This window comes from Epargyreus clarus, unplaced genomic scaffold (assembly GCF_041222505.1).
Source record: "Epargyreus clarus isolate Ecla_fem2 unplaced genomic scaffold, WU_Ecla_fem_2.2 ptg000005l, whole genome shotgun sequence".
In the NCBI taxonomy this organism is placed as follows: Eukaryota; Metazoa; Arthropoda; class Insecta; order Lepidoptera; family Hesperiidae; genus Epargyreus; species Epargyreus clarus.
The window spans coordinates 9,496,837-9,641,015 of record NW_027332213.1 but is presented as its reverse complement, the minus strand read 5'-3'; the positions used below and the strand labels follow the sequence as shown (position 1 = coordinate 9,641,015).

At 34.1% G+C, this 144,179-nt stretch overlaps 2 protein-coding genes and 1 long non-coding RNA gene across 5 annotated transcripts; 2 read left to right on the top strand and 1 right to left on the bottom strand.

Moving 5' to 3' along the window:
• Positions 1-11,795: 11,795 nt before the first annotated feature.
• On the top strand, positions 11,796-29,169 carry wapl (cohesin release factor wings apart-like). 2 transcript variants are annotated; one of them, XM_073073128.1, is made up of 15 exons: positions 11,796-12,089; positions 12,227-12,387; positions 12,638-14,502; positions 15,282-15,461; positions 15,981-16,085; positions 16,408-16,551; positions 17,185-17,306; positions 17,393-17,519; positions 17,932-18,147; positions 18,707-18,911; positions 20,113-20,231; positions 20,463-20,626; positions 21,086-21,192; positions 23,202-23,386; positions 24,523-29,169. In XM_073073128.1, the coding sequence occupies exons 2-15, from the start codon at positions 12,228-12,230 to the stop codon at positions 24,811-24,813; spliced, it is 3,990 nt and encodes a 1,329-aa protein (XP_072929229.1). In that variant the 5' UTR covers positions 11,796-12,089; position 12,227; the 3' UTR covers positions 24,814-29,169. The 2 variants fall into 2 exon arrangements, with proteins under 2 accessions (XP_072929229.1, XP_072929228.1); XM_073073127.1 differs by having other exon boundaries at positions 11,796-12,387.
• A 29-nt stretch (positions 29,170-29,198) lies between these two features.
• LOC140742273 (IQ motif and ubiquitin-like domain-containing protein) lies at positions 29,199-33,697 on the bottom strand. The gene is made up of 5 exons (XM_073073129.1): positions 32,622-33,697; positions 32,435-32,547; positions 31,211-31,419; positions 30,813-30,942; positions 29,199-30,660 (listed from the first exon to the last, which is right to left on the bottom strand). Exons 1-5 carry the CDS (start codon positions 33,544-33,546, stop codon positions 29,530-29,532), a joined length of 2,508 nt encoding a protein of 835 aa, XP_072929230.1. The 5' UTR covers positions 33,547-33,697; the 3' UTR covers positions 29,199-29,529.
• A 45,420-nt stretch (positions 33,698-79,117) lies between these two features.
• Positions 79,118-142,747, top strand: LOC140757761 (uncharacterized). 2 transcript variants are annotated; one of them, XR_012104023.1, is made up of 5 exons: positions 79,118-79,221; positions 128,149-128,236; positions 129,106-129,206; positions 135,655-135,724; positions 142,571-142,747. It is a non-coding gene; the product is annotated as an uncharacterized LOC140757761 (long non-coding RNA). The 2 variants fall into 2 exon arrangements; XR_012104024.1 differs by lacking the exon at positions 79,118-79,221 and adding an exon at positions 113,547-113,673.
• The last annotated feature ends 1,432 nt before the right edge of the window (positions 142,748-144,179 follow it).

Sequence of the window (144,179 nt, the reverse complement as noted above, 5' to 3'; positions counted from 1 at the left end):
CTATTGCAGGTGGCCACTTAGGTACGTGCCTTGTACCAGTAATACTCGAATACTGACGATACTCGTACACTACAACTACTACTCTAATTTATGTGTAGTGAGTGGCGTTTTTTTTTTTTTTTGCTCTTCCGTGCTATTGGACTGTATGTTGTGCAAAGTACTCGAGTACTTTGTGTATACTTTGGACTCGAGTACTGACTCGATTCTTTTTTATATGAGTACTAAAGTACTCGAATACCAAAAATGGCCGACTCGGCACATCATTACTTTGAAGCTCGTTTGAGTGCCAGTCAAAAGTATTTTTGACGGTCGAAGTAGCAACTGAACGGGGAAAACGCGATGCATTAACATAAATACCTACCTATTAACCAAAACACGCGACTGAAGCGAGAATGTCGCAAAAACTTTGATGCAATTGCGAAAAGGCGAATAGTCAAATCTACCATGTCTTCGATGGTCGTAACTACCAGTAGGTAACCTACGTAACCTCCTGGGTATCCAACTAAAATCTAGTAAAAGTAATTTGGTTCAGAGTAAAAATGCTGACCTGTTTGCATTAGTAGGTACATAGAGTAGTTAGTGGGCAAAGCAGTTAGAGTTAGAGTAGTTAAGACGAAGCTCTCTAGCTTGCGTTCCTAAATATTTTTTCGGTCTCTCAAAGTAGTAATTTAGGTAATGGTGCTTAAGTAGTATTACGGTGTTATTAAGACAGAATTATAAATTTAATGATAATTATTACTTACGAATTATTTTAATTAGTAAATATTTTCATGAATTCGTCAAACCCTTTGCTAATGTTTGTTTTCGGGGACGGGTGTTTCTCCTGTATAAATGAGACGTGTTTAGATATGTAGGATTCCATCACGTAGCTCAATTGCGGATTTGCAGTCTTTAGGTACACAGAGATGTTTTTTAAGCTACTTAGGTTCTTTACATGGAAATCCGTGCAAGGGTAGGTATGCAAATGGCATGAGCATCTAGCTTTATTTATTGCGTCGCCGTAGGTAGGTAGCTAGTTTTTTCTTGGTGACGCCAATGGGTGACGGAGGAAACTTTAAAGTATGGATTTTTGGGAGAGTTACCGGGTTATATGAGATTATCGCATTAAATCCCACACAGTGGCTTATCGTAACGCTATTAGGAGGACCTCTGAATCTCTTTTGGAACGGGTGTTCTTTTAGCACTGTGCCCTCTCGAATTGTACCCGGAAAAGAGTAATTATCTTCTCGCGCCCGCAGGCATTTACGATAGTACGCGACCATACATTACATTATCCTTTTAGATACCACTTGGTATTTGTATGTTTATTAACTTCAACAGGAATAGAGCGTAAAGATCTAGAACTCTTTAACGTTACTCTATGTTCTTTAATATTCAAATACCGCCGCATCGCTGGATTTATTTTAAGGAGTTCTTCAAGCTCAAGTCAGGCTTAGGCCATAGCAAAGCATCTATCAGTAACTTCATAAAGGATTCCCGAAGTACCTACATACGAGTACCTACCTTTATGGAGTTGGTTTGGTATATCACTCATCAACAAATAAGATTGGTTGTACGCTACCTATATACATAATTATATCTACCTATATACATCATGTCGCCTCATAAGATAGAATGCATAATATAATACAATCTGTCATGGCATGGAAGTTAACAATAGTGCTATCTATTTCATATTTTTTTGGAATTTGGGAAGAGAAATTTAAAAGATCGAAACTAGGAGACGGGCTTTAACACGGCAGTGAAAGGGTTTCCTCTCAGAATGTAAAGGGTTTTAGGATTGTTAGGTCATAATAGTGTTGTCCCTGTAGTCCCGGGACTAGAATAGGGCAACCGTATCCCCTACCTGTCGTAAGAGGCGACTAAAAGGGAACATCCGGGGTTGCGGGGGGCAAGAGTGGGAGCTCAAACCGTCCAGCATGCAACCCCCAGAAGGACAGCGGTGTGTGTGGCTGCATACCGTTGTAAATACCAGGTGTGCGGGAGGAGCGTAAACTGCTCGTCTCAGGGTAGAGCCCGATAGGGGCACCGCGCTCAGTGGACTCCGGTTGTGTTCCATCGGACATCCCGGAGTTCTCCACCAAGCGCTGAGGACGGCCACCGGGGGGATTTTAGTGCGTTGAAAATCCCACATAATCCGGCATCATTCCCACGTCGTCGGGTACCTTTTGAACGTTTTCCACTCGTAAACAAAAAAAAGGTCATTATAATTATAGATACCTAGGCTGGCCGCAAAAAAACAGAAGTGCGTGCATAGGATTTGAACCTGAGATTTATTTTATAATAATAACGTAGGAAAAGAAACAAGCAATCTACCTGATACAAGGCACGTACTCGAGTATCACTATTGGTACTCGAGTATGCAAGTTTATGTAAGTACTCGAGTACTGACTCGAGTCGACCTGACTCGGCACATCTCTACTTCAAAGAGAGCTTCGGCTTAATGCCAAAAGTAGAGTGACTGCTGGGGAAGTTGCAGTTTCAGTTTGTTTTCATACACGACTCTAGAAGATGAAAGTACCTTATTAATTTGGCATTATTTCAATATTTTTCGAAAAGGTTACATACTTAAGAACTTTTGTTTCAATAATTTATTATCGAAAATTTGGTGAAATTTTCGCATATTCCAACAGCTTGAGCATTAGCCATTTTTGTCCCCTTTGTAGGAAATATCCCATCTCCTATTTTATTGCACACAATCTGCAAAATGCATTATATGGGGTAACTTTATTGCGAAATTCCATTATGTTACCCTCCTTAGATACTATTTGGAAATTACATAAACCATTTTATTCGCACATATACCTATAGAGGGTTCTGTAGTCGAGATGGGAAAATATCGATTTGTTGGCTGATTAGTTCGGGTTTACGCGATCCGCCATAAAAGGCGAGTAAAACACTAATTTGAGATTTACGATATCGTAAATCAAGATTGTTTGGTATTGTTGTGATAAAGAAATACCAAAAGGCAAGGCCTGAGACACAACGTGACGCGCCCGTAAATCATACGTCAAAGTATGCTTTGTTATTAAGAATTTTATTAATGCGACTCATGTATGTATGAGATATTGAGATGCGATCGCATGATTTTTAGTAAAAATATATATTACAGATAAGTAACTATTGAAAAAGGAATAACTATGTAGGTACATAGTACATACAATTACATTAAATGGCTTTCGAAGATATATTCGCAAGTAGATATATTTTATTTAAAAAATACTTATTAAAAATACCAGTGACATAGACAATAGCCTAAATAGGCGAGCAGTGATAGCCTAGTAGTAAGAAACTCGGCCTGGGCCTTTTGATCGAGGGGTCCGAGGTTCAAATCGCAGGCACGTACCTACCTGTGATTTTTCAAAGTTATGCGCGTATAAGAAATTATCACTTGCTTAAACAGTGAAAGAAAACATGGCGAGGAAACCTGCATACCTGGCAAATCTTAAAAAAAAAGGTTTTCAAAGGTATGTGAAGTCTACCAATTCGCACTTGGCCAGCGCGGTGAACTATGGCCTAATCCTTTCCATTCTGAGAGGAGACCTGTGCCTAACAGTGGGACAGTAATGGGTTGAATATGATGATAGATAATAAAGGTTTAGAGTCCATGGCCTAATAAATAAAATATAAATATACGCCACCGCCTTGAAATTGAATGAAGCCACAGAAGGACGGTTTATATCATTTCTTTTTTTAATTGTTAACACATAAAAACAATTTTAACGTAAATTTACGTAATAAATAAATATTTACTTCAAAAATTTAGGGACATTTTAAAATGGAGATGCGGCAAAACTTTTTTTCCGCAACAATTTCCATTCTCAAAGCTGGATACCCTTCTTGTTAGGATTGATCAATCTATGTATTTTACTCATCTACGCCTGTTTTTTTTTTTTTACTTTTATAGTTTAACCTAACGGTTAGGCAGACGTGCTACCTGATGGAAAGTAGTCAACGCCGCCTATGGACATTTGCAACACCAGAGGAGTCGCCAATGCATCGCCGGCTTTGTATGTGAGCTCTTTTTGCACCTTTTTTGAACACAAAAATATCAAAAACCAGAACTAATTATACTTATGTAACGTAAATTAATCCCGGAATACATAATGGCAGACCCTTTGGGCATCATCATGCTGCGGTAGTTGTATCTAATTACACACATCATTTTTTTTTTTGAGGACTTAGCTGGAACGCCTCGGAAAAGTATGTCTCCCTTGCCACACCCTTCAAAACGGAACACAGCAGCGCCTAGCACTGCTTTTATTAGGCAGAAATAGGTGTGGTGGTGGTGCCGCCGGAAACGGACCACAAAGGGTTCTACCACCTTCAATATTTTATCATTAGTGGGTGCAAGCCGGAACAAAAGCATTTCAACGGATATTTCAGATATCAAGTATCTTCTAACATAACAACAAACGAGTTTTTCATGACAAATTAATACACTTTGCATCCGGAGGAAGATAGGATTAGAGTCCCAATGAGTTCAGCGAACTATGCTTTGCTTCCCCAAGAATTACTTAAATTCTAATGCCTCGTAAACCTAAGTGTCTCTACCTTTTTTTTTTTTTGTTTCCGAGGGGAAACCTTCAAAAGGTACCCGACGATGTTTGAGCGACGCCGGGTTATGTGGGATTTTTACTGCACTAAAATCCCCCCAGTGGCCGTCCTCAGCGCTTGGTGGAGAACTCCGGGATCTCCGATGGAACATAACCGGAGTCCTCCGAGCGCGATGCCGAAGCAGTTTACGCTCCTCCCGCACACCTGGTGTTTACGACGGCATGCGACCACACATGCCACCGTCCTTCCCGGGGTTGCTTACCGGACGGTTTGAGCTCCCGCTGTTGCTGCCCGCAACCCCGGAAGCCCTCTTTTAGTCGCCTCTTACGACAGACAGGGGATACCATAGCTCTATTCTAGAACTGCAGGGACAGGGATTTTTTTTTCATTACAAATTTTATAATGTTACAACCGTTGATCCACTTCATCTTCTTCAAAACAAGGTAGTGATGCCTCTTAATGTGCTCACCGATACCATTAGTTCTAATATTAATTAGGTATATCTCTCAGTAAAGTACAATTTATAAAACATATTAAGTGGTATTGACTGCAAGATTTTTATATCTCACTTCTGGGCACAGGTTTCGTACCACAACTGAAGAAGGCCTGAAGTCCTCCATCACGATGCTGCAGCTCGTTTTGGTGGAGAGAGTATATTCAGAGAGATAATGTTTTCATATCATCCATAAAGCCCCCTACCTGCGTCTGCTACTTATCTATTTTATTATTATATTTATTCTATAACTGCTGGGCCCGACGGTTTAGCGTGCCGTCCAAAACAGGAAACCGCACAGGATATCCACTAACGGCCATTCATCCATTTCAAAACCATTATTTTGTAAACGCTTACATTGTATTTTTATCGGGATTGATTGAACGGGTGCCGAGGAGCTGCATGTATTTACTTCATGTTTAATAAATCCCAATTTTACATTTCTATGTTCCAATAATGCTTCATTCCTATTCTCCTGCTTGCAAGTATACTTAATATCTTAGTTAGAGAAATCATAATACGTTTAGCCCACAAAGAAAATAAAATTGGGAAACATTTCTAACAATGCTTAAGCCGTACAAGTACGACTTAAGAATTCCTTATAGGTACGACTTAAGCAACAACACATCAAAATTTGAAAATAATAGTACTGACTTAACCTTTAAATTTTTTACCATTTTATTATGACTAAATGAAAAGTAGAATCTACCAAACAAGGGAAGAATCACAGAAATTAATTTAACAATAGTTCTTCCTTTGAAATTGCTTACTGATGAACTTAAAATTTTAGTGAAAACATCTTGTCGAGAAAACTTGTGTTTTTATAATATTTTGAAATCAATGATATCGACATGGTGCCCTGTTATTTTTGTTTACTCGCAAAACTAACTACTATAGGTTTGAAGCACCAGATCCCTTTTTGTTCATAGGAGACTAGATATTGCTGTGGTACGATTTAGGCACTTAAGCAACCTTCCCCTACATAGGTAGATAGGTAATCGATGTTATTTAGTTATGTACCTATTGTTTAAAGGAGATGTTTCATTTTCGGCCATCTCATGTACACTATATCTAAAAAACACGAATAATTTGTATAATTGAAGAAAAATACACATATATTTTGATAACATAAAGTATTCTTGTTTAAAAATATTTAAAATAAGCATTCCTCATTGAAATATTAAATATGGCGGAATACTGTCAATGTCAAGTTTTCAAAACTGTCGATGTCGGTCAGGGAACCTATGTGTACCCCACACATAGGTGTAGGTGTTCTGAAGTCGGCGCTCATATAGACACAATAAATATGTACTAAACCAACATTTATTTCAATTATTTTTTACTTTGTAGTGACATAGAAGTCGGTTGTATTTTTTTGTTAATTTTTTTTACATTTAAGCTTTATTCTGAAATAACTGACCTCACTATTTAGAAGAAAGTATTGCGATACCTACCTATAATAAATACCTATTCTATAACATTTGCTATCTGGTAGGCAGGTACTCCAAAAATATTTAACTTTCCTAGGAAGAAATTAAAACTGGCGGAACTTTTTGACCTTATGATCCCTAACATAACAAGTTAACCAACCAACAAACCTATTGTTTACGTAATAATTATAATTTGGTAGGTAAGAATTCAAAATAATATTGATACAGTTGGCGTGATTTTGATACGAAACGCCTTTTGTGTTATTTATTGATACCAATAAATAATCTTGGATGACGAACCCCAACGCAATATTCTTTGACACGTTTATGGCTAGAAACACGATGGGCATGGAGCATTATGCAAGAAATGCAATTTTCTTACCGACCTTTATTTCGCTTTTTATGGGCATCTACTTGAGTAATGAAAAACTATTAAAGTTATCGTGGGGGAGCTAGCGAGGGTCGTTGGGACCTTCCAGTTTATTATGGCTCGACGAATAGCAACGCGCTATTTTTATAACCCCGACAATTTCACGAGCCTCGCTAAAAGATGGCATCCCACGTTTACGAGATGGAATAAACATAGTCAATGCATGTAGGTATGTACCTACAGATATGTGTAGATAAGTTTGTCAGTATATTTGTTTATTATAATTTATTTTTGTGCCTACTTAAGTACTGATATTTTATATGTACCTACCTAAAAGTAGCGTTAGAGTAACTAGAAGAGTAGATTCACGGAAGGTCCCTGTATCGAACTAGTAAAAGACCAGTAGGTACACCTAAAAACATACCGTAGAATTTTAGGCAGATGCAGCAGCTAGAAGTTGTTAGAAAGGGTGAGTCTTTCTGTGTCAACTGTGACTGAGATATCAAAGACCTCATGTAATTCTAATATCTGAACGTCACCTTGAGTAATGGAAGCATCGTTTGTGTAAAGTTAGTAGGTATAGTTATCGCCAAACTACTAGTCCGCTTTGAAGTTGTTGCGAACAGGTGTAGTCATACAATTTGCTATGACGACGCGATTCATTTCTATATTCAGAGCGGACCAGCAGTTTTACGCGGACCTTACCTCTAGAAACCTAGCGAAAAACATATGCCTGTATTTGTACGATCATCTAAACAACCTAGAGGGTTATGAACGATATTTTATTCTCAACAGAGATGTAAAATTCCCATGCCTAAACTCCTAACTTGTTACTGACGCGGGAATATCTGCCTTACCTAGTAGTTATAGTACCTATGATCATAGCATTCAGAATACAATACAGAATACTCGAAACGCTGTGAGATCATATCAAATCGTCTGTATATTTAGCAGCTTCCAAAGCCCAATTGCAGTACGGGCAATTTTGTCTCCGCTAAGTGACGCCGGGTTATGAGGGACTTTTACCGCACTAAACCCCAATTTTAATTAAGCCAATACAAGCCATGCGGCCAAACATGACATCTATTTTGTTTTCTACTTGATAGTTACTTGTCATGATTTTGGTCTTTGATTTTATGTACGGTCAGCTAAAAAAGATTACCAATCTAATCTTGAATATCTTGCTGATGGACACAGGACAACGTTAGTTTCACTTTCACATCAATCTGGAGACTTTTATAGGAGAACGTATAAGTATGAACCACGTTATAATATATATAGGGTAATTATATATAGGGTAAATAACTAAATAATATTACGGGAAAATACGTCAATATGAAAAATGAAACAAAAGTTAGACCCAATAAGCACTTTTACACTTATCTTTTTTTGATAGGAAGGCCATCGAATGAAAGTCTAAGAAAAACCATTTCTACCCCTAATAGCTAATCTGATTGCATTGCATTGCACCCCTATACGGGTCGAATGCAATTTATTTTAAATTATTTATTATGAATTATTTTTCTGCCTGTATTACAGCTGTCTGCACTATTTTTTTTCCATCCGCAGTCTATGATCCGCAGTCCAGTAGAACTATTTAAATAAATTGAGTTATTGACGCGCATGTTCACAGATTTTAGTAGAAACCGCCATCTAGTGACAAAAGAAAGAATTATGTTAGCAGTCGCTTAACGCACCATTTTTGGTGTGTAGAGTTAGTAGTAGTGGTCTGTGGGTATAGTTTCCGCCGAAAGTCGTTAAATGAAGGTGGCGTTAGTGTAGCATGTGGGTAAATAAAAGCGACAAGAATATTTTCGACAATCGTATTTACGAAGTTATTTTGGACTACGTTAAGTAACTATTATAGTATGTTATGTATTTTTTCTGTAATTTTTTCAATTGCCTATTATAACTATTTTACTTTGTTGATAATATGTAATAAAATATTTTATATCACGGCGTGCGTAAATGGACGTTTTACGCACGCTTCGCGTGCGCAAAACCCCCATTTCCGACCCCGTAATATAAAATTTTATACAACACGCGGACGAAAAATGTTTTTCTGACTCGTGTGATTGCAGTCCTCGCCTGCGGCTCGGCCTGCAAACTCACACTTGTCAGAAAAAAAATTTTCGTCCTCGTATTGTAATGTACTAATAAGCAAAACACAAACTTTATTAAAAATAATGTAATCAAATTAGGATTTTAACAATAAAACTTCTATTAATTTCTGGTTCTAGAGAAAACAAGGTACGATACCACTTTTCATGAATATATGTGATGCGCCTAACCGTCCTAAGCAATGTCTCAAGCAAAAGTAAATCAAATGCCAAAAGCCATTCAGCCACTCCTGTCGTATTGACGTAAAGTTTTCATGACAATTTTTATTTTTTCCTTATAATATAATATATTATATTCTAGCAATAAATTAATATAAATATCATAGATTAGTAAAAATAACTCACTCCTAACAAGAAAATGTAACCATTTTTGACCTCGAGACCCGAATAATCCCTACCCACCCCCATATTGCAAACGCAGACGCGGCATATGAGAGACCGGTGGGTATGAAGTCCCATCTTGCTTGCAAATTAGTAGTATATCGATGCTTGCAACCATTTTTGAGAATTGAAATAGTTGCGTAAAAAAGTTTTGCCACGTCTCCGTGCTAAATGTCCCTAAAATATTTGAAATAATTATTTATTTATTATGTAAATTACGCAGTATTAGTTATTTATTCGTTAATTTTCTCTAAAAAAGTTTTTATTTGTCAAGAATTCAAATAAGAACTTACTAATAAGCCGTTTGTAGCTTCATTCAATTTCAAGGCGGCAAAGTATCTTTATAATCTATGATTATTAACAACGGACGTGATTACGCATAATGCGTGCGCATTTTAATTGGGAATACCTATGCACATTTTAATTTTATTATTTTAAATCACTTATCACTTCGTTTTAACATAGTAAAAAACATAAACAATATTATTTGAGTTTAATATATTTTTAAAAAATATTTAAACTATCAATAAAATTTGACACGTTTGAATGCCGCCAATTTTCGCGCTCTTTGTATGACGTCACGAAGCGGATTTTGTGTTGTTAACTATATGCACGTTAAGTTATTATTTAAGGTTTTCAAGTTTCATCGCTATTTACATTTTGGGAAAGGCTAAATAACCACTTTATAGATATTTCCTAGAATTATTGTGCAAAAACATTACTATAAACAAATTACATTGTGATTTTTGCTGTTCCAAAAGATGCGAAAATACGAAAAAAGTGGTGCAAAATTATAGAAAACAGATAAAGTATGTCCAAAATCGCATCAAGATTTGAATTTCCTGTAACAAACAATAATTTTAGGTAAATAATTTTAAAACATTGCATTGATCACCTCCTTTGTTAGGTACTTATCAACTTCTACATCAGACACTATCATTTGAAACACAAAATGCATTAAAATCTATTACAATATTATAAAGATAGTGAATGTTAACAACATTTAAGTTATAATCAGTTAAATATTTCTGAATTAACCTATGCATAAAAACCTGTTTATCCATTTTTGCATATTTTTGATAAATGGTACGATTGTATTTTGACAAAACTTCTTTCCATCAGTATTCCTGATTAATCCTAATAATACTATATAGTAAAATGGCACTAGGTAATAAAAACACTTTAGGAATATAAATATTTTTTTTCTCTCAAACATTATGAATATCTACGCCGATAAACATCGTAATTCGTAACACGTTGTGTAACGTCATGTTGCGATTCCACCAATGGCAATGCGTTTTGCAAATTTCAAATTTTTGCTCGCATAATTTACAATTTTTGATAAAAGTTTTAATCAATTTAATACGATATAAATAAAAAATAATTGTTTAGATGTCATTTCTGGACCATAAAGTACCGAGGAAAAAATAACAAGAAAATCTAAATCACATGCATATTCCCTATTGGCAACGCAAGGAATTAATTCTAAAACGGAACTGTAATAACTTGATTGTGAACTCGTATTAGAAGTTTTCAATCGCGTGCAATAAACATAGATTAGTAAAGATCACTACTATAACTAGAATAATAATACACACTTCTAACAAGAATAATAATAGTTTAAAAACTAAAAACCACGCTAAAATCGCAAAAGGAAAATCGTTAATCCTGATTTCTGTCGATCCTAATGAGGAGAATGGGATAAAATTATTAAAATCGTGTATTGACATCCGTTCCTGATAATTGTTCAAAATTTTAAATTAATCGGACCGTTCAAAGTGTGTAAAAATCGAGCTCAAAGATTCCGTTACATACATACATACAACCCAAGCTAATAAAAGTGTGGTAAAAATGTCTTGAAAATTGAAATAGTTGCGTAAAAAAGTTTTGCCACGTCTCCGTGCTAAATGCCCCAAAAATTATGAAATAGTTATTTATTTATTATGTAAATTACGGAGTATTAGTTATTTATGCGTAAATTTTATTATTCTTATTCTTCAAAATTATTCTTGAGAAATGAAAAAAAAATTGTCAAAAATTAAAAAAAAGAAATTACAAATCAGCCGTTTGTGGCTCCATTCGATTTTAAGGCGGCGAACTGTCTTTACTAATCTATGGCAATAAATTAAAAAATAAATAACAACTCTTTATTCCCACTTCAATTTCTATTTTAATGAAAAAAAATGCAATCCATGTATTATTTATTAGACGACTGTAAATAATTATGATGTCAATTTTATTATTATTTGCAAAAAAATACTACCATTGATTTTTCAAACGCTCCAAAAGAAATATAACTTTAAAATACTCAAGGTAAAACAATTTTAAACTAGCCTGGCTTTATACTTAAATACTATGCGCTAATATAGACAAATAAAACATACTATTCTCTATGGTTCAGAGCGTTTTCCTATTGGCTAACATTTCTCCTTGTTTTGCTTTGCCAATATGGCGCTGCTAGTGTTATGAGATGACAACATCGCAGTTTGTGCCCTATTTGTCATTATTAATGTTACAATCAACATTAAATATCTACCTCTCGAGTTCAAAGAAATTCTGTAATTGTAATGTAAGTTGTTACAAAGTGGGATAGGAGTTTTCGTTGGATCATACATTTGAATGCGTCTGTGAGAAAAGTACCTAGCTACTGTAAAAATGGCGGGTGTGTTATCTTTATGGGTTGTGTTTTCATTGCAATAGGAATCGGGAGAAAGTCGATAAATGATTTTCGTGTGAAGGTATTACATTTTGTGATAGTTATTAATGTGAAAAACGTTTTGAAGAGAGTCATGTGGTTTTTGTTATTTTGACATTCGAAAGGGTGATTGATTTGGCGAGACGGTACAGGTGTCATCGTTTTTGATGAAATTATCAGCATGGCGCGCTGGGGCAGAGGCCGTGGTGGCAGCGTGGCTGTGCCGTTGGACAGTGCCCTGTTTAGAGAAAACAGCAATTGCCCGACCGCGGCCCGATCCGCAGGTACTGTGGGCAAATGGGGTATTACGAGCTTCACATCGATCAGAAGTGCTCCTTACGGTAAATATCTACAAAACTATCTTGTTTGACCTTGAATTGAAGTATGAATGTATATTTTCATATTTACCTTAAGTTTATCTTTAATAAATATAAGAAAACTGCTTCTATAGAAGGTGAAAGTACGTATTTTTGTACCAAACAAATGTACGGTTTCAACTACAATAACTGTTTATTTTAAAACATTGTTGATATCTTATTTGCGTCCTAGTGTTATTAATTATTTTATTTCAATGTGTATATTTAATTTCAGCATATCAAAACAATGTTAAAAAGCCAGTTCAAGATCAAAATAGTCCATTGACAGTACCTGCAGTTGAAACTGAACAACCCCCACCCAAACCCAAAAAATTTTTTAAGTCTCGCAATGCTGAGCCATATCCACCAGTACCGCAAATAACATATGCTCCTCCAGTACCTGCTGCACCACTTTCACCAGAACATCCGTCTAGTGCTAAAGAAAAAAAGACTAATAAAAGGAGCAGGGTCTATAATAGAGATTCATCATCACCTGAACTACCAAGACGTAACTCAGAAAAGGGAAAAGCAAAAAAGGGTTATGTGCCTACAAAAGCAGCTAAAAAAGAAGATCCATATGCTGAAAATTCACAGCCACCTAATAAACGATACCTCGTGCGTAATCGTGACAAAGTCATTAATTATGCTGAAGATGGCAGTAATAGCCCAATTCCGGACTTTGCAAGATATGAGGCAACTCCTCCTAAAGTACCTACACCGAAAGCTAGTCCACTGGTTACTTGTCCATCGCCCCCAAAAACTGAGGTGGTGAGTCCGTCAACGAGTAAGGACACAAATGAAGAACGCAAACCTCCTCCAATTGTACTAAGAATATCCAAAGGAACATCCAGGATTGTAAGCACAGACTCAAATGAAGGTTTTACATCTCCTGGTTCGGACAGACATTCATCTATGGACACACATTTTGATTTAGGAAATGAACACAAAAAGAGCCCATCAGTAGAAACAATATGTTCCCCTAAACATGAGGGTCTCAAAATTACTATCAAATGTGCAGGTATCGGCCAGGAAACTAAAAAGGAGAAGAAAAAAGATAAAAAAGATGGTCATAAATCCCATAAACGTCATCACAAAAATGTTGATGAAGATTCTGCTAAAAGAGCTAGCTCTCCAGTACCTGGTTCTGATACATATGATCTCTACAAGACTTTAGCGTCTCCACTATCTGAAACTGAAAAGGAGTCTAAGAGTAAAAATGTGGAAGTTACAGAACCAAAACTATCAAAATCGGAGTCTGCTGAAAAGAAAGCTGTGGTCAAATCTCCCTCATCAGATAAACCACTCAAAGAACCGCAACCAGAACCTAAACCGCCCGAAAGTACTACGGGAAGATCCAGGAGAAACAGACCAAATATAAATTACAGTGAAAATGATGACTACTTGGATGCCATAACATCTAAGGTAAGCAAAGCTGTTACAAAGACAGTGAGTGATGTTAAAAGAGAAACCAGAGAAACCAGAAAAGGGAGGAGAAAAATTGAAGCAGCTTTGGAAACTGCTACAAATGAGGCACCGGCTGAGGTTCATCCAGGAGCAGAAGTTGATGAATCACACGTAGAGCCCAATGACTTAAGTAATGTAAAATCTCATGCTGCTGACAGCAGCAAAGCTGAAGTAATCACTCAAAAGAGCAAGAGCCATAAAAAACAGAAAAATAAGCGAAAGCATTCCATCGCTGAAGAAGTTCCAGTCACTCAAGAAACAGTTGAGGCAGAGCAACCAAATACTGAGAGTGATATTGCATCTCAGGAAGAACAAGAAGATGGGTTGAGTCAAGTGCAGGACACAAATGAGACCCCGATGCAAACAAATACTCCATCATCGGATTCAGCTTACAATAGCTGCCATAATGAGTATTCTGAAGAAGAATCACAAAAGAGCCAGCAAGATGAGGTGTTCAAGTCACCCCATAATGTTGGTGATTCTGAAGAGCAAGTTGAAGATAAACCAAGTGTAAAGCTGGTTATAACCAAGAAGAAGGGATCAATATTCAAGAGCAAGTCCTTGATGAATGACAATCCCTCTCCACTTCCAGCTAGAAAAAGACGACACCTTTACAGACATGAATGGGCAAATGATGTAAGTAACTTGTCATGTGTATAGCTTTAAAAATATTTTGAAGTTGGTAGAACCCTTTGTGGTTTGACTCCGGCAGCGGCACCGCCACACTTATTTCTACCTAATACAGTAGTGTTAGGTCCTGCTGTGTTCCGTCTTGAAGGGTGTGATAAGGGAGACAGACTTTTCTGAGGCATTCCAGCTTAGTCCTCAATGGTAGTGGCGCATCTGTGGCCGACCTCAGATAGGGATATCTAATCCTATCTGGGGTTTCTTACAGATGTCCATGGGCGGCACTTACCATCAGGTGGACTGCATGCTTGTCTGCTACTCCTATATTATAAATAAAAATTAAACTGGAAAGATTGAACTTTGTGTATGAAAACATTGTGCTTGTAATGATACTAAAATGCCCTAATAGCAAGCGGTATTCATATTAAATAAAACATGTTCTTACTTATCCCGTAATTACTTATCACAGCAATCCTGATCAATCTTCAGTCACCCATGGCCATCCATACAGTGACTACATAATATTAGATATGCAGACATTTTACCTATACTTTTGTTTAAGTAATGTAAAGGTAAATTAAATATCAGTTGCAAAAATACATAAGATTAATTTTATTGTCATTCTTACAAATATGAGTACAGCTTGAGTTGATTATCCTATATGTTAAACAGTATATTGTACTTATGTGATTGAATATAAAAAAGGTAGAAACTTGCAAAATTTATAAAATTATCAGCACTCATTTAAAAAACTAGTTGCTCAGTATCAATCTCAATTTGTCTCGCAGAAAGGTAATGAAACACCAAGACCTGAGCCAGCTGAAGCCAGTAATGCAGATACACAAGTAGCGGAACAGCTCACTAGAGTTACTAGATACAAACCACCGGATCCTGTCATGGATGATCTAGACTCTTCTCAAGCTGTAAAGGCCTATACAAGTGTCAAATGCGCTAAGGAATCTAAGAAGGTAAAGCATATTAAATCTATGTTTCTTATTTTCACGTGATGGTATATAGTCACTATCTGTGACCAAATCCATATTACACAGATTTTTCTTGAAGATGATCTCAAATGCATTTTCACATCTTGTCTTATATGTAGGTCCTCTGAAATATGAAATTTCCCGGTCAACACACTGATTTTACGGCCTTTCGTTGTTAGTAATGAAACCCTTAGGTATGCTTCTTCCTAGTGACTTATTGGACTTTGTAGTTCGAAGATCCATTTACATCTGTACACCAAAATTCATTGCCACCCCATGTTTTTAGTGTCAAGTGTGTAGTTGATAGTAATTATTAATGAAATATAACATTTTGAGTAAACCTACTCAGATTAATATTCACAGTGATATTCTCAAAGTGATCCTATATGCAAAATGATTCTGATTCTGATCACATAACAATTAGACTTCACTTCGTGACATAAACGATGAATGTGTATTGCATAATATACTGTAATATTTAAAAGGAATTTCATATTTTTACAGTACTATACAGTTGTACGGAATGTCAAGAAAGCTCATCAAATTCAAGAGTTTGGAGAGTTTCAAGAATTTAATGATGATGTTGAGTATCTGCTAGATGCACTTCAGGTAAGAACTTTCAAGAACAGTTTTAACAAAATCATTCAATTTTGACTTACTGGTATTATTATGACTCCCGATCTCACAATGTGAGAGATCAGTCACCTGTATGTCACACACACAATAGTTTCTGACTTCAATTCCTGGCGAGACAGATGATGAATTTAGATTTCTGCTCCAGGTTTACCTGTTTGTGTATTAATTTTTGTCTATTAACAGAGAAAAATTTCTAATACTGGCTTTAAATGAATTAAGTTAGCATTAATTTTTCAATGTTAAACATTTTAGATTTTTTTAGATTCACACATGTAACATTGAATATATTTTACAGGGCAACAATCCCATATCAACACGTTGCTTGTCTGCGATTACACTGGCCACCAAATGTACAGCGCCCGCATTTAGAATGCATTTAAGGGCACATGGCACTGTGCAGAAATTTTTCAGTGCATTGAATGATGCAACAAATGATCAGGTAGGTTTACTGTTTGAATAATATTTATAATTATAAACCAAACTATTTCTACTATTTTGGAATATATTTTTTAATAGTATTGTTAAGCTCTGTGTTCTGGTTTGGAGGGGGGTGGTAAGGGAGACATACATTCTGGGGCAGTCCAGCTTAGTCCTCAGGGATGGCGGCGCGTCTGTGGCCGACCTCAGGTATTAATATCTAATCCTACCTGGGGTTGGTCACAGATGTCCATGGGCAGCAGTAGCCACTTACTTTCAGGTGGACTGAATGCTCGTCTCCTACTTCTATATTATAAAAAAAACCTTTCTTCTTGTGATAAAGTTTACATAACAAGTATACTTTGATATTGCGTAAGCAATGGAGGAAAAAATAACAAAAAAAAACTGTACTACTATTATTATAATAATGCTCGGCGAAGTATGCATCAAGGTCATTGATTCTAGTCGAGACTTTAACATGAATTACTATGTATCTAGATCTTGTTGTTGTTTGTTATCTGTGCAGTCTAATGACCCATTGACTCTTGCAATCAAAGATACAACAATACATTGTTTTAAAACTTACTGTTTACAAATGGACTACACTGTATTTTGTTGTTAATTGTTAATCATTTTCATATCATTTACTTTACAGAGTCTAGGGTTGTGTACCGCTACTGTGATGTTTGTTCTATCTCAAGACCGATTGAATATGGATCTGGACAGAGAGTCGTTAGAGTTAATGTTAAATTTATTGGAATCTGATGCATCACACAAGTAAGTATATTTTAAAGATCAGTTTAATTCTTAATTCTATATTATGGAAAGGAGCTAGTTTCATATATTTTTTGTGCATTTAACAGAAATGCCCTTGACGACTGTGGTTTGACGACGACACAACTAACCAAAACGCAAGAAAGAGTGCGAGAGTTATGCGCCGAAATAAAGAGTCAAGGAAAAGCCACTCATCTGGATTTAGATAATATTACTGTAAGTATAAGGAACTTTTTTCCCTATATTTTATTTTTCAGTACTTTCAGCTTGTTATAATCGATTCGGCTATTTTTAAGAATTTTATTGTACAGACAAACAATATATGAAATGGATGAATACAAGCTATAATAGCTTACCTGGTGGTATTTGAATAACAGATAATAACCTTATTTTATTTGTAAAGATATAATAATAATTAATTTATATGGAATCTGACCACCATAATTATCCTGTCTCTTAAATGAGTTATGTAATGCAAGATATATTTTGTTGTTCATAATACAAAGAATATAATATACCATTTGGATACAAATTATACTTTTATGATAATTCGTACTGATCCTTGTAGTAGTTTTAATTTATTTCATTATGACTTCTATGCATTTATTATTTATGTTTTTTTTAACAGGTCGGTCATTTGGCGATGGAAACATTGCTTTCACTAACGTCAAAACGCGCTGGAGAGTGGTTCAAGGAAGAATTGCGGAATTTGGGTGGTGTGGACCACATTGTGAGGACCATACAAGATTGTGCCAGTCGACTTGAATCACCGGCTTGTACCTGGACTGATGGAGAGATTGATGTGCTAAGAAAAGCAGATAGATGTATGCGGGTGCTGGAAAATGTAAGTTGTTAGACAAAATCCGTTTTGTAATACGTACACGTACATAATATTATAACACTACCTGCAATTTGTATAACAATGAATGTGACATTGCAACCCACTGGTCGACTCCATCCAGTCCTACTTAGGTAGCGGTGAGGAGCGGACGTGTCGCAAGCCCATGAATCAAAAATAGGTTGTTTCCTTGAGTGAAAACATAGTGGACCGATTATAGATCAGTGGTAGTAACTTTTTTAGTTACGTCATGTGGAACATGCATGTTTTGGGCATTAAGGCCTTTGCATTTTTTTTGAATATCCGAATTTCGTATTTTTTTTTAATAGCCCATTTTCTTGTTAGGAGTGAGTAATCTTTACTGATCTATGCCTTAATATGAGTTTTTACGATTTTACAAAAATGTTTTTGTATTTGTTTACGTATTTCCCATACACTTCCAATCAATTCTGATACAATCCGCTAGGGGCGCTGATACAACAAAAACGGTAATTTTTATAAAAATGTTAAAACTTATACTAAGTATAACCAATCTATGTTATAAACGTAATCTCTCGTTGAACAGGTGACGCAACAGAACGAAGCGAACCAACAGCACCTGGTGAGCGAGTCGCTGGGCGCGGCGCGCACGCTGGCGGCGCTGCTGCGGCGCTGCGCGGGCGAGGCGCGCGACGGCGCCGCCCGGCCGGCCCTCCGCGCCGCGCTGCTCGACGCCGCGCTGCCCGCTGTCAAGGTGCTGCTCAACTTGTCGCACTCGTTCGGCACCACGGGTATGTGTTTTTCACGAAGCTTTTATTAGCTTGACCTGTATGCAAACTCGGCCTCTCGATCTAGGGGTCCGAGGATCAAATCTCAGGCACGCACCTCTGATTTTTCCAAAGTTATGTGCGTATTAAAAATTAATTGTCCGTTGGTAAACGTTGAAGGAAAACATCGTGAGGAAACCTACATACCTGAGAGATTTATATAAAAAAAAATCTAAGGTATGTGAAGTCTACCAAGGCGCACTTAGCCAGCGCGGTGGATTATGGCCTAATCCTTCTCATTATTAGAGGAGGCCCATGCCCAGCAGTGGGACAGTAATGAGTTGTTGGTGTGTGTGTATGTATGTATGTAACGGAATCTTTGAACTCATTTTTACCCACTTTGAACGGTCCGATTTATTTAAAAATTTCAACATTTATCAAGAACCAATGACAATACACAATTTTAATAATTTTATTCCATTCTGATAAGGAATCAGGATCGTCAGGAATCAGGATTAACAATTTTCCTTGTGCGATTATAGTGTTGTTTTTAGTTTTTAAACTATAATTATTTTTAAGGTTTTTATATCTAAACTGTGGCCCAAAAGCGAATTTGTCTTTAAATGTTCTTTACCAGTTGACTTTAATCGTGAACAAAGATGATTGCGATTATTAACAATATAACATACAATACATTTTTTTAAATAATTTGTCACTATTATTTGTAACTAAGCTAGCCAACTTAGCAGACACTGAATGAGTTATATGGTTAATAGCTAATTAATTTTTTGTGTAATTAGTTATTAGTGTTATTGCAATATGGGAACTCTAAAGTTGTTTCAAGGCAGTTCAAGGACGAGTTAAACAGTCAGATTATCAGATATCACTCTCTATATAATCGAATTATACCTGTAAATGACACAATCAATTTTTGTTTTAAAAATGTACACAATTCTTCTATGTCTAACTTGCATGTATTTACGACTTTGATGCAAAGTTTGCGTATTTCCTACACAAAACCTAAGTGATTGATTTTATATTTCCTAACATAATACTTTGTACACAAAGCTAATAGCTGCATATTAAATATATTATCTACGTGTTTTATTAAAATGTTGTTACATTGTATAAAAATAATGGGTACAAGATAACCAATAAATTACGCATTCTTGTATTATTGCATGAGTATGCAGTCCTGTTATGTAACAATTATCATTTGTTACAGCATCAATTGGAGCACAAGTGGTTGGAGAGCAACCATCTGTAATGGAAATCTGCTTAATCATTCTCAACAATCAAGGCAATTTCATTCCTGACGACAAGAACTTTGAGTTCAGTGTTTGTGTAAGTAATTCTTTGTTAAAATTATATGAAGTGTAATTTTAGAAAGAATTACATTTTAATTTAATATAGTCGAAAAGTTTCGTAGACAATTTTTATTTATGTTTTTCGTATTCCTGTACTTATGATTATAAGTGTGCATTTCGTCCTGAATATAAGTATTAGTAATATAAAATAATGTAAGCCTCAAGTTTTTTTGAGCTTAACTAATTTAATATTATTGTATTGTTTTAGGTTTTGCTGCTGTTAATAAACTTGGTACAAAATAACGAGGCGAACGCCCAAAGGTTACTTAACGTGCGTATCCGTGTAGACAATGAAAATGACATTATATCACGGAGTGTATCTGCTTTGGACCTTATTGTGGACCATTTCTACAAACGCGAGGATCTCGCAAGGTATGCAAACTACAATTTAAATGTTATTTAAAGAAATCTAATAATTTATATGTACTAGTATACAATACGAGTATGTAATAGTACCCATTTTAAGAATATTTTATTGTCAAACCCTATTGTGGATTTTTTTTTATTTAACTGTGACACAACTATAATCACATCTATATTTGCCTTAAAGCAGGAGTATTGCACTGCTTTGGTCTGAAAGGTGTAAAGTATACTTACGTAAAGGGATGCATGTAGTACCTATGATGTTGAAATATATCTGTGATCAATTCAATATAGTATTTTTCTACTTGGAGATGGTAACAGATGTCCATAGTCTGTGATAACCACTTAAAACAGACAATATTCATCAATAGAATTTATTCTATCAACGAGTCTTTGAACTCTTTATATTTCTTACATTACATATTATGATAGATAGTTTACTAAGAAACTTAATATCATTTATTTTAGGCGGGCGGAAGAGAACACGGATGCACTATTAGATGGTGAAAAAGAATCGGACAGTGAAAATGATAAGAAGAAACAACAGGACGATATCGATGAAACTGTAGCTAAATGTAAGTTTTCACCTAGTACTTTGTTACAATATATGTGTTATAGTCAAAGTCCGATACACAGTCTCTTCGCGGAAGGACTGGTTTATCCTAGGTTTGGCCAAAGCCATCAGGCAATCCCCGAAATACATTTCAATTTCGCCCTTTGCCTGAAGTATTTTTAGTCAAACCCAGGAGCTCCTAACTTTTCAGTCAAACGTCGAAAGTAAATTATTCTGTTTCGGTTTTGGCCTAGTCAATCCTAGAAGCGACTGCAAAACTCGGTCAAACGTTGATCTGAACATGTTTAAACAGGTTCATAATGTCTCTCGCGGTGTTCCGACCGATTGTTTTGTCATTTCATGTTCGTTCATTGAGCGTGCGGGCGTGTAATTGTGTAAAATTGAAGATGAGTGAGGTTAGGTTAGGTTAGGTTAGGTTAGGTTTTTTTAAATTATTAAAACAATAAACATCAAAATTTTAAAAATGTTATTTTTTTATACCTAATCTTACAAACTAACCTCCGTATATTCCAAAGCATTTATTTATTTATTTTATACTTTATTGCACATCGTACAAAAGGTGGGCCTAATGCCACACGGCATTCTCTCAAAGCATCTCAAATATAAAAGTGAAAATCACGTAAGCTGACCAATCAGGTGTCAGAACTGGCAGAGTTAAGCGGTTCTTAAGACTTGAAAGCTGCTTAAATGATAAAATGCTTCCAAATATACGAAGATAAGACACTTCATACCTATATCGGAGATTGACTCGTCAAACCCCGATTTAATAAAATTGTGTTTTGACGTTTGCCTGACCAAATTAGTCTCTCCCAGGTTTGACGAAAATTGTTTAGTCAAAGGCCGAAAATTTACATTTGTTTGGGCTTTGACTAAGTCATTCAGTCTGACCTGAGGATTGACCAGTCCAACCTAGGAGCGCCGGAGCTTCGGAGTTTGCCTATAACATATGCACCACATGACGGTATCAAGTGTCTTAGTATTTTTTCGTGAAAGTGTTGCTGTGATTGTATGTTTATGTATTAATCGACCTACTCACATGATACACAAGATTATATGTAATCTGTTCTTTATCTTGTATTATTTCCCTTTTGTGTTGGTTCTGGATACAAAATATCCTTACAAAATTAACTAACGTCTTAAAAAATGTTAAATAGAATAATATAAATGGAGTAGTATTGTAATGTTGCCTTGGGTAGACAAATATTCTTTACTTGTGAATTTTATTTGAATGTATGAAAAGTTAAGAAATTGTTAGTCATTATTTAAGGCTCAATTTAACTTAAGGCTAGAAAAATATATACAGCAGCTTAATACAAAACCTTCTCGTTTTCGAAGTTAGTTAAAAATGAATAGGCAATAAGTACTTCGAAGGTGGTAGAACCCTTTATGATTCGACTCCAGCGGCACCATCGCCACACCTATTTCTTCCTCATAACAGCAGTGTTAAACGCTGCTGTGTTCTGGTTTGAATGGTGTGGTAAGGGAGACATACTTTTCCGAGGCGTTCCAGCTTAGTCCTCAGGGATAGCGGCGCATCGGTGACAGATAGGAATATCTAATCCTATCTGAGATTGATTATAGATTGGGCGGCAGTAGCCACTTACTATCAGGTGGAATGCACGCTCGTCTGCTACTCCTATATTATAAATAATAATAATAATATAACCATTGATAAGTATAGATATCTCACCGCCTTGTAATTGAAGGAAGCCATTAAATGGCTTAAACGGCTGACAATTCTGTCAGCCATTTATTGGATGTCATGGTGTAATTTACGCGGAACAATGCTGACATGCGCAGTTAAGACACGAAATCGAAGAAAATGTGCGAAGAAATATCGTTTCATTCATAAATGATTTAAAAACTACATTTTTTAAGCACGAAAATAGATGACAGCGACAATTTCAATTGTCAAAACTGGTTACATTACGTTAGGATCTTTACGTTTACATTACGTTACAATCTTTAGTAACCTATGACAATATTAATAATATATGATTGTGTTTGCAGTGCTGGCGCGCGCGGGCACCCACATGGAGCACACGATGGTGGGCGCGTACACGGCGCTGCTGCTCGGCCACTCGGCCGTGTGCGGCGCGCCGCTGCACCGCGCCGTGCGCGCGCGCGTGCCGCACTACGCGCCGCTGCTGCCCACGCTGCGCAAGTACTACACCTTCCTGTCGCTGACGGCCAGCGTGAGTGCACACTATATGATAACTACTAGCTTAAGGTCGTTTGTCCACCGCCACCGTTAGCGGGCCGATACCGATAATTAATGACGGCGCGCAAGTAGCGTATATACATTTACTATAGCCGCTTGTCCACCGCCCGTCCGTCACCCGAACATCGTCATCCTGGCCACCGATATTTCGAGCAGATCGGCGTGATCGGCGGCACTGAGATTTTGACGGGCCGATTGCCGGCAATATAAAACATGTTAGAACTTGTCCATACACTGCCGTCAGACGCCTGACAGCTGGAACAAAATAAACCGCCGATATCGGTCGCAGTGGATCTAAGGCGTACGCTAAAACGGACGTAAGTGCGCGCTTACGTGCTTTTATTAAATAATATAGTATGAGCAACGCTTATTGGCGTGCGTGCGTGTGACGGGCTTCAACAAGCACAACAGGTAGCGGCGTCCGCTGCCATACTGTCTCCAAATCAGTTCAGTGCAGTTACTGTGTACTGAGGGTCGCACATGGTAAGCGCCCATAGCGAGTACCATGCAAGTTTTAGCGTACGCCTTTAATAAGTGGTAAGGATCGCGATCATAAGATTTTAAGCCGAAGAACCAAAAAATCTCATGTCCATGAGTTTGTCATAATATTTTTAGGGACATACAGAATCTACCAACCTATTTTGTCTATATGGTTAATAACAACTATAAGCTTAACGCTAAGCTTACATTAGAAGATCTGTAACCAGTTGTGTAATAGAATAATAATTTTATGGTGGTAGTACCCATTGTGGTTCGACTCCGGCGGCATCACCGCCACACCTATTTCTGTCTAATAACAGCAGTGTTAGGAGCTGCTGTGTTTCGTTTTGAAGGGTGTGGAAAGGGAGACATACTTTTCCGAGGCGTTCCAGCTTAGTCCTCAGGGGTAGCGGCGCGTCTGTGGCCGACATCTGGTAGGAATATCTAATCCTATCTGGGGTTGATTACAGATGTCCATGGGCGACAGTAGCTACTTACCATCAGGTGGACTACATGCTCATCTGCTACTCCTATATTATAAAAAAAAAATAGAATTACAATGAAAATACAGTAATTTAAATCCAGTGTGTAATAAGCACTCGTAGTAAAGCAACGCAATGGCATTTCCAGGGGGAGTCGGCGATAGTGGCGCACGTGAAGGCGACGCACCGCATAATCCAGTTCATGGAGGCCAGCGACAAGGAAGACTCCGAGGCCGCGGCACCCCCCGCCCCCGCTATACCACCCGCGGCTCCCGCTCCCGCGCCCTACTCCGTCAACGCCTTCAGCCGGTACTACCAGACCTCGCCCTCCGACGTGCCCCAGGACATGTCGCTCAGTAACCTCAACTACAGCATGAACTACAGCTCCTCCAGCTCCGACAGGATATCCTCCTCCATGGAGGTCGATAGCTACCATTGAATCGTTTGAATCCTGTTGGGTAACGACAAACGAAGCGCATCGGTATCCTTGTTTTTGTAGTGTTCTCGCTAACATTGATGTTGCCGGGGAGCTGCTCCGGTTTTGAGTATAGATGAAATAGATTCCAGTTTCTCAGTAAACCGACATAGTTGTAGCGATTAGCGAATAAAATTCAGTGTTTTAATACATTTTAAGTCCTAAATAATAGTCAGTTCTAAAATTCGTTTTTTGAAGTAATATATGTATTAGCAGCTCCCAACCTACTTGTTCTCGATCGATAGACTTGTATATAGTTACATATTGTGCAATGGACGCGATCCTTGTATATTCATCCTGTAAGACGAGACGCATGCCATTTCAGTAGATAAATTAATTTTCGATAGGTGGTTGTTTTGTTACACGCGGTTATAATACCTCATCTCTTTGTAATGATACTTCTTCCTTCTCTAAATCATTTTTGTAAATATAGTTTGTCATTGTTAAGAAGTAGATAGTCGCATTATTCATTAATATGGGTTATGACATCTTAATTAAATTGAGATATTTCGAGTTTAAGCCATGTAAGTGGCAATACAAAAGTGCAAAAATAGTCGAATAAGTGTATTATAGATATTTACTTTATGTGAACATTGTGTCTGCACTTTTTTTGTATCATAGCGTTTCAAAGGGGTTGAAAATTACCGAGTATTGTTTTAAAGAGGCACAATTCTTATTGTAAATAAATTATAGCTAGTGTTAATAGTTTGGTCTGTTGAGTTAAAAGTAGTATAGTCAAGGTTTATTGTATCCAAATACATGAGATATGCTATTCAGATTTAGATTCAGATTATTTATTTGCTAGATTTATTGACCTAGTAAGAAATGGATGTCAAGTTTCGCAAAGAGAACAATTGCGCCGATTTAGAATCTCATGAAATTCACTACTAAAATGTCCATAGAAAACAAACTGTCGTAGATGATTCGCATGAAGCTACTATCAGTTTGTTTAACAGGACAATAGTTGTTGACATTAAAACTACATAAACGACGTATCCCTTAATTTCGTTTTCTTTGTGTTTAGTTAACACCATGAAAGAATAATTAATTTATATATTTTACATGTTTCAGATCGTTACAATCTTTTATAGTTTAAACTTGTATTTGTGGAATCGTATATCTGAATTTAATTCGGTTTAAGCCTATATTTTTCATAAACGTTATTACCAAAAACAATAACAATAATGACTTTGTCTGTTCTTCATGAAAAGGACCACGACAACGCCATATTGGTTTTGTCTTTAATTTAGTTCGGACGGTTGAATGCGGACGCGAAATCCATTTTTAGTAGTTCAATAGCTAGAATACATGATTACAATAGGTGTTACAAAGCATTATGTGTAGCATCATTATATTCGCTAATTTGTTGCCATGCAAATGCTACATTTTTAAAATTAAAACTACTTTACATTACTTAAAGATATTATATTTAATGCACAACTATTTCGATAACTAATATAATAATACATTCATTGTAATAATATTGGTAACATTAATTGGATTAAATATTTGTTGTTGTCCTCATTACAATTTCATAATAAAACTAAAGTCAACCATATTCTTAAATGATATATGTCTCATGTGAATTAATGTGTTGTATTTAAATGTCATCAAATCAGAAAATCAATAAAAAAGTAGTGAAATAACTAATTAAACTGTTTTTTTCTTATATAGTACATAATATGATTCGTTTTCAATGTCTTTAATATTTAAAATTTTATCAGGTCATTATAAATTCTTATACACATATAATAGCAGTTGATTAATAAAATGTGAGTGTTTACTGTCTAGTACTACAAATACTACCAATAAACAAATTGTTAGATGTTGTGAATTTGTTGTAATATATTTTTAGGAATGCGGCTACTTCAGAAATGTAATAGCAGAATAGTAATGTGTTCTTTGAGCAAAAAGCTTGCGGACACTCGAGGAACAGGTCTGATCATAGTACGTACAGAACGTACTAGGTATACGTAGCGCATACGGTTGTATAAATGTTTGTTTCAAGTGTTCTTCATCCTTTCTTATTGAATACCTGGAAGTAGAATTTTATTAATATAACATATTTATGTATGACTGAACTCGCATTTCAACAAGGAAACTTATTTAAACCTTCATACTTAATGATTTTAATAAGTTCGTACGAATTATTTCTTTTATCTTTCAGACTTGGTTGGACGTTTAGGCAAGTGACTTATAAATTTATTCTATTGTTTTTTTTTCTATCAAAAATACAAAAATGTAAGACCAAATTGATGTTTTTGGATGACGACTTCCAATAAACTACTATCAAATGTTAAAACAAAATGTACAAATACTAACATGTCGTTAGTTGTTGGTAACAGAGAGAATGATTATATGCTTAAATATTAATAAATAGGGTTGTCTATAATGTTGGACTTTTAATGATTAGCTTTTAGGGACTAATATTATGGGTTTGTTTCATGTTAATTTTATATTAGTTCATACTTATAAAAGACTTGGAAATCTGACTGATCATTATTTTACAAATTCCAATGTTTACATTTCAATATTTCTCAAATTTGTCTCTCTATAAATTGGTATAATAAAAACAAATAATAGCCACACGTTAAAAATTGGTGATTTGAAATTACTAAGGCCCCTTCGTCAGTCGTAGTTAATATATAATATTGTTAATCGATAAAGAATAGTCGAACATAAATATATAATTTGCATGTAGCATTATTATATTTACAAAATTAAACATTAAAGATAATATAAGCAATACCAATTTTTATTGGGATTTTACATACAAGAAGATCCTAATGTGGTGTTAAAACGATTAAAGTGTCCTTTCGATCTACGTTGTAAATAATTGAAATTGCTCTATAATGTTATTTTTGTGTAGGTGTATTTATTGCAGAAATTCGATTTTATTGTATTCATTTTAGGGCGTACGCTAAAACTTGGGGAGTGCACGGAGCGGGTGCCCGCTATATGGTCTGAGACCCGACGCGGGCGTCCATCGCGTGTAATCTGTATGTAGTGGCGATGATCAATTGATTAAGGGTTGGTACATATCTGACGGAAAATGCGTCACGTATTATCGGTTGCGTTACGTCAGAACAGAACGTTTCACAACTAACCGATGATGCGTTAGTGCGTCGAGCATGCAGCGTCTGATATGCTCGACGCATTTTTCATCAGGTATGTACCGACTCTTAAAGAAACAGTATGTGAGCGGGTGCCTATCGAGTGTGAACGCTATACGCTCTCCGCTCGTAAAACCCCTATTGAACGCGGTAATGGCCCTGCTCATACTATTTTTCAATACAGACACGCGAGCGTGCATCCGCGCCAGTTTTAGCGGACGCCCTTATTGCTATAGAAACCCAAACCAAAAAGTGACAAATACCAAATTCTTTGAAAAATAGTATTTTTGAGCTGAATGTATTTCTCACTATAATTTCAGAAACTTTTCAAAATTCGTGTGCATCTAATTAGAGTATGTTATCAAAATCTTTACTTTTCACACTTGTGGCTGTTAAATATAATAAAGTGTTTTAAATATCATAATAGCAAAATTTCAGGTAAATAAAGTATCTCTCCTGATGAAACAATTGAGATTTCACTTTTTCCGATTTCTTAATGTGCTAATTTAAAAGTCAAATAAACTGTAAATCTTTTCGTCACTTTGAACTCGTAACGAGGATGCGAAGAGCTATTGGCAGTATATAATAATTTTCGAGACAGCTTTACTTATTTTCTAAGAATTAATATTTCAGTTACATTGTTATCTAGTATCTTTTATTGCACTAAGTACTATATACCTATTTTATAAATATTTTAGCCACTGACTTGGGATTTATCGTTTTATATTTCTAGAAAATACTTTAAATATCTTTTTGTGTACAGTTATAAGATTCTTATTGCCTAAATTATATGAACGTAATTTATTGACCCTATAGGTGTATTATATATAATCTTAGCTCTATATGCATTTCGTTATAAATCACTTTTTATCACACTTGTGTTTTAGAAATATATACATATATATTATTGAGAAAAGAATAATGTGTGGCACTACAGAATTGAATGTGAACTTTTTCGGAATTACTCTTACATTCTTTTAGGGGACGAAATGTTATTTTCGTATTAGTTTTATCTTAGAACAAATTGAAAGAACGTCATTCTGTAGTGTCCTACATTAGTGTTTCGAGTCTATTAATATTATAAAGTTGTTTGAAACTATCACGAGAGTTGGATATCTTGAGAAATTATTATTGTAAATGTAAATGTAACGTGTAATTATGTTATAAAGTATTACGTGTAATTATTAAAAGAAGGACAATTTAAATATTAATTTGTATTATTTCCCAGTGTTCCCAATTTAAACCAGTTTATTAAATATTACATAATTATTTATTTAGTTTAAATTACTACAAGTTTGACTAGAACAGATTTTTAAAACAAATAACTTCTAAAATACATATTATTTAATACATTGCATTAAAGTTTGTAACATAATTTTATAATCAATATAAACAACATGATTTTATATGTAACAGACAAATTGTAAAGAGAATATACAGGCCTTTGTATCAAAACGTACCTTTGGCCACTGACATTCCCTTTTATTTTAAAGCTGTCTAGAATAATGTGTAACAAGATACTACAAAGAGTTAAGAAAGTACTAATACTAATAAAATAATATTGGTTTCACGATTCATCCATAGCATCCAGTCGTGTAGCCGCAGGAACGCGGATATTTTGCCAATCTCCCGATTCTGTGAATCGTTTGTTTACAGTCATGAGCTGTTCAAAGCTAGCTTTCGCGAGCTTATGCTTATTTCGTACTTTTTGAACCAATTCTTCATCATACACATCCTCAGGATGTTCCAGCTTCAAGTGCGCTTTCATCTCTTGGACCGTAATCAAAAAACAATTCCACGGAGACCAGTCTTCTTGAACGTGCCACCGACACAGCCGCAGCTCGGACATGTCGTGGCATTCGCTGATTGCAGAATGTGAGTGCCAAAGCTTTTCGACAATAAAAAATACATCTTTTTCTTGTAAAACGAAAGCGAGTGATCCCCAACATTTTCTGCGTCGTTCGTCGCGTTGAACGGCTCTTAGTATAAATTTGTACGGGGTCATGTCTATCCAGCTACGTTCCGTGACGTCCTTCCATGAACATGAATTGCAAACTAAAAAGCCGCTCATCTTTGCATTTAGAGGGAAATCACTATCACTCTTTACCTGATGACACATCTCACACAGATGCAACCTACTGTTTTCCATTTTTCTATAATCTTTCCGATCTTTGCTTTTTGTTACATCAGAGTTTAATTCTGACGTTTTTATTAGCTGAAATACGCACGCCGCTATTCTCCGCCTCAAAAATTCTAGTTGATAATCATTTGATCTCCTAACAAGAAGATCGCACTCTCGATCAAGCAAAGTAATAATTTCCTCGGCGAGCGCATGTCTAAATTCTTGCAATGCAAACTTCATATCAACCAGAAGTTCAATACGTTCATTAACTTCCATATCTTCACGAAGAAAGGAATTGTATAATTCTTTTAATTTTCTAGCCTTCTGTATTTCAACAGTATCCATGGTAATCATTTTCCCGTCACGTCCATACCACGCCACAGGTTTTGATATTTCATCAAGGAACTGTTTTTCTTTAACTTTACGGCTATCCTCCTTGACTTTCACTCTGTAAGCTTCAATACATCGAAGTAGTTCAACTTCCTTGTCAAGTAAAAGTGTAAATTCTGCAATTTTGGGGCCTTTTGAATGAAGTTGCGATATTCTTGCAATTTCTGCATGTTTCCAGCGATCAACCTGTTTTTCAAAACGCATCGTTTATTATCAAACATTCACTATCGTAATTTAATATTATAAAACATCCCAATTAATATTATAAACAACCCAATGTCTTATAGTTAATAGTACTCGTAGTTTCATGGTAAAAGAGAATATACAAATTGTTTTACCATTGCGTAGAGCTGATCAAAATCTTCCCGAGTTTTTGGGAACGTTTTAGTGATAAGGTCTCTACGGAGACGTCGCTCCATAGCCTCGCGTTCAAGTCGTTCCTCTTCTTTCATTCTAGCTATCCTTTCTCTGTAAAAAAAATACATATAACTATAATAACTATCACTATTTACCTATTGTAATCACGACAGTAGCTTAAGTTTCAACTAGAAACTGATTGATTGATTTGAGGTCTATGCTACACTTTTTTAACTAAAAAGTGTAGCATAGACATCATATCAATCATTAGGGTAGTAACTTTTGTGTGACCGATATCAGATAGGACTCTTATCGTGTTTTGATGTAGAGTGGTCTAAGGTCACAAAACATTTGATAACTATTAAATTTTATTACTTACAAGCATACTTTAAGCCATCTCTCAACTTTTTGCCTAAATTGATGGTGTTTGAAGGCTCTTTGTATTATACTGGCATAGTGATCATGATTCAAACGTCTGATCATTTCTTCATACGTCTCGTAAGGCTTTGGAATGACGATTCTGTCATTAACATTGGGAATGTAGGCTTGAACAGTGTTCATCTGTGTTGCTCGACTATAACTCGTATCCTGAAATTATAAGATTTTAACATTAGGTAAAGTTTATACAGATTTCATTTATATTTCAGATTTAAGTTTCACTTTAAATTTGTTGTAATAAATTCCATATATCTCGTTTTATGTAGAGCAATTAAATTATGATTAAATAAGACAGCTTAAATAAGAAACAGTGAAGATGTACTAAACCGAGCAAAAATACGGGAAGTAGGTTCTTACTATGTGCGACTAAAGGTAGGACTTTTGTTCTATTCTGATGTTTTATATAGGTATTACTTGGCCGTATAAGTAATATACAACAGATGATCTCGCCAATCAGTGTTTCTATTAAAACGTATACAATCTATTTTAATTTCAATGTGTCAGCCAATATGTAAAGCTAGTAATGTGATTTACAGCCAGTTGAATTTACAAGCACGCACCTACGAAACTAGGTCATCTTTATCCATTTGTTAAATTTTATCGCGTTACCCCTTCCGTTTACAAACGTAACCTATTTTACACATCGGAATAAAATTGATCGAACGTTAAAAATGGTTTACACATATTAGTAAAAGTAGTCGTAAACTTTAAAACGTAAAAAATACAATACTATACTATAACAATATAAGTAAACGTGTATCATGTTCTAAATTCATCACTTCAGTGTCCTAGCCAACCCAGCATTGGCTAAATTACAAATTAATTAGTCACCTAAGCTTTACCATTGTGAACAGTGTGATCGTTGTAGATAATGTACACAACGGCGGTGGTGCCAAAAATATTTATATCTACACCTAAACATCGCGTAGTGACAAATAAACCACATGTAAATACTTTTGCGTGTAAGTGTCGCACCGTTCATATGCGTACACTATAATAGGTATGTGTCTGATTGCGTATGGCTTAAAATACAAAATAAGAATTTTATATATCTTTCTACATTTAAATGACTATCTCGACATCATTGAGGTAGCTATGATTGCCATTGAACGCTGTAAACCAAGTACATATACTACCTAACTGCAGACCTTTACTGCAGACTTACATAATTTCTCTCCCGCTCCTCAGCTGTTTGTGTGTCTCTACAACTTTTCTTCTCGGGAGGTAATTTTTCGGGCTTTTGAGGAGTTTGTGTGTAGGCATGGTGATAAACAACTCCTGTAACAATAAAAAATAAAAATAAAAACTGATACCCCCCTGAGGATAATACGAAGTAGTAAATAAATTCATACCAGTATTAACATTTCTGTAACCGCCCAAAAAGGGTTTTGCCATTAGCTCCGAGAAGATCTCTACATTGATATGCTTAAGGGTAGTACCGAATGGGACCATAACAGTCAACACATCATTAACGGGCGTTTCTTTGTATAACTTCTCTAAATTAAGAACTTCGTTATTTTTTGTTAGTAGTTCCACATCTGCTATTCCATATTTATCATAATCGAGATCCAAAAGTGCCATGCGATCTTTTAATGGACGTTCTCCACGTAATAAAACTAAGTTGTCAGGGTCCACTTGAAACAATCCGGCTAAATTCTTTTTTATTTCATGTATCTTCATAATAGAGTGGTAAGAGCGCGTAAATACAGCATTTTGGTTACGCACTTTAAATTTGATCGCAATAAATGGCATAGTTTTTTTCTTCGGTATAACAGCTTGCAAGAGTTCATGAACGTAAGACTCCTTCGGAATAGAGGATAAAGCGAAGTCTTCTGAATTTTTTGTAAACACATCAATAGCTAAATTACCTAGCGCGTCAGGTTTTAAATCTGACAATACGCTGGTTTCCTTTAAGACCGTACGATTTTTGGTTAGTAAAAGATTGCTGTTCGATTTCGACAGTAATTTTGCTAGCTTCCGTTTCACAAATTTAATTGGCGTGTTAGCAGGGAATACTTTACTGAACACTTCAGTGGGATGTAGAGGAGATTTGAACGTAATTAGGATATGACTGACAGGGCACTTGTATTGTTCAAGATCCCTAGCACAGGGTGCCGTTGGAAATCGCGACTTCGTTTCATCTTTTACTGGCGAAGAAACCCGCGTATACGGTGGTGCTGTGAGTAACTTCTCTCGACCGAGTTCGCACTGACACGCTATCACTTCCTTTAAACAGTCTGGATTAGGTGCTATTCCAACAGTTCGCTTTAAATCCATATTGCTAGACAATCTTTATCACATAAATATTTACGAAACCTTTAGAAATCAATTGTCACACTCATTGTAAAACCATGTACGAATATTAAAAACAGATGCATTTTTCAGTACAAAAACCTTGTATAACGTTGACAGAAAGTGATTGCGCCAATGTTTGTTTTGCTGGGCGACGGTTGCTATGCGATTTAACTTTTTTAAATAAACTTTTCATTTATGCGAAAGTGGAATCAACTAAACATCAAGAAGTTTTAGTTGGGCGGTAAGTTTTTAATCGTCAAAAGCAGCGAAATGACTACCTACTTGACAAGTATTAATAGTACATTTTCATAGTACAGTAGTAATAGTACATTAATAGTACATAGTAGTACCATTTTCGTACTTAAAGTAGCAAATCTCTACCATTGTGTACAAAATAGTGTATTGTAGATACTAAACATTTGACGATTGGTCGCGCGGTCCCGGGTTCGATTTCCGTAATATATTTGGTTCCAGTGGATAATAAGGAAGGGTTAATGATTTACCCAAGTACGTTCGTGTACTTTAATTAGTCTAAGAATGAAACTTAAGAGGAAATCCGAGTTTTATCCGTGGATTGTAGGTAAGTGCAAAAAGTATTATTTATAAATCTAAATTAGTGCATATACGCAAATTATGGTCATGTTTTGCACAGAATCTATAAATAATTTGAATGAAATCTATACAGATTTGTTTCTAATAGCCACAAAAGTGACGCGGCTCGTATCAAAGTAGTGACGGTATCAAAGTAGCCAGCGGTTGTATGGCGTCAAGCCGCGAGACATCAGGCCCTCTGTCACGAAGGACTTTGATGTCGTGTGTGCGTTGTTAAGACTCTCATGACTACTGCTATTGTATTGCCGCCCTACTGTACACTAAGTAGGACGTTTGCGGACTCAAAACCTATTTTTAATTGTTTGCAACTTTGGAAAATATTGGAGAAACTTATGGCTTCGTATTAGGTATCTACATGTTAGTGTTAACTGTATTTATGTATGTATAAAGATATTTACGAGTACACGATGTTGCCAGTGGCTCGCCAGTGATAATAACGATGAAATATATTGTTGAAAATTGAGTGTAATGAAATGTATGTTGTTATCCAAATAAAATTAATAATTATATTAAACAAAGTAAGTTTACTCATATCATATCATATTTTTTTCACAAGTAGGGTACGTTAAGTACGTACTACTTACTACGTTACTACTTTAAACTCTCTTAGATCTTAAATATCTCATTTAATGTGAAGACGATCTTGTTAAGATACAGCCTCGATACTACTAGCCTAGATACTAGATAGGTATACCTAACCACACCGATATTCGACAGCTGACAAAAGTTACAAAGCATTCATCCCTATTGTTTTTGGAATGACTACAATGCTTAGACAAAATTGGCAAACTAAAAGTGATCATCTCTGTGTGATTTTAAAAGGAAAGAATCAATAGCCAATTAGTGGAGATGAAAGTCAACAGATAACCTCCAAAATGTTTGTCATATATGTAGAGGTTGTGATGATAAAATTAAATACGTACAATTGGCTTACGTATCTACTAGGAGTTGTTACCACGCTTTAATTAGCTTGGGCTGTATGTATGTATCTATGTCATGGAATCTTTGAACTCGATTTTTACCCACTTTGAGTGGTCCGATTAATTTAAAATTTTGCATAATTATTAAGAACCAAATGACATGCACGATTTTAATAATTTCATCCCATTCTCCTCATCAGGATCGTCAGGAATGGGGATTAACGATTTTCCTTGTGCGATTTTAGCGTGGTTATTACTTTTTAAACTAAGTATATATAATTATTGAAGCTTCATGTCCAATTCATGAAGTTTGAAAATCAGAAGCATAATTATATCATACTTATGCATACTCATTTAAAATGTAATGAAAATGTCAAAAAAGCTACAACACACGTGCCAAAGCCAATCTAAGTGGGCATCAAGTCGCCGGGAGTAGTGTATAGCGTCGAGCCGTGAGATATCGAGCCCTTTGCAAAGATGAAAGATGGCCCTTACTTTGATGTTGTACCTAAGTACCTACTATTGTTAAGATTCTACTAATGCTATTGTTCTGCCTTTCATAAAATACGTGTTTCTAGACACGTTTTAAATAGGTATCTAATTTTTTACAAGCGTATATTTGGAAAATTATTAAAAAACGAGCTTTTGCCCGCGGCTTCGCTCGCGTTACGAAGTAATATTTCCATCCCCTATTTTATCCCCTTGGGGGTAGAATTGATCAAAATCCTTTCTTAGCGGATGCCTACGTCATAACATCTACCTACATGCCAAATTTCAGCCCGATCCGTCCAGTGCTTTGGGCTGTGCGTTGATAGATCACTATGTCAGTCAGTCACCTTTGAGTTATATATATTTAGATGACTTACATAATATTCTTTCATTGCGATTCATTATAGGTAGATATTTATTTGTGCCATGTTGAGTATATCTTACTCTTCAACTGACTTCCCTTACGAAAAAGTTATCTATTTCACATGTAGGTGTCTATATTTTTTGCTACTTTCAATAAAATAAGGCAATGATGTGGATTTCTCTTTTTTTATCAGCGCCTCAACTAATTCAAAATTATGGAGTAGGTATATAGTTGTTTTATTCCGAATGAAACTAGGTTTTTATTATAAAAACATATTCGATTTATGTTTTATGAAGTGAAAATATTGCAACTTAAGACTTTAAAGCGTAATTTCTTACATTGACGGCACGCATACCGCAAAGACGCAATCTATGTAGGCATCAAACTAGCCAGGGGCTGTGTACAGCGTCGAGTCGCGAGACATCGAGTCCTCTGTCAGAGATGGAGGATGCTCCTACTTTGATGTCGTGCGTTCCATTGTTGAGATTCTTTCTACTACTGCTTTGTACTGGCCTATATAGTCTTGAACGCACTTTGATACCTGTAAGAATGGAATTTTAATTCTTTGATTTAATAGAATATACACAGGTAGGTAATTAAAATAAATAAAGAGGCGACTAAAAGGGGGCTTCTGGGGTCGTGGGTGGCAAGAGTGGGAGCTCGAACCACCCAGCCAACGGCCCCGGGAAGGACGGCGGTATGTGTGGTCGCATACCGTCGTATGCACCAGACGGTGCGGTGAGCGATAAGCTCACCTGGGCGGAGCCCGACGGGGCAATGGGCTAAGAGGACTCCAGTTGCGTTCCTTTGGAGATCCCGGAGTCCTCTACGCAGCGCTGAGGACGGCCACCGGGGGGGTTTTAGTGCGGTAAGAGTCCCACATAACCCTGTGTCGCTCCCAAGGCATCGGGTACCTTTTGGAGGTTTCCCCCTCGTCAACAAAAAACAAAAAAAAAAAAAAAAGGTAATTAAAATAAAGTTATATGAATATTTCACAAGAAACCTTCTTTTGAAAGAGTCAAGTAGTAGTTAAGATCAGGAAAAAATAAATATAAATTAGTAATATATAGTACCTACCTATCTATAGAAACCTCTAGCCTGACAAATTTGAAATCGAAATCTAAGCGCACGGCAGTGCGTTGGACAAATTTCAGCTGTTCCAACTGAATGCACTAGCCTGAAAAACACACTGAAATGTTTCGGGTACACGTATAATACACGTAGTATTTCAGCGTGTTTTTTCCCCTATCATAACTTCGTTATCTTTTCACTTTAAATTATTAGATTTGGTATATACATTCACATTACTATTCTAATTACCTGTGAAAACATTAATACAAATAGCATTACACGTAGTACACCCTAACATTATATAAAATAACACAAAGAGTAAGATCGATATAGAATACTTAGTTCCTATCTAAGAAAATCTTATTAAATATAAAATAAATTCAAATATCATGCCCATAACCTACTTTGCTTAATATTAATATAAAATGTTATGTTAATATTCCTATGAATGTGACAATAATTGGAATATCTACCAAGAATTGAAATATCAGAAGGTAAATATAATTTGCAATTCTAACACGAATGGTAAGCTCATTAAGTGAAGTCTATGTAGATCAATGTTTGTATAATAAATTAAATATCTAGATAATGAAATTGGAGCGACATGACATTGCTCCCTTTTTGATCACTAGATAAGAATTTAGTACGTCCTAAAACTTAATATTATGTTACAAAACATACTTATCATTGATCTTAATTTATCGTAGACACTCATGTAAATGTAATTTTAATATGAAACCACGCTAGTACTGACCTAAAACCAGCGACACACAAAGCGAAAATTTTAACAGCATGGCATCTGACAAGTCAAAGGGAACTGCGTCTGTTTTCAATAGTCAGCATAATTGCTAGCTTGAAAGACTAGAGCGAGGGAAGCGACCTAAGATGCGTGCGTAATAAATGCTGAGGTGCTTTTGTAATGAGTCATTTGTTACTGAACCTCAGTTGATCATATAGATGCCTATTTAGAAGAACCCTTTGATTTGGTTTGACTTCGGAGGCACCTGCGCCACACCTTTTTGTACCTTACAAGAGTAATCTTCAGGGCTGCTATGTTCAGTTTTGAAGAAAGGACAATCCTTAACCAAGACCTTCTAAGATAGTCTCAGGTAGGAGTCTTATCTTAGATGTTTATGGGCGGCAGAAATCACTTACTATCACCTGATAGTGAACTGAATGCTCGTTTATGATTTCGGACCGGCATCGCAACCCGAGCAAGGGTAAGACATTTTGAAAAATCTTTATCCTATGTAACGTATTCATTAAGAATATTTAAGGTGCTATGGTGTTCATAATTTATTCGTACTTTTATGAGATTTAGATGTATTACAATTTGAGTCCTATGCATGTAGCAGTCGCCCCTGCGAAAATACAACACAGCTTCCACAGCTTACACTGATAACTTTTATTAAACATACATAATCACACATCATCATAACATGTGAGTATAATTTGGAAGTAATAAGTATGAAAAAAATATTGCAACTATCTTCAACATAAGAACCGTGACATTTAAAAAAAAATACCGATCACGGTACGGCAGTTTGTTTCATTTAGGAACATAACGCATCAAATTCATTACAAGGAAATGAGTTACAAAGAATTTCAATTTTAACAGGTAACCCTACCTCCACCCTAACCCTAGCATCCATGGAATTGGTGACATATTTAGCTAGCAAGGCACAGGCAGTGCGTCGCGACCTACTGCCCTGTTTGTGTAAGTTGATTGCGTAAAGATGCTTTGACGGCGTTAATTGCCCAGAGTAAGGTGCCCAGAGATGTAGTATAGTTAACTGAGTTACTAACTAATACGTTTAACGCTTAAGTGAACACAGGTCGTTAAAACATATGTACTTACATCTGTTTCGGCTTTTATAAATATTGTTAAGGAAAATCTGAATCGTGGTAAGATCTTTTTGTTCGATAACGCTATGGGTACAAAATCAGCAAAACAAATACAGGTCTGTGGTTATGAAGCATCACTTCGGATCCATTTTAGATTTGTTTTTACTACAGTTTTTTCTATTGACAAAAATACAGCACCATAAATACTAATACACAATGACGTAATACATACTGAAATTACTTTCCTAAAACATGTAACTAACTCTTAACTAAGTCACTTTTTACAAGTTGTTGTTACCACCATTTGACTTCTGTTATAAATCAAAGATACGATTATTGTCCTACCATTGGTCGAACCCCTAAGCACATAATATACAAGGACTTTTGTCTCTATCATACCACACCTAAAATCAAATCATAACATATAGCGGCGTTGAGAGTTCTTATAAGACAAATATAAATGCTACCCCTATAAGTACCGCCACTACATTCAGAATGTAGGCACATCCACTACATTACAATGTAAGTAATGTTTTGTTGAGTTATAGTGTAGTTTGGAGTACAAGTCAACAATTCAAGTTAAGTAAGATACTAAAGCAAATTAAGATGTAGTACCAACGCTTGCTTCTAGGTGAATTTACACGCTAGATAAAACCTCAGCATATAGTTTTAAATTTAGAACACTTAGGCTGAAAATAAGCTTAAGTATAGCTAAAAGCCAACATAGCTCTAGTTTGTAGAAGTGAGAATAATTACAAGCAGGTTGGAGGCGACAGCCGCTAGACTTGCTTAAGTGTTAGCAAAGCGCGGCCTACTTTGACTGCGTGTGTGATTGCGTATGTTTGGATTCGCTTAGACCAGAGATTCTCAAATATTTTTCATCTACCGCTCATATTTAAAAACTCTTCTCTACCACCCACAAAATTGTAAGCTTTCTAAACAATTCAATCAAGTAGGACAAGAATAAAGTAGCTATACTACATGTTAATTTAATTATAAAATATTAGAAAAGCACAACCTCCTCCTAATCCTCTACAATTACCTCCATTTTCTGTATCTCAACCTCCAGCGCCCAAATGGGGACGTTATCGCCCAGTTTGAGAAACATAGGCTTAAACCGACTAAGGGCTGAAGGATTACGCAATGAAATCACAGTCATCCTAGAATCAAAGTCAAAGCGTGCCTACTTTATGTGATAGTCATAATTACAACCAGTTGAAACACAAGCTCTGCATACGTAGGTACTCAAGTACTTGAGATGCGTGTGTTAATTCATTGCTTATATGCTTTGGCGTAATTACCTCCGGAAGGGTCGATCTCAGCTAGCAAGTTGAATTGAAAGGCGGTCGTGTACAATTGGCTATAAAGGGAGAACGATAGAGTTGCAAGGCTTTCTAAGAAATTGTCAGATAGCGAAATAGTAACTTAGATTGTTCCTATGCGTTTACGTGAAGAAACATAATAATTCAAAGTCAGAGAAAAGACAATAAGTAGGTATAAGGTTGGACAAATATTATCAAGTGGTCAAATTACTGGTAAACTTAATATTGAAAAAATTGTTTTAATTAACTGTTAGACGTGTAGGCTAGCACTGATATTTAAATTCATATAAGTCTCTTAATAATTTGCTCGACCTAGTGATACTGTATTTATGTTTAAGGCTTAATTGAGTAAATCCTCTGTCATATATTTGATTTTACTTTACCTGTATACCTACTCTCCGCACTAAAATATTAAATCGTCAACGTCCTAACAAACAATCGATAACCATTACTGATGGACTAAAAGCCCTTAAGCTTATGGAAGGATAGACTTCCTCGATGTTCTACTGTTCTTACTATGGTGAGCGTCTTAACTTCGCAACACTTATGTGCCTATATATTGCCGTTTCAATACTAGGAACTGTATACAAATAAATGAAAATAAAAATATTGCTAATGTCATATGTGGAAGAGTTTCTTTATGAATGTATCCCACATTGGTCTCTTTAACGTTCTTTTAGTAAATTGAATTCACATGCACTTATTAGTGATTCTCATAATCTCATAATCACAAAGAAAATACTCGGAACGCCTTGGGGCTTAGTACGAATTAAAAAGACTGAAGATGCGCGGCTCAGTATAAAATAAAGTATATTAGAAAATAATAGCCCGCTAAGCTTAAAAAACCGTAAACTCCTTTGAAAACGTTCAACAGCTTGCGAGTAGTGATTCTGGCAAGGATTTCTTAGCAATTTAACAATATTCTTGCGTAATTTTCTCGCTTCTTTTATCGGGGGAAAAAAAATAAACCAATAGAGTACAGCTTGTTATGATAATGTTAATCTTTTTTCATAACTAGGTAAAGATCTCTATGTTCCTTTTAATTTTTTGCTAATTTGGCATATAATAAGTCAGTTTGAAGCAAGGACGAATTTGATTGAAGTATTTCCCCAAATGTGTTTTGAATCGTACTGCATGAGACCTTAATCTTGAGGCCTTTAGCTCTCTGCATGTAATAACTAAGTAGCTTTATACTATCTACGAGTTAATATCGCTATTTCCTAACACACGGAAGTTATAACTATATTGATTTCTTTATAATAGAAAGCTAAGGAGTTTTGTCCCTAGTTGATAGTTAATAAAATTGAGAAAACAATAAAATTACAGCGCAATAAAAGAGTGAATGTGCCGAGCATAGCTGGCGTCATATTAAATTCCTGCGAAAACATAAAAATGATTTTCGATCGTAAAACTATAATTTACAGACGTAAAAATGCGCTGAGTTATGTTACTCTGGAGTATGCGCCGCTTTATGCTTTGTGAAGTATTCCATGATGATATTTCGTTAAATGTCAAACCGTCTTTGAAAATAAGATCCATACTCAGATTTCAATAATTATGCAAGAAATGTAGTTTTCCAGTGAAATACTTACCATCAACTGGCTAATGAACCAACCTTTCATTGAATGAAAAAACTTCAGAGTACTCTTAGACGCATGTACAGAGAATTCATTTTTATTCATACAATACGATGTATGTATAATTGTTTATAACTCCTTAAACTTGTTATGAAATACCACAAACAAATATTTATACATACAAATATGAAAAGTTCAGAGAAACATCCACATGGTCGCAATACCAGTCAGCGAAAAGCTTTGAGTTAGTTTGTTTAAAACTTTTTTAGGGTGACTACCGCCCGGAGCGTTTGATATTAGATATCAGTCGAGTAAGCCGATGTCAACTCTAAAACCTACGAACTCGTATTATTGCATTTAAACGGAGAGGACGTGCGTTCTGTAAACACGTGTTTTAATCAAGCCTGTTGCTTCACTTCCGTTTGCTGCGGCCAGTGCGCGCTCAGAAAGAAAAACTTTGCATGTGTTTTATTACGACGGATGCGGATCTGCCTCGGGGCTTAATTTTGATTCCAGCCCGTCCGTTTGATTCGTTTTATCTTAGTCTGGTGGATAAAAATATTTTATACGATATTGTATATCGATAACGCTTTAAACTCGGAATCTGGTTGTTTACACGTTTGTCATTTCCCAAACGAGCATGGTCTTTTCGTTGTTTGCGATAATCGAGGTGAACAAATTTTATTGTGCCCGCGGGTACTGGGGGCGGCGGGGCGGGCGGGCAGTGCGGAGGGCGCGGATTCATTCGATTAAAGCCCGCTGTACACGGAAATTATCAAACGAAACGCACCGACAGCTCAGCGGGCCGTGAGAGCCTCTACATTAATAGTTTTTGTTCCCCAACTCGCCTGTTTCGTCGCAGAAAGGCAAAGTTAGGTCCAGAGTTTTTCTTTGTGCGAGCAAATTGTATTCCGACACGTCTCGTTTTGTGACACTTTTTAAAATTTTGTTCATAGAAACAGCGCAAAAAATGGTTTCACAGCCAGTTAGTCGCACTGCACTCATATTGTCAGAAGAAAATAGTACAGGAATGTTAAATAAAACACATTTCCCCATAAAACTTTTCTCACTCCAATTCATAGCTATAATTAACGTTATACCTTTTTTTTTTGTTTACGAGGGAGAAACCTTTAAAAGGTACCCGACGACGTGGGAGCGACGCCGGGTTATGTGGGATTTTTATAACATGATAAAATTAAGGATAACCACAGGTTGACTATTGCAATCAATGATTGTTCATTAATAAATTATTATTTGTCAAAGCGACTCACAATTTTATGGGAATAATTGAAGCATAAGAACATAAACCATGATTCAAAAGTCCACGAACGGTAATACAAATCCTAATCAAATCTACAACAACCTGTATTTTTATAGTCATCATTTGTTTAAACTAATAACATTTGAATCGTTATGGTGAATAAATAAATAACTAAATTTAGGCGCGTAAACTAAATAGTTTGAAAATTCAAATACAGTTTGTTTTAGTATTTGTACAGATTTTCCAATTGGACCTCGCGTTAATTTGTTTGTACAAATTTTGCCGTGCCCACAAACGATTCGATTAAATTTTATCTCTCTATTCCATCTAGACAATAGCCGATAACGTATAGCTATAATATGTAAAGCTAACGATGTAATCTGTTGTGTTTAAATCATCTATAGATTAGAACCAAGTATAGCATCAAAAATAACAAATTATAATTTAATATTGTTTTCTTCAAAATTTGTAATAATGAAGCTTAATTTAAAATAATATAGTCAATAGACTTGTTATACTCCAAACAGAAATAATTGTAACACGTAACCGACACGCCAATATGCGTAATGAGGGCTGATTAGTGCTGACTGCGGGCAAATTAGCCGACGGCAAAGCGCGAAGTCTACGTGCGAATTAATTCATCGTCATGTTGCTGGTTGTGGATATGGTACACTGATGATCAAACATGCTTATTTGAATATCTGACGTAATTTCATTTAAACAAAAAATAGGGTTATTTATATTTCAGCTGTTTGGTGTGTGCCGATTTGAAGACATTTTTAACAAAAAAAATCAGATTTCGGACTAGTCATCTTAGGTCAAGCATAATAAAACATTTAGGTATTATGTGACCAATCCCATAAATAGATATGATTTGTATTGCTATGCGCTTCTTTTTTAATTAAACTATATAAAAATGATTGAATGTTGATTTTTTTTGTTTTTCTTGATTTTTTTTTTGCTTTGAAACATACCTATAAATCTACAGGGTATTCTTAGAACTGGGGAAGTGAAAACAAAATAAAAAGAGTTACGGGTGATCCGTAGCATCTCAACATAAAAAATGTCTTTCAATACCTATTATTTATCCAAGTAAACATTGTTTACCTTCATTAGTCGTATTTATTCCGTAGCTTTTGATGGAAATTTATTCTGTCTATTTTATTTAAAAGATACCTAAAATTAACTTTGAGATATATTGAGTTTTATTTTTGAAGTTTAAAAGTTTCTTATAAATAATGTTTTGATTTTTAGAAGCTTCTTTTGTCCATCCACGTCCCATCAATCTGAAATTAAAAATCATACATTTTATAAGTCGTCAGAGATCACGTTGCAACCTTTGTTAGTACTTAAGATCTTAGATATAAACTAACATTGCACAATATCGTAGGTTGTACGCAACAGAAAATCCAGAAAAAAGACAAAAAACTTAAAAACAAATTAATTTTAATATCTTGCTTCAAACGTCTAATATCTGTACATATGCCAATTTAATTTGTACCTATTATTTGTACCCACAATTGTAAAAACTAGTTAAAATATGATTCTTAAAAAAATAATATTGTTTTAAAAAAATAAGTGTGCAGCCTTGTATCGCCGCGGCCAAAGTTTAAAGCTTCGATTGCGCATCATTAGCAGGTATTTAGCCTTTTCCCGATTGTGGTTTTGAGTCAATTTGCCGAGTGCATTTCCATCTGTGTCCTGCACTCGCCGAGCCAAATATGCTCTATTAATTATTTATGAAATTAATTCCAATCGCAAAAACAACATGTCCACTGTATCAGAGTAGCGTATGCCCACGATCTTTATTAGATTACTGGATCAGTTAGTGTATGAATTACTGACGATTTATGCTTTCAAATAGTTATCGTCGCGCCCCTTTTAATTCACCAGTGGAGCGATTTTCCATTCTGTTAATTGATTTCGTTAAAAATGTCAACTCACTGGATTTTTTGGTCTGATAAAAAGCATACAGTTATTTTTGTAGTCGATAATTTGTTACGGTTTGTCCCAAAGCTTTCGAATAAATCGGAAAAACGTGATGTTTAACGACATTAGTATTTTTTCAGCGAAGTGACGGAATGTTTCAGGTAACTTTAGAGTAGTCATATCCTACTTCATCACATATGCATATTATGATATAACCGGTCGGGTTTTATTGCGCCACCGACGGACGTGGCCAGGATTGGGGAGCATGCACATTTCGAAACGGTTATGTCGTAGATATTACTATAATACTTACCTCAGGACGTACTGTTAATATGCGATCTTTACGACACCCAGAAGTACTTGGAAAAGGAAGATTCAAATGTTTACGATCTTAGGTCCTCTTAAAACCGTAGAGTTAATAAACAGGTAAGTATATTGGTTAAGGACTTTTTAATGTGCGAAACTATAATTCAGACCAAGTCGTCTATTGTTTCGTTATTCCGCGAGAAATTCTTAACAAAAAAATAACCACAAAAATGTCACAAAACACAGAGTCGCGCTAGCAGCAAGAAATTAGCTGCCAATTGCATCGAACACACTATTATAAGTTCGCCCATTGTTTTACTGTTTTTCGAACTCATATGAAGTTGGATTAGCGTTGTTACTACTGCATAGGTGTTTCGCAACAAAAGTTGTTCAATTTTTAATTGAATTGGCGTGTTTACTTTAGATTTCATGTTTTATGCAAACGACAGTTTTGATTAACAATATAATTTTGTTATTGGTTAGAGTTTATATATGATTTTAACGAATCTATTCAGTTAAGAACATGTTAGTATGAGGTTAGGTCTGAATTTAGGTCATAATCTGATCTGGTCCAGTGTGGATTAGTAGATTTCCCACACCTCTGAAAACTTATTTTCATTGTTGCCTCAAGCATGTAGGTTTTTATGTTATTTTTAATCGATAAATAATGCCATTATTAATTTTTATTGTGCACATATGTGATATATATCACAAAAATCTGTGAATGCGTGGGTTTTGAATCTTGGGGAAACACGGGGAAATTCATATCACTTAGCTAGAAGCTGTGACGCTCATAAATAAAAATTTGTTTCCATTTGCTACCATTTAACTAAAACGCATACGGATAGTACAAAATGGAATTGTTTATATACAGATTTATTAATACCAAGACCGACAAACATATTAGTACACGCAGTAAGCCATGGCAAACGCGCTACGCGACGTGCGTGATCGTAGCGTGATCGCAGGGATCTACGTTTGCTACGTAGAAATTGCATAACCATTCCACAGCTTTTATCGTTTCAATCTGAGGTCTAAAATACTTTTAAATATTCTAGCTTTAGAAATGCGTAGCGATCTAACAATATACGGTGAGAGAAAAAAGGGGTGACAGATGGCTAGCAAACTTAGTGAATAACGAGCTTCCCCTCACGGATCCGTCCGAGTGCGTCATTGAGTTCGGTTTCGCGCTTTTGTATAGATATTTTTGGTAGAGGTTTTGTTATCTCAATAAACTCTTTAACTTTGAATGAATAACACGTTTAATTGATTCAGCCAGTATATTTATACAGGCAAAATTATTACAGAAAGAAGTATTATCATCGTACAAATAAGTACCTATAATTAGCATATAACACAGCTGTTATAAAATTAGGGAGATATACATGAATTTTAATAAATTCAAAATCTAAACAGGAATGTAACCTGTATTTTGGTTGAACGGTCTGGTAAGGCAGTATCACTTCTTCTAGGCTTCCTATTTCGGTCTTCCAAAATGACAACGTCTTTGTAATCAGTTTCCGGTATGAGGAAAGCAGCAGTACTGTCATGTGGGCTAGATCGTAGTTTTTAGGTATATAATAACGAAGTGCAAACGAGCATACAGTCCATCTGATGTGAATTTGCAAGTAACCCCAAAACAAGAAGTCCTAACAAAAGTCGGTCTCAAATGTGTTGCTACCCCGTGGGTTAAGTTGGAACGCTTCTAATCAGTTGTGATTCATCATCAGTTCAATGTTCATAAGAGCATAATCACGACAGCGACGCAACAGCGTGATAAAGTAAACCAGGGACCTTCAAAATTTAATCGTAGTCGTAAAATGTATTACGAATAATTTTCTGTCAATCATAACTGGTATTTACAAACGAACGTAGACAAGACCTTCAAACATATTAGTAGACGGTAAGCCCTGGTCAAACGGTGCAGCGGCGCGCGTGATCGCGGCGACCTCGCCGGGATCTGCGCAGTTGCCACGCAGCTATTGCATAATTATTCTCCGATTCATAACACTTAAGAAATAAACGAAACATTTATTGCCGTAAATTCGAAATGAAAATTTTAAAAACCTTTAGATTTTTATCTAGGGTTAAAAATATACAGTGGTTGAATTTTTCTGTTGTTGAATGTTTAAATTGATGAATGGCGAGAACTTAACTGCCAGATAAATATGAAAAAATATGTATTTTCTTAAAATTGAGGCTTTTCCTTTAATTTGTCACATAACATTACTTCCTAGATTTTGATCATTATAAGCGACACTAACAGATAGTGGAATAATATAGAGCGTGTATTTTTTTTCAAAATGAACTCGTTCGATTCCCGGTTAGGGAAAAAGATATTTTAAAAAAGTAATGATGCAGTTTTAGTTTTTATCAAAATCGGCCTCGTAACTCCTTTCAGCATTTTGCGCTAATCCTTATAGTTTCGGATTTGGCCCTGAAGGCCCGTTTGAAAAATTCACCCTGTATACAAAGGTTGGATAAAGTGAGTGTATCCAATAGTGATCTTCTGATTTCTATAACAAACTACATATTTTCATTCTTTAAATGTTTTAAAAATAGCAGTACCTATACTCAACATAAGTTTTATAAAAATCATTTTGTACTAATACGCTTTTAATTAATAGCACCAATGCCACGCTTGAAGTAATATTAAGCATTTCACAGATTTTCAAGAGATGTAAACATGTTAGTACGTCCAATAAGCCCCTACGATACGTAGGGTGCGGCGTGCGTGTTCCCGTTCATATTACCGGGTTATTCCATATTGTACGTACCTATGTGTAATATGACTAGATATCTGGTAAGTTCTGTTACGATTACTGAATAGCCTCTATTTTTTTGGGTTATTTCGGTTTACTTTTCATACAAATGGGTATGTAATATAAAATAGAGCGTTTAATAAAATTATTTTTACAAATAAATATGTAATTCTCATAATAAATAATAAACTATTCTACTTTTTAATCACGACTCACAAATCACATCTCCACCAACATTTATAATATACATAGATTATATTGTAAAACAATATTTAAGATAGGCATTTAATACCTGGAAATGTGCTTGTAAAGAATTGATTACTTACATAAACATAGTTAAATAAGTATACAATTTATTTACCAATGTATGTACAATGTAGGTACTTATTTTTATTCTAAATAATAAGCACGTGCTTTACACTCGTACGACAGTTACAACGCAGAGTGTAATGCAATGTGCGTATTGGTTCGTAATATTGCGTATTGCGTTCTACGCTACGTTACGTATCTAGGATCTGCCACGCTTCGCAATACGTATACTCGGGCTACGGGACGCTCTCGTACACAGATATTCGGAATTTTCGCTAGTGGCGTCGCTCACAATAATATGCAACATTTATAAGACATTTTAAATGTAGGTTCCCCTCACTTGTAGATACTTAGAATTATTATCATCATCATTTTTTTTCTGTCTCACTCTTGTATCTAGGTTTCATCTTAGATGTCCCTGTAGTCGCGGTAGTGCCTGACGTAAAAGGTGACTAAAAGGGGGCTTGCGGCCGGCAAGAGTGGGAGCTTGAACCTTCCAGCAAGCGACCCTGGAAAGGACGGCGGTATGTATGGTCGGATCCCGTCGGATGGTGTATTCCGTCGGAGATGCAGGAGTTGTCCTATAAGCGTTGAGGACGGCCACTGGGGAGGTTTTAGTGTGGTAAAATCCCACATAACCCGGCGTCGCTCCCACGTCGTAGGGTATAATACCTTTTGAAAGAATCCCCCTCGTAAACAAAAAAAAGAAGTCTCATCTTAGAATAATAACAATGACGCCAAGTCTTCTATGAGAGTCAAATACTTAATACTACTACTTAATTAATTTTGTAATTGTTTTGTTATTATTACCAACATAAGAATCTACTGAAGGTCACTCGGTATGCAAACTTGAAATAAAATTAAAAGAAATAAATAATTAACTAATAGTACTTATACTCATAATTATAATACATAACTTACCTTATCTTAACTGAATAATACGAGTACTTAAGATTGTCTCATCTCACAATATTCATATACAAATCTATGAATCGCAGTAATGCAAAGGACCATAAAATGTACGTGTTTACGGACCCTGCACGCCAATATCCAAGAGACTGATTGCTTCTTTACTGTTACACGATAAAAATTTTATTAGATGCTCATAAAATACTCAGACGACTCGCGAGACCCAGTAGCCAATATATTTCAAACTACGCTGTAACCGACCTTTCATAAAACTTAAAACGTTAATTGTTATGCCGAGTGTGTGCTGGTTTCAAATGGTTTGTATTACCAAAGCTTAGGTAATTGAAGCGTACAAATTCTTACTTCTATAACGATAACAGTACGTGTGTGTTAAAAAAACCCCGCGCTCGGTTGCACAAACCGTCGAACTGTTCAAATCGTTTAGTAAACGCCGAATAGGTTGTATACAAGAGGTACAACGATTTTAATCGAATGGAAACGGAACAAAGTGAAAATGTACACCTCAATTATTCCGACGGTCGCGTGTGGACAAATGGCTATGCGTCAGCGCGGGCGATAGTAATAATGTGCGAAGAGTAGACAGTAGACCAAAGTAAACGACTTTAGCTTTAAATAACCATACTCGACTAATTTGTTCAACTTAATTTATATTTTTGTACAAGGAGCTTTATTTGTTGGTCTATCCCTTAGTATGTTACTGCAACCTTATTTCCTAATACTGAAGAGATATATCAACATAATTCAGTATTGATGGGTAATACAACCAAGCGGTAGAAATTATAGATATATTTGAAGGAGAATTTTTTTTAACCCTCGGTGAACGTGCAATCAATATCTTGCAACTCTATTTTAACTTACGCAATTATGTACAACATCGCGTTAAAAATATTTCAACTTTGAAGTAGATGTAGTTTTATATAAAAATATATGCAAAAATATGACCTAGATAACTAAATGAAAGAGCCAATTAAACAGCATCGTTTTATGTTAATATCGGAGTCTATTATTGAGTAAGCCTCATAAAGAGAACTCAATAAAACATAAAGCTTTGGTCCGTGGCGTTTGGCCTCGACTCGAGTCGTCTCCAATAAAATACAAATAGAGTCGATTGAAATGCAGGACGAACCGGGCTGTTTACTTGATGCCGCTCCGATGCCGACCAAGGCAACGATAACCAAGATTGCTTTTTTCAACCTCAGATCATTTTGTAAAATGTTATTGCGCAAATTAAAAAGCTGACGCAGCCAGCCGTACAAAATGTTTGGAAGCATCGCTATAAATACAGTAGGATGACATACTCGTAAGAAGGGTATAAAATACTTAGTCTTGCGTTACACGTCTCTTATAACGAAGAATCCACTAGGTCCCAATAAATGAAAGTTAAGAACACTCACTCTTTTGTTTATCGGCCGATGTTTGTCTATGGTAACAGCGACCACTAACCATTAGGTGAACTACATGCTCGTTTAATACTATTTACCACTCAATACTCAACCTTACAATACACATAAGCAGTTACATTTTTGTTCTGTTGTTTGTCAGCCGATCCTTTTTGTTATGTTAATATTGACGAGCTTTAGTTTTATCAATAAACAAATCCTCATTTTTTTCTACTGATTGTGGTCGAATTTCAACCACAAAGCAAACGCTACTTTAATGAAATATTCGATTATCATACCACATTAGACTCACATAAACATTGATTAAGTACTCTCACCACTGTAATTAATTCAATAAGGTTGTACCGTAAACAATAGCCGTGTATGATTAAACAGTTCTACGATTGAACATACTCTTAGATCTGTATCTACGATGGGTCTGACGTTAGGTAAGAAATATTTCTTATAGATTTTATATTTTTCCTTTTAGATCTTACTAATTAATTATTTTCTGCATTTAAATATCTTTCTTCCTCATTTTCAGTTCTCTTTTCCTTGTTTTTTTGCGGCTTTTCATGGCAGTCACCCGGCAATAAGCACTTCAAAGAAATGCCAGCAGATTTATTCAATCAAACTAAACAAAAAGACAAAATAACTTCACCGAGCATCGACTTGCACCCCAATAAATCAATAACAAGAATTCTCAAGAAATCAATACAAACAAATGAAACTGTTTCTGACGAAGAAAAAAATCAAGATATCGTTCTCTTCGATATACGTGATGACAATGGTGATTTAATTTCTTATGAAGGAGAATATTTTATAAAATCTTTAAAACCATCGAAGGATTTCCATAATGCACCCGAGGAAAACATGAAGCGTAAAGTTGATTCTACTTTTTCAAAACGTAATATCAGTTACGAATACGTTTCTAAATTGCATTCCGCTGAAATGAAACAAGATGATGATATTTCCGTGGAAAAGAATTTTACGGCAGAGTTTCGAGTGTTAACACCCACTAGAAAATTCAGAAAAGACCGCCCACAAAACTCCGACAGTACCATAGGGCAAGGTAGCCAGCTTGGATTGCGTATCGACCATCAAAAAGATAGGTTATTAAAAAGAGTGACAGAAATTAAGCCAAAACAAAAAGGCGTCGAACAAAAGTTAAGTCGAATGGAAGGTGTTAAAAAAACTAAAGAAATGTTATTTGGAAATGAGCAGTCATACGATATAAACCTTGTGAGCCCTTCAAATGATCTACACAGAAACGTAGGAATAATGCAGACACATTTATTGCCTATTATAAATCCACGTTACACACCACATTTGACTGGTGTGTTTGAAGTTTTTAAACCAAAAAGATTATTGGCATTGCCTAATAATGTCAAGTGCAAGAAATGTCATATTTTAAACCGTTGAAATAGAAGGTATAACTTCTATAGCATAGATAACTGCCACGATTCTATTTTTCAAAAACTATTATTCTGGTATATACCCATGGATAAAGGAATGTTTAATACACGCAATGTATTTCAATACCATTCACCTAAAATATCACGTTACCAAGATATTGGAGGTAAAGATCGCCTCATGACAAAATATATCGCCATATTGTTACGATGTTTTCAGACAGCGATCTTTACCGCCATATTATATGTGATAGATAGTGAAAAAGACAACCTGAAGAAGTAGAAGTAGAATCTGAAATGAAATGAAATATTTATATTTTAAACCGTAACATTAGAAAAATCTAAATATTGGCGATATGCTTATGCCTTCTATAAAAAAAGTGAAACCCTTTTCATAAATAAAGTATTTAAATATCTGTACGACACTTGTATTTATTAGTAATAAACTTTCGGAAAACAAACATGTATTTAATGTGTTACGCGATAGTTCAGTTAGGTATTAGTCACCAACAGCTAGTTAGCGAGTTTGAGCCCGAAACAAAGAAGCTATCCACCATTCACAGTCTAACTAGTGCGGAGGGAGTAAATACGATCAAACCGAAGTCTAAACTACGCTCAAAGATCTTGTTAGTACTGGGATAACTCAACTCATCATTGCCATGTTTGTAGATTATCAAATTCAATACTTAATACAGAGTTGCATTTGGGACTGACATTTTTAAATCATGTAAATCATTTTTTATTACGAGTATTTGTGTTGATGATAAGTATCTACTGCTTGCTTTTTATTGTTATTTTAACATCACGAACGGTTTTCGGCAAAAAATCTTGTATAACATTTTTTTATCCAACGTGTAAGTCATATATTGTTGAAAACGTATTTACATGTTTAGATTTTGCTTTAATTATTATTTATTGTATAGTTCGTCAAAACTGATAATCTACATACATTAGAAAGCATCTAATGAATGTGTCAAATTCAGTATTTAAATTATATTATTTCTTTTTATTTTTTTAAACTACTGTTCCAAATTTCAATATAATATTCAGAATGTATAAAAATAATATAAACCTACTTCAAATTCCTGAAATAACATTAATTTTTCATTAAACTTATAACGATACATCCGAAAATAAACAAATGCTAGGCCAGAAAAAGTGACACTGTTTTGCAATTAATTGTATAGTTCTTAAATGTATTCCTGTCGTTATATTGCGTTTAGTAAAATATAAAAAGCTAGCAAAGAGCAAAAGATGCTTGCACTAAGTGTTGTACGCGCCATTTGTATTTTCGTTTTATTATCGTAAACGAGAAATCAGTTTATCGGTAGTGCTCCAATGATAATTTTTATTCCCTCTACACGGTGTTTTTCGGAATCTTTCAATTTTGTTTTCTTTGATGTTGGCGATTATAGAAATCTGCGTAAATATTTTTTCTGATAAAAATAGACAAGGTTACTTATTAACAAGAGCGTCGCTGCAGCAGATAGATAAAATGAATATTTAAAATTATTAGCGTTTGTGTGAGACCTAATCCACCTATAAAAAAATGAATATAACATACAAGTCATATTACTTTTATTTATTTCTTTTTACACGACTGCCAAGGAAGGGCTATGTTTTTCGCGCGTATCTTGTATGTTTGTCTTTCTTTATTTCCTCGAATCTAACAAACGGCTGGATGAATTTCGACAGTTAAGGAGTCATTATATTCGTCTCAAATACCCGAGTGTCTTTAGATAGCTATTAGAAAAAAATAATAATGGCGGATTTTTGGCGCGAAATAGTAACACATTTCAAAAACACGTTCACCGAACCTATCGAGTAGGGTATCAAATGAAAGAAAATTAATATATTTTATTATATTCAAAGACTATTTGATACACGAAATATTTTAAGTTTTTTACGTCGCATTCTATATTTGGTATTTTTTGTTATTTCCGAAAAAATGTTAAGTTAAGGTATAAAGTAGTAAAAACTATTTACACAAGAAAATAAAAACCATTACCTTAGATATAGATGAAACACCTAATCTACTCTTCACTTGTCATGCTCTGATGAGGTTAAAAGTATCTTCTTGGGAAGTGTGATGCGTTGATGACGGTCTCGGTAGTCTTAAAGGGTTTATGCACGATCCACACGCAGAATTTATTGCTATTTCATGTATTCTAATTAATATTCGGAACAAGTACCATAGCACATACATATACCTGCCTTGCCTTCAAACAAAATATGCTTGCATTTGGTCCTTTTTTTTTGTAAATATCTACATGACTGGAGTCCGGTTCCAAACCGGAAAACCTATTTCTGCCTAATAACAACGATATTCAGCGCTGTCATGCTATGGTTTGAAGAGAGTGACAAGATAGACTTATAAGAGGCGTTCCACCTTAGTTGTGAGGGCATCTATAACTGAACTCGGTTAGAACTGTACTCCTATCTGGAATTGATTACGGATATCCAGAGGCCACTTACTATCAGGTGATCTGTATGCTTGTTTCCTTTTTTATAATAAACTAGTTCCAGACGAGCGTGCAATCCACCTGTTGTCAAGTGGCTACTGCCGCCCATGGACATCTGTAATCAACCCCGAATTGGAGTACATATTCCTACCTGAGATCGGCCACAGATGCTTCCCAACCCCTAAGGATTAAACTGGAGTTTTTACGTTTTGACAAATGTGACTGTTTTGGTATTTGTTTACGTATTTGACCATACAATTTCCAATCAGCGCCCCTAGCGGATTGTGTCAGAACTTGGAAATAGTATGAGCCAATAGGTAAACAAATACCAAAACAGTCATATTTGTAAAAACGTAAAAACTCATGGTAAGGGTACAGAACACAGCAACGCTTAACACTGCTGTTATGAGACGGAAATAGGCATACCTCTATTATAAAAACTCTTGGATATAACCTAACAATACTTAAGTATAATGCACGTTTACGAGAGGAATTTTGGTTGGATAGTGTACACAGGGCCCTAGTGAAGAGGTTTTCGCTTTGCCTCCGACACGTCGACGCTCACAACTTTTAAATTACGGCCAACCCTTTTTTATTTAGATTTTCATGTTAATGTATGATTCATGACACTTTTAGGTCCCTTTTGGGCCTTTTATGAAAATGTGTCAAGATGTTTTAAAATTTGTGGCTTTGATTTTTATCATCGTAATTTTTTAGGTAAGTAAGTTATCGTCTTCAAAATTACTTAAATTCTGTCATTTTAAATTCTGCGTTACAATTACATTATAATCAATACGAGTTCCTCCTTTTTTATATTATCCCAAGAACCTAAACCAGGTATTACGTAGTATTATTCACATAGAATTTCCTTATACAATTTAAATAAATACTTATGACTTAAACAACATAAATCTTGTATTATAATATTACTCTTCCTAGCTTACTTCGGTTGATTAGCTAGTAAGTAGTTAAGTAGAGATTTATTAAAACATTTTAGCACTTCGATAGTATGTGTTTTAAATTGCATAAGTAATACTTCACACTCAAGAGTAATCCTTCGCACATTATCACGGCACGAGCTAATCTGTACGAGGGGCTTTCAATAGCGCTTCACGTATAGAAAAGTTTGGGTGAAAATGTTTCGAAGTTCTCAACGGAAACGCGTTGGGTGAAGTTGCTATGTTAATGTATTTTCCTCTTTGTATCAGAACTGTCTGCTTGTTAAATACGTGCGAACATCATATATGAGAACACTCAAACGCATTAAGAGGTTTATGTACTTTCTATAAGGCAGGCATTATTCAAAACTTTCACGTGCAAAAACGTTTTATACGAAACTAGTAGAGACTTAACGTAGGAATTTTAGCGTATATTTTATATAGCAATTGTTTAAATCAATCTAGCTTAAGTATTGTTTTTAGCTAATATAAATTTAATTTTGGCCCGTTGTGAACTTTGAGTGAGTTTATATATATATACAGGGTGTCCCGTAAGTACCACGACAAACTTGGGGAGAACATAGGTGAGGGTCTGACCTCTCTGGGAAAAAAAAATTACCTTAGTAAAAGTGTCACCGTTTTTGCACTATCAATTGTTTTAGATTTTTTGAGAAATTCAGCCCTCTTCATTTTCTTTCGTTAACTGCGTGTACAAATTTGGTGATGCAGTGTTTATTTTTTCTGTTAAATACTATCAGATAGTTGGTCTATCATATTGAAATGTAAATTGGTTAAAAGATGTAAAGGAACTATGAAAAAAATAGGGATATTTTTAGATTTTAATTTTTTTACTATTTTTCCCTTAACTTTGACTCGTCGCGGTGAAATAAAAATGTACTGGACTATAAGTGTACATTGCGTAAAAAAATATGTCCAGTTAATAGAGATTTCAAAAAGGTACCACACTTACTCTTTAAAGTTGAAGAAAAAAAAGTTAAGACCGTTTTTGCATGAAAGGGACTGAAACCAACTAAAACGTAATGATCGACTTTTTATTTAAATTACGGTTTCTACCGACTCACAACGTGTCAGGCAGTACTAAATCACATTATTACCTAGTAACACACTTAAAAATATCATTCTTCATTTGTAAAAAAAACAATTTAGTAACTAACTAGCAAACAAAGTAATACAATTTATTAAGTCAATTTTTACCTACTTTGAAGTGTCGTTTCGAAGTGAAACTTTGTACATGTATGTAATTTGAATGACAATACCATAATATGACGTCTTGGAACAGATCTGATGATGGAGCCAGCAGGTGCATGGTTCATTTCTTAGTAAATCCCTCGAGTTTGGGCTAAATTGGTAAGAGATTTACCATCCATATCCTGGCTCCATCATCAGATTAGTTCCAAGACGTCATATTATGGTATTGTCATTCAAATTACATATATGTACAAAGTTTCACTTTGAAACGACACTTCAAAGTAGGTAAAAAATGACTTAATAAATTGTATTACTTTGTTTGCTAGTTAGTTACTAAATTGGTTTTTTACAAATGAAGAATGATATTTTTAAGTGTGTAACTAAGTAATAATGTGATTTAGTACTGCCTGACACGTTGTGAGTCGGTAGAAACCGTAATTTAAATAAAAAGTCGATCATTACGTTTTAGTTGGTTTCAGTCCCTTTCATGCAAAAACGGTCTTAACTTTTTTTTCTTCAACTTTAAAGAGTAAGTGTGGTACCTTTTTGAAATCTCTATTAACTGGACATATTTTTTTACGCAATGTACACTTATAGTCCAGTACATTTTTATTTCACCGCGACGAGTCAAAGTTGAGGGAAAAATAGTAAAAAAATTAAAATCTAAAAATATCCCTATTTTTTTCATAGTTCCTTTACATCTTGTAACCAATTTACATTTCAATATGATAGACCAACTATCTGATAGTATTTAACAGAAAAAATAAACACTGCATCACCAAATTTGTACACGCAGTTAACGAAAGAAAATGAAAAGGGCTGAATTTCTCAAAAAATCTTAAACAATTGATAGTGCAAAAACGGTGACACTTTTACTAAGGTAATTTTTTTTTCCCAGAGAGGTCAGACCCTCACCTATGTTCTCCCCAAGTTTGTCGTGGTACTTACGGGACACCCTGTATATATATATATATTTTAACAACTATACTTTTGAAAAAAGCTAAACACGGCGTTTTATACGTAGGTCGTCTGATAACTCGTTATTTTCCGGTAGCTATCAAAACAAATCGTTAGTTATAGATATAATTTTAAAATCATTAAAATAATAGGGTGCCTAGTTTTTTTTTTAAATCTTTAAATATAGTCTACTAGATTTTAGGTTGGAGTATTTGTAGTCCTCATTATTATATGTGAGCAACTAAGAAGACTAATATAGACAAACAAATACTATATTTTAGCTGTTTATAAATTGTTGCATAATTGTACTGGCCTGCATAATCAGTTTTCTCACAAAAAATAATAAACAAACAACAGACGACCCCTAATATGATAAGTGCAGTAAAGCGTAGATTTTTTTATTCTAATTCCTTTAAGCGCTTTTCTGCGTATTATGAAATTCCTTGCTTTACCTTCCTTAAGTAAGTACACATATCGTATGATTTTTCTATTAAGCGGCGAAGTTTAAATAATGACTTCCTCCTAATCTTTGCGGGAAACAAAGTAAATATTTTCTCATGTAGCTCTAAGAAACTTATACAAATCCAATTTATTTTCCATTTCCTCACTTCATGAAACTTAAATATGCTTGCCAGGTAAACCACTTTGAAAGCAATCCTTTGATCGTGCTTATCTCTTTATGCAAAATTTTAGCAAAATTTGATACTTATTGCCTCATTTTTATGCACATTCGTTCCACGTTCCGATAAAATTGACAATATAAAAGTACCTATAGCAAACTTTGCTATGATTTTTAATATTTGGAAAGTTTGCCTCGTATACTGAGGAAATAATGTATCTACTTGTATAAAGACTATGAATGGTGATAGTTTTCTAACAAGGTGGACTTGTTAATACAAACAGAAGCTGATCAACGAGATAAAACAAATTGTTTGCGCTTATCTTTTCCTCTCGATACACTTGTATAGAGTTCTAGGATCGAGTTAATAAGAATTCAAACGACGGAACAGGTTACACAGAGACGTTCTCATCTGGATAAAGACGGGAAATCAGGAGACAGCTTCATTACCGTGAGCAAAAGAAATAAGTTATCAAAATTATACTCATATGCAAAAAATACATTACCTTGTAGGTTTGTAGCCTTGTAGGTTTTCCTTTTTTCAGTAGATGATAAATAAATTAATTTCATGTTTTTCTCGACTACGACGACCTTATGATTAAAATAATTATATTTTAGTACATTTTGTTACCAATTTATTTTTTGGTCGCTCGACCTTCCAATTTTTATAAGTATGTACCAATGCACCTGTTTTAAAAAGACATGAATATAATCACGAACCTATTTACTGAACCTAAAGACAAACTTAAAAATCTTATGGTAAAAGTTGTTAATGTTACCTGTTTAGAAAAATCCATAAAGGCAGACGAAAAGAAAAACAAAATGGAGTAAAATTTTTATTCACGGCAGGCGTTGCTTCAAGCAAGATAGCACTCGAAAGTTTACGGATTGTGCATGAGCAGGAATTAACTTATAAAAGGAGTTCGACATACCCGTCATACACACAGTTTCGCAGTGAGCGGAATCACAAAGAGCAAAATATTAACACGAGTTAGTTACTTATTTGAAAAGCTATTGCAAAGTTTTGTACAATTTTGTATGCTAGCAATTCCTCACCAACTTTATCATTTCTGAGATTTGCGAAGTGTATAATTGTTCGTCACTCGTTTGTTAACTATTGCACGTGTAACATTGTTTAAAATTAAATTAATACGTATGTATCTCTTTATTTTTTGTATGCATGCTGAGTCGTCGATGTTGAAGTAGTAAAAGAGTTTACAGTTGAATGAATAATTTAATTCACACATAAAATATATTAGGTTTGCTTATTTAGGTATACAAATTGATTTCCAATACTATACAATAATTGTTATCTTTTAATGTAATTGTTATCTTATAAACAACAGTTACCTATTAGTTTCAATTTATGTCTCCTACGCTATGTGAACTTATTCCAATATATTCAAATAACTTATCACATATTTGATACAGAAGGTGGTAGAACCGTTTGTGGTTCGACTCCGGCGGCACCACCGCCACACCTATTTCTGCCTAATAAAAGCAGTGTTAAGCGCTACTGTGTTCCGTTTTGAAGGGTGCGGTAAGGGAGACAGACTTTTCCGAGGCGTTCCAGCTCAGTCCTCAGTAGCGGCGCATCTGTGGCCGACCTCATGTAGGAACATCTAATCCTATCTGGGGTTGATTACATATGTCCATGGGCGGCATTAGCCACTTACCATCAGGTGGACTGCATGCTCGTCTGCTACTCCTATATTATAAAAAAAAATGATAGTGAAGTAAAACACTCAGAAACATCGACACTTTGTACTCATTTACTATTTAGAGATAATCTTGTTTTAGGACATAAAATAAATGACACATTGATTTTAGTTTAACTAAAATTTATTTGCAAGTCCTTATTGATGAATAATTTAATGTCACCTCACAGTACAGACAAGTGAGCGGACGACGATATTTTTTGTTACCAGCCTTTACGCTTTTTATAATGTACCAGTAATCGCCTTAGTTGGCCAATTAAAATATTGCGATTCCAATAATGTTCTTGAAAGAAATTGCAACGGATGTGGCAATTTTATTTGTGTATTAGTAAATTATTACTACTTATTTGATAAATGTACTTAACTTCAAATTAATTTTCAAACAAATGATAAAACATTAAAACAAGTCACATAATTAAAGTCTAAAACAAAATTTTATATCGGTTTATGAAAAAAATATTATATATTGGGCAATTTAGAGTGTTTGTGCCCTAGTGCCTACCCACTAAGATAGAGGTACTATCTTACGCAGATTGCTAGCAGAAATGATAGAATACGATCTCGTACTGATAATGAGTCATGTAATATTCACGAATATTACAATTTAGATTTGAAATACGTTAAAGATATTAATTTAATATATTTATAACAATCAGGTTATAACTATATTAATTAATATATTATAACAAATATTGTAAAAAATATGTAGGGTGGCTAGGAATTGGGGTCGAAGAGGGTGTAAAAACGACGTGATGTTTAAAAAATGACCTAATTACGCATTAACATTTATAGATATAATATTTTATAGAATAAAATTATTTTATTACAATAAAATCAATATATATAAGTATAGGTAATATATAAAAGTGTGACGCAAAAATTAATCAGAGAAAACATAATCAATAACTAAAGGCTTATTTAAAGATGTAGGATAGACATTTCCTACATATCAGGCAATTTCTTGATAGGTATTTCTAAATATAATAGGATGTAGCAAAAATCATAAAAGGATGTACAAATAATATAGCCGACACAACACAGGGAATCGTACGATGAGGCTATAAGTAACTATACCATCTACATATCTATCACTAACGCTTTGCTGCCTCCCACACCACTTCATTCTACTTTATATAATTCCATATTCATCATTCCACTTCACCCCTTTTTTTATTTTTTTTTCTTTTCGAGGGGGAAACCTTCGAAAGGTACCCGATGCCGTGGGAGCGACACGGGGTTATGTGGGGTTTTTACCGCACTAAACCCCCCCCCGGTGGCCGTCCTCGGCGCTGCGTAGAGGACTCCGGGATCTCCAAAGGAACGCGACCGGAGTCCTCTCAGCGCACTGCCCCGTCGGGCTCCGCCCAGGTGACTTTGTGCCACCACACCGTCTGGTGTATACGACGGAATGCGACCACACATACCGTCGTCCTTCCCGGGGTCGCTAGCCGGGCGGTTCGAGCTCCCACTCTTGCCGCCCGTAACCCCGAAAGCCCCTTTTAGTCGCTTCTTACGACAGGCTACCGTAGCCCTATTCTGGTCCTGGAACTACAGGGACTCCACTTCACCCCTTAACGATAAATTAGCCTGACAACCTTTCATTTTGGGGCGAAACACGCGTATAAACTAATTTTGCCAACTTAAAAAAAAAAAAAAAGACCATGTCTGTATTTGGAGACACGCGTATAAACTAATTTTGCCATCTTAAAAAAGACCATGTCTGTATTTGGAGATAATTAATAAAATTTAAGGCAGTATCACTCACTATATCCAATATACTCAATATATGCAGAACACAGACCAAGAGTGTAATGATAATGGAAGCATGTGCTTGGACTTGCAGTATCAGTGCAGAGCGCATTTTGTAACGGGGCGACGTAGACGTGTATCGCTAAGCGATCTCTTTGTTCGCTTTCATCGCCAAACCAAACTAACGCTGTTGTACTGTGGCCAAACGATACATTCTGAATACGATTCTGCACTCGGCTTTAGTAATGAGATGTAGCTCTGACCTAAGCAAAATCTAACATGAAACTGATATATGGAACTTTTTCCCTGAGTCTTATTGTTGTAAATTAAATATGCTCCGATACTGTAAGATTAATAATTCTACAACAGACAATTTGTTATACATAATCTAGGCCAATCCAAAAAAAAAAAATTAAGGTTTTCTTTTCGATTTATGAAAGTTAAAATAGCATTAAACAAACTAATGTAATGTACTTGAAAATTTTATGAAATATCATATAAGTAAGTATGTAAAAGAGCCCTCGTAATTCCCGCTCCGCAATCAAAGGAGTGGTAATGTACATATATCTGTTTCGAAGCGCTGCGTGCGTTTTGTAACTTATTCCGTTGCATCGACTAGATTATGGTCTCATTACAGCTGAGTGTCACTGAACGATCTCTTTGATCGCTCCCGGCAACGATACAGTCGGAACGGGATGCTAATGAGACCAGTTAATTAAATTTTAATGTGGATTAGAACACAATCGCTTTACAACTAACTAAGTAACATTCTCCTATTTCCTTGAAGAAATCAAATAGAGAAAATACTATTAAAGATATTTTTATTGTGATTTATCTGACTTAATAATCCTTGTAACATACAAATTTTAAATCATTTCTAATTGAATTAACGTGAAGTGAAGAAAACATAAAAGTATTGCGAATTAATATTCTATATCTACTTATACATAACATACATAATATATTCGTTACAACAATAATCGATATTGCAGAGCACCTTACTAACAACCTTATTAAAAACCCAGTCGTCAAGTAATATGTGTACAGCCCTCTGTACTCACATTACTTTATGCGGTTTATTACCAAATCTGCTATTTGAACTACTTCGATACTACGCTGAAGTCTATAGTCTGTACGACTTACCGGTTAGGTCATTTAAGATGATTAGAGCCCCGGTGATTGCAGTCCGAGCGCCGAGCTGCGCACGACAACTCATTGGCGCGCCTCATCTTTGTTGTCTGAGATTAGAGCAATTGTTGCATGCATGCTGACGCATTTTGCTTCTCCGAGTGTCCCAGAATGATCCATGGTCACTTAATTGGATTGCATGCCATCGAGGCCGTCATATAAGATGAGGCCAAATTGACGCAGAAAATTTGATGTTATTCATGGTTGCAGGTTAAAATGGAATCGGGAAACACAATGCATGGCCAAAATCAGTGAAGCAAGAAAGTGGAGTATAGAAATGGCAAGAGATATAATAAACACTGGAGAGATAAGATTAAAAAGGTATCACAAAGATCTGGACAAAAGGAAGAAGCAAGAAAGGGAGATGATAAAGGAAAATGTATTCCTAATTCGCAAACTATCACATGAGTCTGCATAAATAATTACATTTATCTACGAGTATAAGTAAGTTATAGGCATATTATAAAATGATTTTTTATTTTTTTTACGGGATCATTGCGCGGAAACTTATATATCTATGATTCGGAGTTCAACATAATGACGTAACGAATTATGACGTACGCAGTATAGTGTAACGTACGTAAAGATTATGTCTACCAATATCAACTGGATCCGTGCAGTGAACCTGGTGGCCTAAATCCTTGTTTACTCTTCATTGCGGTATATGAAACATACAGCAAACATTAATAGTATTTTACAAAATTCTTTCATTAAAGTTTAAAAATTTCGTGTGAAAAGAATTTTATAAAGGAGCTTAAAAATGAATAGTGTGAAAATATTCTGAGAAATCAGATCCTTACAGCTTGTTATGAAAAATAAAACCGGTAAAGACGTGCAACTTAAAGAGATTCTTATTTTAAGAGGGCACATACTCTACACAGAGCTTATGTTACGCTTGTTTTTACAACACTTTAAAACAAGGCACTTACGGGCTGTGGCCACAGGATGGTAGGAAAGAATGCATACGAGTTTATGTTCGCAGTCTTCCGGAGTATTTCCACCGAAATAATTAAAAGTTTTTACGAGCGCCTTGTCTGCGGTGTAAAGGTTCCGGCGACGTTCGTAACGGTGCAAATGTGATCTTCACACGACGTCGGTCATACATAATACTTTAAAATTCAAATGACTTCGAGACATTAAACGTTTTATTCGTAAAATATTACTTTTATTGTGGAGATATTACCTTCAGAATTTAAATTAATTTAAGGTTTGAGGGTAATAATGGAAAACGTGGCGAATAATTAAGTATAAATGTATAAGGTGTATGTACAGGGTATACGTAATAGTATATTATAAGTATTAAATATTTCTCTTTTGTATTAACTGCTAAAACATATAAATAGATTTACTAATTTATTTATGTTAAGTAAATATTTATTCAACCCCAACAGAGAAAAAATCTTTTAGTTTAGTTCAATCTGTGGATTGGGTAAATAACTCGGAGAGGCATATGCAAATACATCGAGCGTTCAATTAATCACTCTCTTTTATGATCGATATGGCCATAGGTGGATCTATTTATTTTTGCTCACAGACGTATACGCTGACGCAAGTGTTATCAATTTGGACGACATGTTTGATCAAGGATAGGCCGTTTTAAAAATTCAAATGTTATAATACCGATTTGTATGGAAATGGACCTGAAAGTGAGTACATTTTTTTATAAAGTACAGTTTACGGATACCTGATAAGTTATTCCTACTGCCCATGGCTATGTGTGTATATGACCCTAGATAAAATTAGAGCCCTAACTGAGACAGTTGCCACAGGTGCGTTGCTACCCTACAGGACTAAGTTAGAAAGCCTCTGATAAGTATACTTTTCTTATGATAACCTTCAAACCGGAACACAGCAGCGCTTAACTATTCATAAATTATATTTAATTAAGTCAAATAACATCAGGTAAAGGATAGTGATACGTAAAAATATTGGCCATAAACAACGACATTATACAATAGCAATAGACCGCATATGAGCAGGAAAAACGTCATCCACGAATTATTACTAACCGGTAGTAAGTCCATGAAAATACATATATGCTAGCTGTCAAACAATCCGGAATGGAGAAAATACTTGTATGAAAATATTGACAATGTCTTTTCTATAGCCCAATATATAATTAAACGATAACCAACTACGAGTGATTTCATTGTAACTAAAACAAAACGCTATCTAATAATACAATAATGACGAGCTATACAGTTTTCTGGAGTCCCACAAATTATACGTGTTCCGAGCTAATTTGCCTGAGCGCGCCCGGGCCGAACAAAGAGTAGCTACATTGGATTCTAATTAGACTTTATTAGATTTGACCGACATTTAAAAGACCGGTTCACTTTGACCCGGAAATTGGATTGCTTACCAGTTAGAAGCTTGTTTATAAAAACTCTGCGTCAGTATCTTTATAGCAGATACGTGTGAGAGATTTAGAGCGGTCTTTGTTAGATTCTACAAAGGAGTTCTAAAGAGCTTACTTTAAAGGGAAAAGTAATAACCGCTTGATCTACTCACACTGACTACCTGAATATTTTTTTAAATATTTTATACAGTTTTAATTTACATTATGAGTTGACAAAATAATAAGGTGCAAAAAACTGCTTAACATACATAACGTAACATTTTAAAATACGGTTCTTGTTTAACTTTTATTTTATTGTATATAATCGATATAGAAATTAATGAACTGTTATAATTTTAATGCACATAAAAGCATGTGAATCATAAAAAAAGTATATTCTCCTCTAATATAAATTGATTAATTTCAGACTAATTATTATTGGCGGTAGTGAAAGGCTTTAGCCATAACTAGCAGGCAAGATGAGAATTTTTAACTTCTTTGTTCTAACTGTAAGCGATTCTATCCAAAATAGTTATATTCAAAATAATTGTGTTGGAGGCAGGGTTATCCAAATGATCGACTAACCTTCCGGAGGGTGAACATGCGAGGAAATTCGCTATAAATATGTTACTTATTATTATGTACCTATCTGTCACACATCAGTTACATTTTTGTTCTGCCTTTCTCCAACTTCATCCAACGCTGGAGTGTTACATGGCGTAGCCTCGTAGCTAGACGTAGAGGTCGCGTAGCAAGATCCACTGCCGTAGCAGGTGATAAACCACCCGTTACTTGGATACGCAATTAAAAGTTTTTTAGACATGAACTCATCGGTAGAACGGACCTGTAAACGACTGGTGTAAACATTTTGCTCCTAATTGGAACGCCATGTTTTTAAAACATTCAGTATGAATGCTACACCTACAAACTTAGCCTAGCAATTAGTTGTTTCTTAATTAGATATGCTGTAACATGAAATGTAATACTAATGTTAACTAAAGTTACTTTTGAAGTTTGAGTTACCACCTTACGGATTCATTTAATATTGTAAGAATATACACTGTTTTAATTAATGTATTAGGCCTTCAAAACATAAACACATCAGAAGAGTTCACGTTTTTTAGGATTTTTAAGTATAAATCTATTATCGTAGTAACTAATGCGATATTATTCGAGCTATAAAAAACAGAGAGCACATCAATATACCTTATATATATTAAAATATATTAAAATCATAAAAATATAGTTCGAAATCCTCTAAAGTCTCTCCCTTTATTTTATAAAATCGTAGTTCTAGAGGCATTTCTCATACTATGTTTATTGTTTTCATTATTCCACACTCAACTTTCAATCGGCTTAGATTTGTTCCAACTGTTGTTTCCTACACAACAGGTTTAAATACAACAATGAGCTATAAAATTTTAAACCGTGCACGTAACTATAAATAAAGTTCATTGCAATTGTTGATGAATATACGTTTATTTGAATAGTCAAGATATTAAAAAAATATATTTTAGTAACAAAATAAACTTAAGCTTTATAACTTACAAAAACATACCTATCCATGTAACTTATATTTCCATTTATATACTTATTGACATAACATTATTTTCGTGAAACTTTTCATATGTAATTTTCATGTGTTTTTAAATGTAACATGACCCATAACATTAATGAGCTTAAATGAAATGAGTTTTAAACAGCCGTTGTAAAGTTAATTACCAATCTTTATAGTTGTGATAATTGAGGGTAAAAAGCGAGGTTAAATAACTTTACCCCGAAAATCACAATAGATCCATATAAATATTACAATTTTACTCGTAAAAAGTAAGCCTATTTATAGCAGTTTTGCGTTTTGATTATAACCTATTTTATATCGTCATACATTTCGATCCGTGACATACATGGCTAAATCTAATCAAGTTTTCACAAAATTTCTGGACCGTTAAATTTGATATAATAAAATTACAAAATAATATGTGTATTGTAAACCTATTTTATGGTATCGCACACGCACATATCTTTAGATTGGCATACTGACACGTATTTTGACGCTGTCACAGATATTTTCCGGGAAACGAACTCAGGGGCGGTAAGAGTAAATATCATTCAAACGTAGTCATGCCTGGAACCTAATAAGCAGATATACAGATAGTAGGTACAAGACATAAATGTATATACATAAATACATGAAATAGCAACGATGCCAGCCTTTGCAGTCGTACGGCGTCGTACCCTTCAGGCGTGCTAATTGAGAAATGAAAATCCTATTGGCATCAGAACGCCCTTTGATCGAATGCTCCAGAGATGTAACATTTATAGCTCTTTTCAATAAACGGTGCCAGATCCGATGAGTTGTCATTGGTATGGAAGAGAAAAAGAGTTCTAAGGATTTTTAATGCGTTGTATAATCGATAGTATCATAATCAAAGAATGTATAGTATATGAAGTCTTCTGATTGAATAAGTCATAAACGTATCGTAATTAAAATTATATATAAACTTCTCATAAGAATTAAAATATGTATCGATATTTAAGATACTTTTCAAGCCAATGTTTCTGCCTATTAATAGTAGCGTTAAGCGCTGCTGTGTTCTGGTTTTAAGTGTATGGTAAGACAGATTTCCGAGGCGTTCCAGCTTAGTCCTTAGGGGTAGCGGCGCAATTGTGGTTGACCTCAGGTAAGAATGTCTAATCCTATCTGGGATTGGCTCTACTGCTATTCCTATATTATAATAAAAATACAAATTGCAATCGCAATATCGAGACGTCTCGTTAATTTTAGGGCCCATTTTAGATAGTAATTAGCTCAGCCTGGATCATATGGCCGCTAGCACAATCCACTTACGATAAACACCCGTGTTTATAGCCACATTGCCAATCAACATATCGCCCTCAGAAACCAATGTGATTTAGATACCCACAAGGCAATTACACATGATAAATGAAGTTATGGCGTTAGCTGCGAATTGGTATTTATGCTACCGCATTTCTCATAATATGTAATAGACTATTCTCAATTCGGCAAGCGATGTGACTTTAATGTTTTGATGAAGATTGTACATAAGTATGCGCATGTATAAAAAATACGTAGCGAAAAAAGTTATATTTTGTGCCATACGTAAGTGTACAGTCAAAATTTAATATTTATTAAAGTAACGTAACAACACTGTAAATAATAAAATTACCAATGAATAAAAATAATCCATTTTATTGTACGTATCATAGAGTTACTGTGACAATTATAAATTGATATAGGTAACAGATTTTTAAACACTCTTAAGCTAATGTACTTTTTAATTATGAATATGAAATAGTCGATGAAAACAAAACTAAACTTAGATTATTCAATTTTCAATTGTTATATATGGAGCGGTGTTTATTGAATACAAATTGAAACAATCATTGCAAAACGGTGGTAAGTAATCATCGAAATAGGATTGTCACTTTCCAATTAATGCTACGTCGACTGAAACTCGCTCAATGATAGGTCCTTTCAGTACCACTTTGGTAAGGGGACTACGGTACTGAAAATATATGGCCAAATATTAAATATGTAACTAAGATTATTTTTATACTCAATCATAATAAAAATGTGAAATTGTTAATAGTTGGTAGAGTACAAAAACAACTCAATAAATTCATTGAATTTACGCGTAACTACCCATTTGTCAAAGTTGTCAAACGAAATAGTTAAAACTCAGTGACATATTTCAGATAATGAAATGGAATAAATATCTTTTTTTTTCAATTCAAACCCATGTTATTAAGCGAAATCTTAATCTTTATTCACTTCAATAAATTGTGCCACAATAATAATACTATTTATACTTACAGCTAGTAAAGTATATAAATGTATTGTAAAAAACACATTTAAACTGTTTTTCGAACTGCGTATATTATCCATTATGTCACATTGTTACATTACAATAATAATTGTCAATGATATACATTTGTTTGTTCACTATTGAAGAAGACACCTGTACCCTTACCATGAGTTTTTACGTTTCGACAAATATGACTGTTTTGGTATTTGTTTACGTATTTGCCCATACTATTTCCAATCAGCGCCCCTAGCGGATTATATCAGAACTTGGAAATTGTATGGACCAATACGTAAACAAATACCAAGACAGTTATATTTGTCGAATCGTAAAACTCCTGGTAAGGGTATTGAGGACCGTCTTATATGCGCAATTAGCGGTCACGTATCCAACAGTGACCGCGTTGAACTTTGCTTTACCTGCGACCGATCGAAGCGCAGTCGTCACCATGAGCACCACTTGACCCAGCCGCAAGTGGCGGCTGCGCTTATAAACAGAAACTAAATATTCTTCGTGACACCTTTATAGCCACAATTTACACCTCATTAAGCATTTAGTCCTACACGTTTACGCATTTGCCTGCTTATAATCTAAATATATATAACAAAGGTGAGTGACTGACATAGTGATCTATCAACGCACAGCCCAAATCACTGGACGGATCGGGCTGAAATTTGGCATGCAGGTGGATGTTATGACGTTGGCAGCCGCTAAGAAAGGATTTTGACCAATTCTACCCTCAAGGGGATAAAATAGGGGATGAAAATATGACTTCGTAACGCGAGCGAAGCCGCGGGCAAAAGCTCGTTTTGTATAAAGAGTGGTGGATTTTCATATTGAAAATTAAAGTAATAACGCTTTTAAAAGTAAGAAAGATATATTCTTATTATTAATAAGTAGCATTGGGTACAGAATATGAACGTATTATTTTTTACCGTATTTGAGGTAATAAACATAAAAAAGACGTTTTGGTGCCAAATTAAAAAACAACACAGACTGCGTAGGAATTGCGAATTTAAAGTTGCGTTGGCATATGTTATGATAAAATTTATTTACACTATTACTACACTGTTATTAAAAAATGTAAATTGTAAATTGTAAAAAAGTTGTTAATTGTAAAATTTTCACATACACCAAGTATGTGAACTTGCTACATAGACCATGAATTAAGAGCAAACACAACTATGTTTAACAGTTCGTTTGGTGAAGTTACTTTAGTGGAAATCATATAATACTACTTAAAATCTTTGTACTTAGTATCTCATCAACTATCGATTTTTCTTAACAGCAGAATAACTTATATTATTATTCATTTTTGCTATTTATGTAGGTAGCTATATTATTTAGGTATAGTGATTATCCTATTATTATTAATAACTTAATGACATATTAACATAGTTTTTATCCTCGAAACATTATTAATATGAACATACACGTGTTGAAACCCACGACTCTCCGTCGTTTACCAACCAATTTAATTTTGAGCAATTCCCAGTGTGCAATTTACTAACGCGTTATCTTTAAGCTGCTTTGTCATAGACCTAGAATAATGAATAGATGTTGGCTCACAATAATTGCGTTCGTCCAGGCATTAGGGGATTTCCATGATGAAAATTGTTTGAATACAATTTGTACTTTTTATTATTGTATAATCACGATGAGGTAATACAATTATTAAACTAACTACGAAATTAATATTAACAGTAACAGTAAAAAACATTTGGTGTTATAAGGGAAACATAATAAGAGGCTTTTCAACTCTATTCTCAGAGGTAGCGACCCATCCGTGACCAACATAAGTTAGAAACCTAATCTTATCTGGGATTGATTACAGATGTCCACGGGTAACACTTACCTTCGAGTATTTTCGTTTGCTATTTCTATATTATAAAATAACTTTCAGTTCAAAAAATATATGTAACGTAACATGTACCTTGTGTGGTTTAGCATTTATTTTATTAGTTGTAGATTGATAGCAAACGTACGAAATTACGAATAGATATGTAGTTGAACGAGGTAAAATCAATGCGTGGCTGTTTCAATGTAAAGAGCCCGCCAGCGAGCTCGTAATTACAGTCACAAGAGGCAATGTAAGGGCGCTCTGACGTCATCCAGTGTTTTCAATATTACATGGTGAAAATCCTCGTTAGACTACGCAGACTAACATGCGATTTGCACGAATATTTCAAATACTTTATTTTACTTCTGAGTACAAATATTATGTATAAAATTATATGACCAGAAATTATATATATGAATGAAAATTTTGTGCTGTATGGAGAGCGGGAAATCGCATATTATAGTATTGTAAGTAATTTAACAGAATCTTTATCACATATATCTATCAATATCTATTGGCAAAAAAAGATTATTTTTATCCGTGTTCTTTCAATCAAATCATGTCTATAACTCAAATCTGGTGTATTACAATATAGCGTTATATAGTATTACAATCGAAAGCCGATATATCATGCAAACGAGACCTTCATTATTTACATATAGGTATCTATTATGCTTTCTACACTCACAGCCCCACACTAGTATTCCCTGTATCCTGGGTGCTATGGACACACACAGAGACAGATACACAAATACCCAGACCCCGAAACAGAAACCTAAATTGACCATTTAGATTTCTGTCTGGCCGGGAATCGAACCCGGAACCCTCTACACGTCAGACCAGTATGGTGACCACTCCGCCACGCGTGTCGTCTATTATGTGTACCTATATAAATTCCTTAGATTAAATGTTACTTAGTATAGGATTTCCAAGAAGAGCCGCGTGTAGGATGTTCGAAGGAAATATCGCACGTGAATTTATCGTCTTAAAATAGCATTTCACCTTTGAATAATAGGTTAACAAGATGCTAACATTATTCCAAATCATATAGTTAAATAAATTGTTATATATGGAAAAAAGCTTATAACAGTATTTTTAGAACACCACTTCTCCTTATAGAATAAGCCACTTATTGTTCCGTGGAATAAGCCTCTCTCTGAGAGGAGACCCGTGCCCAGCATTGGAACAGTAATTAATTGACGACAATTCCCTTCGTTAGATTACAGTAACCTTAACACATATATTTTAAGGGCTCGTTAAGTCAGCCGTGAAAAATTCGAATTTAAGCTGCTAGAACGAGAAAGCATTTATAACCGGTTTTCATACTATTACACGTGCATTTTTACAGTAATCTCTTTTAATTAAACGGGGTATATGATAAATAAGAATGAACATTAAACAAAAAACTAATAAATGTTTAACCATGTTATAGGTGTGAACGTGTCTTTATGCAGGAAATGCCGCGGATGGCGATCGCGCCTAATGTCAGTCGCAATAAGGCGTCCATATAATTTTGAATGTATAAAAATGAATAATAAACAGAAAACTAATGAATGGTAACCGTATTGTATCTGTGAACACGCCTTTATGCAGGAAACGCCGCGGATGTCGATCGGGCGCCTAATTTCAGTCGCAATAATCGGACTCGCGCCGGGAATCACAACACGATCTTTGTGGGAACTGTGTTGTGCCATCCAATACACACTACAACTGGTTGTCAAACAGTTTTCATGTATAATTAATTCGGGTTTGAAGTTATGAATGCGCTGCTTATTATAAGTAGGTATAATGAGTAGGTAGTATACTAATGATTAGAATTAGAACGTTTCTTATGAATGTCATATACTCCCACACAACTTTTCTATCTAGTCTTTATAGTAAAAGGTATCTTTTCAACATTACTTGTGGTAAATTATAGAAATAAAATTACCTTCAGTTAGAAATATGCGTGGTAATAACACAAAATACCTTGTTTTGTTAAGTTTTTTATAAAGAAAATGATCGAGGAGGGACAAAAACTCTTGTCGTATAAATATTTTCCGTTTTGTATAATTTTAAGTATGAATCATTATGTCTCATAGAATTACAATGTATTCAAATCCTAAAGATAATATAATAAAGTTTGTTTTTGTAGTACGAAATTCAAATCGGTAACATCAAATAGGAATCGACGAGGCGGTGAAAATTATGTAACGATTCCAATATAGGCGACTTTCAACGACATTTTGCCCTACAGAATGTACTAACTTAGTTTATTTTTGTTTAACATAAGTATAAAATCTGTATTTACGTAAACAGACACTACCTATGAAATAAATAATTATGATAAAAACGATAAACAATAATATCATCAAACAAAAAATAGGATTTTATCTACATGACTTACTTGACTTACGACCTTAAAAAATGTGCAAATATCCGTAGCACTTGTAGCACTGTATGCTACGCATGCTACGAACTATTATTATGATGCCTTTGCCATTTTATATATTTTTATAATGGTAGCTGCTTATACGTTTTTACTATGGATCTAAATTTGAAATAAGTTGGCGCAACATATGAGTTTCGCTGACTTATAACATACCATATCAAAACTTCATACGTATGTATAGTACAACTTATAAATAATTGTGAATTCATACTAGATACTCGTTGTACAAATGACAAAAACTGACTTTAAAATGATTTTTGAGTAAAATGGTTTTTTTCTTAAAAAGAACATGCTACATCTTGCTGAAAAATTTTTAGAATTGCGTTAAAAATGGAAGGAAATGGAGAGGAGGCTTTCACCGCCAGAGCGGTCCTTGTTAGGTAAGAATTAAATTAAATTTAGTAATTATTATATACTAACTAAATAGGATAAGCAAGAAACTAATACAACAAAGAATGTAAACAAATTTAAGAACTGTAAGGAATAAATAAAGCTATTATTATTATTAAATAAATAATAGTTAAAAAAAAATTAAAAAATACGCTTTTATAAAAAATTCGACCAAAAAATGAAAAATAAATAATAATAGTTTAAAAAAACAAAAAAAAATACACTTTTTATAGAAAATCCAACTAAAAAATAGAAAAATATTTTTTTTTAAATTAGAATTAAGAATAGTGTAAATAAGATAAAAATATTTTTTAAAGTAAAAAAGGCGTGGGGTGCATGGTGTCAATAGTTATAAATATTTTATTGATAGATAGAGTAGAAGGATTATCATTTTGATAATATCTTAAAAAGCACCCCACGCTTTTTTTACTTTAAATTTTACAATTTTACTTTAAATTTTAAATTTTACAGCTCGAGTTAATAATATAAGTTGTGACTATGACGATGAGCTGAAATCATATATGCCTTTACATTTGGCAGCAAGAAATGGGAACAATGAAATAGTGGAAATCTTGTTAAAGGAAGGTGCAGATGTTGAAGTGCTGAATGAATAAGGATGATGAGACTCCGCTTCATGATGCTATTAACAACGGACGCTTCGAAGTTGAGGTCAGGTCAGGTCAAGTCAGGTCAGGTCAGGTCAGGTCAGGTCAGGTCAGGTCAGGTTAGGTGATCGGCGCGCCTGGTAGATTCCTTTATTGGTCTTAACGCAGACCTTCCGGGTCTCAGGAAAACAAAAATCGCTGATCCTGATGATCCTAGTAAGGATAACGGGTCAGAATGTTTGAAATATTGAATTGTCATCGGTCCTTAATAAGTATGCCAAATTTCAAGTTAATCCGACGTTTTGAAGGGGGTTAAAATCATGTTCAAAGATTCCGTTACATACTAACATACCAACATACATACGTCTGAAGCTAATAAAAGCGTATTAAAAATAGTTCACGCGAGTGAACGTGTGTGGAGCCGCGGAAGCTCGTAAGTCATAAGAAGGGTACTTGAAATTATATTACTTGCCAAATTTTTGACTATAAATAACTCTGTTTGACGTCCTAAAAGAAAACAAGCGTGTAAGAGCTACGTAGGGACGGGTCGTAGCGTACTATTTTTTGAAAAAAATATCTGTTTATACTTCGAAGACGTTCAAATACAATTCGATATAAGCTGGATTTTTCGTATAGAACTTTAGTGTCTACTTAAAACACGACAACGGAAGTAATAACCAAAAGGGAAACATAACAAAAAAGAGAGGATCCAAATCATCTAGGTACAGCTAAGTATTTGTCTTGTGTATATCATAGCTAATATGAATGATAAAATATATTTATTACATCACACTTTGTAGATATAATATAAAAGTCACTGGAAAACTAAATAAATGTTTCCAAAGTGAAATTTCATATGGTACTTACTATTAACTTGTTATTAAACATTTTAGATTTATTCAACTGGCACAAAATTCCAGCAAACCAGCACACTTTGTATAAGTAAGTTTATTCCCCTGGATATCGATGGTTTACGCACCGTCGATTCACTTTATGGTAACGAAGTACGTCGTAACGAAGTATGAGAGGCCGTACATATGAAATTTGCTGCTATATTTACCTTGCCTTTCTGCCACATACAATTACGCTCGACGACAAGAATAGCTAAGCTCTTTGCCGGTCGAATAACTTTAGTAATTTTATAATATTAGACGAAAATATTAGAATTTTATAAGAGGGAACGAGATTAAACGCTTTAACTGCAAGTGTACAAGAAAGTGAACATGTTTATATTTATTTTTATAGATTATTCCGAAATTTTTGTAGATACCACTGTTTATTAATACCTTGTAGGTACTTCATCTCTAGTTATGTCTTTATGAACATCTGATGCCCTAGTACTTACTAAATATTTTAGTTAAAAATAAAATATAATGCAGCATATACTTTAAACTGAATTACTGCTTGCTTGTTTATTTGATTGACTGTATGATTGTTGTGGCATTAGGCTTAAATGAATCGTTACATGAACTTTACACATTTAAAAGATTAATTAAGTATTTTTTTTTTTTTTTTTTTTTTTTTTTATAATATCAGAGTAGCAGACGAGCATGCAGTCCACCTGATGGTAAGTGGCTACTGCCGCCCATGGACATCTGTAATCAACCCCAGATAGGATTAGATATTCCTACCTTAGGTCGGCCACAGATGCGCCGCTACCCCTGAGGACTAAGCTGAAACGCCTCGGAAAAGTCTGTCTCCCTTACCACACCCTTCAAACCGGAACACAGCAGCGCCTAACACTGCTGTTATTAGGTAGAAATAGGTGTGGCGGTGGTGCCGCCGGAGTCGAACCACAAAGGGTTCTACCACCTTACTATGAAGATTATACTTATTATATTACTATGAAGATACTACAACTCTCGGAAAACTAACTTTACATAAGAAGCACATTAAAAAGCGACCAGCTGTACATATTCTTACTTGATTAGCACAAGTTAAGAATACTCTTTTTTTTCAAACATTTCTCCTTAAGTTGTTTGTTGCACTAAATAGGTATGTACCATACACACACATAGACATTCGATTTTTTATGTGCACACGTCACAATAAACATAATTAAAAATACATAATTATATTTTCATTACTTTTAGTATTGTTAATCATATCATATTATATTTTACTGAAAGTCTCTTTTAAAATACGTATTCGACATCATATTTGTAAACAAAACAATAGCATCGCCTAGGGCATTGGCATTCAGTATCCAGTATTCAGTATACCTTTACATGCGAAGTAGGACTATTTTATACATATCTATAGATAAACACTTTCTACACTCACATATCTATAGATCACAGTTATTTTAATCTCTATCATTGAACAAGTCTCTTTAATATTGGTAGAAGTAGCAGAATTAGTCGGAAAATAGATAAATAGCACACTCACTTCTAATCAAGTATTATTTTTAAAACATACAAAAAATACGCAATCAAAGTATAATATAAACATTATTAACTTTTTATCAACTCCTCTAATTGCGAAATGTACCATCATGCTTACAGACTTTAACATTTCGTACACAGATAACGGTTAAGACGCAACTTAAGTAAAAGAGTTCTACACTGTAACTGCTGAACAAAAATGTTCTCTCAATCCGAGAGATTTGGACCACGACCAAGTCACTACTTCGCTGGTTGTTTTGTGGGTTACACGTGCCTCACGTGTTTCCATCTATGGCTGGGAACTTTCCTCGCAATATTTTTGTTCGCTGTATGATTTCAGTTTCATCATTACAACATGGTTTAGGTATATGATTGAATGTTGGCAAATTCTGGCAAAAATATGATATTGGTACGTTCCTAATTAACTATATTATATTATATATATTTATTTATTCTATATATTTACATATTCTATATATTTATTTATTATTTATATTTATATATTTAATCAAAACATTTAATTGCTTAAGTTCTAATGTCACAAATTATTTTTTTATGCCATAATGCAAATTCCATATCTAGAAAATGATGTTAAAGAAAATTTGACTTAATACTTAATCATTAACACATATTTAAATAGACACGAGCGAATATAATGGTAAAGTTGGGTTAGCCTCAGTAATTTCTCTTTTTTATTTCATATTTCATTGTATTTTGTAATTTAAAGTTCAAATGTGAGTTATTCTACGCAAAGGGCTTTTGCAGAAAAGTATTGTATGAAAATGTACCTATAGAACTTGGTGATATCTTCTACAAGAACAATGTATAGCGCTTGCTGCATTCTCATTAATTAAGGGATAGATCTCGCAGAAATATAAGTTAGAATTCAAGCTGCAAATATTATCTCGAAGCATCGGAGATATTATAGGAGAAAACCCACCCTGAGGCTATGAAAATGTGTAACTAAAAAGGAAAAATATTACAGTACAGTAGGTGTGAGTGACCGTAAACTTGGAAAGTAAAGTTACAACTTATTCGTTTCTGCACTTTGCGCAAATACAAATAATATACTTATATCCGAAGTTCTACTCGTACTATCCTCACAATACAAATGTATGGGCAAAAACTTTTCCTTTGTATTTTGCATTTTAATAATGACAAACAACGTATTCCGGATTCGATCCAGTTTGAAGGTTTTTCTATATAAAATTATCGTGCACGACGTATTAACCAATACAATATTTTACGCACAACTACATAGGTACCTCTGTAAGTATATTCGGTATTGAAAAAGAGGTTATGTAAGATATTTTCATACTCTGTTTATAGACCCTTATGTAAAGGAAAGCCTGGGTTTTCATTTACATAAGGAAAGCATTACATAATTCTGGAAGTCACAGTGTTTTAAAGAAACTTTTCCTACTCGTTTCCAAGATACAATTTTGGTTTTATTTTCTGGTACTAAAGTTCTATTTGTTTTTCTTTTTTTCATCAATACTTTAAGAATGTAAACATAGGAAACTACGTTACATCGTGCTCTATTTTTAAATAACAAGTAAATAAAAATTACCCTGGAAGAAGCAAACACCTATAATTTCTGTCCTTCTGGTACGCTGAAAGTTATACAATAGATATAATATGTAGATATTATTTCATAAAACATTATAACATATTTCTCTTCCTTAGGTACATCTAGATGATTGTATATTTTAACAATATCACGTTTATTCTCTCAGCATTTTCTTTTAACCAAAAATCTTATAAGTGAGAATATAAAATAAACCCTTCATTATGTAAAAAATATTAAAGTACATTAAGGACGTTCTCCTTAGACATATCTTTCAATATAAATATTTTTATCAATGAGTACGTAAAATACTTCTAAAATAAACCATTTTGTTATTAATACCTTATTATTAAGGGAAACCGTGTCACTCTGACGCCAGCTATAAGAGATGTTACAAAAGAAACTAAGACACGTGGATCGGGTAGCGGCGGGCGGTCACCCGGGCGACCGATTGGAGGCGGCGCCGAGATGCCAGATTTGCTAAACATAATTCACGACTTTATTTTTATTTCAGTTTACGGCCCGATCGAACATTAACAAGCCATTTGGAAAAATAAACTGAACGAAGTTTACACGTACTTACGAAAGCTATCTTGATTAATAAGCTCCCTTAAGACTTATACGTTGGTTTCTTGTAAGGAACAATAGTTTAGATTAAAACAAGTGAGAGATAATAGAGTGTTAATTGAAGTGTATAATTACTAATCGTACCACCTGTTAAGTGTAGCAAGTTTTCAAGAACAGTAGGGCGGGAAAGTGAGGCACGAGGCGAATGGGCGGGCGCTGCAGTCTCGCTTGCACACAGTGCACCACCCCCTTCGCGAAATGCATTGCAATTGCAGTCCGCGTCGACGTGCCGTCGCAACTGCTCGCCAGCTGCGCTAATCGTACCCGTCGGGCACATTACGCGACCTGTAACAAGTTACCAGGCTACTAGGCTCTTCGAGGAGGTAAGCCGCCCTTACATTTCTATCCCTGGCGCGCTCACACCTATTACGACTTCTTGCTGCCGTCCCTCTCGGCCCCGAACGCAGTTACCACGATTTTCCCTTTTATTACTGGAATGTGGGAAAGCGGGTTTTGGTGTCCCAACTCTCTCTTTCAATTTGTAACCACTTCGTGATCATCGACAGCGGTCTAATGAGAATGAAGTTTAATTTGGGTCCATAAATAATATTGTGCGCATTATTAAGTGTATTTTAACTTGTAGTTATATATTTATAAATCACTGACTTTTTACGTGATTGCTGTAACTGAGGGAATAGGCATAATCCCGGATGTTACGTAAAATTACAGAGAACGCATTTATACGTAATAACAAGTGTATATCATTATTCGTCATAATTCTTGAAATATCTGTTTGATATTTCACTGTAATATTTTTCCGGGTTATTGTATATAATAAATAACTTAATATGGTAAGTAAAAATTTAAGTAATATAATTCAATATTCTTTATTTAACCAAATTTAAAATTAAGTAGTTGTATGTTTTATATCAGAAATTCAGAAAAGAAGAAAAATAAAACCAAAATATGTTGTACGCGTGTCATTTTACCCCGGCGGCAATACATTAATAATTTATTTATTTTGTTAGATACTTCACGATATCGATTATAAATTGTTTCTTCCCAAATTAAGTATAATAAAAAAGAAGAAACATGTGATTAAAAGTCATACCATAAGCTGTAAGAAATTGCAAGGCCAAAATGTGAACTTAATACTGAGATAAAAGTCACAACAGATTTGGCCGACAAATCGTCGGATGTCTTGTCGAGTCAATGCCAAATAGTACCAGGCGAGCAGAAATCAGGAGAGAAGTCTGTTACAGACTTTCGCCTGACGACGGTGCGAAGCGGCCGGGCCCGCCGCCCCACACAGCACCCGCCTACGCACTCACACTCCTAACCAACTGCGGCACACAGACCTAACGAAAATCAGTTTTTCTCTTACCCGTCGATAGTTTAAAATTAAATGTCATTCTGGCTGCGGTTAACACTTAATTCGAACAACGCATAATGTTATTACTTTGCAATTTAATTCATTATATCCTGATGCGATTGTTGTGATCGGTTCAGGTGATAATGAAGGGGCTTTTATTGAAATTGATATGGAAAGCCGATAAAAAAACCTCGTGGGACTTTGCGCTTAAATCTTCGCGCTAATTAATTAATATGGCGATATGATTTAAATAGGATTAATTTGTTGTTCCACTGCTTATATCCTACAATTGATTTAATAATCTATTGGTCATAATTAATTTCTGAAAACATTTGATGATTGCTTAAAACTTTTTATTAGTTTTATATTACACTTTTATACGTATTCCTCGGCTTAATTGAAGTAATGAAAGTAATTAAAATGTCCTCATACTTATACGTGTATATTATTTTATGTTATGATACACTCAATATTAGAAAAACTACTCGGTACAAGGCAGATACGTTTTAAATAAAATTCCTCGAAATTTCATTATCTTTACAGATAAAATGAAGGCTGTAATTCATATGTATTCTAATTAAAACATGAAATTTTACAATATTAAATATAACATTTTATGTTCGTAGAGTCGCTGACTCCCTGTTTCACTATCTTTTGCTAGATAGGTACTTAAAGTTGGTTTTTATTAGATATATGTTTCCTATTAATAAAATAAATAATAAAATTCACGATAAAGTAACGGCTGAGTTATGCGTAAACGAAACCTTATTCTTTATTTATTTTATATGTTTAAATTAAATACATAAAATTTAAATGTTGAAATATTTGTTTCCATCTTGATATTGAATAGCGTTAGCGGAATTAACATTTATTGAAATCAGAAATTCTGGCGCTTAGTAACTGATTCAAATCAAAGTCCTAATTAAGGTATTTTTATAATGAAATACTTATAGGGTACTTTTACTTTATCTCTTTTCCCTAATTAGATGATTCCTAACCCGAGGCTAATCGGATTAATAGATTAAGGATAAAACTTTTTTCGTAAACAAGGGGAAAAATAGCGGAAAATACAATAAAAATGTTTTTAACGTTTTATCAAATTACCGACTTTTCTATGAGAAAATTGGACGTAATGAATCAATAAGAGGTAGGTACAATGAAAATGTTTAAGAACGCAGCCACGTTGCCTGATGCTCCGCACAATTTGGCTCAAGCTCAAGCCAGTCCTATGAAGTTCCATCGAAATTTAGGGAAGTCTTCGAGAGGATTTACTCCGTTTATCTTTTGAAGAATTGCGGATTAACTAAATGTAAGAGACTTTCCAGATAACATTTTCTTCGGCTTATAATTTTTTTATTTTTATTAAGTGTAACTAAAAGTAAAATATTATATTTAACAAACAAAAAATGAAGTATAATACAAAATCAGTTATGTGTTTTTCACGGTAACAAATCACATAAATGTGTAATTATTGTTTTCCATTTATTCGTTCTCCATTCTATAAGACTAATTATGGATATAGCTTATATTTAGACCAGTTGCTCGTAAATAGACGTAAAAAGGACTTAATACGACTTATCGTATCTAAATATTTCTAATCTATAATTTAATACAGAGTTCGTACCTGAATACAAATTTAATAAAATACCGTAAAATATAAACGCGAAAGTTCGTAGTATTCAGTAAACTATTCGTCAAAATCGTCTTACAGCAACTTCCGATAACTTCCTGTAAGAACTGCTATTTGTTTTATCGTTCAAAAACTAATCTCTTTCGGTGCAGGACATTATTTACAGATAAAGAGATATTTTTGTTACTTAGTTGAATTAGGTATTAAGGATTCTAAAAAATAACAAGAAAATTCTAAGTTCTTTAGTTTTCCGGTACCAAATGATAAATAACAAAACTTTTAGTTTCTCGCTTTCCATCTTTCCGTTAGTCTATTTATAGGTTCATCATTTTGTGCTTGGATTAACGCCATTTGATATACTCTATATTCTACAACTGTACTATAAACAACATTTTTTTGCTACCGAATAATAAATGTTCGTCCCGACTACAAAACCCTTTACTCTTCGTACCAACACGCATCTAGTGGCTTTGAAAATATTGACTTGAAAACCAATATACTATACATCCAATATGCTTCGTGTTTCCAATAACCACTTTTTATTTAACAACCCTGTTCGCTAAGCAACGCTACCCTTCTGATACAGTAATGGTTTCCGTCGGGCGGCTAACTATTTCATTCACCACGCACTTAACATTTTAGATCAATCTCGACATTTTTCTGTCGTTAGGCATATTCTATTTACGTCCTATTGATTACGCCTGTTATTTAGGAGGTATAGACATTATTATTTTAGAATGTATGATGAAAAGTGGTCAATTACACAGTGAAAAGTTTTTAAATCCAAAACTTGATAAACTTCTTATATTTTCTGGAACGTGAAATAATAATGATTAAAAAAAACATTATTGATGACATCAGCAATGACAGTTGATTTGGGGGGCCTTCGAATCTCAGGGATGAACTTCTGATTTTGAAAATTACTTTCCTATAAGATATGAATTATCATTTGTCCAAACGATGAAGGAAAACATCGTGAGGAAACCTACATGCTTAAAAGTACTTTAAATAGTTGTATAGGGTTTTGCAGTCTTCCAATCCGCACTTAAACTGCGAAGAAGACTATAGACCGTTCTCACTCTGAGAGAAGGAGAAGATAGGAGTATGAGAGCGACTATTTAAATGAAAGAATGTTCTTTTGTAAGAACTTGATAAGACAAACAGTAGGTATGCATAATTCATTCACGATTCCGTTTGTTTCCTGATTGTAGGGTGGAGGTTCGCTCGCCCTTATATTCTCTGATGGGGTTAGATGCGTAGAGACCAGTGTGGTACGGCTATAACAACACTTTTCTGGTTCGATTCCTGACATAGATATGGACCATAGACCGGAATCAAAATAGAGATCTGTATTTATTAATATAGGTATCTTTTTTCGATTCAGTGTGTACCTACGTATGTGTAACCGTGACAATCGGCACAAGAATTCCAATTATTTTCATTGTTTATTACTTATTGTATGGTTAAAACGCAAATGTTACAGATAAAATGGAGATATTTAAAAGGCGCGTGAAACTAATGCACTAAATGATCACAATAAAAAAACCAGTTCGTTATTTTATCGATACATATATTTTATACAAGTAGTGAAAAAGTTTGACTAGTGCCAAAGCGCTAGTTACTACACCACTTACACAGCTTTTAGTATTGAATGCGAACTATCTCTGCGCTATAGGAACGAGAGTAAAATTCGGTTAACCTGTGGTAACTTTGGTCCTACGCGGCCGTTAGCTACGAGTTACACTCGGCAAACAGCTATCTGATAGAGCTTATTTAAAGTGTATTTTGATAATAAACTAAGTCAATGATTTTTGTTAACATTATACATTTTTTTATAATATTGAAAAAGTAAACGAGTACCTTATGGTACGGCTGCTGCTGCCTGTGGTCATCTGTAGACAATCTCAAATAACACTAGATTCCTGCCTGAGTGCGGTCACAGACAGATTGCTACCCCTTTTTTTTTGTTTACGAGGGGTAAACCTTCAAAAGGTAGTAAAGATCTCCGATGGAACACAACCGGAGTCCTCCGAGCGCGATGCCCCAATCGGGTGTTTACAACGGTATGCGGCCACACACACCGTCGTCCTTCCCGGGGTTACTCGTTGGACGGTTCGAGCTCCCACTCTTGCCGCCCGCAATCCCGGAAGCCCCCTTTTAGTCGCCTCATACGACAGGCAGGGGATACCGTAGCCCTATTCTAGTCCCGAGACTACAAGGACAAGACTGCTACCCCGGGACTTCTTTGAAATGTCACGGTTAAAATTGAAGTAGCAATCGAGTAGTCCATCTGATGGTTATTACCGTCTAAGTGTTGCCGGTGGACTTAGATGGTCACCTCGTATGTAAATCCGAACACTGTCATCATAGTTACTTTACCGTAATACACAAATGTGTTTATGTGCGCCTTCCATACTCTTAACACCAGCAACCCTTTATTCCAGTTCTGGGCCTACGTTAACCGAATGCGGATTGGTAGATTTTTCACGTCTTTCAGAAATATTTTTTACAGAACTCAGGCGTGTAATTTTTATCACGTTTTTCTTTGCCGTTAAAGAAATTTTGATAAATAATTTGTAATACGCACATAACTTTAAAATCCATTCCATATCCAGTATAAAAGACGAGTTTCACACCATTGGGCTGTCAATCCGTCTACATCGGTTTTATATCCAATAATACCTTAAATTTAGCCTATTCTCGTAGCTTATCATTATTATGGATTTAACTCCTCATTAAACGCGTATAACTTCTCACATTTCAAACTCAATTTCCGAACGCCTCAAGGGCCAAAAATGTTGTGCTTTTTGTCAAAGAGCCAAGGATTTCATTTGTTATTGTAATGGCTTGAACACAGCACAGTGCTAAGACAAGAAACAACATAAGGATAATATTCATTCAATCACGAACTCTTTTTATTATTTCATCCAGTCTCATTCAATTTACATAGATTTTAAGGAATTAAATAAAGGAAAAGGATCAAATCGTTTTCCACATAAGTCAATTTCTCAAAAACAATTCTTTTTTTTTTGTTTAATACCTTTTCATGCTTGCGTACCCTTCGTACCCTCAAAATCTGATTTGATTGTAACTTTTCATTAGCGATTATTAACAAGTCTATTCAATTCAATCTTCAGAATCCGATTCATTGAAATCAATAATATTGACCGCTTCGTGTAGAGTCTGAGTTTCATTTAATTGTATTATTAAAGGTAACTCGTTTTTTTTAAATAATTCACTTGTTTATTAAACTAAATTAATTATTTTTCAATTTTCTTATTATAACTTGCTGAGTGTTGAAAGCCTAAGCATATTAGTTATCATAATAAGTACTTCTATGGCAACTAATCGTTCTACATACACCTACATAACGTATATGTATCATTTCTTCTTGATATTTTGAAGTACATACACCTTTTTGTGTAATAAAAGCGATGTCAATTTCTTAAACAATAGGACATGGTTGTATTATACATTATTCCCTCCCTCTCGTATGATATAAAATCAAGACATTCATATCATATACAGGTTGCACAAATAAGAGGGAGTCCATTGTGTTCTTCGGTTCTTTTTCTAATCCCACTTTGTTGTGGACAGACTTTGTTGCGGTAAGTACCTTTATGAATTTTATAGAAGTGACAATGGCATAATACGTCTATCGTTGTCATAACTACATACGTACCTACTTTTATAACAGCACTTCGAAATGAAAATAAATTTCTATTCCATCTCCAACTTAAACCTACACCCCTATGTATATCATATTACAAATCAGATTTGTGTTTATGATATAATAATTTTAAACGTCGTTAAAAGAAGAATGCCGCACAAGGATTCAATTTCTTTCTAGATCCATCATAATTATAACAGTGTCGACATCGTCCACAAAGTTACGGAAAACTTTAATCTACAGCTTTTACAATTGATAAACGCGCTTTCTCTTTTTGTTACAAATATTTATTTTACGTCAATGCATAAATATGACATGATTACTTTATGATAATTTATGTAACATTTCCGTAAATACTATAAAATAATCGCGTACATGAAGTACACATAAATGTTTTAGAATCACCGCAAACATGTGGTTAAACATTTATTTTAATGTTATAAATCTTTCAAATGTGTTTTTGTTCGGCGTAAATTTTGTTATTATTAAATTAAATTGCAAACTTGGTAAAAATATGTCTACTTACACATTTTTACCAAGAATGTAATAAAATAATCTTTTTTTCTCTATGTATACAGAACAGCATCACTCTATAAGAAACAGCTCAAAAATATTTTCAAGTTTTAAGAGAGATAATAAAAATAACATAAGGATTAGTAAATTAAAATAAATATTTTTGTACATATACCCATTATTCTAAATATTTTACTGCACTTAGTAGGTTCCTTCAACAATTGAGGGAAAATACTCTCTGGGAGGAATTTAGTCCGTATGTAATCGGCTTTACTCGCCTCTGGCGTCTCTCCTCCCTCTTCACAAAGGTGATGGACGATCCCTCTGTTCACGATTCTTTCAAAACCAACACGCAGCTGCCATATTCCTATGAAAACATGCAACAATTCCAAATGCATTCAACAACAAGTAAATAACTTTTAAAACGAATTAACTTAATACCGAAATGGCTCACTGATTGGCCTAACTTTTTAAAATAATGAAAGAGTGGATTTTGGCAAATCCTCAAAACTGATTTAATAATACAAAGCTGTAAAGTGAAAATGTCAACCATTGCATGATTTATATGACAACGCAACAAAACACGTTCTCCCTACTCGTCCGTATGATTGTTTCATTAAATCAATTTGTTACAAGTACTATATAAACTGTAAAATTTGTACAATTATAATGAGATCAATCAGTTTCACGCGTTTTGTGGCAAACACTATATGAATGTAATTTAATCCTTAGTTCACTGGAAATAAGGCACAAACTAGGTTTTGAGCTTTAACGGTACATCTGGGGACTACAGTACTAGGAGCTCATAACGGCGCGGCGGCGGACGTCCCTGATCTTACACGCGCCTAATATACATAAACGCAGCAGATGCATAGTTACATTGTACCGGTGAAGGCTGCACTCGTTTACACGGGCACTGGCGCGTAGTTATAGATATGTGCACGACTACGCAGTGGTTTGGAGTCAGAAGCTTTGAGGCTTTACGTAATTTGTTGGTGAATTGGATTGAAGCTCTAGTACTTTAACCATCTAGTTTATAAAATGAAATTCACAATTAGTGCGATCCTCGAGCTGCTCGTCAATCGAGTGATATCTATTGAAAAGCTTATTGATTGCGCTCTACTACGAAGTAATAACAAATCAAACAGTTATCTATTTGCTAATCACGTGGATTATTTTGAAAAGTTTTTATTAAATTATATTGAAAAAGGGAAAACTATGACAATAATATAACGTAGAACAAAAATACTTGACAGTTTTATATTATAACTTAATTATACATACATGTATAATGGAGTTGGAAGGAAACGAACTAACGAAACGAATGAATATTGAATATTTTTATTTTACAACTTGAGTTTTATGTCGAGTAGAAAAGTCAAAATAGCAACTTTTATATTCTTGCTTTTTTTCTCAGTCGGTGTATGCATAGAGTGAGAGCTATTGAAATGATTCTAATTGAATTTTTCCAGTTTTCCCGAGTTACACTTTACATTAATAAAACTCGACATAATCTACTCCTGTGCAGTAATATAATAATTAACTTAAACGGATGGTAAAAATGATTCAAGATAGTAAAAGTTACATTAGTGATATCAACCACTCATCATTAATATAATTTATGATGAATTCTAGCCTTTTAACTATTAGAAACAGACGTCGATTAAATCAGGTCTGTAAATCGAATCGTAGTATAAATCGGATACAGTAACCGAAAGCAATTCTAGCGCGGATGAAGCACTTCAAAACTATTATGAAACACCGGATTTCATTAGGACTCTTCTCACGAAGTAGCGCCGTCGGTTTTGGGCCGACGGCACTCTGATTTAACATTACATCGAGGCGGGTCTGCCAAATACTTTGTCATTGTGCTTGGACTGCCGAAAAAGCCGGACTGAATTTTTACAATCTGACTGCATAATATGACGTAATAAACATAGGGAAAAAATCTCGTGGAACGTACATCAAGTAGGGCTCTTTTTGAATTTATTAATCATTTGGAATTTGTATTTCGACTGACGATTTATTAACGTAAAAAATAAAAAAAACCATCGGTAGTTATTTACTTGAATGCGGTATGAGGGTTTACGTATAAAAATAAATGAGAATAGTAGTTCTTGTTTTCAATCATTAGGTGTTCTGTGTAAAACAAAGCATAGAATTACTTTTTTACAGGCTCTAACTTAATGAGCTACGTAAGAGGAACTTAGTGGAACAACTCTTGGAAGATGATACTATAGAACAGTTTCTATTACTTTAACTAACTTTAAATTTTTCATGTTCAGTTACACATTTGAGTTGATCTTTAATATCACATAGCCTTTACTTTTGACGTGTTGCAACGATAAGAACTTTACACGATTTCGACATTTTCTGGACCATATAAAATATTGTGATGTTCCTCTTTTCCCCATTGAATTTATCATGGCTTACATCAATAATATAATTTTAATAAACACTTATCGTAACAAGAAAAAGAACGATGAAAAGATATTAAAATTGCCAATTACACTCCATTTAATTCCGACTAGCTAGGCCAATTTTGTTTCTTTCCGTCGGCACGATACAACGTAATGAATGTACGGGACAAGTCGATGACATACTCGTAGATACATATGTAGTTAAACGGTGCTGTCTCCGATAGTGTCGTGTGGATCTGTTTTAATTACCATCTGTAAAGCGTAGGTTTCAAGCGGTCTATTGGGTTCGCTGTAATCGTAGTTATTTTCCTTAACCGGCCAGACCAATATTTTAATACCCGACGGCATTACTTTAATGTTTTTTGAGTTTCGTTTACCTTTTAACTAATTAACTATTTATTTTTATAACGTATAAACATATATATCAAGAAACATTTAGGTGCGATATAAACAAAAATGGCATAAATGTTGTGTGTAGTCGTTTAATTAAAATAATATATGAACGACCTGTATGAAATGGCCATTTGTAATTCAAAAATATTTAAACATTTTATAAGGGTTATAATCGTTAATCGATTTTGTTTAATAATTGTCCGACGTGCAGGTATTTTCGCAATGTTTTCTATCACCATATAAGCAAGTAGTTGTGAGTCCTGAATTGTAACTGGTATTCCATCCTCAGAAATTGAGATGCTGAGTTTTCAATCATTAGGCTGTAACTGCCTGTATATAGGTACTAAGATATAGATACTAATAGTAATAACACTTAATAAAGATTTTACCTGCAACTTTCCATGAAGTATTACAACTGATCTAGCAGCGTTGTAATATATTGTGATTGTGCTTTTAGATTATCAAGCGAAGCGACAAGGAAGCCCAAGATCTTTTAATTTAGCTGCTCAAAGTGACTCAGTTACTTCTTGAGAGGCTCTGTGAACTTTGCCTACATTGAAATCAGTTTCAAACAGAATTCTTTCAGAAAATTCTATTATGTTAAAATAAGTGGCAATTTTTCAATGTAAAATTATTTTTTGGATAATTCCTTAACTAACAATTAGTGCAGGTCTAGTATGGAGTTTACAACAGCAAAAATACTTTTGCAAGGGGCTAAATCTAAAAGTATGTACGTATGTATTTCTACTGAACTAGTAGACTTCTAAAAGAGTAGTAGTCGACGTCCAACAATTCCTTTAGGTAGTGCTATTTTATGCATAATGTTATAAATATTTAGGTGTCATCATCAACACTAATTGTCTTTTACATGATTATAAAATAACTATGGGTACATTTAGTTGTTTTCAAACTTGTTGCTATAAAACAATAATATATTTGCATTTTGAAGGTAGGCTCTTTGCGGTTCTTCACTTACGAGTAGCGATAGCTGTTGACATTTTTAAGTAAGAACTAAGAACTCTGCCTTTTGTCCATGGATGATGGCACTCAAAGACCTTTCTTCATCGGTAGTTATCATTTCTTCGACGTTGTCAAAATAAAGAACATTTGATACTTCTATTGTAGTAAATATGTTATCTTTAGGAATATATTTACCTACTAGCAACCCGCCCGCGCTTCGTACGGGGAGAATAGAATAAATGTCTATATTTTTTCGTAGTGGGCTATCAGCTTTTTGAAGGTGGTAGAACCCTTTGTGGTTAGACTCAATCGGCACCACCGCAACATCTATTTCTGCCTAATAACAGCAGTGTTAAGCGCTGCTGTGTTCTGGTTTGGAGGGTGAGGTAAGGGAGACATAGGTACTTTTCCGAGGCGTTTCAGCTTAGTCCTCAGGGATAGCGGCGATTAGTGGCTGACCTCAGGTAGGAATATCTAATCGTATCTGAGGTTACGTATGTCCATGGGCGGGATTTACTATCAGGTGGACTGCATGCTTGTCTATATAAAAAGCTATGTAACTTTGTCACACTTAAGTCAATTTAAATTACTCATCAAACCTTTTTCACGATTCACTTTTTCTATCGGTGAAAACCGCATCCATTTGGTACTCTACTTCTACAATTAAATAGGTATTTCACAACAATAAACATAATATGTTAATTTAAGAAACAATCTATCTAAGAAATGGAATTATGTTTCTTCTGGTTAGTTTCTACTAAATCCACTGAAAATCATATTTTCGTGCGCTCCTCCATTAATTGGTTCCGCAATATGATATAGACCAAAAGTCTACTAAACATAAAGGCTAAATGAAATACATTTATTTAATTTCTATAAAATAGAAATAGTTTATGTTGGAAAGGATTATTAATTATGTCATTATTATTATTATTAATGAATCATTTATTTATTTAATTTTCTACATACATTAACTTATTTAAACTTATTAAAAATATTTCACAACAATATATTCGAAAATAGTAGGAATTCGTTTCGACGGAAGGGCTTTCATATATAGGCCTATTTGCAAATGAGGCGACCAATTCTTTACTTACTCAGGAATGGTTACTAGTCTTTGACAGGCTTCAGGTGAAACCAAGCTCGACTTGGCGGAGGCACTGCCGTGCCTCCTGATCTATTTGGAGTTGGTTTATGGGCGGCAGTGACCACTTTCCAAATATACTGCATCCTCGTTTCCTACTTATAATTAAGAAAAATAGTCGAAACTATCGACTATGTATGGTTACTTTCTATTGCATCGAACAAAAATAACCTATATTGATATCGCGTGCCTCCATATATTAATCCTGCAAAATGTTATACTCGTAGGATCTTCTAAACATTAAGCCCAATTTACATGCTATAGGGAGCAAATTTTATCTACATTAAACGCTTGATATTTTGAAACAATTTATTTTGATAATAATTAATAATTGGTATCTATTAAAACCATTTTAATATGAACTTAATTTTTGTCTTCTTTTTAAATCATAAAACAGTTATTGTGGAGTACGCAACAAATATAGACATATGCCATCGCGGACTTATTTGTAGACTTTTTTAAGGTGTACAACACTATAGCACATTATTTTGATTTATCTTGTACGGTTCAGCCAGCGTTTGCAATGTAAGCTCAAAAAATTGTGTTTATTTACGAAGTCTGTAAAATTATCAGTGTTTTTCTATTATGTTATGCATGTACTATACATACCAACCTTTCTGTTGAATTACTCTGTCTATTGAAAAAAAAACGCATCAAAATCTGATGCGTAGTTTTAAAGATCTAAGCGTACATAGGGACATGGGGACTGTGGAAAGCGACTTAGAAATAGAGGTAATTGCCGTAATGTTACAAATTGATTTAAACATATATTATGGCAGGAAGAGACAAAAGTTTGTCTTTAGTCTACGAAGTTATTGGAACTTCGCTTGATAGGTATGCCGCAGGTATCTTGAAAGTTAAGCTTTCGCTCTCATAACTTACATGTTAATATTAGATATTATGTCGGGAAGCATGCAACCAATTTGTTGATTACACCTAGGGAAATGTGATTATACGGCAGCATTATCAAACCAACTTGCAGTGCGTCAACCATTCTGGAGCGCACAGACACCGATCTTATCGCTGAGAAAGAAGACTTTAGGCATTAGGAATATGATTTATGTCCACATCCATTTTTATGTCCACCATTCTGATGAAGTGTGGATTGGTAGATATCACACATATTTGGGATATATTTCTATTTTATATTTCTAAAGAATGTTGCCACATAATGTTCTCTTTGATATTGAAAGCTAAATGATTATAATGTGCTCACAATTTTGAAAAATCGAAAATACGTGCCTAAGATTCTCACCTCGGATACAACAAATTTATTGACCAAATTTCAAATTACTCCCAATTATTACTGATTACACTATATCTACTTGTAGGATGTTTCTCCTATGTAAAATAGTTTCCTTTATTCACGGATTGATTATCATCATTAATATCGAGAATTATATTTATTAAAAAAAAACAGCTGAAAAATTATCCGGCTATTAGAGCGGGGGCTTCCTAGACTTTTTAATACGTAGATTCATTAAGTTCAGTTCTATTCAGTGATAAACGCTGCATAAAAATCTGCATATTGGCGTAATTTATAATCAGTTAAATGAGCTTATAAGTGCTGCGTTCAATAAAACTAATGAAGTAACTATTTAAGCTCCGGTTTTTACATAACGTAGGTACATAAGTTTAATTCGTGTTAAAATGTCCCAGCTCGGTGTGGAGATTTGCCAACTAGATTTCACAGTATTATATTATCATGAAGCCCTGCATTTGGGTACTAATAAAAATACAAAACAGCTGTTGTAAGCTATAGACATGTAATTAGGTCAAAAAGTATAACATTTTTATTAAGTTGTGTATTTAGCAGGAGAGAAAAAATATAGTCGATTTAATGTCTGTACTAGGGTTGTTGCGAATATCAGCATCAGCATCAGCATCCGCTGATTATCAGCTTTCTTTTAAATATCAGCATCAGCATCCGCATCCGCAACAAAAGATGCTGATATTGAAATTGTAACGTGTTCGTTGAAGGCGGGACCGAGCTTAAATCACGTGGAGTTTTAGCCAATCACAGAAGTTTATAAACACAAGTTGTCATCAAACAATCATTCGATTGTATTGACAACGTAATTTGGTCAGACATCAATAACTTTCGATCATAGTTCAATCAATCAATAACAGAATTTTGTATTCAATTCATAATGCCACATTCAGTGAAAAGTGCAATATAACCAAATATTTCGTTATTGAACAAAGATACGACACAGTGTAGTTTTTGTAAAAAAAATAACTAATAATTGCCGACTTCTGTGTCACTGCAGAGTGGAGGGTAGTGGATGTTGGTTTGGTTCTGAAGTCGGTGCTAAATATATTTCGTTGAGCGCCGGCTTCGGAGATATGTGCTGAGCCAAAATTTGTTTCAGTTGATTTTTGCTTTGTAGTGACATGGAAGTCGATTGTATTTTTTTAATTAATTTTTTTATTCACCTTTTTTAGTGATGACATACTAAAAATCTTACAAATGCACTAGTCGCCCTTACGATTTTTTAAAGTTCCTCTCGATTTCTCTGGTCTGCCATCATCAGACCCTTATTTTCTTATAATGAAACTACTTTGGAATTTTTTTTTTTCCAACAAAATAAAAATCATCCAGTTAGGTTCATAAACGACGAAGTTATCCGAACAAACATAAAAAAGACATATATACGGTAGAATTGAGAAACCGCCTCATTTTGTGAAGTTGGTTAAAAAGACTATTCTCGTAAGGGACGTACAAATACCTCAGTATAAAATATATTTATATTTAGTATTTTTAAATATCAGCATCAGCATCAGCATCAGCTGATCTAGTAAAAACCTGCATCAGCAACAACCCTGGTCTGTACGCACAAAGATTAACGGTTACTGGTTTTATAATCTATTATGAATAATACGGTTGAAATCGGTAGAACCTTATGTGGTTCGACTCCGATGGCACCATCACCACACCTATTTCTGCCTAATAACAGCAGCGTTAAGCGCTACTGTGGTCTGGTTTGAAGGGTGTGGTAAGGGAGACATACCTTTCCCAGGAGTCCTCAGGGGTAGCGGCGCATCTGTGGCCGACCTCGGATAGGAATATTTAATCCTACCTGGGGTAATTACAGATGTTTTGGCAGTAGTCCCTTACCATCAGGTGGACTGCATGCTCGTTTGCTACTCGTATATTACATGCATCATTATATCCATCGTACATGCATTAAATCTAATTTCCATTCACATTTAACGATTACGTGTAAACGTTATAATTTACCACCATAACATCAATCTGCTTTGAAAATAGATTACAGTTTAACGTGTTGTAATTTGTTTTAAACTATTAAAATGGACGTACACAGGAACGTAAAAAGTGTACTGCATAAATAAAACCTCGGAACTGGATATTTTCTCCTTTTTTTGGAGAAACGTATCATCTATTTGGCAGGAGCTTTAGCCACGCTTTATCTCATGTATTTACAGTCTATTTCGGGAAACGTTTTGCCACGCGATACTATTCAAATATTTTTTTATCTTTTTATATATGCCACATTTGTGAAACCCTTTTAAAGGATTACAAGATTTTTAGTGTTGTGGTTAGTATGCATATTTTATATTGGAACGGCTAGAGGTAGATTGAATATTTGTCTATGTTATGACCACGAACTATCTAATCTATCTATCTAATAAATAATCTAGTTGTCTCGAACCCATTACTGTCCCACTATTGAGCATAGGTTTTCTCTCAGAGTGTGAGAGATTTAGGCCATAGCTTACCGCTCCAAAAGCAAATTCGCAGAATTCACACATCAGAACTTTTTTAAAGAAGAAGATGTGTAGATTTGTCGGGATTTCAAATGTTATGCGGATAAGCATATCCGTATATTTGTCCCAAGATTTTAGTTACTTTGTTGGTACAAAAGCATAACATTGTAGTCGTATTAACATTCACATTCCTATTCTTGTTGGATTTTAAGAACTGTTTAAGACATTCATCTACTTATTACTAATATTAACTGCATTACTACTTGAAGTTGTTACGAAAGATTTAATGAATATTATGTGATTATAATAGAAATGGAAACATATTTATTTATATGTCTAAAGTATCATGTAGCTAATTGACACGTATCAACTATAATTTACCTCAATGTAACAGGACAAAGAGACAGTTACGAGAATAATTGACACTTCTATAATAGGTTATGCGACGACGTTATCGATCTTTACAAATTTAAAATTTATAAACCCTTAGTCATACTAAGTTTTGAAGTAAACGTAAAAACATGAGTTTTTACGTTTTTACAAGAATTACTGTTTTTGTATTTCTACGTGCCTCTAGCGGACTGTATCAGAACTGATTGGAAATGTATAGGAAATACGTAAACAAATACAAAAACAGTCATTTTTTTAAAAAAACTCATACCAAGGGTACTGTAAGTGAATATGGGTGAATAATGTCCTTATATGTAAAACTATTTTGTGTTTATAATACACACAATGTAATTAATTAAACAATTTGTTTGATCACGATGCAAATTATGTCCATTTTAGAATTCAGTTACTCGTATACATTGTGTAAATATTGTTTTCATGAAACTTCGATGACAAAAAACGAATACACTTTAAATACTGTACCCTTAGTATGAGTTTTTACGTCTTTACAAAAACGTAACTTACGACTGTTTTGGTATTAGTTTACGTATTTGCCCATACATTTCCAAACAGCGACCCTAGCGGATTGTATCAGAACTGATTGTAAATGTATTGGAATGACGTAAACAAAAACAGTCATTTTTTGTAAAAACTGTCTTTATTGTCTTTGATGCAATAGTGTAATAGTTGCAAAAATCAGCACGTCATCGGTTTGACATCAAAGCTACCAAATGTATCTTTTTATATGATTCTATCGAGCCTTCGATAACATCGCCTCCCAATGTTTATGTACCTGAATGTTACGCCAAATCCATTTACTGCATTTTAAAGTAATTTTACAGCATCCTCTTTTTACAACGAGCGATCGAAGAACAATTTCAACGGAAGTAATTTTACTGTAAAAATGTGGTAGCCTAGTGGTTAAGAAACTCGGCCACTTGATCGAGGGGTCCGGGGTTCAAATCCCAGGCACAGACCACTGACTTTTCAAAAGTATGTGCCTATTAGAAATTATTTATCACTTTGAAAGTGGTAGAACCCTTTGTGGTTGGACTCCGGCGGCACCACCGCCACACCTATTTCTACCTAATAATAGCAGTGTTAGGCGCTGCTGTGCTCCGGTTTGAAGGGTGTGGTAAGGGAGACAGACTTTTCCGAGGCGTTCCAGCTTAGTCCTCAGTTGATTACAGATGTCCATGGGCGGCAGTAGCCACTTACCATCAGGACTGCATGCTCGTCTGCTACTCTTATATTTAAAAAAAAAAACTTGCTTAAACGGTGAAGGAAATGGTAACTGAATACCGTGCCTCTGTTTACTCTTTTTATTATGTACGCATTACTGCCCCACTGAGCTTGGGTTTAGTAAGATTAAGAAGGATTAAGGTCATAGGTACTCCACAACGCTGGTTTGCCAATTGACAGACATCAGACAGACATTTGATAAGATCCTTCCCTAGCTTCCCTCACAATGTTTTTCCAAGCCGTTTAAGTAAGTAAGAATTGAAATTTAACAATGAGTTTTCATAAGTTAGACATTTTTTTTATATTTAATTAGTTTTTATAGATACCTACGTACTTGCATAATACTACAATTTAATATTACGTACGAGAATTTAAATACTAAATTATCTGTGAAAAAAGAGTCTTTAAGCATCTGTAGGTGGAGATTCATCTCGCAAAAATAGAATTTTATTGAATAGTATGTCGCGCCACACAAGCACAAAACCAAACTAGAATAATTTTCAATTCGCTTTAGTCCTGTTCTGTTCGAACCATCGAAAGCAATTAAAAAGAAAAGCAATATTGTAACAGACAAACGCATGAGAGCGTTGAAATGCAAGGGGATGTTACATTTTATTTTTTATTTGTCGCTAAGCTGTGCACCGAAAGCGTAACTGTTATTAAATGATATCTATAACCTTTTTATTTGAAGTTCGCAAAACATCCATCGCGGTAGTACTAGGAAGTAACAGCTTACTACATGTTATGGTTGTAAGGAAATGACCGCTAAAGTTCTCTGATCTTTAAAGATGGTAGAGCTCTTCAAGGGCTAACCTAACTTTTTCTGTCTTCTGGTTTGCAGGGTGTGAAAAGGTCGAGATTAACTCATTTTTTAGCGATAGCAACTATGGCGGATCTAATTTACGACTGTAATCTGAGGCTGATTATGTCTAATTTCGAATATTGTCACTTCCTATCACATGCGCTATATGCTCGTTTGCTAATTGTGTAATATAAAAAATGACCTAGGCTAGGAAGTAGGCCTTTTTTAGAGTTCATGCCAAGTATCCGTGGGTAATATAGTTAACATCAAATCTCATAATTTTTATATGCACTTACACGGAAACATTTTCGTCTATTTGTTTCAATTTTTAATAGAGATTTGAAGGCATTGCCATGTATCCAATCAAGATAAAAATTTGCATTTTCACTAGGGATTTTTATCGGCTGATGCTACAGACCGGAACCGCTGAATATAGTATCTGCTCAATAGCATACAGTGCTTATAAGTACATTAATTGGCCCTTTAAACTGTTGTTGTATTTGTATACATGTATTTAGTATTAAACACAATGTATGTTATAGTTTTATTAAACAATTTATAAGCTTATTTGACGAACCGCGTGGCGGAGCGGTCACCATACCGGTCTGACGCGCAGAGGGTTCCAGATTCAATCCCCGGTCAGACAGATGTCTGAATGATGAATTAAGATATCTGTTCTGGGTCTGGGTGTTTGTGTATTCGTTTTTGTGTGTGTTCATGGCACCGACGGTACACGGAATCCTAATCTAGGGTTGTGAATGTAGAAATTGTTTGTTCAGTATATTTTAATAAAAGCTTAAAACAATTTTATTCAAATATATTTCGAGGCAAGATTAAAAACTTAAAAAGGGAAATAGTATGTATACGTGATGATATTTCACCGTACTCGTACCTACTTACGTGTGTGTAATATTTTTTGTGCTTGCATTAAAAGCCCTCTGTAATTATCGCGCTGTTAAACATTTTCTGAATAAAAAATGTCATTTTATTCAGCAAACATTAAATGAAATGCTTATAGTTTATTAAGTGACAAAGTGACGTAATTTGTTTTATGAATATGTTTTATTGAAGTGTCGTTTATCTATGAAAAATTTAATGAATGTTAAATTAATTCTAGGTATGCACCCGTGACTTTTTATTACCAAAAAGTGTTCATAAAATTCCGTCGGTCCTTATTATGTACAAATATAAAGATGACGTCGTAAGGTACTTTAAGGTCGATATTGTAATAAGGTCATAGTATGACATCAACATTTTGGCAAAGAAACTCAGTTAAGCGAATTGTCGTGCTTTTAATCGTTATTATAATGTAACAATTTTTATAAACATGTCCGTTTCTGTTAAAGGTTAAGGCTTTTCTCGATGGACATGGATTAATACATATTATATAATTATATGGTTTTATATATTAAATAACAATAAAATTTAACGTATAATGTTACTAGCAACATCTTTACAATAATACTATGTAAAATCGTGAGTGTAGCGTTAAATCTTCAGAAGTATATAAAATCCTACCGGATTTTTAGAGGTGTTTAGCACATCTCTTCTAATCAATCCAAAATAAAAGAAAATCTAACGTGTCAAGACAATAAGAGCGTAGTATACGTATACGCGTGTATAGCTATGAGGTATTAATGCTGAACATAACTGTAATATATTATACTAAGTGGTCATTAACGGCGTGAGATTCCAGTGAAAGTCGCGGCAAGTTTGCGAACTTGTGGACTTGTGGCAGCCAGGTTAGGCGGCCGGCAATTGTTTCCAGTTTAATTGCGCATACTTCCTGCCGATTATACAAACTTCTTGATGCTACGCTTTGCACAATCTTCAGATTAGTAAATTCATATCATAGCGAAGACTTCACGAGTTGTTAGTGTTCGGCGCTTCGACCACGATTATTCATAACAGCTTTGACAATATATGTGCATAATTATGTCGTGAATAAATCTTGAATATAAATTATGAAATGTGGGCCTGATATCCGACAATAGGCATTTTCCTTCGCAAAACAGACGTTGATTTAACTTCACGAGACTTTATAATAATTATATATGATTGAAATAAACGAAACTTATTTCTATAAGTGATACCTATCCTTTTAAGAGCATGTTGTAATACATTATTATTTGTTAGTAATTAATTAAAACCCAAGTGAAATGTACAACCCCTTCACAACACCACTGTCTCGTCACTATATTATATTCATATTATAATTCTAACACAGGGATTGTCATCAAATATTGTAGCGCAACCTACACTTATAAGAAACCTAAAATAAACGAATAAACATTTTTATTTTATCGCCGACTTTAAACGTAATTTTCACGATTTAAAACATCGTTTACATTCGGAGATCACGAATGCAGCCACTTGTTAACACGATTTTGGCAGATTAAGTTTAAACGCTCTCAATGGCAGACTAAATTTAAATGATTGGGCGGATTTTGATCAGCGAGGTAGCATTAACAAGTTGACGCGCCATTCGAAAAGCATTTTTATAAAACGAAATTCTTTTAGGCAAATTACAAAATGAAGTCGTTTGACTAAAAGATTGGTTGATTGATGTAAATGTTTAATAAACTATCAAAAATGGTCATGAAGTTCAAAACAAAACGAATGATAGGTGTTGATTAGTATACCTGCGTAGAATAGACTATGTTAATCAGTAACAAAAATACTGTACTTACTAACCGTAATAACTATTGAATATTAAGAAAAAATATGCTTGCGAATTTGCTAGCCAATATTTTGTCTTAAACCAATAAAGAAATCATTCCACTAGTCAACTGACCAACTTGCTGGGGATTGGATTTTTACATCTTTAACAACAATATAGAATCCCCTCGCGAGCGTAGGGTTTCTCGCGATGTTTTTCTCCACCGTTAAGTATCATTTTATTGATAGATAATTACAATAATTTCTAAAAAACATCGATCTATGCCAGGGATGTGAGTCACGGACACTCAACGAGAGGCTGACATTGATAGCACTTGAACAGTACCTACTCTTCGTGTCCCGAATCGGCATACAAAAATGGTAGCCGGTTATTTTCATGACCTGGATTTTTACAATCCATACTAAAGATATAATTTACTTCAATCCACCATCATCATCAATTTTATCAATATTGTATAAGAGGTTATTTTAAATAAATATTAATCATTCCTTGTTCTGTAGTGGATATTGACTTCCAGCCACGCTTAAAGCTATTGTCAAGACTACTTTACAATAATCGTCAGTAGCCATCTCATCTTTACTTAGAATCTTATTCTTATATTGCTAGTACTCGTGGCTTCATTTATATAATTTTTATTATTTTACTTTTCTTATTACTTATCAGACTTACAAGAAGAAAAATGAATGTGTGTATTTCATAAAACTACATTATTTATCTATTTCCACGATTACGGTAATTAACAAGTAATTAATTAAAAAAATCAAAAACCCGACTGCACCAAAAAGGCTGAAGTAGAATTTCCAAAAGCAGTGAAATAGGCATTTCATTATTTTTATCCAGAAAGCCAAATACAAAGTTTCATAGTAGGTGTCCGCTTCAAAAACAAAAGATTTTCAAACAATATTATCCTATTTTATCCTCGTAGTGCTCATTTACGCTATATAAAGAACCTATGTGTAACATTCCAGCACGCTTAAGTTCAGCGGTTTCCCTTTGCGTTGATCTCCGGCACAGCATCTCACTCATTTAGTCAGACAGTCATTTCGATGTGTATATACGAGTATATATGTACTAACGGACCCGGCAAACGTTTTGTTGCCATATAAATAAAAAAATGTTAAGGGTGAACAACCCTTATCACTTAGGGGTAAATAAAAAATAGATAGTGGCCGATTCTCAGACCTACTGAATATGTATATAAAATTTGGTGAAAATCGGTGAAGCCGTTTCGGAGGAGTACGGTAACAAACACGAGACTTTTTATATAAGATAAGTATATTATACAATGTTTGTGTAATCTCCTCTTAATTTCCTTTTTTTGACATCCTACTCGATAGTTTAGGTTAACTTATTTTAAAACGTGTTACTATTTCGCGAAAAAAATCCACCATTTACGGTCTATAAAATATATAACTTCAGTAATTCATTGTTTCGGTCATTATTTTACCTCGTTAGAGGTAGAATTTCATTATTGTTATCCAACAAGCCTGATACAAAAGTTCATAGTGTTTGCTTCAAAATTGACGGTTGTTCAAATGAACTTTTAACCCTTATTTTACCGTCTACGGGGTTGATTTTTCGGAAGGGGATTTAAGGTGGTAGAACCTTTTGTGGTTCGACTCCGGCGGCACCACCGCCACACCTATTTCTACCTAATAACAGCAGTGTTAAGCGCTGCTGTGTTCCGGTTTGAAGGGTGTGGTAAGGGAGACAGACTTTTCCGAGGCGTTCCAGCTTAGTCCTCAGGGGTAGCGGCGCATCTGTGGCCGACCTCAGGTAGGAATATCTAATCCTATCTGGGGTTTATTACAGATGTCCATGGGCGGCAGTAGCCACTTACCACCAGGTGGACTGCATGCTCGTCTGCTACTCTTATACTATAAAAAAAAAAAAAAATAAATAAATGCGTCTTTGTTCCTATCTAGAAAGGCAAATACAAAATTTTATAGTAGTTGCTTCAAAATTAAAGGATTTCAAAAAAACTGTTTTCCCCTATTTTACCATCTTAAGGGTAGAATTTCCAAAATGCCTTTCTTAGTACTTATTCACGCTATATAGAGAACCTTTGTGCAAAATTTCAGAACTGTAAGGTCCTTGGTTTAGGCTGTACGGTGATTTCTGAAAAATGAAAAAGTTATTTAGTTCGTCAGTCAATCAGTCACGTTGCTGTTTTATATATAAACAAATATGTTTTTATAATCTCCGTTTAATTTCCTTTCATTTGATACCCTACTCGATAGGTTCGGTTAACTTTTTTTTTTAAATGTGTTACTATTTCGCGCCAAAAATCCGCCATTTTGATTTTTTTTTACTTACACCTATCTAAGGACACTCGGGTCATTGGGACAAATATAATGACACCTTAACTGTTGAAATTCATCCAGCCGTTTATTAGATCCGATCAAATAAAGAAAGACAAACATACAAGATACGCGCGAAAAACATAACCCTTCCTTGGCAGTCGGGTAAAAATGTAAGCAACAAAAGTACTATATATTTGAAAAAAAAATCTAGTACTTAGGTATATCGTCTTACTTCTCTATTGTCATATGCTTTGCAGCCGGTTATTCTATACATACATATATAATTAAGGGGCTGGTTTTTAATAAATAGATTAACTTGATTACATATTACAACAATAGCTTACCTGTGGTCCCTGTAAAAGAACATGAAAACATTTTCATTGTCTCCAACAACAACGTAAAATATAATACCTGTTATGCTGTACAGAAACCATTGTCTTCGTGATCCAAATGTCTTTAAGTATTTTAGAGCTTTTCTTTACATCACACCAAGAACACTTATTAGATGAGATATGAATAAAGTAAGAATGCCAAATAATAAGTATTTAATGTATTCATGTGATGCAAGTAAACGCCATTTTCTTTTAAGCTGTCTTCCTTAAATGTAATGGTTATTAAGATATATAATGCCTACTTAGGTATTTTCTTTAAGAACTAATAAATATTAATAATACAAAAGTTTTAGTATGTCAATGTCTATTAAGGCATAGCTTTGTTAATCCAATATAAAATATAATAGGATTAGAGTGAAACATATTATTTTATCCTGAAGTAATTCTACAATTCTTGAGGTACAGTGCCCGTATATTTGCATAAATTACTGAAACTCGTTTCTCTGTCGTAGCTAGATTTTACAAAACTTAAAATAGACACCGAACATTTTTCGCAAAAAGCCTGGACCTATCTCTATTTAAAGGTCATATGGTTGCGTCGCGACGCGAGTGGCGTAACCTTTTAAAACTCGCTACTGGAGCTATGATCGGAATGCTTGTAACTGAATGTGACAGAATTTGAAACTCGATTCAGTGGGTTACTCTAAGGCCGCGTACACAATGCTGAGTTATCACTGTAACCGTTACAGTTGCTGTAACCAAAAACTATGGTTTGTATGGCTGGCGAGAGCAACGCTAGCGGCTACGACTGTCGGTTTTTGTTGTGAATGAAAGGGCGCTCTCAGTAGGATTCGTGGTTACGGTTACACTTATGTGACAATCGCCTTCTTACTTCGCCTAGTACTTCGTTACTATATCTTGGTTATACTTGGTTATAGTTACGATACCAAACACGCGAATATAGGGTCCTCGCTGGAAATTTCATGCGTACAAATTAGAACATGTTACTGTTACAGGTTCGTTTACAGTTACAGCTCGTTAATGCGTAGCCCATATACGGGCTTAGCACCGACCTATACATTCGAAATTTATACGAAGTGAGCCACGTCAAGTGTCAGGTGCCGTACGTGTAACTTTACAAACAAATGCTCGCGTCGAGTGTACGCACCGTGACGACGCTCTCATTGCAATATAGTCGCTTTAACTATGCTGTATTGTGATGTTTGGCGTCCACACACAATTCCAATTATAAAATCTGTTGTATTCCTAATTTACGATCATTAAGATCCTTAATTTTCTGCGTATTATACCCCTATAAAAATAAATCATAACATAGTTATGAGAACGTTTATAAATATAATAGGAATTATGTTAAACACAAATAAGTACTTATGTCATATTTTTACGCTATTCTTTTAAATTACGCGCGATTATAAAACTGAATTTAAATTCCTACGCTATCTATTTTTTACACAAATTTTATATCATACGCTGAAGTAAGATTAAATTACTTCACACCAAGCTTAATGCTGATACTATGAGGAATACTTATCCCAATATTGTATCGTATATAATTTATTTAAAAAGTACCCAATCTCCAGTATACATAAGAGTACACACGGCTTGATTGTAACTAAATTTAAAATAAAAATCTTTTGAAATTTTCATAACTTTAATCACAACGTGTTTTTCGATGTGGCTGCTTACATAGCTTATACAAACTTCCCTGACGATATTAAAGTTTAGTAGAAGATTATGTTATATCACATTTTACATCCTGATAAACGATATTATAAAATAATTTCATAAAAGCTTTCGTTATCTTATCTTAGGTTTTTATTTGGGTACAAATATAATATTAAACTGTAGTAAAGGGATAATTATACTTTCGTGAACATTTTTATAAGGTTTATAAACAACGTTTTTAAATTGTTTCTTCTGGTTTTACTTTATATATAAAACTATTTTTAGTGCTTCATTGTCATATAAAGCATCTCAAAGCTATATCACGCTATTAATCTTAAGACATACTTTGTAAACGCAAACGCGCTGTGAGGATGAGTGAAACATAAACTTCTTTGAAAGATGTTAACGGAAGGCCCTTCGTCAAACGAAGTAAACCGGTATGAACTTGTAGTTGTATGAACGTTACAAAAAGTCTTAGATGTGGAAAATGCCTCTCAAGGCTCATGCTCCGCAGGGAATTAAAGAACTTGAATAAGCTTAACCATAGCTAACGTAAGCAAAGGCTGTAAGCTACCATTGCGTACCTACAAGTACGTAGCATGTATGAATTATGAAAAAGTTTACCGGGAAAAGTATGTAAAGAGTTTATCGGATGCAAATATAAAACGAAAAAGGCGGTAAAACAAGCTTAATAATATTTCAATTGCAGACTCCACATATTAATTAATACTTACTGACGGCATGTTTTAGTTTACAAACAGGCTTGTTAATTTAGTTTTCGCATGGCATGTGTTTTCAAGTGAAATTGGTAAAGGTGCTATTTTAAAATTAAATTAATCGTAATAGAATTTTTCTTTTTGGTTCTACTACGGCGTTGTCGCTGCGCCTATTTTTCCTGATAGACGGAATATTGCAGCATTTTATCTTTATATTTCATGGGTTTGAGGTTCAGACTAACCGATAGATATAAATCATTTCAGTTTAGTTGTAGTTGTAACAATGCGACGCTTATCAACTTCATGTAGGATTCTCGTTCTATTTGGCATGGTTACATATGTCCCCGGGCAACAGCTATCAGGAGGGTTGCATGTTCGTTTTTAACTATATTGAACATTTTTTCGATAACTGTCCAAAAACGTTCTTTAAAGTTAAGTATACGCATGTGGTTTACCTATTAGAATACTCTATGATACTAAGCGTGCAAACTCAGTATCAGTTGTATGTTTCATGATAATTATAAAACTAATGAAGTCCCTTAACAAATGATGAGGTATAGGTGATAAAATTATATATGTCCAGATATTTTAACATTCAGCGGAGCTATTTCTATTTATAAAATCTGTTTGGCCATACTGAAGGTGTGCTCGTTAGACGCCCGGACGTCAGACAATTAGCTTACCGCTGCTGTAAACGTGTTGTACGTATAAAGTGATTTTCCACACGAGGATTTTTCAATTTGCTGCTCTGTCCAATACTTCCTATTTATTTTCAAGTTTATTATTTGTTGCTTCATCAAGGAATAGTAAGACTTTTAGGCATGAGTATCTTAATTTTAAACGTACTGACGTTTCGTAAGTAATTAAGATTTAACAATTTTGATTGCTGAATTATTTCAACTAAATGAATAAGTCCTAAACATACTAGTTGTCCCTTATATTTGATGAATAAAGTAAGACACGTTTTTTATGGCCCCCTGATCTGATGTGTGGCATAAAAAGGATGGTCAAGCTTCTCTCCATGACTTAGGAGCCCTGGAATGAATTCCATGACGCTGTGTCAATGTTATTTAAATTGGAAGAGCGTCATGGAGTTCGGATCTATTTCATAGTCGTGAACCTGCGTCTGTAGGTGCATATAAGACAAGGTTTAACGATGGCTAATCTATGATGTGGCGCTATATGCATTTAGCCGTTTCCAATGTGTAGACGACGATCTACGAGGCGTAGAGGTTGCATATCGATCGTTGATTGTTACGAATTAGATATCCTAGCCTGGAAACATATTGATTATCAATTGAAAAATCGATCAGAAACATTAATAATTATTGTCAATTGTTATCATAAAATATAAATATCTTTTTTAAAGTTGTTATTTTAAGTACTTATTAGGTCCGTGTTCGACGCGCAAGTTGTGGTCACGTTCATAAATACAAATAATACATAACGAACGACACGTTCTCAGCTAATCTTGCTATGTAAGGATTTTTCTAAACTTTTCTATTACGTCCATACTTTGTTACTTTCCTATTAATTATACAATCATTTAGCTTGATTCAAAAAGCCTTTAGCCTAATTGCTTAAATTCCTTAATTTACGCCGATATCCAAGCTTTAAGGGTAAGTGATAAAACTATGAGAAAGAGCAATTATTTTAAAAACTTTTAACTTTGAATCCGTAATTACACATACATTTTCAAAAAAGTTCAGTAAAAATTAAACAAGGAATCTACAACAGTGAAGTTGTATGCAATCGAATGACTTTATAGTTTTATGCCACTGAGGCGTATTGCGTGATGTTAATATTTTAATCTAAACGTTGGAATCAAATAAATCAGCGATGGTCTCCCGAGATGGAGCAACAACATAAAATTTTAAATTTCAACGCACAACGATCTCAATTTGTAAAATTGAAGTCGATATAATTTGCATCAGCTACATATCCAAGGTTGGATTTCAATTTTATAAATGTAATTTAACAATGATCTTAAATCCATCATTTGGTCGTACAGAATGGAGATGAGCTATGCGGCTACGCGTTTTATTTCTGCCCACTAAAGCGTAGACCAGAGAATGAAATTCGTTACGTAATGCCCCACTTTTACACCCGCTGGGATGTTTACAAACATATATGAATACTAGCGGCGCTTCTCTGAGCTCTTTGCGTCGTCGACTCTCCTAGTAAAGAACGGAAGATGCGTATATTGCGATTCTTCTACTTGTTTAGGCTTTGATGTGCTCTTTGAGTGATAGATCGTTGCTTAGTAGCGTGTCAAAGAGTTTTAAGTTTCGCATACATAATTACTGTGTACAAGTATAGCCATACAACTTTATGGTGATTCTTGTGAACAAAAAAGAAGTTTTGATTGATACTTTTGTATTGCGATAACTTCTCACCGAGGACCACATGTAGGTACGTAAATGTGATACTTTCATACATACGTCCTTACAAAGAAATATGACATGTATGTGTTAAAAATCTAGATATGTAGGTACACTATAAATATTAATATAGATATGATATTTTCCGATGATCGCGTCTACATAATACCTAATTTTATAGGTCCATATACAAATATATTTTCGGTTATAATACAATTCGTCGGATATGTAGACATTCTTTAGTTCGAGTCCAAAATCACGTTTAAATGTAATTATTTAAAATTTTAGATATTAATTATAGACTTTAAATCCATTAAGTCTGTTCGACTTGTCTGTTCTTACTTTACCAACACAAACGTAATTGTAACTGTAAAATGGTTTATCTTATATACTAAAGTACTTACATTTAAATAAAATTGTATCTTTAAATAAACTAAAAGATAGTTACACGAAACGAGCCAACCAATAAATGAATTTAAGCTTCTCTTTAATCGCAGACTGCACTAGTCTTGGTTACAGTTTAATCTGGGACAAATATACAGGCAAAATAGTACTAAGTGAATGAAATTAGGGCTTATAGAACGCCTAAATATCGACAGAAATCAATTAACAACGTTATATTGATATGCACTAACAGTTATATTGATATGCATAAAATAATGTATTCTAGGTGAAGCTATCTATTGTCCCTGTAGTTCCGGGATCAGAATAGGGCTACGGTATCCCCTGCCTGTCGTAGGAGGCGACTAAAAGGGGGCTTCCGGGGTTGCGGGCGGCAAGAGTGGGAGCTCGAACCGTCCAGCAAGCGACCCCGGGAAGGACGGCGGTATGTGTGGTCGCATACCGTCGTAAACACTACATGGTGTGGGAGGAGCGAAAACTGCTCCCCCAGGGTAGACCCCGTTGGGCATCACGCTTGGAGGGCTCCGGTTGTGTTCCGTTAGAGATCGCGGAGTTCTCCAACGAGCGTTGAGTACGGCCACCGGGGGGTTTTAGTGCGGTAAAAATCCCACATAACCCGGCGTCGCTCCCACGTCGTCGGGTACCTTTTGAAGGTTTCCCCTCGAGAGAAAAAAAAAAGGTATCTTTCCAAGGTTTCCCCCCAAAAAAGGTGAAGCTACCTAAAAGCAAAATAATATATGAGTGCTAACTATGCCATATAAGTATTACCGCATTCTTTAGAACCACCAAAGGGATTAATAGATTAACCTATTTTTAAAAAAAGGTAAGTAAAACGCTTGTTTAAGCACCACGCAATACAATACCTATTATCAAGTGCCACACAATATTTAAATTAGCGCTAAAAGAAGGAAAAGTTCATAAAATACATACCATCGACTACCCTTTTCATGTCAGTAGTATTCTAATTCGCTACCATTCATTCAAAAATGCTAAAGTGAATTTGAATGAAAGAGGCAGGAACACCGTCAAGGGCAATCGCGCCGTCGTATCGATTAAAGCATCCTCAGGGGCAACAACGCATCAGTGACCGGCCTGATATCATTTCTATGTTGTTTTTTTTTGCAGCTGTTTATGGAATAAAGTAACCACTAACATAAAGTAGAGTGCGTATCCGTGTGCCCTATGTCTGTAATATAAAATACTTTTACCTACTGAAATCCTTGCATATCAAAGCATATATTCTTTATAAGTAATGTACTTACACATCTATATTAACATATGAAGGTGTTGATAAAAACAGTTTTGTATAATCTAACAAAGACACAATACACGTACAAAGTTTGCAAAATGTGCAACCACACATACTTTTGTAAGCAAGTACTGCCTCAAAGTTATTAGTAAAATGATTTTCATTCATGTTTATGCTTTAGACCTTTCATTGCTGAAGTAATTCATTCAAAGAGGTAGCTGTAACTGCAGAGCAGGCCGTTTTTGTGTAAGCAAAATACATTAATTTCCGACTGGGAAAAGTTGTACAGTGCCTGAAAATAAGTTGATTGAATATTCTAATTCATATAGCAAACATGTTTCATGCGCAGAAAGGTTAACAAAATACAAAAATGTAAGTACAAAAAAATAAAATTTAATTGTAATATGCACTGTACGTAGTTTTAAAATATCTTACACAAGATATAAGCTAACTTTCAAAGTCATGTTGTGAATAATGTGCTTTACGTGTGCGTAATATTATACTCGTAATAAGATACAAGTCTCTTACTAATAAGCGTTAGTTTTATAGTAAATAAAATGTGATAAACTTTGGGTAATTATGCCATAAAATAGAGGCCGATAATGGCGGCATTATCTCAGTGCGGCATGTAATGTTAATAGACGCAATTTGCAACAGAACTACTTGTATCGCCGCAGCGAATAACTATGTAATGACATTATAAATTAAGTACAACATTCAACCAGAGCCTAGATAAAGTTACTCTTCCGTTCGAGCTAAAGCCGACAGAGACAATAAAATGATAGTTACAAAGTTAACATATGCTACACATAACCACAGTTAACATTGAACTTTGGACATCAAGCTTGAAAATAAGTACAATTTTGGACATTATTTTGTTTGAAGAACTAAATTTTCGAGACACTACTACAAAAAGCAAACAAGAATTATTCCCAACTTTTTAATTGGCCCACATCATGCCTATAGCCCTGTGAAAACGCGTGAAATGGATTTCAAAGCTCTCCTTTTAATAAAATTGAAAAGAAAAAAAACAATACTCTTTTGTATTTTAATTGATACGTCCTAGTTTTTAATTTACAAGTTTATCAATTTCGATTTACATTGTCTAAGGATAGTTGACTAAATAATATTAATATACGAGTATAAAATACGAAATATGTGTCGGATGCTTCTGAAATATCCGTTTTTAATGCCACCATAATGCACTCATAAATAAAAATACTTATCTTGACCTTTTATTTTTGTGAATATAGCCCAGAAGCAAATAGGAACCATTTTATTCGACAAAATTACGTAATTTTTATACTAACTGATTTAAAATTTATATTGTGGCTTGTTATCTCTTTCGTTTGGCAAGAATAATTGTGTAAAAGTTACGAAAACGACAGAGACGCTAGTTCCGTTCGCTTCGGTCCATCCAGACAGGCATAAAAACCAGTTAGTTAGTGGAGTTTACACAAACATTGGGCTTGTTAACTGTAACTTGTTAATTTTGTTGCTCGCCTTGTTTGTCACAATCGCTACATCGGCAGGCGCGGTATAACTAGGAGCATGTGTGACGTTGCCATGCTTTTCTTGCTAACTAATATAAGTACACGTGTAGTACAGTACCTTAATTAAAAACAGTTATCGCGAGTTTTACACTATCTCGTCGTGTACATTTAAAGGATGCCAGTTATTTCTGTGCTTTTAGTTTCAGAATACTTCGAGTCGGTATATTTTGGCTTATGTTTTTTATCTTTTGGTGTAAACACCACTTTGGTACTTTTTCAGTTATAAGATATTTTCTTAATCTTAAGTAAATGTTCCTTCACCTATATACCTACCTATACCTATAATATACCTACTTACCCCGAATACCGGAAAACGGTATGCACAATAGTGAGAAAATTAAATAGGGAGTCGAATAATGAAAACTTTCAGAACTATCGAGAGCGAAATGCACAGTTATACTGTGCAATAGAAATCTACACTAGACAAGGCACCTAACGTAGTTTAATTTATTATCTTTTACATATTCTTAATAGGTAATTACTCGCTAACTTACAATATCTTTACATATTTCATGGGTTTTTTAATTTATTTTAACCTATATAATATGCGCTATATACATTAAGTTTTAATCAATAATAAGTAAGGAATTTCGTCAATCACCTTACGGTCTTTATTTATAAAAAACCAAAGTAAAAACTTGAATTATTTTTAGTCCCCATAGTTTACTACTAGACTCTAGGGAGTATATTACGCGGAAGTAAGTCCATACTCTCGAAAGAATTGTTTTGGCAACGATAGCGTCTGTCCACATATCGCAGGTTACTGCACAAGTTTTACAGAAAAGTTTATTTAAAATCCCAGTTATGTCACATTGTCTATAAAAATCGGCCCAAATAAATAAAATAGATATGCGCTTTTGTAACTTATATTTAGTATAAAATTTACATAGGTTATCATGATGCTGGTATACGATTCCACGATACTTATCTTAGTCATTACTGTCTCAATATTGGGGTCACTTACATAAGTGCAAGTCGGTAAAATTTACACATATGTAAGGACATTTTGGTGCTATACCAGATATGTAAAAGGTAAAAGAACCCTCTATTAGTCGACTTCGGCGGCACGACCGCCATACCTATTTCTGCATAATAGCAGTAGCGTTAACCTCTGCTATGTTTTGGTTTGAAGTGTGTGGTAAGGGAGAAATACCTGTCCGAGGCATTCCAGCTTAGTCCTCCAGGGTAACGCACCTGTGGCCGACCTCAGGTGGGATTCTGGTCTCGTCAAAAAAAAATACTCATGCATTGATATGACAATCAAGAACTTATACGTATTTTGTTGTCAAAAGCAGTGATCTACTCAAATCCATTTTTCAGCGAACATATGACCATGGACGTATAGGTAAACAATAAACCCTGAACTTGTTTACAGTTTAAAATAAACATCATCAGTACTCATACAAATATTCAGTTCTCAAATACAAAGTACGGACTGCAATTTCGATAGCGGTAAAATTTGCGAAAATAATCTAAAAAATGTTCTGAACGTAAGTACTTAAGTTCATAAAGTTATTGGTTGGTTTTGCTCACACGTGTATGAAATTGCGTAGTAAATCAGCCTTACACTGAATGCTAGGCTGTAAACTGATCCACTGCGTTTATTCGCATGATGGGCATGCGATAAATGTATTTTTTTAACCGACCAGATATTAATAATATAATTGACAGTAATAAAGCTTATTATCATTAAGCATCACTTAACCAACTAAATAGTATGAGCTTATTTACTAATCCATTCTAAGTAGAACCACACCAAAGTTAATTGTAATTATTTGTTGGTCGAATGCTGCCAAAGAGAGACCTATTTCTATAACCAATAATTAACAATAGAACTAGATGACACCTTAGAGTTCTACTATAACCATTTACTATAACCATAAATAAAATATGGCGTAAAACTTTTGCTGCAAGATAGTAGCATACATACGAGTACCATGTAGTTAAATTTTAATATGTAGATAGTATTAACAAACATACAGTCCACCTTATATCGCACGTATATTACATTTTTAAAACCAGAAGGGTTGAAACATATATACATACACAATGATATCTGATATTGCACTACCCGTGATAAAAAGTTCTATAATAATGTAGCTTATATAACAATATGTTCCGTTAACTTTGTTTAAGAAATGTAAACTTTTAATACTCAATATATTCTGTCAGCTAAACAAACAGTACAATCATATACTGAATTGGAATTCCCGTTACAAGGTTACCGAAAAAGGTGAGAGAATATCTCAATGCCTCCTGTCGGAAGTTTCGGTTTAACGTAAAACTGAAAGTCGTAGGATAGTGTCGTAATCGAATCGCCGTCAACTGGAAGAGAACCGTGTCTAACAATTAGAGCAGCAAAATGCAATTTTCCTATACCGGCAGGCACCAGAAAAAACATAAATTAAACGTGCCTACTACCCTACCGAAATGCCAAATAATCCAATGTCAACTCATTCGTTATTATTCATACAACATTATCGGTCGTAACCTACATACAACGCAAGTAATACTTCCTACTTAACGCGCAAATCATTAGTTTATACGGTAATACCTCACATATACTAAAGAAAAATTGAAACCAGCACAGAAAATTTTCAAATCAAATTACTAATTAAGCTTCACGTTTCGTTCCGTCAGCTTACATTGCTTAATAAAACCAGAAACGCAGCTAGAAAGTCGTTAACTGCGCTTTAGCTTTAGAAAGAAAGTCGAGACCTTTACTGAGGGTTTTTCATTTCATTTGAAGTCTAGGAGAGGTTGCTTGCGAACTCACATTTCCTACGTGGTGTAAAGTTGCCCTAGCGGAGGCTCAAAGAAAACATTTCTTTTATCTCTATAATAAGCTATTTAATATGACCCATTTAAACACTATTCCCCATAACGAGATTCGTAACAAAATCTATAGTGTAAATATTTACGCAAGTTATACTTTGTATACTAAATATATTGATCTGTTTCATCTTTTCCGGCTAAATGCGTTTCCCAGTCTATCACCGCTATACTAGTGTGCAATACGTACGGTTGCACTGTGAACTTTGCATCTGTGTGAGTGCCACGTGTAAGCTCGGGCGACCTCTCGCCAACGCTGCGCTCCTAGTACCCCACTCTCTGCGCTGTAAACGATCTTGTTTGCGAGAACTTCGAAGCGGAAAATTTGTCTCATAGTAACTGGGGTGCATGAAAATATATATAAGTAGATTACTCTTAATTAAGACTGTGATTTATAGTGATGATCGTGAATTAGACATTCTTTACACCAGTAATGGTAAGTTGATTTATATTTTATGTCCTCTAACCGAGTAACCTTGAAGACAATTGCATTTACATTCTTGCTTCCGTGCCTATTATATGTATTTCTTGACATAGTGAATGTTAATGTGATAAAATCTTTCGAATATTACGTAATTTGAAAGTTGTGACATTCCCAACGAATTACGTGGGTGTTTCGCCTATTACATTATAGGGTTTGTACGTATTGAGTCGTCTAGCTAGCTAGATGTATCGGTATTATATGTAAGCGTAGTGTGTGTTGCAATCAAGCCTATTCACACGGCGTAACCTGGCGTTACACGTGCCAGCTGTAAAGCATACCAAATACACGCACCTCCGCTCCGCTCTCTACGCGGCGCTACGTTGCTACGAACGACACCCTAACAATGAATAAGTGCGTTGGAATAACCTTCACCATATTGCCATTTATTTTGTAAGTATAATAGCGCAATAAAGTAAATAGTAATGTGTTGTCATACTTTTTCTGCATAGTAATAAACTTACATATTCGTTCAAAGTGTGAACATTTTGTAGGTCGTTTAAATATCCACGAAGCGCACCTAATATAAATATGGTTGAATTGTTTCTATTTCTTAATTTTTGCTCTAAATAAATATTTAAAGCATACCAATTTCATTACCTTTTCTATAAAATCTGTTTTTACCTAGTGGAGTAGTAATAATATTATCGAGCTTTGCTGAACTTTTACCTTTACTTCCCTGAACCTAGATAATTACCCGCGAGAACTATTTCAAGGCAATAAATTTTTCTTGTTAATATGATATCGACCTAGATATTAAAATATAATTGGATAGGTAGTAGTTCAGACTGTCCCAAGGCTCGTACAACAAGTTACGGTCGGTAAAGGTAAACCAATTGGTACTTTTATTAACGTAAAGGGCGATTATGATGTTACTTACCCTTTCGTTTTGTTTTAATGGATATTTATTGAAAGATAACAAAAAATGAGGAATAATTATAACAATTGTTAACCTACCATGAACACAACATAATGTAAAATACGTGAAACAGTTATTTAATAAAGAAAAATAATAGAAGTAATCCTTATATTTGTAATCGTACCTTGTAGCCAATATAGTGTAACCTATATAAATGGATAAATTTCTGCTTAAATAGACGCTCAAGTGTTTATTATGCAAGACGTTACATCACCTGCAGGTAACGTAATAGTTTAGCAGGCAAGTACGTAAGTACCTACTGACTAAATATGTCACAGCGTGTGATTGAAATTTGTATGAGAACGAGAAAGTAAAAGAAAATCGAGTTTTGCTTGCTAGGCGTTCGAATCTGATCTCATTATCACGCATGTTTGCCCAGCGTGTAATCTGACTCACATGCGTGCCACTCACATCCTTTCGTTTCATAGATACTTTTCCTGTAATGTGGCCTACATTTACTTACACGTGTGTATCTATAAAAGTATTGGATGCGAGTGGCACGCAAGCGGACCAATATCGTACGCGTGCGCAAGCCCGTGCGACAGGAAGGCCCTACATGTGCCTATTGTCAATTGCTTCTACTCTAAATAGATGTAAGAAGCCCGTTAATTTCTTAATAGACTTTTGTAAGATGTGTGCGGTCATCCGTATAAGCGGGGCACTCAGATATCCTTTTCATATCCAAAATGAATCCTTGTCTAGGAATGGAGCATTACTAAAGCTATGATAATAATGTTGTTAATATAATATACATACTTGTTAATTTTATTGACATGAAATTTCAAGAACAGAAGTAGCAGTATTAAGCAAGTAGTTAGCCCTTTAACTATTTCTGGTCAAATGTATTTCTTATTTAAACTACTAGTAAGTGAGCCAATTTATGTATGTTACGAATACCTATCTTATCGTACGTTGCATAATAGTTATTACAGAGCGGCATTGTCTAGTTAAATATAAATATAGGGTTGCTTCAACTCGGAAATATTTACACGATCAGTTCTTATAACACCTCAAGCATTTGCATTGTTTTATGTATAAACAATACCGGTGCTAGGTTTGTCCCTGTAGTTCCGGGACTAGAATAGGGCTACGGTATCTCCTGCCTGTCGTAAGAGGCGACTAAAAGGGGGCTTCCGGGGTTGCGGGCGGCAAGAGTGGGAGCTCGAACCGCCCGGCCAGCGGCCCCGGGAAGGACGACGGTATGTGTGGTCGCATACCGTCGTATACACCAGATGGTGTGGCGAGTGTCAAGCTCACCTGGGCGGAGCCCGACGGGGCAACGCGCTTAGAGGACTCCGGTTGCGTTCCTTTGGAGATCCCGGAGCCCTCAACGCAGCGCAGAGGACGGCCACCGGGGGGGTTTTAGTGCGGTAAAAATCCCACATAACTCGGCGTCGCTCCCACGTTGCCGGGTACCTTTTGAAGGTTTCCCCCTCGACAAAAAAAAAAAAAAAAAAAAAAAAAAAAAAAAAAAAAAAAAAAAAAAAAAAAAAGGTGGAAATACACATGACATACTTTTGAAAAAGTTTAAAATAACCATTAATATGTTTATTTTATGTGAATATTAAGTATCTAACTAACAACGCGTCTAGAGTTATTATTTGTATGCTTTATGCTAGAAAATAAGATAAGTGTTCTTGACTACTAGTTAATATGTTACATTATATACAATTAAAAAAAAATGTTTTCAAGTTAAATTAAGCGTTTAATTTGTGGTTTACACATCGTTCACTTTTACAGCCCCAAATATGATTTTACGTTGATAAATTAAATGCGAATTTAACCATCCATTGTTTTCCAGTTCAATGAAAGTGTGAACCCTCTGGCTGATTTCTTGAATCGCCGCCAAAGTACCCGTTCTACATCGCACATAGTGAATAAAACATTACATATAGTTTTTGCACATAGTCGACAAATTCCGCTCGATGGCCACTAGGCGGAGGATCGCCGCGTGTTCGCAAATACATTTATATTTTATATACCAGTAGTACGCAACACATTTTCATTGCAAATAGATCAAACCGAACTTTGTCCGAGAGTAGTACGAGGGCCAAGCCAAAACTTTTTATATGTTTGTTAATACTTCCAGCAACTCGCATCGACATTGGGCTTTGAATATAAAATAACTGGTATTACTCAAACTCTAAAAGCGCAATATTACTTACATATTGATAAATAATAAAACATTTATGAATATTTTATATTACACTATAAATCTTAATTTACAACAATTTATGATACAAGCTCAATTCATGGACACGTTCTATGAAACTAGTTCAATACGTTTTCTATTTCGTCAAAATTAATTTCTGGAATTTACAATGTCCGTGTACACTTTACCTCGGCACGTAATCAATGATAGGGTTTGCTAACAGTAAATATTTACCAGCAAACTGTAAACGGAATGAAAATAGGAGTCCTTGCTGCTTTCTAATGGATTTGCTTCACTGTTCAATGTTTTTATATCTTTAATGAAAACTATTTTAATACGCAGAAATAATAAAGCTTCATTCTTCCAATTCAATATTTGTAAATAAATATAATATGTTATCATTTAGTTTTTACGAGATTTTTCAAAGTATTTTTCTAGTATTTTTAATCATGTACGCATTATAAATATATCATCTACTGCTCGCTGACGCAAAACCTGGGAGCATGTGTGTGTCCATCAAATGTGTGTAGGTTCTATCTTCTCCTAACTGAACGACGTAACCATTCCAGAAGTACACAAAACAATAAGTTGCCATTTCCAATGGCAGCACAAACATCACAATTTTTTGCCTTATAATAGCAATGAGTGTTTATGTAATTAGGTTCGAAATCTGTGGTACTATAGTCATTATAGTCGCTATAGCGATATTTAAATTAAGCTTTCAAGTATGTATCTTATCTACTTTGAGTTGATTATCATACATAGATCTCGCGTTGGAAAACCATTTCCACTTGATGCTAAAATCTAATATTAAAATATTGAGCTCATTGAACCACAGACCTATAAGCCCTCAATACGAGAACTCCATAACAGTTATATTAACAACTGTTATAAATCACGTCGCAAATTGTTAGCAAACACTGTACGCTAGTTGAACGCGTTGCAAAATCACATTACGCGTCCTCGCATCTTTGAGATATGCACTACATATATGATTTTCAGTGTAATTAAGGCTGTTCCTTACAACATCGAATTATGCTGTTGATTAAAATGTTACTATGACATACGTTCTATTATACAGGATATATATCTTTTTTTTATAATATAGGAGTAGCAGACGAGCATGCAGTCCACCTGATGGTAAGTGGCTACTGCCGTCCATGGACATCTGTAATCAACCCCAGACAGAATTAGATATTCCTACCTGAGGTCGGTCACAGATGCGCCGCTACCCCTGACGACTAAGCTGGAACGCATCGGAAACATATGTCTCCTTACCACACCCTTCAAAACGGAACACAGCAGCGCCTAGCACTGCTGTTATAAGCCAGAAATAGGTGTGGCGGTGGTGCCGCCGGAGTCGAACCACAAAGGGTTCTACCACCTTCAGTATCATCTATTTTAATACAAACATACGTTTAATTGTGTGTCCCCAATTATATATTTTAAAAGTGGTAGTGCTCTTTATAGTTCGATTTTATGGTTTATCGCAGACACCACCACACATACTTCTGCCCTTACAGCAATATTGAACTGTGTCCTGGTACCCTTCAAGGGCGTTTTAACTTAATTCTGAGAAGAAGCTAAACATCTGTAGCCGACCTCAGGTTGAAATTTCCTTGTTTTATAGATGTCTCTTTCATAAAGTATTTAATGAAAATAAAGATTATGGTTATTAAAGTACCCAATGAATATGACGTGGATGTTTCCAGGTAATTAAGTATAGGTGCGTCATAGTAATAGGAGATAGTTGTTCCTACGTAACTGTTACATATTCAACATAATATACCTCCTACGTTCCAGCCGAAACCTGTCCATTGTCGAAACCTACGCAGAAATCTGATTCAGAGTACAGTGTAGGTATCATAATCTATAAACAGTATTATGTAGCGTACCCACATAATGCTATCCATTTTTCTTATAAAAAATAGTTTACAAGGAGCAACCATTAACGGACAGTTTTTTAAGTGTGATTATTTATTTTAAATGAAGCTCTAGGTACTTTTGACTAAAATAGTTTTACTGAAAATCACTTTGGTTTCTTCTGAGATAGAGTTGCAACACTTCATATCAGTAAAACAGGCCCTCGAACAACATCAATGTATATTTTGACGCAGAAAGTTGGTATGATATGTGAATGACTTGATTGGGGTGAGACATTCTCCACGCTTCGCTAACGTAAGTAATGCTTTCTATCTTAATTCTGCAGTGAAGGAACGAACCAACGAACGAACCTGTACCTGGCCCATACGATTTCCTAGTTCTGACAGAATCCGCTGGGGGCGCTGATTGGAAATTGTATGGGCAAATACGTAAACAAATACCAAAACTCATATTTGTCAAAACGTAAAAACTCATGGTAAGGGTACTGTGGTCAATGTTTGGTAAAACAGTCTAGTAACTTCTTAAGTCCGTTAGCAGAAGCGATGACTTTATTTCTTCTCTAAACGTATTATTAAATAAATAATTAACAGTAATAATTAACATCATTTTGCGTGTATTTTTATATTGAAATCTCTTCTTTGATTGGAGATAATATAATTGTTTCAGTTTCGTTGTGGAGTGACAAACTGGATTCATGATTGTGCCCATTGTTTCACCGGTCGGTGCATCCGGTCAATTTGTTCCATTGTTACAAAATACATACCTCCATTGTAAATCGAAAGCGTGAATGAAATTACCCAAAATAATTTATGACTTTTAGATCATATGTACGGACATAGTAATTTGTGTTCGCTACAAAAAATATTGAACAGCCATGCCTGCTTCTATTCTAAGTCATACAAAACACTACAAAGATGCGTCTCGGAGACGTCTTTGGTTTGTTATAATATTCCTATTCCTTCTTTATTATCTTTACATAAAAGACGAATTATTAATGCACGGTGGGTTCTTACTAAATATTATACGTAGAAATGGTTTGCTAATTACTGTTACGCGGCTCTTCAAACGCAATATTTCTAAGCTCTTAAGATTAATTTTTAAACGGAAACGGTACCCAGATAACAATAAAACTGAAATGTCTGTCTGTAGTTTTTAAAGTTGTTTTTCCAGACCTGCATGATGATTAAACATAAAAGCCGTTCATAAAGCGGTAGCAATATAGGTAGCGTATTATTAAAAATAATTAACTGATACTAATATGACATTCATAGAAAGTGTACCTCATTTATAGAGTAACTGAAAGATACTTCCTACAAAGAGACACTTACAGAAATAAATCTTATGTAAAGTGGAGAAAATTAATATTAATAAAATACGTGTAATACAAAACTTTTGAAATTCAATCAATGTCTTTAAAAACAAAATAACAAAGAGATAAACTTTATTTTTCGAATACACAATTACGTAAGTAAAGATAAGAAATTTAAATAAATGTAGATCTTTATTCGGAAGAACATCTAAAGTAGGCACATAACGTCTACGTGCAACATTATTATATGTTACGATCCTAATAAGTTTAAATTCTAATAAGTTCAAATACAAAGCATAAAGACTTACGTATCAAATAAGGTTCAATGTAGTCACTCCGGTCCGTTTATAGTACGTGACGAAAATACCAATTTTACATTATAGAGTTGGTCCGCGGTTTTTAATTAACATATAACTACATGTCGCCCGTTAATCACTGCAATTGCAAATAAAACTATTTTATTCATTACTGTCCAACAAACTTTTTTGACTTGATGACTTATTGTTGTTCTGTGGTTATTGCGCTTGTTTCCAACCTATATTATGTATTTACACGGCTGTCGAAATTATAATTATACTAGCAATTTACCACAGCTTCAAATTGATGCAGTACTGATTTATCTGCCGCGTAATGCTGCTTTATGATAAAGGTATATTTTGCATTAATGTATCTTTGTAACAAAAGGTAAGGATCTTGCAGAAATAGAAATTATTTAAAATAAAGCCTACAATACCATTCTGATAGGCTAATCACTTCTCTACCAGTGTTGGTCCTGGGTAATGTATAAATTGGGCCTCATATTTGTGCATAATATTCTTTGTATTACTGACTGCTAATATGTATTACCTGTACAATCAAAACACGAGGTAAAAATAACATTAAGAAAAAAATATATTTATTTAGGAAATTCCTTGGTTTCCAATACTAAACACTCAATACTAGCCTATAAGGTTTCAGACATGTATGTTAGCACGTCTTGAAGTAATAATGTATTATTTATATTTATTGTATGTTAATCACAAGTTTTACTTTCACTTATTTTTTTTTTTGTGGGGGTGGTGTTGTCGTCAACATCGGATTAATTAGTGTGACGTAAAACATTGAGTAGATAGGGTCATTACGACTCAAATCTTCACTTTGTAACTTCGCTTGTGTAACATGCATAAAAAGGATTAAAATCGTAATCATTCTAGATTACGATTTTAATCCTTTTTATGCTTTTCTAACCCGGAAAAATAATAACTAAATCCTTTTTAAACCGGAGAAGTGCAGTTTGGTAGATTTCACTTGCGTTTAAGATCATTATGGTGTACTCTCAGATGTATCCATTTTTTATTTAACGCTTTATAGTTCGACTCCGAAAGCACCACCGCAATACCGATCGTTCTGCTTTATAACAGCTCATTAGCAGCAGTGTTAAACAGAGATATGGAAGGAGTATACGAGTTATACGATGCATTCCAATTTAGTCCTTAGAAGTAGCAACGCATCAATTACTGACCTTAGAAAAACTCCAATCTTATCTGGGGTCATGAGAGGTCATTTGTGGACCGTACGCTTCTTTGAAACCTCTGCACAACAGAAAAAGATATTAAAACATGTTTATTTTCTATCAAATTCTCCTAAATCCTAATCCCATCCACGGGGACATTCTATGTTTTGTAACATGACGTTTGGCACAGCCCTCGAACGGTCCCGTCTTAAAATCCTTTTCAGAAAAATGTGTATCCAATTTTTCTTTTAGTCCTTTGGCGAAACATGGACATAGTTCGTATAAAAATATTTCGTTGAATTTTAGTCTTAAAATAGGGCAATTGTAACAAACAAAGAATTCCAAGTTATGTACCATGTAACCGTGTATTCTAAATGAGTAATAGTAAAAATTACTGAAGAAACGTATTAACAATTCACAGCCAGTATATTAAAAGAAAGGCGAGTTAGTCTGAATATAATTTCCTGTTATTTGCTTTGAAATCTATATAAATCTTTATATATATATTTCTTATGTGCGTATGTCACTGAACTCCTCCTAAACGACTGGACTGATTTTGATGAAATTTGTTGTGTGTGTTCAAGGGGACTTGAGAATGGTTTAGATTCACAATTTAGTCCGTGGGAAAAGGTTTTTTAATTAATTTTTAATTCGTAAGTAGTTATAGAAACTATGCATTTGATCAAGTAATGATCTTTAGAAAAGTTGATGTCCAAGAGCCCACGAGGGTTTGGGAGTTGGTAAGACCAATTTTCGACAAATGGCACCACTGTCATTCCAATGCAGGTACAATATTTTATGTATGTCATATTATTTCTTTAAAATGCGGGCGAAGCCGCGGGCACCACTAGTATATTTATAAAACTTCAGTGTATCTGCAATTCCGAAATAGGCGACATTTTGTAATCTTATAAGTACATATAAATTTTAAAAATAGGAACAGATTTAAATTTTCTTCCTTAACACCCATTTAGGTCTCATTTTTTCTTATAGAAGGTTTGAAGGATTGAACTTAGCTTCCATTTTCATGTTTATATTTTTGATGGGAGAAATTCTTTACATTCGTTACTTTTTACCTCAAACCCGATAAAATAAAGAAATCGGTCGTGACCGTGGAGTTAGGCACAGTAGCCATACGTTAACACCCACGTGTAAAATACATATGCCTTTATATGTGAATCTATTGTCCTCTTGTCATTTGTAAAAATAGTATGCTAAAATTTGACACATCATATTTCCTTGTTTTATATTTACCTACCTGTTTGTATGCATTAAATTAGGTTACCACCTAACGAACCCAAACAGGACAAAATGTTTTGAAACAGTTCTGCTTGTTGCGTAAAAAAAGGAACAGGTGTGTATGTAAACTGAGGCCAATTAGACGACCTCTTTATGTTGACCTCCGATATAATTAGCAATCCTTGCAGAACCTAAAGAGAGTAAATTATTTTAAAAAATAACCTAAAATGAATATGTGTCAAACCTCATATCTCAATTGAAATGTGGTTTGTTTAAGTTTTAAGCATTATCGACATAGTCGTCGTCAGTCCATTACTCGTCAGTCGTCACTTAGTTAGAGGGGCTTGGGTCACTTAGAGTCCACCGAACTGGCCAAGCGCTAATTAATAAACTTCACTTAACTTGTGAACTTTAAAAAAATCTACATGCTTGACTTTTTCTTCATGATTTTCTTCACCGTTAAAGAAAATGATAATTAAATTCTAATATATAGCTTTAAAAGATCAAACATGCATATCTAGGTATCGAACCTCAAACCCCCATTGAGAGACCGAAACTACGCTATTTAGTATTCATACATAATTGTGCATCAACTACTCAGAGATAAACAAATTAATAATGACCTATATATATATTTGGCATTTAAACAACGTAATTTACGCTTTTACGGTGAAAAATTTGTGACCAACTTATATCTATTTGGCATTCAAATAACGGATTTCACTTATTTGTGATGATTTTTTTGTAAACGAATTTTTTCTACTCTTAGAGAATTCACGATATTATTTTCTACTTCACTAGGATTTTTATCAAATTTTTGCAGCATTTCTCGTTGCGAATTTGTTTATACGAAAGTTTTTCGTTTATACAACAATATTTAGAGAAAACTATAATTTTAAAGAGTATTCGAAATACAAGCTTTTAAATAGTTTTAAATTAAAGCCCATTTTTATGTAAATCTACTTAAATACGTTTTTTTTGGATTCTCATTTTTATTTTTGTTACCATACTTTTAATAAATTCAGAAATAAACCGACCTGAACGAATATTGGTTACATTGTAACCTCAATAGGTAATGCAGTAAAGTGGCATATACCAGTTGGTAATATATCCACATTGGTTACATTGCATTAACTTTCAAATTTATCGTTTTATGTGTCCTCATTTTGAACTTTCGATTTTAGTTTAAATTTAAATATTAAGCTTAATTTATATAGAAATACTTTTACTACAGATACGCATAATAGGTATATCATGAAAAATACTTATACATCAGGGTAATTTAATAACAAACTAAATGTCACAAAAGTATGTTCTAAAAATTATTTGGTGAATACCATTTCTTACTAACTAATTGCAAATAAAAGTAAAAAGTATATAGGATAGGTATTATAATAATAATTAAAATATAATTTTATCATAAAACTCATGTAATTGCGATTAATAATAAGTACGCTTAGTACTTGTTTGCCTTATAAGCACTGACTTTTAAAATACATGATATTTAACAACCTGAGTTTCCGAACTTCACATATTGAAACCACCACTGGACATGAACTTAGAAATTGGTTACAATGCTACATGGGGACTGCTATAGGAGCAGCCCGCAGGGAGACCAAATCAATTTCTCGGAATACAGATAATTGAGGATTGAGACAATACGAGAATTGTGATATAATTTCTAAATCTAACTTCACACTTTTATTAAGTTTTTACGGAGAGCAATATGTTATACTTGAATAATTTTATAACCCTTTATGTATTTTATTTTTGTTTCCATATATAAAGAACTTACCTGTTACTTGGTATTATTACTACGTAGGAACACCGCGTCAGCGTTTAGAGTAAGAAGCATGTAAAACCTGAGGTCAAGCGTCGGGTCAGGACGCTCATAGCCCCATTGAGCACGCATGGGATATTTACAACGAGGCATGTATTGACAGACCCTTCAGACTCTTTAAGTGACAAGAAATAACCTATACTTGTAATTTTTATAATCTTAATATCTATTCCTATCTGGGATTGATTACAGATGTCCATGGGCGGCAGTGGTCACTTACCATCAGGTGGACTGTATGCTCGTCTCCTACTCCTATATTATAAAAAAAAGATTTAATAACTTGAAAAAAAATTGTAACTCTTGTATTAAGTAAATATACACAGACAAGTTTCAAATGATGAAATTACTTATTTGAGAACTTATATTTTAATGTGTTTTAAAATTTAAACCAATCTACGATCTGTACCTACGTATTTAAAGAAATGGCCCACACAAAGAGCGGTGCTATTTAGACTCAGAATATCGTTATATTAGAAATAAATCAGCAATAACAAAATTAAAAAAGGGTGAACAAAACTGCAGAATTCACCACAGACTAGTTGTAGAGCGTCGCGCCCTCCCGTTATTGTGGCGTTGCGAGCGTATAAAAAGTTTTTCCCTTGCTTCGTTCGAGTGTTAATGGCTTACAACTCGTGTAAGCACTAGTCTCGAGCCACTCCAACCTTGCCCCTACCGATGCCCTTTGATTTACAATGCTACGATGCACGCGGAACCCTTGCTTCTCATGTCCAGACACCCTTTTACTAATCTGTAATCACTCCGCTGTAATCAAAAACAAAAAATTGAAGGGAGGAATTGCTTAGAATATTTTTAAACGTGGTTTTGATGTAATGGTACTACATGTTTTACATGAGTAATACAATAATTTAGTAGATTCTAGAACATGAGTAATTATATTTATGAGATTTATATTTTATTGTCATTTCGATTATAGTTATTCCTCCAAGTTTAAGATTTTACACAATTCAATTGAAACATATGTAATTATGATGTTGACAAGACTTAGAATGGTGTTTTATTAAACGCACAATATTTATTAAAAAGACCCGGACTTTTCTAAATTTCGTTTAGCGTCATAAACATGATAACCTAATCGCGTAATTGAGCTACGATTTACTCTGGCGGTCCTGACGCGATCAAAATTTAATTCGCCCGTGCAATACATAAGTTAACATACGTAGGTACGTATACCTAGCTAGGTTTCGGCACTATGCCAGTTACCTACCTACTATTACATGTGATTATACAGATACAGTAAGCTTGTTACAGCCACGGCTGTAACTTTGATACTGCTGGCTAGCTTCCATGTTTTCCGATCTGAGTAAGATTAAGTCATTCGAGCGATTATATGGAACGCAAGCCTTGCTTTATCATTCTACGATATCATTATATTTGACAGAATTTTCAGAAATCATTAAAAAAATAAGAATGCCATCGATACCAACGTATTGTATTTATGGATCACAGATTCTGATCGTCGTCTAAGTTTCTTGTGCGCGAGTCAATTCTGAAATTAAGTTCGAGCTTAAGTACGAATTGGTTGACCTAGGCTATTTGATAATACTATGCAAAACAATAAGATATTAAAGATCTTTCACAATGTTTTTCTTTGCCATAGAAGCATAACTATAGTATAATAAACACATCACTCGGAAAAATCATAGGTGATATGAATTTCGAACCCTGAAGGCCAAGATTGTAACGTATACTCGTATCATATTCATAGATTAGTAAAGATTACTCACTCCTAACAAGAAAATGTACCCAGTTTTGAGAATTGAAATAGTTGCGTAAAAAAGTTTTGCCACGTCTCCGTGCTAAAATGTCCCTAAAATATTTGAAGTAATTATTTATTTATTATGTAAATTACGCAGCATTTGTTATTTATTCGTAAATTTTCTCTAAAAATGTTTTTATTTGTCAAGAATTCAAAAAAAGAACTTACTTATAAGCCGTTTGTGGCTTCATTCAATTTCAAGACGGCGAAGTATCTTTACTAATCTATGGTCATATTAAACATTTTTATATTTTAAACATTCTTTCCCGTCTACGTCGATTATTTCATGCAATCTATGTATTAAAGCTTATTGATTATTCGAGATACGAAATTACTAATCGCTTGTGTGACAATGGACACAAAATCGTATTATCCAGGTACACGAATATTGATATCACGTTCAACGCAATCTGTCCCCAAACCTAGTATAACGGCATTTGCCTCGGGTACCTTGTGTCCTGTGACATGCAAATCTTGGTGATAGTATTAAATCGAGTAGAGAGAAGTATACACACGATCCGATGCTAGCAAATTGATGTAACTAGCCGGGGTACGTGGCACGAATGGACGACGCGCCTACACTGGGATCATAGCCTGCTAATTCTATTGACAACACCTTTGTCATGCAACTTTGATTGTCTAAAACAAATCTGTTCATCGTATATCTCCACGGGCTACAGAAAAATGTGTACGGCCGTATGTTAGCAATTGATTTGAGCGTTGTCAATACTTTTAAGAAAAGATAAATTTGAAACAGTGATCAATGGCGACCTTCTGCCACACCTATCTCTAATCTCTATGTAAATTATTGGTAAAATTCAAAATATACTCACTCGTTATCTACTCGTTACACATTAGTTAAGTGCAAACATGTATATATGTACAATGCCAGTTGAATCCAGCCTTATGACATTCTAACCGACGCTATTTTGTTACTCCCATATTGCCTGCCGATTACAGTAATTCTTCTTCGTTTTGTTAAAAAAAAAATAACTCAAAAAACTTGTTACGTAATGAAAAATAAAAAATAGTTCCATTTTATTTTTGACCGAACGTCTACTCATAAAGTGGATTTAAGTCAATATTTTGTTAAGCTCTAGTATGACCTACAGGCGGTTAGCAGTTTATCCACTATTTACAGGACACCCCGTATAAATCCTAGCTTAGCGTGAAAACTTTTTTCAAAGAAGGATTATATTAAGATTTCCTTTTCTTTATTTTAAAAGTTTAATATACACAAATAGCTAGCCGTTTTTAAACTATATCTGTCCTTAATTTCGGAACAGATACAGATATAGCTTCGGAACATATCGTTTCTAAATAAAGGCAGAGATTTCAAAATATTTAAGTCGTAAGATTACTTACAAAATAATTTATATTTTAGGCTATACAAACAGTTGTAATATGTCGCGCAAACAGTCGCAAAACACGCGTTTAAAATGACAAATACTCATTTTTTACTATAGCACACAAATATGAGATCCTTTACACTGACTTCCCCTTTCTACTTGGTACCTACAATTTACCGTGTAAATAGTAATTACCGTGTCAAGACTGCGCTACACACAAAAGTACTGCGTGTTAGCTAAGACGGACTATCTCCATGACAAAAGAATTAAATAAACATTTAAAAAAGTAAAAAAAATGTTGCGTAAATTCATTTTACACGTTAGGATCCAAACTTTTAAAACCTCTTCTTGCTAAGACTTCCTTTATCTATATTTTAATGTAACAAAATAATATTAGACCGATTTCAATACCAAACAAAACACTTTTAATAAAGTCCTATTCCTAAACGTCGATTTTCATTTGTTTCAGATAACTACAGCTGTGGTCTCCGAAGGCCGATTCTACTGAGAGAATCCTACTATCCAACGATCCCACGAAATTGTAGCTGCCAGATTTCGTAAGTTTAACAAAACCATGTTAAAGCACAACACACAACTTTTCATTCAAACTATGCGGAAACATAGCAAACAAACTTCAACCTCAACTTCAAGCACGGTTGTTACGTCATTGAAGGGAATCTCTCACGCATAGCCTCCATACATGAGCTATCCTTAAATTTATTGTACTTACAATTATTTGTACTGCTTTATTTAATATTTTTATGTTTTTAGTAAGTTAAAGTAGCATACAGCAGCTGTCAGTCTCTATGATATTTTGTTATTGTCGCTCATGGACATCTGTAATCAACGTTTGGGATCGAAGTTCTACCACAGGTCGGTCATAAATGCGTTATTACTTTTGAAACCGAAGTTAGACCACTTCAATTAAATGTATGTCCCTTACCACACCTTAATCACCTTAAGGAAAGTTTCAAAAAGCTTATACACATAAATACAATGTCTTTAAAAACACAACTCCGTTACAGCAGCTTCCTATCATTAATTTGAAAGTAAGTCACATCGAAGCAACTACATTACTGTTCAGTGACTGATATTCAAAATCTAAAAATTAGATAATTTACCAACATCATCAATACAAAAATATGGGCATAGCAAAAAGATGGACCATATATTCTCTCAATAAAGAGACAGAGCGTTTGTACATTATATTGTGTGCAATAAGCTCAACTCTAAGCATTATTTTCCGATATTGGTATTATATGCCAAGTGCTCTTTAGTATACCTGGTATTCCGTGTAACTAAGAGGCTCCGCAATAGAATCGCACTAAGTAGCACTTGTCCTCATTGCCTTGAATGCGAACCACAGATATACTCCGTATTTATCCCTAATTCATGACACTTGAGTAAACGCTTCACATATTCGCAGGTAATCAGTTGGCATACCGAAATTAATAAGCCCGCAGTCAGCTCAAATCGCTGTTGATTGGCTGCGAACTGAAGAGGAGCGGATGAATTTAACTACAAGGGGTGAGTTGACAATCACAATTATATTTAGCGAGCTCGGCTTAATGTAGGTAATTAAGTATGTAATGTACATAACTCAATGTACACAATAGCAGACAAATTCATAGTTAAATATTGTCAAAATGAACCCAACATAATTTAATCTCTTCATTATTATCTGCAACATGACTACTACCCATTTGGTGTTTATAATATTACATACAAACAACGCTTTATTATGTAGGTAATTTCATTTTTCGGTACTTTAATAATATTTACGTATTTATTTAATTAATAATATCAGAAAACAGGAGCAATATAATTTAGCAAGATTAATTTCAACTTTCTATATTTCTAGAAATGTAAATTTGGGATACAAGTTATCGAAAACAGGCTGTATTTAAAAAGGGCTGTACAATTAGGTATGGATAAACAAGTATTTGATCGAAGTTCTGTCCACTCATGATATTTTTGCATTCGCTTTCTTAATACGTAAGCTGTTTATTTTATTAAATAAGCAGTTAGTAAGTACTTCAACAACAATCACAAAAAGAGTAACTACGAAATATAAGCAGAATATAATACCAAGAAAATGTAATCAATGACAAATTAAGTGTAAAGTACACGTCGATAGACAATGAAACTCGAGTCAGCCTCACTGGCAAGGCGTGATGCTGCCGGCGGCTGGTGTAGCGAGCTTTACAAGGTTTGTGTCGAGCCAGTGCACTCTGGATCCCTCGGGATATTCCATATAGGGAGCAAACACACGTGGGATGCTCATTGCTTACAAAAGATATACATCATTTTACAAATGATGATAAATATGAAGAGTTTTGTAGAAGGCAAAAAGTGGTTATAAGTACTAATAAAAATTAAGAGACCGTTCTGTACTTGCTGTTTTTTTAAATGTGAAACTGTTGTAATAAAAATGGAAAAAAAATATGTTACCAAACCATAACAATCCGTTTTATAATATTTAGTAATGGATCAAAATAGAAATTACTTTACTCAACGATTATCTGAAATATCCGCACAAGTTGCTAATTCATGTTACCACGTCTGTTTTGAATAATCGCTCGACTGCCGTAGGGTATTTGGACAATGTCCATTCAACTAAAAGATGCACTTGCATAATATCTCTCTATAACGCATTCGCATCTCGTTCTCCCTCCACTAAATGATTGTCGTTGAAAATTATAACGCATGCTCTCAGATAGGTTATATGAGGTATTAAAATACATTGAGCTATAAAAGTACCGTGTAAAATTAAGTACAATAACAATATCATTGAATTTTAGCATCAATTTATTTGATTTAAAAACGCTATTGGCCATAAACACAATGCAATATTAAATTTCGACGTAGCTTTTAACTGTAGCACTCGTTTATTTCATCCGGAAATAACCGACAAGTCTGTAAATACATGTTAAATTTAATTTTTTAATTAATCCAGATTTACATAATACGCAAATAATAGCGCTGGCATTGTGTTGGAGTTTATTGAAATTGTCCATTTATAAATATAAAATATATTTGTAATTGTGTGCTCCACTTTTAAGTACTTTATCGGCGTTAAATAAAAAAATGTAGATTGTTCCATTTCAATGCTTTTTGTTTTTTGCTTATAAGTGCATCAATAGAGTCACAATGACATCACACGCATCAAACTTCAAACAGATGTCTTTCATACAGATTGATTGCAACCTTTATGTCATAGAAGCTCAGATGGAAGGTTCTCTGTCGGTAATTACGCAGCTCTTACACGCGGTGCGTGCGTTGCTTGGCAGAGGCAGTAAGAGGGTGATAGCTATCCAGCCTGCACAAAGGTGCCGCCAAAGCTTTGCGACGACAAATTACTACACCTACTTTTCTGTCATAATTTTCTTCTAAAAATCTTATGGTACACTTTATTTTACCATAGGCAATACATTTTAAATTAGCTTATCTCTCTAAATTAGCTTAGCTCTCAAATTTATTTTGATCTTTAAAATATTTAACTCAAATAATTATTTTCCCTTACGTAGTCAGAGGTATACAATTTAGTCAATATTTGTTACAACTGATTTTAATACACATTTTGCTTTCTTTTTCTTCTTAAGATATGCTTCGGATTTTCGTCACATTTAGTAAATGGATAATAGTGCAATTATGTTATTTTACATACAACTTAACACATTTGCATAACCTTGCCAAAACCATTATTAGTTTTAATATTTTATTTAGCTTATCGGTAATATAAAATTATATATTCAATTCCGACTTATAAATCTTTGAAGAGTAAACTTTACCAAGAAAGTGTTTAAATTAAATCTTAGTTCCTATAAAATGTGGATCAAGCTTGTCCCACATATTCTGCTGCGTCATCAAAAGAGAAAGGGCTCATATTAAATGAATTCTTTGACAAAGAAACTGTCTCAACCTCTTAGTTAATAAAGTGATCTGCGTTCTTATTAAATTGTTTTATTCTTAAACCTCCTTTTCAATATTACGGCCTAGATTGACTACATTCATTCAATAGTTATACTTGGGCTATCCGCGACTTCTACAACTGATATCAATAAGACTAAAACTAAGTTGACGAAAAGATTCAACATACAGAGATTTTTTTAGTGTTTATTGCTACTATTACAGTTAAATAAATAAAATAAGAGAAGCGGCAATGTGCATGCGGGATCACTTGAAGTGTTATGTAGAGGGAACATTTTATTCTGTGTAAATTTATTTTGTATGCAAGTTTTTAAGCTTACCGTAAATAACAAAGTTTATAGGGACCGAAAATGAAGGCATTCTATAATTGCCTCAGCATAACGTAATTGTCTTGGATTTATTGACGTAGGTAAATGGGTAAATAAATGATTTTGAAACTTATATGGTACTTTCGTAAACATATTCAAACATACCTCACGTAATATTATTCACATACCTAACAAGTGTCGGTGATAACAATTTTTTTTTAATAATTCTTAATATTTTCATAATTACCACAGGATATACCCTCCCGCCGCTGCAATACATAATATACAAAGTGAAGGCTTGAACTGAATTCATTCTTCTAGTACCTAATAATTAACGACAATACTTTACAAGAGAACAAATTAGTTAACTTCACTTTGGGGTAATCTAGAACACTATCCTAGTACCTCAGTAATCCGTCTCATTCTGAGAGGAGACTTGTGCCCAGCAGTGGGATAGTAATGAGTTGTCTATGATAGCGTACTGTAATGTACTATATATATATATATAATTCAATTAATATTGGCAGAAAAATGTTAAGTTACCTATTGGTAGAAACTTCCCCAAAAGAGAGTAAACGGTAGTTTTACTTACCACATTGAAAGTACTTTGAAAAGTACCATGACGTATTATCAACAAGAAATTGTATATTCCACTCTATCGGAGCTTTAATTAAAGACACATTTTAGTATATTCAGACAAATGAAAACTGGGTGATTAAAGACTAGCACAGAAATACAATACAAGGACATAACGTTGCACTAAAATGCACGAGCTCCTCGTTAATTGAATTAGAATAGTTATCGGAATAGTTTACATTATTTTTTACTCCAGTTTTCTAAAAAATGAAAGCAACGGAAAAAATAGAAAAGGGAATAGCGATTTTCTCGTTATTAAGCGAAACAACACTTTTAAAAGCACAGTAGAAATAGTAATATGAAATCATTTATATTTTAAGATTTAAAAGCTGCACTGCATGACAGCAAAGAGACGGAAAAGATTATTTTTTCTACTTTAAAGATGAACTTCCATTTCTCATCATGTAAATTATTGCATCAGATATAATTCCCCAGATTCGTTACAGATAATGCCTTTCATGACATTTGTTGGTTTAATATATATATATGAGATGATAGATTTAATTAAATAATATCATAACTTTTGAATTTTAATAAATCTAATAAGCCTAATTTTATTGTACCTAGGTATATCCGGTACATAAATTTGTTTCTTTTCAGAATCTGTAACGTTCATGGATCTTTAGATTAGATATAGAGAAGATAATGTATGATGCAATGTTGATGCAATGCAATGATGCAATGATGAAGTTTATCTGTATGGAAAAAATCTTGTCAAACTTATATTTTGCTCACTTTCATCTACGCCTATAACTGTAACAGTGGAAATGTCTCTACCCTTACACCAAACTAGATCACAGAAACACTTAACATTGACTTGGAAAAAAATTGTATGGTACGAGTACCTCCAGAGTCGATACTCTGTTACATAATTATGCAAATGTAATAATATATTTATGCATATATGTACTTATTGTACTTGCTTCGAAAGTTTTTTACATCTTATCCCAAATCCATTACCGTTTCGCATTCTTACAATGGTACCCGCGCAGAAACTGTAAGCAACATTGTAACATTTACATTATCTACGTCTATTGATGCGGAAAAATAGGACAGTAGGTTGCCCTTGCCTTTCGTGCCGTAATACTGCAAACGTTGACACTATACAGGGTGAATTTTTTCAAGTGTGCGTGGATGGCCAAATCCGAAACTTAATCAAATTGCTAAATACGCTGAAAGGGATTAACCCTGCATCAATCGAATTTTAAAACATACATTTGCTTAGCCGAGATTTGAACGAGTTCATTTTAAACAATAACAAACGCACCTTGTAATATTGCGCCATTGCATAGTGCCACTTATAAGGATCACATTCTGTAAAGCAATTATAAATAACAAAGGAAGGGAAAAAGGCTCAATTTAAGAAATCACATTTACTTAGTTGACAGACTTAAGAAAACATATTATTTTGTTGATATTCTATTTACATTATCTACGTCTATTGATGTGAAAAAATAGGACAGTAGGTTGCCCCTGCCTTTCGTGCCGTTATACTGCAACGGTGACACTATACAGGGTGAATTTTTCAAGTGTGCGTGGATGACCAAATCCGAAACTTAATCAAATTGCTAAATACGCTGAAGGGGATTAACCCTGCATCAATCGAATTTTAAAACATCTATTTGCTTAGCCGAGATTTGAACGAGTTCATTTTAAACAAAAACACACGCACCTTGTATTATTGCGCCATTCCATAGTTTCGTTTAAAAGGATCAAATTCAGTGAAGCAATTATAAATGATAAAGTACGGGAAATATCTCAATTTAAAAAATCCCATTTAGTTCAAAACGTTAAGAAAATATATTATCTAGTTGCCATTTAGTACATAATTCATAATGAAATCGCACTAATCAATCAATAATAAAGAGTATTGGAGTCTTACCTCAGGGCGTTGATAATCTTAAGGACTACGATTTTCCTCGTATAAGTGTGAATCCCTTACCATCAAACTCAAAACAGCATTACTTAACATTATGACCTATGTAAAGGTATAATATACATAATTAAGGAAACGGTATTATTAAGCATTCGCTGTCTATGTATGTGGACATGACGATGTAGATGGAAGGTTATGCCACCTTTGTATGATTATATTCACTTAATATGTAAAACAAATCCAACTTTATGTTCAATTACTCAAAAAGATAACATATCTTGCATTCTTTTGTTTACACAGTTGGAGAATAGTTTCTGTTTATTCAGTTTCAAGCTGAATGCGATTATGACACCAAAACCCGGATTCCGATTTCAATTCGAAAAAAATATTTACATCCCTATGAACACTATTGTATAAATAAAATTGTAAGCCGATTTTTTATTGCAGCAAATCCCACTGCTTTTCTTTTTAAACTTCTATAAATTGGTTTATTAAAATTAAATATTCATTATCTATATTAGTTTTTTTAACAGATTATATTATTGTATTTCATGCAATATTCTTTCATTGTATCAAGGTAAAGTGCACGCATATCAAAGTATTAACCAAATCTGCACTCTCAGGACTTATCAGATTGAAAGAAATTTCGTAAGGATGCACTTACACAAAATTATATGTTCAGTTTTTCTACATAATAAATGCGTTAAGTATAACAACGCTAATATAAACTATTTTTATCAATTTATTTAAAATTTATACTTTTGCATTATTATACTTAAGTACTCATTGCTCCATTATTATCTACGTCTATCGTATACTACTTTTTGTACGAATCTATTGTCTATCAAGACTAGTAAAAAATATAACAATACAATAATATCTAAATGGGTAGTAGTGATTTTACTTTTAAGGTGCCTCCAAAGTATATCCCTACCGTTCAGCATTCGTTATTTGCCCTTTAATCAGAAAGTAAATAACAGGATAGAGAATAATAATTTTCTATCTCCAACACAGCAATACTAATACCCTAATAACCGACTTCAAATCCTAATTGAGGTCACTTGTAAGTAATCAATCACGGGCTACGACGACTACTCAGCAGCAGGTGGAATTCTCATACATGTCCTTTGCCCTATTTAGACATAAGAACTATAAATTATGTAGAGCATATTAATTTTATTATTACAGGTATCTACGACTTAATTATTTACATTTTTACTTACAGGAAAGCTGGCGATAACAATGGATACTGTAACACAAGATGCCAAGCGAATATCACTGCAAATAGCTAAAGAGTATAACAATTATAATTCTTACATTATGATTTCTCCCTGTCCTTGAAAATTCGTATTAACTCATATGTAAAACTATATTTACACACTTTGTGCACTTTGCACAAATCTAACAGGTGAACAAATTCTAGTTAACGGAAACATTTAATTATTCACACGATAATCGATTCCACGTGCAATCTGCTACTATAAACTGTGTTTGTGCAAATCATGGAAATATACCAACATGTAGAATAAACAATAATACCTATATCAATAATTACAAGATTTGTAGGTATTAATATATGTCATGTGGTTCTATTATACAGTAAAAATGAAAACAAAAACTGTATAAAAGAAAATAATAAAGAATTAAAAAAGTATTTGCACTAAATATAGTATTGCTAAAAACTAGAGAAGCACATGACTTCGCCCATATTCACTGCTCTACTTTTCATGAAATTACTCTTTATGATCTTTAAATAGTATAATATGTCATAATAGGTATAATATACATATTTAAGGGAACGGTATCATTAAGCATTCGCTGTCTATGAGTCCTTTTTCTGTCTGTCACTAAACTTTATCTTTCGAACCATTTGTTGATAAATAGTTAGCCACTTGACTTTTTACAAACTGTATTATAGTAATACGGACATAGTGTCCGAAATCACATCATATCAAATTGAAAAAGAATTTAAAAATAAAGGGTGATCCCTATACAAAGAAACGGTATTTATTTATCTGTTGAATCGAAATAGGACTTTAAATTTTCACAATGCATGCATGTACTTCTATAGCTGGTACTGTAGCTTGTATCATATCAAAGACTAATTATGATAAAATGAACTAAAAAGTAGAAGATAATTTTCAATCTACGAATCAATTAAGGAACAGTAAATTGTATAATTGTGAAAAAAGCGTGGAGTGCTCCACTTATCAATTTTCGTAAAGCACCCTATCTATTACGGTTTAAGAGATAAAGCCCTGTGACTCACGAACAGACAGCGGAGGGTTTCGTTTTATCCTTTGAGTACGGAATCCTAAAAATCATTCTACAAGATGGCATTATAGATATGTTTCAGTACATTTGAGTTATAGGGAAATAACATTATTATTTTCCAAAGCTAAAAATCAATCTATAGTCTGATTCATAATTAGGTGTCCAAAATGTAAACAAAGAAATGTCATTGTCAAAATTCGATTACAGGTATTGCAAACCTTAACAAATTAACAAGAAACGAAAAATTTAACAAAATTCAACACAAAACAAAAACTTAATAACTGCACACAATTTAAAAAAAACGCGCTAAGAAACCTAGAAAAAATTCGAGTTCGATCACGATCACAAAAATGAATAATATCAAATACGAAACTTAAAAATGGCGGCACAAAAAATGTGTTGGATGCCGATTGTGTGACCATTATCACAATTTAATTTTCTCTCATAAATCTTGTTTTTTATTATTATTACTGTATGAAATGAAATGGAGTTACTATAAATATTGGAAAATGTGAATTGATTTTAATTTATTTAGATTATTATTTTATTATCGATGTATTAATTTAATATTGTCAAAAATAAGAAACTGCCATTTGACACATATTTTCTTGATACGTCAACACCTTTGTTTACATTTTGGACACCTAATTATGAATCGGACTATAGTAACTTTGCCTGAACGCTCCATAAGGCGCTTTCTCTCGCCTCGAAAATCGTAAATCCTGAGGATATTGATAAGGACAATGGTACAAAATTATTAAAATCGTGTATTGTCATCGGTTCTTGATAATTCTTCAAAATTTTGAATTAAACTGAACGTTCAAAGTGGAAAGAAATCGGGCTCAAAGATTCCGTTACTGTTACGTACATACATACTATTACAGACATACAAACGTACAACCCAAGCTAATAAAAGCGTGTTAAAATACATTTTTTTAATTATATCATTCTTAAATATTTTATTTTCAGCCAAATACATTTTTATTTGTATAGAATTATTTTTGTTTTTATAGAATTATGTTCTAACCACTTTCCAAAGTTGGAACAATATATTTATCTATTGGGTTGATGTGTGAAAGTAAAACGAGATGGTACCACGCTACGTGATTTGCATGATTTTATATCATACTAGCTGACCCAGCAAACTTTGTACCGCCTCAAAATCTATTTATCAAATATATTTCATATAAAATATAGCCTATGTTGCTCGTAGATAATTCGAATGGTGAAAGAATTTTTAAAATCGGTCCAATAGTTTTTGAATAGTCCAATAGTTTTAATTAGAACCAAACAAACAAACAAAGTTTTCCTCTTTATAATATTAGTGTAGATCTCACAATTTCCGACAATCTTATGTATCAAAACATTAAAGTAAAATAATTATAGATCCATTTACTTGTACAACGAGAATATCCTGTTCTATTCATATCTGAACACATACATAGGGGAAGGTTGCTTTAGTCGTATCAGCGCTTAAATCGTACCACAGCAATATCTAGTCTCTTATTTACAAAAACCGATCTCTGGTGCTTCAAAAGTATGCTAGTTAGTTATGCAAGCAAACAATAATAACAGGGAACCATGTCGGCACCATTCATTAAAAAATATTTTAAAAAAACAAGTCTTATCAATGTTTCCACTAAAAATATAAGTTCATTCGTAAGCAATTTCAATAGAAGTGCGACTATTAAGTTAATTTCTGTGATTCTTTTCTATTTTGACACATTCTTCTATTAATTTAGTTAAATGGTAAAAATTTTAAAGGTTATGTCAGTAATATTATTTTCAAATGATGTGTTGTTGTACCAATGTTAACGTCGTACCAATGAGGAACTCTTAAGTCGTACCTTGTATGGCTTAGGCATTTCCAGAAATTATTCACATTGTTTGTCTTTGTGAGCGAAACATTTTATTTTTCCCAAAATAAGATACTATACTTGAAAGCAGGAAGTTAGGAATGAAGGAAAGCTTTATTGAAACTCAGAAATGTGAAATTGGGATTTAATAAACGTGAAGTAAATATATGCAGCAGCAAATTTCGCACCTGTTCAATCAATCCCGATCAAAATACAAATAAAGTTATCGCACAAAAAGAGAAACACCAAATAGGTGCAATAACCAGTACCAGTACTCTTTGGAAAAACGTTAAAACCACTATTTAAATAAAATATTTTTATTTTGTTTAAAATTCTATATGATACTTTAAAAACTAAAGATTAAACAACTAAGTACGCACAAGATTTTGCTTAATTTAAATTACCCCAAATATTACAGCATTTTCCCCTTAGGGGTACGACTTACGTACCCTTACCCTACCTATAACTACAAGTCATATTAAAACGTAAACGATAATAATATTAATGATTAATTCGTAATTTTAGTTCAAATTGTGTTTGTGCAAATCATGGAAATATACCAACATGTAGAATAAACAATAATACCTATATCAATAATTACAAGATTTGTAGGTATTAATATATGTCATGTGGTTCTATTATACAGTAAAAATGAAAACAAAAACTGTATAAAAGAAAATAATAAAGAATTAAAAAAGTATTTGCACTAAATATAGTATTGCTAAAAACTAGAGAAGCACATGACTTCGCCCATATTCACTGCTCTACTTTTCATGAAATTACTCTTTATGATCTTTAAATAGTATAATATGTCATAATAGGTATAATATACATATTTAAGGGAACGGTATCATTAAGCATTCGCTGTCTATGAGTCCTTTTTCTGTCTGTCACTAAACTTTATCTTTCGAACCATTTGTTGATAAATAGTTAGCCACTTGACTTTTTACAAACTGTATTATAGTAATACGGACATAGTGTCCGAAATCACATCATATCAAATTGAAAAAGAATTTAAAAATAAAGGGTGATCCCTATACAAAGAAACGGTATTTATTTATCTGTTGAATCGAAATAGGACTTTAAATTTTCACAATGCATGCATGTACTTCTATAGCTGGTACTGTAGCTTGTATCATATCAAAGACTAATTATGATAAAATGAACTAAAAAGTAGAAGATAATTTTCAATCTACGAATCAATTAAGGAACAGTAAATTGTATAATTGTGAAAAAAGCGTGGAGTGCTCCACTTATCAATTTTCGTAAAGCACCCTATCTATTACGGTTTAAGAGATAAAGCCCTGTGACTCACGAACAGACAGCGGAGGGTTTCGTTTTATCCTTTGAGTACGGAATCCTAAAAATCATTCTACAAGATGGCATTATAGATATGTTTCAGTACATTTGAGTTATAGGGAAATAACATTATTATTTTCCAAAGCTAAAAATCAATCTATAGTCTGATTCATAATTAGGTGTCCAAAATGTAAACAAAGAAATGTCATTGTCAAAATTCGATTACAGGTATTGCAAACCTTAACAAATTAACAAGAAACGAAAAATTTAACAAAATTCAACACAAAACAAAAACTTAATAACTGCACACAATTTAAAAAAAACGCGCTAAGAAACCTAGAAAAAATTCGAGTTCGATCACGATCACAAAAATGAATAATATCAAATACGAAACTTAAAAATGGCGGCACAAAAAATGTGTTGGATGCCGATTGTGTGACCATTATCACAATTTAATTTTCTCTCATAAATCTTGTTTTTTATTATTATTACTGTATGAAATGAAATGGAGTTACTATAAATATTGGAAAATGTGAATTGATTTTAATTTATTTAGATTATTATTTTATTATCGATGTATTAATTTAATATTGTCAAAAATAAGAAACTGCCATTTGACACATATTTTCTTGATACGTCAACACCTTTGTTTACATTTTGGACACCTAATTATGAATCGGACTATAGTAACTTTGCCTGAACGCTCCATAAGGCGCTTTCTCTCGCCTCGAAAATCGTAAATCCTGAGGATATTGATAAGGACAATGGTACAAAATTATTAAAATCGTGTATTGTCATCGGTTCTTGATAATTCTTCAAAATTTTGAATTAAACTGAACGTTCAAAGTGGAAAGAAATCGGGCTCAAAGATTCCGTTACTGTTACGTACATACATACTATTACAGACATACAAACGTACAACCCAAGCTAATAAAAGCGTGTTAAAATACATTTTTTTAATTATATCATTCTTAAATATTTTATTTTCAGCCAAATACATTTTTATTTGTATAGAATTATTTTTGTTTTTATAGAATTATGTTCTAACCACTTTCCAAAGTTGGAACAATATATTTATCTATTGGGTTGATGTGTGAAAGTAAAACGAGATGGTACCACGCTACGTGATTTGCATGATTTTATATCATACTAGCTGACCCAGCAAACTTTGTACCGCCTCAAAATCTATTTATCAAATATATTTCATATAAAATATAGCCTATGTTGCTCGTAGATAATTCGAATGGTGAAAGAATTTTTAAAATCGGTCCAATAGTTTTTGAATAGTCCAATAGTTTTAATTAGAACCAAACAAACAAACAAAGTTTTCCTCTTTATAATATTAGTGTAGATCTCACAATTTCCGACAATCTTATGTATCAAAACATTAAAGTAAAATAATTATAGATCCATTTACTTGTACAACGAGAATATCCTGTTCTATTCATATCTGAACACATACATAGGGGAAGGTTGCTTTAGTCGTATCAGCGCTTAAATCGTACCACAGCAATATCTAGTCTCTTATTTACAAAAACCGATCTCTGGTGCTTCAAAAGTATGCTAGTTAGTTATGCAAGCAAACAATAATAACAGGGAACCATGTCGGCACCATTCATTAAAAAATATTTTAAAAAAACAAGTCTTATCAATGTTTCCACTAAAAATATAAGTTCATTCGTAAGCAATTTCAATAGAAGTGCGACTATTAAGTTAATTTCTGTGATTCTTTTCTATTTTGACACATTCTTCTATTAATTTAGTTAAATGGTAAAAATTTTAAAGGTTATGTCAGTAATATTATTTTCAAATGATGTGTTGTTGTACCAATGTTAACGTCGTACCAATGAGGAACTCTTAAGTCGTACCTTGTATGGCTTAGGCATTTCCAGAAATTATTCACATTGTTTGTCTTTGTGAGCGAAACATTTTATTTTTCCCAAAATAAGATACTATACTTGAAAGCAGGAAGTTAGGAATGAAGGAAAGCTTTATTGAAACTCAGAAATGTGAAATTGGGATTTAATAAACGTGAAGTAAATATATGCAGCAGCAAATTTCGCACCTGTTCAATCAATCCCGATCAAAATACAAATAAAGTTATCGCACAAAAAGAGAAACACCAAATAGGTGCAATAACCAGTACCAGTACTCTTTGGAAAAACGTTAAAACCACTATTTAAATAAAATATTTTTATTTTGTTTAAAATTCTATATGATACTTTAAAAACTAAAGATTAAACAACTAAGTACGCACAAGATTTTGCTTAATTTAAATTACCCCAAATATTACAGCATTTTCCCCTTAGGGGTACGACTTACGTACCCTTACCCTACCTATAACTACAAGTCATATTAAAACGTAAACGATAATAATATTAATGATTAATTCGTAATTTTAGTTCATAATATTAAAAATTGGCCAAGTGCGCGTCACACTCGCAACGGAGGGTTCCGTACCACCCAATTTTGATTTATTTTTATTAGTATTTGTTGTCATAGCGGCCACCATTATAAATACTCTAGAAAATAAGTGTCGATTTATTACAGTTCAAGAGGTACGGCCCTGTGACAGACGGCAGACAGCGAAGGCTTAGTAATAGAGTTATAAGTCCAAGTTCTATGGGTACGTGGGTGTAGTCGGGAATCTAGTACAAGTATAATAAAAAAAAACCAATGTGTAAGGTAGATATATTATTTCTTAACAAACAGGAAAGCTTGCGAGGGCTATGCGAAGACATGTTTTTCCCATAATACTATAAAGGTGAAGAAAATGGAGCGGATTGAAATGACTGTGATATCCACATCCAGAAATAAAGGCTGTTTTAACAAGATTTCGTCGCTGTGCGTGCGAAGCGTCTGCGAATGCTATCGATATATTTCAGCAACAATGTGGTAAGTTATTCTTATTTTATTATCATTTAAACATAAGTATTGAGTCCGGAGTTTATTGGCCTAACTCATATTAAATTTCTGAATTTGTTTTTAATCCCTCTCTAAATTCGTTTATTAAGATACATGTAGGTAATCTCAGAAATAAAAAAATATAAGTCTTGTAAGTTCACATCGTACTCAAAGTACCAGATTTCTTCTATTTCTTCGCTCTAGGTATAGAAAAAATGTTAACTGCACATAATTAACGGCATTTGTATCATTTCTCATTGTATCATTTTTCTGCAGGAAATGAATTTTTGTTGCATTAAAAATATACTCCTACATTTAGTATTAAAATACTTCAGACCAAAGTTACTTGCAAGTACATTTTTTAAATTACGTTACATATTCTTCAGTTGCTTACCGTTTGTAAAGAAGCATATTGAGCTCAGTAGAATATTTGACGTACGTAGCTATGTATGGAGATTACATTAGCTTTATATTTTGACTCTTATAAAGGCAATACGAATTTCAAAGATACATGCTCAATATCGGTATTTTTCTTTGTAATATAAAAAAATGAGAACCTGTTTATCACGACTATACCACGTGACCTGTCGACCTGATGAACGCAAGTCTGTTATTTCCCGGATAATTTACATAGAGATAGATCAGTGTCCCGCGGGCCGCGCACCCGTTGAATTTCTATTGTTTAGATTGGAAAACTAAGTGCATCGTGGACGACTTTCCTCTCACGTCATTATTAGATTGCCAGTTCCGTGACGCGAGTAATACAATAATATTCCTCGTACCTCAGAATAAAGATATTCCCATTATAACCATTCAATATTAAAAATTGTTACAAAGATTAACAATTTTCACTTGAACTACCACTACATGAATTCCGTTCCAAAGAAGGGATGACGTACCTATCTTATAGACGTGTCGTACCGTGTCTTTCATTTTACAATTAGCACTTTTGCAAATATACCATACTTACATGGATCCTTTATACTCATATACTAAGTATGTGTTAACAACTTCGAGTATACTGACTATACCCAGTGCGGGATTAATCCGGATCCAGATTAAGTCTACTTGATGCCCTAAGCAATCCACGCCTATCCTTAATTAAACTGGTATCGGAATTTAAAAAAAAAACAAAACGTGCGGATATATGAGCTGTTTCTGGTGTCCCCAAAACATGATACCCTAAGCAATTCTGACTCTACCGGGATCATTAAGAAGTACCTATAACATCAAAATGGTTAAGTCGTAAATTTTATTAAATTTGATTTGTCAATAAGGGTTGCTTTTGTTTGGCATCTAACAAGAAAATATCTGTTGCATCTCCCATTGAAGAAGTGTAACATTTTATATCTACATGCGGCAGCGGTCCTCTCGCCGGTTTGACACATAGAGTTTCAGGTTCAATCCAGACACATAC

What these genes read in the sequence shown, in the direction of transcription:
- wapl (XM_073073128.1), top strand. Translation starts at nt 12,228, where the DNA reads ATGGCGCGCTGGGGCAGAGGCCGTGGTGGCAGCGTGGCTGTGCCGTTG. An exon ending in GCACTCGTTCGGCACCACGG is followed by an intron (nt 18,912 to 20,112) that starts GTATGTGTTTTT and finishes CATTTGTTACAG; the next exon opens with CATCAATTGGAGCACAAGTG. An exon ending in AAACGCGAGGATCTCGCAAG is followed by an intron (nt 20,627 to 21,085) that starts GTATGCAAACTA and finishes CATTTATTTTAG; the next exon opens with GCGGGCGGAAGAGAACACGG.
- LOC140742273 (XM_073073129.1), bottom strand. Translation starts at nt 33,546, where the DNA reads ATGGATTTAAAGCGAACTGTTGGAATAGCACCTAATCCAGACTGTTTA. An exon ending in AGATGGCTTAAAGTATGCTT is followed by an intron (nt 30,943 to 31,210) that starts GTAAGTAATAAA and finishes TTTTTTTTACAG; the next exon opens with AGAAAGGATAGCTAGAATGA. An exon ending in TTGATCAGCTCTACGCAATG is followed by an intron (nt 30,661 to 30,812) that starts GTAAAACAATTT and finishes TTTGAAAAACAG; the next exon opens with GTTGATCGCTGGAAACATGC.